General features: G+C 49.7%; 1 protein-coding gene across 1 annotated transcript; it reads left to right on the plus strand.

Annotated features, from left to right (window-relative positions):
- Positions 1–23765: 23765 nt before the first annotated feature.
- Positions 23766–76177, plus strand: csf2rb (colony stimulating factor 2 receptor subunit beta). Its single transcript, XM_078237426.1, has 14 exons — positions 23766–23922; positions 45830–45994; positions 51895–52039; positions 54418–54587; positions 57614–57771; positions 59067–59262; positions 60658–60796; positions 62035–62192; positions 63237–63373; positions 64156–64339; positions 65118–65202; positions 68942–69011; positions 71137–71249; positions 74267–76177. Exons 2-14 carry the CDS (start codon positions 45916–45918, stop codon positions 75498–75500), a joined length of 2868 nt encoding a protein of 955 aa, XP_078093552.1. The 5' UTR covers positions 23766–23922; positions 45830–45915; the 3' UTR covers positions 75501–76177.
- Positions 76178–100964: the final 24787 nt, after the last annotated feature.

Here is a 100964-nt window from a genome sequence, read left to right on the forward strand (position 1 = left end):
ATTTTTGGACTGTGGGAGGAAACCGGAGCACCCGGAGGAAACCCACGCAGACACGAGGAGAATGTGCAAACTCCACACAGACAGTGACCCAAGCCGGGAATCGAACCCAGGTCCCTGGAGCTGTGAAGCAGCAGTGCTAACCACTGTGCTACCGTGCCGCCCCAAATTTAGCATGGACAATCCACCTAACCTGCACATCTTTGGACACTAAGGGGCAATTTAGCATGGCCAATCACCCTAACCTGCACATCTTGAGACCATAAGATATAGGAGCAGAAGTAGGCCACTCGGCCCACCGAGTCTGCTCTGCCATTTTATCATGGCTGATATTTTTCTCATTCCCATTCTCCTGCCTTTTCCCCATAACTCCTGATCCCCTTATTAATCTATCTATCTCTGTCTTAAAGACACTCAATGACCTGGCCTCCACAGACTTCTGCGGCAAAGAGTTCCACAGATTCACCACTCTCTAGCTGAAGAAATTCCTCCTCATCTCTGTTTTAAAGGATCATCCCTTTAGCCTGAGGTTGTGCCCTCTGATTCTAGTTTTTCCTATTAGTGGAAATGTCCTCTCCACGTCCACTCTATCCAGGCCTCGCGGGATCTGTAAGTTTCAATAAGATCCCCCCTCATCCTTCTAAACTCCAACGAGTACAGACCCACAGTCCTCAACCGTTCCTCATATGACAAGCTCTTCATTCCAGGGATCATTTTAGTGAACCTTCTCTGGACCCTTTCCAAGGCCAGCACATCCTTCCTTAGATACGGGGCCCAAAACTGCTCACAATACTCCAAATGGGGTCTGACCAGAGCCTGATACAGCCTCAGAAATACATTCATGCTCTTGTATTCTAGCCCTCTCAACATGAATGCTAACATTGTATTTGCCTTCCTAACTGCTGACTGAACCTGCACGTTAACCTTAAGAGAATCTTGAACAATGACTCCCAAGTCCCTTTGTGCTTCTGATTTCCTAAGCATTTTCCCATTTAGAAAATAGTCTATGCCTCCATCCCTCCTTCCAAAGTGTATAACCTCACACTTTTCCACATTGTATTCCATCTGCCACTTCTTTGCCCACTCTCCTAACCCGCCCAAGTCCTTCTGCAGCCCCCCTGCTTCCTCAATACTACCTGTCCCTCTACATATCTTTGTATCATCTGAAAACTTAGCAACAGTGCCTTCAGTTCCTTCCTCCAAATCATTAATGTATATTGTGAAAAGTTGTGGTTCCAATACTGACCCCTGAGGTACACCACTAGTCACCGGCTGCCATCCTGAAAAAGACCCCTTTATCCCCACTCTCTGCCTTTTGCCAGTCAACCAATCCTCTATCCATGCCAGGATCTTACCCTTAACACCATGGGCTCTTAACTTACTTAACAGTCTCCGATGTGGCACCTTGTCAAAGGCTTTCTGGAAATGTAAATAAATTACGTCCACTGGTTCTCCTTTATCTAACTTCCTTGTTACCTCCTCAAAGAACTCTAACAGATTTATCAGACATGATCTCCCCTTGACAAAGCCGTGCTGGCTCAGTCCTATTTTATCATGCACTTCCAAGTACTCTGTGATCTCATCTTTAATAATGGACTCTAAAATCTTGCCAATGACTGAAGTCAGGCTAACCGGCCTATAATTTCCTGTCTGCTGCCTCCCTCCCTTCTTAAACAGCGGTGTTACATCAGCTACTTTCCAGTCCTCTGGGACCCTCCCTGCCTCCAGTGATTCCTGAAAAATCACCACCAATGCCTCAACAATTTCCTCAGCTATCTCTTTTAGAACCCTGGGGTGTAGTCCATCCGGTCCAGGTGATTTATCCACCTTCAGACCTTTCAGTTTCCCCAGAACCTTCTCCCGAGTGATGGCCACTACACTCACCTGTGCCCCTGACTCTCCTGGAGCTCTGGCATCCCACTGGTGTCTTCCACTGTGAAGACTGAAGCAAAGTAACTATTCAGTTCCTCTGCCATTGCTTTGTTTCCCATTATTCCTTCTCCAGCCTCATTTTCCAGTGGTCCAATGGCTCTCTCTTACCTTTTATATATTGAAAAAACTCTTCCTATCTTCTTTTATATTACTAAATAGCTTACAATCATATTTCATCTTCTCCCCCCTTATTGCTTTTTTAGTTGTCTTCTGCTCGCTTTTAAAGGCTTCCCAATCCTCTGGCTTCCCACTAATCCTCACCACTGTATGCTTTTCCTTTTGCTTTTATGCTGTCCTTGACTTCCCTCATCAGCCACGGATGTCTCATCCTCCCCTCAGCATGTTTCCTCCTCCTTGGGATGAATTTCTGTTGTGCCTCCCGAATAACTCTCAAAAACTCCTGCCATTGCTGTTCCACTGTCTTCCCTGCTCGGCTCCCTTTCCAATCAACTCTGGCCAGCTCCTCCCTCATGCCTTTGTAGTTACCCTTATTTAATTGTAATACCGTTACATCTGACTCCAGCTTCTTCCTCTCAAACTGCAGGGTAAATTCTATCATATTGTGGTCACTGCTCCTTAAGGGTTCCTTCACCTTAAGTTCCCTAATCAATTCTGCCTCATTACACATCACCAAACCCAGAATAGCCTGTTCTCTAGTAGGTTCTGTCACAAGCTGCTCCAAAAAACCATCTCTTAGACATTCCACAAATTCCTTTTCTTGGGATCCACTACCTATCTGATTTTCCCAGTCCACCTGCACGTTGAAGTCCCCCATGATTATTGTAATATTGCCTTTTTTATTTGCCTTTTCTATCTCCTGATTTATTTTCTGTCCCCACATCTTGACCACTGCTCGGGGGCCTGTACATAACTCCCATCGGGGTCTTTTTACCTTTGCGATTCCTCAACTCTACCCACAGAGATTCTGTGCCTTCTGATCCTCTATCACTTCTTGCTATCGATTTAACTTCATTCCTTACGAACAATGCAACCCTGCCCCCTTTGCCCATCTGCCTGTCCTTCCGATAGGACACATATCCTTGGATATTTAGATCCCAGCCCTGATCCCCTTGCAGCCACGTCTCTGTGATGCCCACAACATCGTACCGGCCAATTTCAATGTGCGCAACAAGCTCATTAACCGTGTTCGGTATACTGCGTGCATTTAGCTACAACACCCTCAGTCCTGCATTAACCACCTCCCTTCTCATACTTGTCACCTTTTTTTGCTCTGCCTGAGGTTAGATTCCTGCCACCTTCTGTACTCTCTGTTCTATTACGTGGCCTGGAAACTTTACTAACCTCTCCTGAGCCCCCAGCTCCATTAACCTGCATTTCTACCCTCTCCTTTAACTTTGACTTTCTAATTCCCCATACAACTGAACACTACCCCCGCACTGGCATGGTCCAAGGCCGGAATTGAACCCGGGTCCTTGGCGCTGTGAGGCAGCAGTGCTAACCACTGTGCCAGACCCAAAGCAAAGACAAACTGAGCGTCTTTAGTGTTAACTGCAAAACAAACGGCGTTGGTTAATACGTGAAGACAGAAATGATAGTCGATGTGGAATTGAATATCACTGCTCTCCATCTTTCTTCATTTGCCTGCGTTAGAATGAAAAGCATGTGTCAATAAATCCAGCTCCAAAATTTCTCAAGCATAAACTGTGAGGAGGACCTCACACAGACAAAGACAATGGGTGGGCGGACAGGTGGCAGATGGAGTTCAGTGCAGGGGGAAGTGTGAGCTGAGGTATTTTGTGGGAGGAACATGGAGAGACAAAAAGAAAAGGGGTAAAATTCTTAAGGGGGTGCAGGAGCCAAGGGAGCTGGGAGTGCACCTCGATCACTGAAGGTGGCAGGACAGGTGCAGAGAGCAGTTAATAAAGCATATAGTATCCTGGGATTTATTATCGGAGCACGGGGTACAAGAGCAAGGAGGTTATGCTGAACTTATACAAGAACATAAGAACTAGGAGCAGGAGTAGGCCATCTGGCCCCTCGAGCCTGCTCCGCCATTCAAGAAGATCATGGCTGATCTTTTCGACTCAGCTCCACTTACCCGCCCGCTCACCATAACCCTTAATTCCTTTACTGTTCAAAAATTTATCTATCCTTGCCTTAAAAACATTCAATGAGGTAGCCTCACTGGGCAGGGAATTCCACAGATTCACAACCCTTTGTGTGAAGAAGTTCCTCCTCAACTCAGTCCTAAATCTGCTCCCCCTTATTTTGAGGCCATGCCCCCTAGTTCTAGTTTCCCTCAGTGGAAGCAACTTCCCTGCTTCTATCTTATCTATTCCCTTCATAATCTTATATGTTTCTATAAGATCTCCCCTCACTCTTCTGAATTCCAATGAGTATAGCCCCAGTCTACTCAGTCTCTCCTCATAAGCCAACCCACTCAACTCCGGAATCAACCTAGTGAATCTCCACTGCACCCCCTCCAGTGCCAGTGTATCCTTTCTCAAGTAAGGAGACCAAAACTGTACACAGTACTCCAGGTGTGGCCTCACCAGCACCCTATACATCCGCAACATAACCTCGCTGTTTTTAAACTCCATCCCTGTCGCAATGAAGAACAAAATTCCATTTGCCTTCTTAATTACCTGCTGCATCTGCAAACCAACTCCCTTGAGATTCTTGCACAAGGACACCCAGATCCCTCTGCACAGCAGCATGCTGCAATTTTTTACCATTTAAATAATAGTCCATTTTGCAGTTATCCCTACCAAAATGGATGACTTCACATTTACCAACATTGTACTCCATCTGCCAGACCCTTGCCCACTCACTTAAACTACAAGATACTAGTTAAACCTCAGCTGGAATATTGTGCACAGTTCTGGGCGCCACACTATTTGATTTGATTTGATTTGATTTATTATTCTCACCTGTATTGGGATACAGTGAAAAGTATTGTTTCTTGCGCGCTATACAGACAAAGCATACTGTTCATAGAGAAGGAAAGGAGAGAGTGCAGAATGTAGTGTTACAGTCACAGCTAGGGTGTAGAGAAAGATCAACTTAATGCGAGGTAGGTCCATTCAAAAGCCTGATGGCAGCAGGGAAGAAGCTGTTCTTGAGCTGGTTGGTACGTGACCTCAGACTTTTGTGTCTTTTTCCCGACGGAAGAAGGTGGAAGAGAGAATGTCCCGGGTGAAGGATGTGAACGTATTGGAGAGAGTGAAGAAGAGCTGGACAAGAATGGTTCCAGGGATTAGAAACTTCTGTTACGAGGATAGACTGGAAAGGTTGGGACTGTTCTGCTCGGAGAGAAGAAGATCGGGTCACACGGAATTGGGGATAGGGTGTTAGCGTGGATTGAGGATTGGCTATCCGACAGGAAGCAGAGAGTCGGAATAAATGGGTGCTTTTCTGGTTGGCGGATGGTAACTAGTGGCGTGCCGCAGGGATCGGTGCTGGGGCCTCAACTATTTACCATTTATATAGACGATCTGGAGGAGGGGACTGAGTGTAGGGTAACAAAGTTTGCAGACGACACAAAGATAAGTGGAAAAGTAAATCGTGTGGAGGGCGTAGAAGGTCTGCAGAGAGATTTGGACAGGCTGAGTGAGTGGGCGAGGATCTGGCAGATGGAGTATAACGTTGACAAATGCGAGGTTATTCACTTTGGAGGAAATAATAGCAAATTGGATTATTATCTAAATGGAAAAAAATTACAACATGCTACTGTGCAAAGGGACCTGGGGGTCCTTGTGCATGAGACGCAAAAACCCAGTCTGCAGGTGCAACAGGTGATCAAGAAGGCAAATGGGATGTTGGCCTATATCGCAAGGGGGGTAGAATATGAAAGCAGAGATGTCTTGCTGCATCTGTACAGGGCATTGGTGAGGCTGCAGCTGGAATACTGTGTGCAGTATTGGTCCCCTTATTTGCGGAAGGATATATTGGCCTTGGAGGGAGTGCAGAGAAGGTTCACCAGGTTGATACCAGAGATGAGGGGTGTTGATTATGAGGAGAGACTGAGCAGATTGGATTTGTACTCGTTGGAATTTAGAAGGCTGATCTTATAGAGACCTATAAGATAATGAAGGGGCTGGATAGGGTAGAGGTGGAGAGATTCTTTCCACTTAGAAAGGAAGCTAGAACTAGAGGGCACAGCCTCAAAATAAAGGGGGGTCAGTTTAGGACAGAGTTGAGGAGGAACTTCTTCTCTCAGAGGGTGGTGAATCTCTGGAATTCCACTGAAGTGGTGGAGGCTACCTCGTTGAATATGTTTAAATCACGGATAGATGGATTTCTGATCGGTAAGGGAATTAGGGGATATAGGGATCAGGCGGGTAAGTGGAACTGATCCACGTCAGATCAGCCATGATCTTATTGAATGGCGGGGCAGGCTCGAGGGGCTAGATGGCCTACTCCTGCTCCTGTTTCTTATGTTCTTATGTTCTAAGGCTGAGAGGAGATTTGATCGCAATGCTCAAAATCATGACAGGGACTGGACAGAGTAGAGAGCGAGAAACTGTTCCCCTCGGAAAAGGATCGAGAATGAGAGGGACACAGATTGAAAGCAATTTGCAAAAAATTGCAATGTTATGTGAGGAAAGCGGGCAGAAAACGGGAGATGAGGCCAGGATAAGATAAGTCATGGGGTGGCACAATGGTTGGCAACGCTGCCTCACAGCGCCAGGGACCCAGGTTCACTGCTGCCTCACAGCGCCAGGGACCCAGGTTCACTGCTGCCTCACAGCGCCAGGGACCCAGGTTCACTGCTGCCTCACAGCGCCAGGGACCCAGGTTCAATTCCTGGCTTGGGTCACTGTCTGTGCGGAGTCTGCACATTCTCCACGTGTCTGCGTGGGTTTCCTCCGGGTGCTCCGGTTTCCTCCCACAATCCAAAAGACGTGCTGGTTGGGGTGCATTGACCATGCTAAATTCTCCCTCGGTGTACCCGAACAGGCGCCGGAGTGTGGCGACCAGGGGCATGTTCACAGTAACTTCATTGCAGTGTTAATGTAAGCCTTACTTGTGACACTAATAAATAAAACTTAAACTTAAGGTGTGCCATGACATATAAAACGTTGGGGCCAGTGCCCTAGGACAAGGGGTCACAGTTTCAGGATGTAAGATGGGCCATTTAGGATTGAGATGAGGAGAAACTTTTTCACTCGGAGGGTGGCGAACCTGTGGAATTCCGTACCACAGAAAGCTGTGGAGGCCACGTCACTGAGTATATTTAAGAAGGAAGTAGCTTTCCAGACTCTAAAGGGGTTGAGGGGTTAACGGGAGAGGGTGGGAATATGGTGTTGACAGCCATGATCGGAGCTACACCTGTTCCGAGAGTCACAGAGTCATGGGGCGGGATTTTCCATGTGTGCTTGCCTCAAGACCGGAAAATCCCACCCAATGTCAACGGATTTTTGCATTGTCCTGTCCCGCCTGCTCCGACTCCCGTGGCGGGCAGGATGACAATTCCGCCCACAGAGTCATACAGCACAGAAAGAGGCCCTTCGGCCCATCATTTCTGTGCTGGCCATCAAGGACCTAGCTATTCTAATCCCATCTAATCCGTGGCCTTGTATGCCAGGGCATTCCAAGTGCTCATCTAAATGCTTCTTAGATGTTGTGAGGGTTCCCGCCTCTACCTCCCTTTCGGGCAGTGAGTTGCAGATTCCCACCACCCTCTGGGTGAAAAAGATTTTCCTCAAATCACCTCTAAATCTCCTGCCCTTTAAATTAAATCAATGTGCCCTGGTTATTGACCCCTCTACTATCGACTACCCCTTCCTATCTGCCCTCTCTGTGTCCCTCATTATTTTTTACACCTCAATCAGGTTCCCGCCTCAGCCTTCTCTGCTCTCAGGAGAACAATCGCAGCCTTCCCAACCTCTCTTCATAGCTGAGATACTCCAGGCCAGGCAGCATCCTGGGGAATCTCTGCAGCCTCTCCAGTGCAATCACATCCTTCCTATGGTGTGGAGACCAGGACTGCACACAGTACTCTAGCTGTGGCCTAACCAGTGTTTTATACAGTTCCATCATAACCTCCCTGCTCTTTATTCTATACCTCGGCTAATAAAGGCAAGTAGCCCATATGTCTTCGAAACCACCTTATCTACCTATCCTTCTGCCTTCAGCGGTCTTTGGACATGCATCCCAATATCCCTCTGGTCCTCTGTACTTCCTCACATTCCATTGTGTATTCCTTCGCCTTGCTAGTTGTCCCAAAATGCATTCACCTCACACCTTTCAGGGTTAAATCCCATTTTGCAGAAGGAGGCCATTCAGCCCATCGAGTCTGCACCGACTCTCTGACAGAGCATCTTACCCAGGCCCTTTTCCCAGGCCCTATCCCCCATAACACCACACATTTACCATGGTTAATCCAGCGAACCTACACATCCTTGGAGGAAACCGGAGCACCCGGAGGAAACCCACGCAGACACAGGGAGAATGTGCAAACTCCGCACAGACAGTGACCCGAGGCTGGAATTGAACCCAGGTCTCTGGAGCTGTGAGGCAGCAGTGCTAACCACTGTGCTACCGTGCTGCCCCCATCTGACCAGCTCAACTATATCATCCTGTAATCTAAGGCTTTCCCCCTCGCTATTTACCACAACAATTGTCCTGTCACCTGCGAACTTACCGAGTATACCTTCCCCACAACCACGGCTCGATTATTAATGTACACCAAAAACAGCAAAGGACCCGGCGCTGATCCCTGTGGAACGCCACAGGACACAGGCTTCCAGTCGCAAAAACAACCTTCGACCCTTGACATCTGACTCCTGACACTAACCAGTGATGCCCGTGAATGAATAAAAACAAAACTCGTGTCTGAGCCTCAATGCTCTAAGTTCCCATTTCAGGGCTGGTGTTGCAAAACTGAAGGCTCCAACACCAGTGTCAACAAAACCTCAATGTCAGCAAAATGAAGGAGATTGTCATCGACTTCAGGAAACGTAAAGGGGAACATGCCCCTGAGTGCATCAATGGGGACAAAGCAGAAAAGGTCGAGAGCTTCAAGCTTTTAGGTGTCCAGATCACCAACAGTCCTGGACTCCCCACATTGACACTATAGTTAAGAAAGCCCACCAATGACTCTACTTTCTCAGAAGACGAAGGAAATTTGGCATGTCAGCTACGACTCTCACCAACTTTTACAGATGCAGCACAGAAAGCATTCTTTCTGGTTGTATCACAGCTTGGTATGGCTCCTGCTCTGCCCAAGACCGCAAGGAACTACAAAAGGTCGTGAATGTAGCCCAATCCATCACGCAAACCAGCCTCCCTTCCATTGACTCTGTCTACACTTCCCGCTGCCTCGGCAAAGCAGCCAGCATAATTAAGGACCCCACGCACCCCGGACATTCTCTTTTCCACCTTCTTCCTTCGGGAAAAAGATACAAAAATCTGAGGTCACCTACCAACCGACTCAAGAACAGCTTCTTCCCTGCTGCCGTCAGACTTTTGAATGGACCTACCTCACATTAAGTTGATCTTTCTCTATACCCTAGCTATGACTGTAACACTACATTCTGCACCCTCTCCTTTCCTTCTCTATGAACGGTATGTTTTGTCTGTATAGTGCGCAAGAAACAATACTTTTCACTGTATGTTAATACATGTGACAATAATAAATCAAATCAAAACTGCACTGTCTTTCAGATCATAGAAATCATAGAAATCCTACAGTACAGAAAGAGGCCATTCGGCCCATCAAGTCTGCGGCGACCACAATCCCACCCAGGCCCTACCCCCATATCCCTATATATCTACCCACTAATCCCTCTAACCTACACATCCCAGGACACTAAGGGCAATTTTTAGCATGGCCAATCAACCTAACCCGCACATCTTTGGACTGTGGGAGGAAACCGGAGCACCCGGAGGAAACCCACGCAGACACGAGGAGAATGTGCAAACTCCACACAGACAGTGACCCAAGCCAGGAATCGAACCCAGGTCCCTGGAGCTGTGAAGCAGCAGTGCTAACCACTGTGCTACCGTGCCGCCCTTAATGTGAGATGAGATGTTAATGGGACAACTACCTGAACAGAAAGATCCCATTGCACCATTTTGCAGAGAGCGGGTGGGGAGATCGTCCCAGTGTCATGGCCAATATTCATCCCTCAATCAGCATCTCAAAACATAGCTCTTCTGCCCATTACCAAGTTACTGTTTGTGGGCGATTATAGAATCCCTATAGTGCAGAAGGAGGCCATTCAGTCCATCAAGTCTGTACTGACAACAATCCCACCCATCCCCGTGGTTGCTGTGCGCCGATTGGCTGTCGCTCCTCCTACATGGCAGCCGTGACTTCGGAAAGTACTTTATTACAGTGGTTAGCACTGCCACCTCACAGCGCCAGGGAGCAAATTCCCGGCTTGGGTCACTGTCTGTGCGGAGTTTGCACGTTCTCCCCGTGTCTGCGTGGGTTTCCTCCGGGCGCTCCAGTTTCCTCCCACAGTCTGTAAGACGTGCTGGTTAGGGTGCATTGGCCATGCTAAATTCTCCCTCAGTGTGCCCGAACAGGTGCCGGAGTGTGGCGACTAGGTGATTTCCGCAGTAACTTCATTGCGGTGTTGGAACAACGAAGGTTGAGGGGGCGATCTGATAGAAGTCTACAAGATTATGAGGGGCGTGGACAGAGTGGATAGTCGGAAGCTTTTTTCCAGAGGGCATAGGTTTAAAGTGCGAGGAGCAAGGTTTAAAGATGTACAAGGCACATTTTTTACAGAGGGTGGTGGGTGCCTGGAACTCGCTGCCGGGGGAGGGAGTGGTAGCAGAAATGATAGTGACTTTTAAGGGGCGTCTTGACAAATACATGAATAGGATGGGAATGAAGGGATATGGTCCCCGGAAGGGTAGGGGGTTTTAGTTCAGTCGGGCAGCATGGTTGGTGCAGGCTTGGAGGGCCGAAGGGCCTGTTCCTGTGCTGTAAGACTCTTGGTTCTTTGTTCTTAATGTAAACCTACTTGTGACACTCATAAATGAATAACATAAACTTTAAACTTGAACCTAAATGCTTTTTACATGTTGTGATCATGAGCGTGCAATATAAACATCCTTTTATTGTGACTCTGAAGAGATTATATTCTCCTATCCCCTGACATGAATTAGTGCAGAAGGAGGCCATTCAGCCCATCGAGTCTGCACCGACCACAATCCCACCCAGCCCCTTTCCCCATAACCCCACATATTTACACTGCTAATCCCCCTGACACTAAGAGAGAGTTTATCATGGCCAATCCACCCAACCCACACATCTTTGGACTGTGGGAAGAAACCGGAGCACCCGGAGGAAGCCCACGCAGACACGGGGAGAACGTGCAAACTCCGCACAGACAGTGACCCAAGGCTGGGAATCGAACCCGGGTCCCTGGAGCCGTGAGGCAGCAGTGCTAACCATTGTGCCACCGTGCCGCCCTCGCCAATCAGTCCTACTGCAATAACCTATCAACGGGGACACTGACCGGTGTGTAATTATTCCACGCCTGCAGGTGGGGTCACAACTGCGGGGTCCACTTCACCGACACGTGCAGCATTTGTCCGAGGCAGCTGCCTTTGCCTTCAGGACGGTGTGGGGCACCCCAGAGCCCGGAGCTCGAAAGGTACCAGGAGCCCTGCTGTGGGTTTGAGCCGTTTGAACGGTTGCGCCACTGAGGGGCGCCACAGCGAGTCACCGCGTCCAGCAGTTGCCAGGCAGTGACGAGGTCAGCACGGAACAGGCATTCGGTGCTGGCGCGAACCGCCATTGGCGGAAGGGCTGGCGATTCCGACGATGTGACTGATGGGAAGAATTGGGCATGTGCGGGCGGGCAGGCACGCTGTAGCGTGAGTGCGCCTTGCCCTTCCCAATCATATTGGCTTACCCCAACGGCTGTTGCCTCTCTCCCATCCATCTCCCTCCTTGCCCCACATCTTCACCTGTCACAGTTTACCCTCTGATTTTAGCTTCTCATCCATTTGGCCATTCACACCTTCTATTCTCTCTATGGGCTGCCATTAGCAGCCTTTCCCCTGGTTTCCGTGGCTACGACTCATCTTTCATTCCCTCCCCCTGCAGTATAAATATCTCCCACTTTCTAGGCCTTTTAGCTTTGACAAAGGATGATCTGGACTCGAAACGTCAGCTCTTTCCTCTCTGTAAAGATGCAGCCTGAGATTTTCCAGCATTTTCTCTTTTGGTTTCAGATTCCAGCATCCGCAGTAATTTGCTTTTATCCAAGATCCTTGGGGTCATTCTTTTCCCCCTTCGCCACTGAAATATCTCCTCAGAGGCCGAGGACCCTTCACCAGATTCCCTTTATTTACAAACTTATCTCCACTCCGAAGAGTGCAAAGTCAGAGGGCGGGATTTTCCAGCCATGCTCATCCCAAAACCGTTATTTTAAGCATCTCTATCAAATCCCCTCTTAGCCTTCTTCTTCTTGGCCAAGGTTTTCCTCTACAAGGGCGGCACCTTCCAGCGGGCAGCCTGGAGGTGGCCAAAAGGCCCGCGGAGGGATCCTGTATTGACATCAACCAGGCCCATGAAGTGGGCCTCTTGGAGTATGAGCTCCCGGAAAATGGAGCCCCAGGTCAGCAGACTTTTTGCATGGTCTGCCCTCCCCCATTCCCTGCCCACTACGATTCTCGTGGCGGGCAGGACGGGGAAAATTCCCCCCCAGAATCCGGAGTGCCAGTAGCCTGGCACTCCCATATCTATATACAGGTGAGACTCCCTGACTGGTCAGGCAATGGCGACCCCAATCCGGGAGCTCATACTCCAAGAGGCCCACTTCATGGGCCTGGTTGATGTCAATGCAGGATCCCTCCGCGGGCCTTTTGGCCACCTCCAGGCTGCCCGCTGGAAGGTGCCGCCCTTGTAGAGGAAAACCTTGGCCAAGAAGAAGAAGGCTAAGAGGGGATTTGATAGAGATGTTTAAAATAACGGCGGCCGCTCGCATTAACTAGTTGAAGGACAGGGATAACCGACTGCCGCGAATTCCAACAACTCCGACAGGAAAAGAGAACAATAAAGGCGCGGCACAAATGAAAATGGACAATTATTTTTAGAGGAATCAGCACAGCGATTCAAAGAAAAGGAAACGATAGGCTGGTGTTCTGCGAGGTACTTGTCTGCCTTTCTCAAGGAAAAGGGGAAACGAGAAGCCTCGATACGGCAGTGACAAGTCAGAAAAAAAAGACACTAAAAGAGGAAGTTGAGGTTTCTCAAGTCCGACCCGTTAGACGCGTGTTTGTGTTTTTGTAACTGTTGAAGCAATCAGCTGGAGCTCCACAGGATATAGATGAAGCAATGCACAAAACGACGCAACTGTACAGCATGCTGCACAAGGTGGTAAAGCACCAGAGAAACTAGAAGCAGGAGGAGGCCATTCGGCCCTTCGAGCCTGCTCCACCATTCATTTTGATCATCGAATTCAACATCCTGATTCCCCCCTTCCCTGCCATATCCCTTGGTCCCTTTAGCCCCAAGAGCTATATCTTATTTCTTCTTGAAATCAAAGAACAAAGAACAGTACAGCACAGGAAACAGGCCCTTCGGCCCTCCAAGCCTGTGCCGCTCCTTGGTCCAACTAGACCAATCGTTTGTATCCCTCCATTCCCAGGCTGCTCATGTGACTATCCAGGTAAGTCTTAAACAATGTCAGCGTGTCTGCCTCCACCACCCTACTTGGCAGCGCATTCCAGGCCCCCACCACCCTCTATGTAAAAAACATCCCTCTAATATCTGAGTTATCACACAATGTTTTGGCCTCAACTACATTCTGTGGTAGTGAATTCCACACATTCACCACCCTCTGAGTGAAGAAATTTTCCCTCACCCCAGTTCTAAAAGGTTTGCCCCTTATCCTCAAACTATGACCCCGAGTTTTGGACTCCCCTCGTCATTAGAGTCATAGAGTCATAGAGGTTTACAGCATGCAAACAGGCCCTTCGGCCCAACTTGTCCATGCCGCCCTTTCTTTTTTGAAACCCCTAGGCTAATCCCAATTGCCCGCATTTGGCCCATATCCCTCTATACCCATCGTACCCATGTAACTATCTAAATGCTTTCTAAAAGACAAAATTGTACCCGCCTCTACTACTACCTCTGGCAGCTTGTTCCAGACACTCACCACCCACTGTGTGAAACAATTGCCCCTCTGGACACTTTTGTAACTCTCCCCTCTCACCTTAAACCTATGCCCTCTAGTTTTAGACTCCCCTACCTTTGGGAAAAGATATTGATTATCCAGCTGGTCTGTGCCCCTCATTATTTTATAGACCTCTAAAAGATCACCCCTCAGCCTCCTACGCTCCAGAGAAAAAAGTCCCAGTCTATCCAGCCTCTCCTTATAACTCAATCCATCAAGTCTCGGTAGCATCCTAGTAAATCTTTTCTGCACTCTTTCTAGTTCAATAATATCCTTTCTATAATAGGGTGACCAGAATTGCACACAGTATTCCAAGTGTGGCCTTACCAATGTCTTGTACAACTTCAACAAGACATTCCAACTCCTGTATTCAATGTTCTGACCGATGAAACCAAACATGCCGAATGCCTTCTTCACCATTCTGTCCACCCGTGACTCCACTTTCAAGGAGCTATGAACATGGACCCCTAGATCTCTTTGTTCTGTAACTCTTCCCAACACCCTACCATTAACTGAGTAAGTCCTGCCCTGGTTCAATCTACCAAAATGCATCACCTCACATTTGTCTAAATTAAACTCCATCTGCCATTCGTCAGCCCACTGGCCCAATTGATCAAGATCTCGTTGCAATTGGAGATAACTTTCTTCACTGCCCACTATGCTACCAACCTTAATGTCATCTGCAAACTTACTAACCATGCCTCCTATATTCTCATCCAAATCATTAACATAAATGACAAATAACAGTGCACCCAACACTGATCCCTGAGGCATATCATGCATACCGTTAGTCACAGGCCTCCAGTTTGAAAAACAATTCTCTACAACCACCCTCTGGCTTACCATCTGGTATACCATTGGGAACATTCTTTCTGAATCTACCCTGTCTAACTCCGTTCGAATTTTATAAGTTTCTATGAGATCCCCTCTCACTCTTCTAAACTCCAGTGAACATAATCCGAACCGATTTAGTCTCTCCTCATATGACAGACCTGCCATCCCAGGAATCAACCTGGCAAACCTTCGCTGTACTCCCTCTATAGCAAGGACATCCTTCCTCAAATCCAACAGCTTCTGTGTGCCGAGGAATCATTTTTGAATCTTCTGGTTTGTGTCAACTCATGTTAGAATAAGATAAGGATAAGGCGTCCTCAGGTAAGGACACCAAAATTTCACACAATACTCCTCACCAACGCCTTAAACAATTGCAGCAAAACATTCTTATCCTTATACTCAAAACCTCTTGCTATCATAGAAACCCTACAGTGCAGAAGGAGGCCATTCGGCCCATCGAGTCTGCCCCGACCACAATCCCACCCAGGCCGTACCCCCATATCCCTACATATTTTACCCGCTAATCTACGCATCCTAGGACACTAAGGGGCAATTTTAGCATGGCCAATCAACCTAACCCGCACATCTTTGGACTGTGGGAGGAAACCGGAGCACCCGGAGGAAACCCACGCAGACACGAGGAGAATGTGCAAATTCCACACAGACAGTGACCCAAGCCGGGAATCGAACCCAGGTCCCTGGAGCTGTGAAGCAGCAGTGCTAACCACTGTGCTACCGTGCCGCCCAACTATGGCGGCCAACATACCATTTGCCTTTACTGCCTGCTGTACCTGCGCGCTTACTTTCAGCGACTGATGCACAAGGACTCCAAGATCTTGTTGAGTATCCACCTCTCTCAATTTACACCCATTCAAATAATAATCTGTCTTCCTATTATTGCTACCAAATTGGATAACCTCACATTTATCCACATTAAACTTCATCTGCCATGCAGAAGGCATGCTTGCCTTTATCGGTCGGGGCGTTGAGTACAAGAGTCATGATGTCATGTTGCAGCTTTATCAAGAAATGGCTGAAGACATTGGATTCCAAAAAGGCAATGGACTCTGACATTGCTCTGGCAATAATACTGAAGGCTTGTGCTCCAGAACTTGCCGCGCCCCCAGCCAAGCTCTACCAGTGCAGCTAGGACGCTGGCATCTACCCGGCAATGTGGAAAACTGCTCACGTATGTCCTGTACACAAAGAGCAGGACAAACCCAACCCGGCTAATTACTGCCCAATCAGCTTGCTCTCAATAATGGAAGAGACGGAAAGGGCCATCAAGCAGCACCTGCTTGGCATTAATCTACTCAGAGGCGCCCAGTTTGGGTTTCTCATAGAAGTTTTCATAGATTCCTGACAGTGCAGAAGGAGGCCATTCGGCCCATCATGTCTGCACCGACCACAATCCCACAATCCCTGTAACCCCACATATTTACACTGCTAATCCCCCCTGACACTAGGGTCAATTTAGCATGGCCAATCCACCTAACCCGCACATCTTTGGAGCAACGATGGTTCTAAAGGGTGCCTTGACATCCGCCGCCCAATGACAATCGAAGATTGGCAATAAATACCAACCTCCAACCTTGCCAGCAGCACCCAAATTAGGGTTATATACTCTGGAGTTTAGAAGAGTGAGAGGGGACCTCATAGAAACATAAAAATTCTAACAGGGTTAGAGAGGGTTGAATCAGAAAGAATGTTCCCCATGGTGGGGGAGTCCAGAACTAAAGATCATAGTTTGAGGATAAGGGATAAACCTTTCGTCAACCAGAGAATTATAGAATTGTAGAATCCTACAGTGCAGAAGGAGGCCATTCGGCCCATCGAGTCTGCACCGACCACAATCCCACCCAGGCCCTATCCCCACAACCCCATGCATTTACCCCAGCTAGTCCCCCTGACACTAAGGGACAATTTAGCACGGCCAATGCACCTAACCCGCACATCTTTGGACTGTGGGAGGAAACCGGAGCACCCGGAGGAAACCCACGCAGACACGGGGGAGAACTCCGCACAGACAGTGACCCAAGCCGGGAATCGAACCCAGGTCCCTGACACTGGGAGGCAGCAGTGCTAACCACTGTGCCACCGTGCCACCGTGCCGCCCCTGAAGCCAGCTCACCACCACCTTCTCAAGGGCAATTAGAGACGGGCAACAAATGCTGGCCGATCCAAGAACGGGTGGGGAAAAGACTGAAAGGTGCTATAGAAATGCAGGTTGTTGTTGGTTGTGGGCACAAGCACCCAGAGGGTAAACACCAGCACGGGCTGCTGGGGCTGAAGGGCAGTCTCTGCATTATTGCTTCCCCCGTTTCATTTTCCCATTTTGTGACGGGTCAGTCCTCTCGAGAATGGAGAGACAGATATCGGGAAACCATGACAGGACACAGGAAGGTAGAATCGTTATCAGCAGGATGGACAGCTCGTGGGATTGGAAACCACAAGCTCTGAAATATAACTTCTTAATGGTCAGGATGTCAATCCCGCTCGACAGCTGAGAAGAGGAGACAGGAGAAGGTTTCCGTTTTCTGTCGCCAAGACAAACGGCCCAGAAAGAGAGGAGGAAAATGTCAACATCTCCTGAAAGTTGCAATAAAACATCTTTGGGTGAAAATTCCCGATCCTTTCCTGTTCGCTTTTAGGGAGCTACTGCTGTAAAACATTTGGATTTATAGACATACGTTTTTCTATTTCCTTTCATGGGATTGGGTGTCACCACCCTGGCCAAAATTTATTGACCATCCTTTGAACTAAGTGGCTTGCTCCAGTTCAAAGAGTCAACCACGTTGCTGTGGCTCTGGAGTCACATGTAGGCCAGACCGGGTAAGGATGGCAGATTTCCTTCCCGGAAGAGCAGCACAATGGCACAGTGGGTAGGCACTGCTGCCTCATGGCGCCAGGGACCCGGGTTCAATTCCCAGCTTGGGTCACGGCCTGTGCAGAGTTTGCACGTTCTCCCCGTGTCTGCGTGGGTTTCCTCCCACAGTCTACAGGTTAGGTGGATTGGCCATGCTAAATTACCCCTGAGTGTCCAAAGATGTATAGGTTAGGTGGATTAGCCATGTCAAATTGCCCCGTAGTGTCCAAAGATGTGCAGGTTAGGCGGATTGGCCATGCTAAACTGCCTCTTAGTGTCCAAAGATGTGCAGGTTAGGTGGATTGGCCATGCTAAATTACCCCTGAGTGTCCAAAGATGTATAGGTTAGGTGGATTAGCCATGTCAAATTGCCCCGTAGTGTCCAAAGATGTGCAGGTTAGGCGGATTGGCCATGCTAAACTGCCTCTTAGTGTCCAAAGATGTGCAGGTTAGGTGGATTGGCCATGCTAAACTGCCTCTTAGTGTCCAAAGATGTGTAGGTTAGGTGGGTTGGACATGCTTAATTACCCCTTAGTGCCTAACGATGTGTAGGTTAGGTGGATTAGCCATGCTAAATTGCTCCTTAGTGTCCGAAAATGGGTAGGTTGGGTGGATTGGCTATGCTAAACTGCCCTTTAGTGCCCAAAGATGTGTAGGTTAGGTGGATTGGCCATGCTAAATTGCTCCTTAGTGTCCAAGATGTGTAGGTTAGGTGGATTGGCCATGCTAAATTGCCCCTTAGTGTGTAAAGATGTGTAAATTAGGTGGATTAGTGGGGTAAATACGTGGTGTTACGATGATAGGGCTGGGGTAAGAGAGTCAGTACAGACTCGATGGGCTGAATGGTCTCCTTCTGCAGTGTAGGGATTCTATGATGATTCTACATGGGAATGCCACCATTTGCAATCTGCTCTATTAGTTGCAAACCGTCTTGACTTGGGAACACTTCGCTGTTCCTTAACTGTCGCTGGGTCACAATCCTGAATTCTGCTAGTTGGCAGCACGTTGGAAACATTTGGCCCATTTGGACAATGGCGGTTCCAAAGGGTGCCCCGGTATCCACCGCCCAACAACAATCGAAGATTGGCACTAAATACCAACCGCCAACCTTGCCAGCAGCACCCAAATTAGGATTATATTCATTGGAGTTAGAAGAGTGAGAGGGGACTTCATAGAAACTTATAAAATTCTAACAGGGTTAGAGGGTAGATTCAGAAAAAATGTTCCCCATGGTGGAGGAGTCCAGAACTAGAGGGTCATAGTTTGAGGATAAGATGTAAACCTTTCTTCACCCAGAGAATTATAGAATCCTACAGTGCAGAAGGAGGCCATTCGGCCCATCGAGACTGCACCGACCACAATCCCATCCAGGTCCTATCCCCACAACCCCATGCATTCACCCTAGCTAGTTCCCCCTGACACCAAGGGGAAATTTAGCATGGCCAATCCACCTAACCTGCACATCTTTGGAGTGTGGGAGGAAACCGGAGCACCCGGAGGAAACCCATCTTGACACGGGGAGAACGTGCAGACTCCACACAGAATGGGACCCAAGTCGGGAATCGAACCCGGATCCCTGGTGCTGTGAGGCAGCAGTGCTAACCATTGTGCCACTGTGCCATCCCCAGCGGGTGGTGAATGTGTGGAATTCACTACCACAGAATGTAGCTGAGGCCAAAACGTTGTGTGATTTCAAGAAGAAATTAGATGTAGCTCTTGGGGCTAAAGGGATCAAGGGATATGGGGGGAAGGGGGAGGGGGGGGAATCAGGATATTGAATTTGATGATCAGCCAAGATCAAAATAAATGGCAGAGCAGACTCGAAGGGCCGAATGGCTGCTTCTAGTTTCTATGATTCTATCCCCAGAAACAATTAGGAAAGAAGGGAGGAAAACATTGGAATAAAAGTTGATATCTGTGACCAGGCGAGAAGGGAGTATTGTTCGGAGCCTTTATCCTCCGTTTATCTTTTTATGGCTTTCTCCAACCAGTTTCCCACTCCTCGATGCCTGGGTTGCCAGGAACTTCACAGAGTTGGGAAGGAGAGTTATCACTGATTTGAACTAAATATTTACATTAGTCTAACAAAGGGGAGTGAATTACAGTAAATCATTCATCACTTCCTCACAAAATGGCCTTAACACAGCTTAATATCTCTCTCCACTTTACCTTCCTCTCCACCCTTGACTTGCCCCATTGGGTGGCTAACCATGGGCATTTGCCAGCTGTGCCATAGCATGCCAGGCCAACGGGTCACTCACCTTTAGTCGTGTTGACCCCTGGTGCTTCTTACAAGGAAGAAACGAAAGAATTACGCACTTCATGAGTTCCCTCAGAAATGTCTGAAAGCCACTTCACACACGATGGTTTACTTTGCATGGTGGGGTGCTGCTGTTGGGATCATAGGAACATAGGAATTAGGAGTGAGAGTCGGTAATTCAGCCCTTGGAGCCCGCTCCGCCATTCTATATGATCATGGCTGATCTCCATCTCATCCTTACTCCACTTCCCTGCCTTTTCCCCATCGCCCTTTATCCCGCTTTTGATCAAATATTTATCTATCTCTTTCTTGAATCCATTCATTCTGCATCCTCTGCACTCTGGGGCAGTGAGTTCCATAGATTCACAACCCTCTGTGAGAAGTAGCTTCTCTTTATCTCTGTCTTGAACCTCCCCCCCTCTTACTCTACAACTATGGCCTCTTGACTTGTTCTAGAAGGGGGAACATTTGGTTAACATTTGTATTGAGTATTTTATATACCTCAGTCAAATCCCCCCTCATTCTTCTGTACTCCAGTGAGTACAAGTCCAAGTTACTCAACCGCTCCTCATACGACAGCCCCTTCACACCTGGAATCAATCTCGTGAACTTCTTCGGAACTGCCTCCAGTGCCACTACATGGATGGGAAATATTACTCACAGCAAGATCACACCATGGAATGCAAGTGTTGCATCCTATCTCTGTGACCTCCTCCAGATGCCGTTCCACAGCGTGCCTTCAGTTCCACTCACTCGCACCACCCCAGTTTTCATTGCTCTGCCATCAGTGGTCAGGGTTCCAGTGCCCACTCCCTAAGCACTGGAAGTCTCCCCAAGTTCCTCCCTAAAGGCTCACCCTGTTGATTCCACGGATGGCGTGGTTTTCCTCCGAGGAGAAATTGAAGAGACTGCGCCTCTACAGTTTAGACCAATGAGAGGAGATCGAATTAAAGTCCATGAAATTAGAATCATAGAATCCTACAGTGCAGAAGGAGGCCATTCGGCCCATCAAACCTGCACCGACCACAATCCCAGCCAGGCCCCCCATAACCCCACGTATTTACCCTGCTAATCCCCCTGACACTAAGAATCATCAAATCATAGAATCCTACAGTGCAGAAAGAAGCCATTTGGCCCATGGGGCCAACACTGAACACAATCCTACCCAGGCCCTATCCCCATAATCCCATGTATTTACCCTAGCTAGCCCCCCTGACACTAAGGGGCAAGTTAGCATGGCCAATCCACCTAACATCTTGAGACTGTGGGAGGAAACCGGAGCACCCAGAGGAAACCCACGCAGACACGGGGAGAACGTGCAAACTCTGCACAGACAGTGACCCAAGCCGGGAATCGAACCCGGGACCCTGGCGCTGTGAGTCATCAGTGCTAACTACCGTGCCGCCGTGCTGCCCGAAGGGGCAATTTAGCATGGCCAATCCACCTAACCTGCGCATCTTTGAACGCTGGCTCCCACTGCCCCTCCCCCAGCACTGCCCCGTGCCCACTCTCCCCTCGGTGCCCCTGTTAGCCAGTGCCGATCTCCGCGCACACCCCAAAACCCCCCTCCGAAAGGGAGGCCATCAGGTTCCCATGTTTTTAACAGCTATGGTAAAACCATGCAGTGTGAAGTTACAACGTTTGTGACAGAGGCGGAGGTTGGGGGCAGATTATCGAGCGTGGGGGGGGGGGGTGTACCTGCTGACGACATAATCATGAATTGAAATGAGGTTCCAGACCTTTCTGGGTAGGAACCACATCAGCTCAATGGCGGGTGGGAGTGGGGGAGGGAGGAGCGGGGGACATTGCTGCAGGATACCTTGCCATCCAAATTCCCGTTTGTTGCCCCCCGTGATATCTTGCTTACCCAATGCCTGTCGGAATCAGAGGCGCAAAATATCACAGGGGGCAACAAATGGGATTTGGGTGGCACGGCGGCACAGTGGTTAGCACTGCTGCCACACAGCGCCAGGAACACGGGTTCGATTCCCGGCTTGGGTCACTGTCTGTGTGGAGTCTGCACATTCTCCTCGTGTCTGCGTGGGTTTCCTCCGGGTGCTCCGGTTTCCTCCCACACTCCAAAGGTGTGCAGGTTAGGTGGATTGGCCATGCTAAATTGCCCCTTAGTGTCCAAAGATGTGTAGGTTAGGTGGATTGGCCATGCTAAATTGCCCCTTAGTGTCCAAAGATGTGTAGGTTAGGTGGATTGGCCATGCTAAATTGCCCCTTAGTGTCCAAAGATGTGCAGATTAGGCCTCTTTTAGGGCAAACCAAATAAACCAACTCAAATTAACTCGGGGATAAAGTAATAGGGGCAGCTCCCCAAAAGGAGGGGGAACAGCTCAAACAGAACAGAAGTACAAAGGAAACTTAAAACATCAAATCATAATGTGATTATCAAGGTCTATAATGCACCCCAGCCCCTGCGTGCCCAACGGGCGCGGAAATGTGCAGATTAGGTGGATTGGCCATGCTAAATTGCCCCTTAGTGTCCAAAGATGTGCGGGTTAGGTGGATGGGCCAGGCTAAATTGCCCCTTAGTGTCCAAAGATGTGCAGGTTAGGTGGATTGACCATGCTAAATTGCCCCTTAGTGTCCAAAGATGTGCAGGTTAGGTGGATTGACCATGCTAAATTGCCCCTTAGAGTCCAAAGATGTGCGGGTTAGGTGGATTGGCCATGCTAAATTGCCCCTTAGAGTCCAAAGATGTGCGGGTTAGGTGGATGGGCCAGGCTAAATTGCCCCTTAGTGTCCAAAGATGTGCAGGTTAGGTGGATTGACCATGCTAAATTGCCCCTTAGTGTCCAAAGATGTGCAGGTTAGGTGGATTGGCCAGGCTAAATTGCCCCTTAGTGTCCAAAGATGTGCGGGTTAGGTGGATTGGCCGTGCTAAATTGTCCCTTAGTGTCCAAAGATGTGCAGGTTAGGTGGATTGGCCATGCTAAATTGCCCCTTGTGTCAGGGGGAATTAGCAGGGTAAATACGTGGAGTTATGGGGATAGGGCCTGGGTTTGATTGTTGTTGCTGCAGGCTCGATGGGCGGGTTAGGTTGAATGGCCTCCTTCTGCACCGTAGGGATTCTATGATTCAATGAAATTCCCAGCTGTTATGTTGAGTCTGGGATCCCAAGAGCTTTCGAGAGCCAAACCAGGGGAGGAGTCTCTCTGCATCTACCCTACCAAGCCTCTGAAAGAATTTTGCATGTTCTGACAAAATATATATTTGTGTAAGTATTCCATCTATCTCTTTGTATTTTTCTGCTCTGTTCACAGTTAATCCTGTGCTCTGCCTAGCTTTGTATATCTGTAAGTCTTCTTTCTATGTGTCTCTCTCTATCTCTGTGTCCTGTACCTCTCCCCCTGTATTTCCCCCAACCCCCCCAAGTTTCTGCGACTGTTTTACCCTCCAGCCTCACTTAGTCTTACTCCCTGACTGGTGCTGGGACTTCAGCGTGCCTCTTTGTCTCTCCCTCTCTGCCTGGCACTGCGTCCCAGTTGTTCCTGCTTTCTTTGACTCTCTCCACCCACCCACACACACAGGGAATAATGTTCAGTCATGCGTCACTGAACCACTTGTGTTTCTGCCAAAACCTATCCATGGAATTTCCCGAACTTATTGTGAAAAAGCTGTACCTCAATTCGCTTCCAGTAAGTCAGGCTGGGGCTTTTTTTTTAATGAATTCGTATTGGAACCTGCCTTACAGAGGCCAACCCTTTGGATAAGCTCTCGTGCAAACGTGGAACCAGCATAAACTTCTTACACTTAAGCGATCGTGAAGCTCTTATCTCATGCACCGTGGAGACTTAATGAGGAAAGTTCCCTCCAATCAGCAGCACGCAGTGGTGACAGTAGGGAGGAAACCTTTACAAGCTGATGAACAACAGCCAGAATATTAATCAGAGTGGGAGCCTCGGACAGCGACAGAGGAGGTAAGCACTTAGCCAGTTTGTTTCAGCCTGCAGTGAGGTGCTTTAACACCAGTACGTTGTGGCCACTCATGCCTGTCCTCCTTGGCTCAGTCTCTGCAGAGTGTCACTCACAAATCTCATTTGAGTTGCCTCAGAGCACATATTCTCTGGGTTAAAGAGGTTTCTCCTGAACTCCTTAGGTTTATGGTGAGAGGGGAGAGATACTAAAGGGTCCAGGGGGGCAATTCTTTCACACAGAGGGTGGTGAGAGTCTGGAACGAGCTGCCTGAGGCAGTAGTAGAGACGGGTACAATTTTGTCTTTTAAAAAGTGTTTAGACAGTTACATGGGTAAGATGGGTATAGAGGGATATGGGCCAAACATGGGCAATTTGGACTAGCTTAGTGGTTAAAAATATGGACAAGTTGGACCAAAGAGCCTGTTTCCATGCTGTAAACCTCTATGATTCCTGATTCAAAGACTATTTCCTCGGGTGGATGGAGCTATTACAAGGGGGCATAACTATAGGGTTCGTGGTGGGAGATATAGGAAGGATATCAGAGGTAGGTTCTTTACGCAGAGAGTGGTTGGGGTGTGGAATGGACTGCCTGCAGTGATAGTGGGGTCAGACACTTTAGGAACATTTAAGCGGTTATTGGATAGGCACATGGAGCACACCAGGATGATAGGGAGTGGGATAGCTTGATCTTGGTTTCAGATAAAGCTCGGCACAGCATTGTGGGCCGAAGGGCCTGTTCTGTGCTGTACTGTTCTATGTTCTATGATTCTATGCCTCCTGAATTCCCTATGTGATTTATCGGTGATTTATCTTTTAATTTAATTTATTATTGTCGCATGCGTTAGTATACAGTGAAAATTATTGTTTCTTGTGCGCTATGCAAAGCATGCCATTCATAGAGAAGGAAAGGAGAGGGTGCAGAATGTAGTGTTACAGTCATAGCTAGGGTGTAGAGAGAGATCAACTTAATGCGAGGTAGGTCCATTCAAAAGTCTGATCATATCATAGAATTCCTGCAGTACAGAAGGAGGCCATTCAGCCCATCGAGTCTGCACTGACCACAATCCCACCCAGGCCCTATCCCCATAAGCCAATGCATTTACCCTAGCTAGTCCCCCTGACACTAAGGGGCACCAGGAGCAAGATGAGAAAAGCACAAATCTTCTTTTCTAGTTCATTGCTAATGTCACTGTGTAAAAACTAAAATAAACAGAGCCCGAGTACACTCTCTCCCACCTTGCTTCTGCATTATCTACATTTCTTTCGTTAACGCACTGTTACTGGTACATATGGACCGGGACGAGTTTTATAAACGATGTGGAACTCTTGTTATCTATTCACTCAAGGGATATCACGAGACCCAGCATTTATTACCCATCCCTCATTGCCCTTTGAGAAGGTGGTGGTGAGCTGCCTTCTTGAACCTCTGTGGTGTAGGTACACCCACACTGCTGTTAGGGAGGGAATTCCAGGGTTGTGACCCAGTAACAGTGAAGGAACAGAATATAAGAGTAAGAGTCTTGCTGCAACTGTGCAAGGTACTGGTGAGTCCACATCTGGAGCACTGTGAGCAGTCCTGGTCCTCTTATTTAAGGAACGTTCATAGAATCCTACAGTTCGGAAGGAGGCCATTCGGCCCATCGGGTCTGCACCGACCACAACCCACCCAGGCCCTATCCCCATGCAGTTACCCTAGCTAGTCTCCCTGACACTAAGGGACAATTTAGCACGGCCAATCCACCTAACCCACGCATCTTTGGACTGTGGGAGGAAACCAGAGCACCCGGAGGAAACTCACACGGACACGGGGAGAATGTGAAAACTCCACACAGACAGTGACCCAAGCCGGGAGTCGAATCCAGGTCCCTGGAGCTGTGAGGCAGCAGTGCCAACCACTGTGCCACCGTGCCGCCAAATAGTATACAGTGAAAAGTATTATTTCTTGCGTGCTATACAGACAAAGCATACCGTTCATAGAGAAGGAAAGGAGAGGGTGCAGAATACAGTGTTACATAGTCATAGCTAGGGTGTAGAGAAAGATCAGCTTAATATAAGGTCAATTCAAAGTTCTGACGGCAGCAGTGAAGAAGCTGTTCTTGAGTCGGTTGTTATGTGGCCTCAGACTTGAATCTGTAGGAGGTCTTGTGGCGCAGTGGGTGGGTTCCCTGCCTCTGAATTCCAGTCCCACCCCAGGACTAGATGGTCAAAGGGTAGATGCTAAGAGGATGTTCCCTCTCATGGGAGAGTCTGGGGCCAGAGGGCACAGTCTCAGAATAAAGGGGCGCCAATTTTAGACTGAGATGAGGAGGAATTTCCTGTCTCAGAGGGTTGAGAGTCCTTGCCACAGAGAGCTGTGGGGGCAGAGCCCTCGAGTCTATTAAAGGCTGAGATAGATAGATGGTCAACCAGTAAGCTGATAAACCAGTAGAGTCATCATAGAAATCATAGAAACCCTACAGTACAGAAAGAGGCCATTCGGCCCATCGAGTCTGCACCGACCACAATCCCACCCAGGCCCTACCCCCATATCCCTCCACATTTACCCACTAATCCCTCTAACCTACGCATCTCAGGACATTAAGGGGCAATTTTTAGCACGGCCAATCAACCTAACCCGCACGTCTCTGGACTGTGGGAGGAAACCGGAGCACCCGGAGGAAACCCACGCAGACACGAGGAGAATGTGCAAACTCCACACAGACAGTGACCCGAGCCGGGAATCGAACCCAGGTCCCTGGAGCTGTGAAGCAGCAGTGCTAGCCACTGTGCTACCGTGCCGCCCTAATATCCGCCAATGGCAGGCAGGAAGGGTGGAAGAGCTGACACTTGGGGGCGAATATTCCTGCTCTGCCCGCAACGGGAATCGGAGTGGGCGAGGGGGCGGACCATGGAAAGATCCGTTGACTTCGGGGCGGGGTTTTCCGGTTTCGGGGCCAAGGTGGCTGGAAAATCCAACCCTTGGTGGGGAATGGCACCCCTCAACTGAGCATAGAGAGCAGATCTCTGGGGGTGAGCCGAGTGAGAAAGCTCAGGTGGTTAGGGGCTGTAAAAGACTGGGCCTTGTGATTGGGGACTCCACAATTAAGGGGACAGATAGGAGGGTCGGAACTAAAGGTAGGGACTCAGGGTTGGTGTGTTGCCTACCAGGGGCTGGGGTCCGGGATGTGTCTGACAGGGTATTCAGGACTCTTAGGGGGGAGGGAGATAAACCACAAGTTATTGTACATGTGGGGACACACGACATAGGGAGGATAGGGGAAGGGGATATTAGGCAGGGATTTATGGAGTTGGGGTGGAAACTAAAGGCCAAGACTGACAGAGTGGTTATCTCTGGACTCTTGCCTGTACCACGGGATAGTTTAGAGAGGAATAGGGAGAGGGAAGGTTTGAATTCATGGCTGAGGGGATGGTGCAGGAGGGAGGGGTTCAGGTACTTAAGCAATTGGGGCTCGTACTGGGGAAGGTGTGACCTCTATGAGAAGGATGGTCTACACCTTAATCAGAAGGGGACCAATATCCTGGGGGGTAAATTTGCTAAGGCCATGCAGGGAGGTTTAAACTGATTCGGGGGGGGGGAGGGATCCTGAGTAGTGGGGCTGAAAGTGAGGGATGCATGGATGGGGACTGCAATGCACGGCATTGCAGAGGTGGGGTGGAGCAGGGTTTGAAATGTGTATACTTCAATGCCAGGAGTATTCGCAATAAAGTGGGTGAACTTGCAGCGTGGATCAGTACCTGGGACTTCGATGTTGTGGCTATTTCAGAGACATGGATAGAGCAGGGGCAGGAATGGATGCTGCAGGTCCCGGGGTTCAAATGTTTTAGTCGAAGTAGGGAAGGAGGTAGAAGAGGGGGAGGGGTAGCATTATTGGTCAGAGATTGTATCACAGTGTCAGAGAGGAGGTTTGATGAGGACTTATCTGTTGAGGTAGTATGGGCGGAGATTAGAAATAGGAGAGGAGAGGTCACCCTGTTGGGAGTCTTTTATAGACCTCCTAAAAGTTCTAGAGAGGTTGAGGAAAGGATTGCGGAGTCAATCCTGCTTAGGAGTGAAAGTAATAGGGCAATTGTTATGGGGGATTTTAACTTGACTAATATTGACTGGAATTGTTATAGCTCTAGCTCGTTAGAGGGGTCAGTTTTTGTTCAAAGCGTGCAGGAAGGTTTTTTGACTCAGTATGTAGACAGGCCAACTAGAGGTGAGGCTATATTGGATCTGGTGCTGGGAAATGAGCCAGACCAGGTGCTAGACTTGGAAGTTGGTGTGCATTTTGGTGATAGTGACCACAATTCGGTTACGTTCACCTTAGTGATGGAAAGGGATAGGCATGAACCTCGGGCCAGTGGTTTTAGCTGGGGGAAGGGTAATTATGAGGCTATTAGGAGAGAATTAGGAAACATAGGTTGGACTAGGAGATTACAGGGACTGGGAACGTCCGACATGTGGAGTTTTTTCAAGGAGCAGCTACTGCGAGTCTGTGATAGGTATGTCCCTGTCAGGCAAGGAGGAATTGGTAGGGCTAGGGAACCGTGGTGCACCAAAAAAGTTTCTTTGTTGGTTAAAAAGAAAAAGGAGGCTTATGTTCGGATGAGACGTGAGCACTCGGGTAGTGCACTAGAAAGCTTTAGATTGGCTAAGAGGGAGTTGAAGAGCGAGCTTAGAAGGGCTAAAAGGGGACATGAGAAGACTTTGGCGGATAGGGTTAAAGAGAATCCTAAGGCGTTCTATAGGTATGTCAAGAACAGAAGGTTGGTTAGGGCAAGTTTAGGGCCAGTTATAGATGGCAGAGGGAAGTTATGTGTGGAACCGGAGGAGATTGGTGAAGCATTGAACCAATATTTCTCTTCGGTGTTCACGCAAGGGGACATGAATATAGCTGAGGAGGACACTGGGTTGCAAGGGAGTAGAATAGACAGTATTACAGTTGATAAGGAGGATGTGCAGGATATTCTGGAGGGTCTGAAAATAGATAAATCCCCTGGTCCGGATGGGATTTATCCAAGGATTCTCTGGGAGGCAAGAGAAGTGATTGCAGAGCCTCTGGCTCTGATCTTCAGGTCGTCGTTGGCCTCTGGTATAGTACCAGAAGATTGGAGGTTAGCGAATGTTGTCCCATTGTTTAAGAAGGGGAACAGAGACTTCCCCGGGAATTATAGACCGGTGAGTCTCACTTCTGTTGTCGGCAAGATGTTGGAAAAAATTATAAGGGATAGGATTTATAGTTATTTGGAGAGTAATGAATTGATAGGTGATAGTCAGCATGGTTTTGTGGCAGGTAGGTCGTGCCTTACTAACCTTATTGAGTTTTTTGAGAAAGTGACCAAGGAGGTGGATGGGGGCAAGGCAGTGGACGTGGTATATATGGATTTTAGTAAGGCGTTTGATAAGGTTCACCATGGTAGGCTTCTGCAGAAAATGCAGATGTATGGGATTGGGGGTGATCTAGGAAATTGGATCAGGAATTGGCTAGCGGATAGGAAACAGAGGGTGGTGGTTGATAGTAAATATTCATCATGGAGTGCGGTTACAAGTGGTGTACCTCAGGGATCTGTTTTGGGGCCACTGCTGTTTGTAATATTTATTAATGATCTGGATGAGGGTATAGTTGGGTGGATTAGCAAATTTGCTGATGACACCAAAGTCGGTGGTGTGGTAGACAGTGAGGAAGGGTGTCGTAGTTTGCAGGAAGACTTAGACAGGTTGCAAAGTTGGGCCGAGAGGTGGCGGATGGAGTTTAATGCGGAGAAGTGTGAGGTAATTCACTTTGGTAGGAATAACAGATGTGTTGAGTATAGGGCTAACGGGAGGACTTTGAATAGTGTGGAGGAGCAGAGGGATCTAGGTGTATGTGTGCATAGATCCCTGAAAGTTGGGAATCAAGTAGATAAGGTTGTTAAGAAGGCATATGGTGTCTTGGCGTTTATTGGTAGGGGGATTGAATTTAGGAGTCGTAGCGTTATGTTGCAACTGTACACAACTCTGGTGCGGCCGCACTTGGAGTACTGTGTGCAGTTCTGGTCCCCACATTACAGGAAGGATGTGGAGGCTTTGGAGAGGGTGCAGAGGAGGTTTACCAGGATGTTGCCTGGTATGGAGGGGAGATCCTATGAGGAGAGGCTGAGGGATTTGGGATTGTTTTCGCTGGAAAGGCGGCGGCTAAGAGGGGATCTTATTGAAACATATAAGATGATTAGAGGTTTAGATAGGGTGGATAGTGATAGCCTTTTTCCTCTGATGGAGAAATCCAGCACGAGGGGGCATGGCTTTAAATTGAGGGGGGGTAGTTATAGAACCGATGTCAGGGGTAGGTTCTTTACCCAGAGGGTGGTGAGGGATTGGAATGCCCTGCCAGCATCAGTAGTAAATGCGCCTAGTTTGGGGGCGTTTAAGAGATCCGTAGATAGGTTCATGGACGAAAAGAAATTGGTTTAGGTTGGAGGGTCACAGTTTTTTTTTTTAACTGGTCGGTGCAACATCGTGGGCCGAAGGGCCTGTTCTGCGCTGTAATGTTCTATGTTCTATGTTCTATGTTCAAGCTCTAAGATTCTGGCTGACAGATTAGCAACCTGTTTCCTGTTCCAGAAAAAGCGTGCTATGGCTATGCCATGAGGGTGTCTCTGAAGGCAGACTTTTTTGAATTCATTTATTCATTCATGGGCTAGCCAACATTTATTGCCCATCCCTAGTTGCCCTTGGAGGGCAATTGAGAGTCAACCACATTGCTGTGGCTCTGGAGTCACATGTAGGCCAGACCAGGCAAGGATGGCAGATTTCCCTCCCTGAAGGACATTAGTGATCCAGATGACAATCAACAATGGTTTCATAGTCATCAGTAGATTCTTAATTCCAGATTTTTAAAATTGAATTCAAATTCCACCATCTGCCGTGGTGGGATTTGAACATGAGCTGCGTTTCTGGATTAATAATCTAGTGACAACACCACGAGGCCATTGCCTCCCTCATCTTAAGATCTGTTTTCAATAAAGCCTCTCATAGACCTACCTCGCACTAAGTTGATCTTTCTCTACACCCTAGCTGTGACTGTAACACTACATTCTGCACTCTCTCCTTTCCTTCTCTATGAACGGTATGCTTTGTCTGTATAGCGCGCAAGAAACAATACTTTTCACTGTGTGTTAATACATGTGACAATAATAAATCAAATCAAAGACAAAGCCTCTCACAGAAACATACACTGAAGAAGGCAGCTACCCTGATCGGTGAAAAGATAATGGCCGGACAATCCATGTTGTATGAGGATCAGTATTGGCTAGGACACCGGAGAGAATTCCTTTTGCTATTTTATGGGATTGTTTACGGAGAGGGCACATGCCATTTTGGGATCCCATCTAAAAGCCCTTGATAGTAAAGCACTGGCGGAGTTCTCCATCCCATCCGACAGTGGTTTTCCCATGGCGGAGACAGCTCATCATCGGCTGCCAGTGGAATCTTCCCGTCCCACCAAAGTCAGTGGTGATTTACATTCCTCACCCGTGCCACTGTCGGGGAACCAAGGGCAGGGGTTGTCTTTGGTCGGACTGGAAGATCCCGCCAGCAGGAAGGGCTGGAGAATTCCATGAGGTGTAGGTACATCCGCAGTGCTGTTAGGCAGGGGGCTCCAGGATTTTGACCCAGCGACAGTGAAGGAAAGGCAATATATTTCCAAGTGAGGATGGTGAGTGACTTGGAGGGGAACCTCCAGGTGGTGGTTGTCCCAGGTATCTGCTGCCCTTGTCCTTCTAGATGGCAGCAGTCACGGTTTGGAAGGTGCTGTTGAAGGAGCCTTGGTGAGTTGCTGCAGGGCACCTTGTAGATGGTACACACGGCTGCCACTGGGAGTGAATGTTTGTTGATGGGGTGCCACTCAAGTGGGGCTGCTTTGTCTTTGATTTGATTTATTGTCACATGTATTAACACACAGTGAAAAGTATTGTTTCTTGCGCACTATACAGACAAAGCATACCGTTCATAGAGAAGGAAAGGAGAGAGTGCAGAATGTAGCGTTACAGTCACAGCTAGGGTGTAGAGAAAGATCAACGTAGTGCGAGGTAGGTCCATTCAAAAGTCTGATGGCAGCAGGGAAGAAGCTGTTCTTGAGTCAGTTGGTACGTGACCTCAGACTTTTGTGTCTTTTTCCTAATGGAAGAGAGAATGTCCGGGGTGCGTGGGGTCCTTAATTATGCTGGCTGCTTTGCCGAGGCAGTGGGAAGTGTAGACAGAGTCAATGGATGGGAGGCTGGTTTGCATGATGGACTGGGCTACAGTCACGACCCTTTGTCGTTTCTTGCGGTCTTGGGCAGAGCAGGAGCCATACCAAGCTGTGATACATCTGGAAAGAATGCTTTCGATGATGCATCTGTAAAAGTTGGTGAGTGTCTGATGCGCGTTATCACACACGAGGCTTGAGATGCTCAAGGAAATAAAGGCTTTTATTTGCTATTACAACTAAGCTACCATGTATGGTACACGATCCCAGACTGAGGGGTCCCAGACAGAGCAGTGACCTTTATACCTCTCCCAGGAGGCGGAGCCCGACTGGGATGTACCATAATAACCATAATACAGGGGTAACAGCCCAACCCTAACCCCAACAGCAACAAGTAGAACAACCCATCCCTAACCCCAACAGCAACATATATACAGACTCGTAGTACTGGCCAGACCCTGGCTCAGTGCTACCTAGTGGGAACCAACGATGGTTCACCACAGTGTCATAGCTGACATGCCAAATTTCCTTAGTCTTCTGAGAAAGTAGAGGCGTTGGTGGGCTTTCTTAACTATAATCTTGGCATGAGGGGGACCAGGACAGGTTGTTGGTGATCTGGACACCTAAAAACTATCTTGGATGGTATTAAGCTTCTTGAGTGTTGTTGGAGCTGCATTCATCCAGGCAAGTGGAGAGTATTCCATCACATACTTAACTTGCCTCTTGTAGATGATGGACAGGCTTTGGGGGAGTCAGGCGGTGAGTTACTCGCCACAGACTTCCCAGCCTCTGACCTGCTCTTGTAGCCACAGTTTTTATATGGCTGGGTCCAGTTCAGTTTTTGGTCAGTGATAACCCCTGTTGGCACCAAGAGAAGGGGAAGAATGGAGAGAGATGGGGCATCTGCAGTTTAACATCTCCCCAAATTCCCCGTATGGAAGATAGTCACTCAGCATATCTTGAGCCGCAGTGGGAAGCATTGCTAACTCAGAGTCTGCAGCGCTGGGTTCAAATCCCACTCCATGACTTGGTGAATATTTGGGGTCCATTCATAATGTGATCAAACAGGTTAATAATCAGCCTGTACGTCCTTCCAATGTGTCTGGGGGCCACAACAAGAGCGTTTCCTAGTCAGCGTGGACTGTGTGGTGGTAGCTGTACTGCCACAGTCATGTTAAACAACTCTGCATAATGTACTCTGGGCCAGCACGGTGGCACAGTGGCTAGCACTGCTATATCTCAGCGGTAGGGACCCGGGTTCGATTCCCGGGTTGGGTCACTGTCTGTGCGGAGTCTGCACGTTCTCCCCGTGTCTGCGTGGGTTTCCTCCGGGTGCTCCGGTTTCCTCCCACACTCCAAAAATGTGCAGGTTAGAATGGATTGGCCGTGATAAATTGCCCCTTAGTGCCAGGGGGATTAGTAGGGTAAATGCATGGGGTTATGGGGATAGGGCCTGGGCGGGATTGTGGTCGGTGCTGACTCGATGGGCCAAATGGCCTCCTTCTGCACTGTGCGATTCTATGAAGCGTCCCCCTCACTCTGAGAGAATACTAGAGAGAGACAGGGTGAGTATTGGACCTGGTACTTTAACATGAATTGGCACTTAAACCAGAAGGCTCAAAAATGATTCCTCGGAACACAGAAGCTGTTGGCTTTAAGGAAGCGTGTCCGTGCGATAGAGGGAGTACACGAAGTCTTATACCAGGCTGATTCCTGGGATCGCAGGTCGGTCTTCTGAGGATACACTAAACCGGTTAGGATTATATTCACTGGAGTTTAGAAGAGTGAGAGGGGATCTCATAGAAACTTATAAAATTCTAACAGGATTGCGCAGGGTAGATTCAGTATTGTGTGCAGTTTTGGTGTCCTTATCTGAGGAAGGATGTCCTTGCCACAGAGGGAGTACAGCGAAGGTTTACCAGGCTGATTCCTGGGATGGCGGGTCTGTCATATAAGGAGAGATTAGGTCGGTTAGGATTATATTCACTGGAGTTTAGAAGAGTGAGAAGGGATCTCATAGAAACTTATAAAATTCTAACAGGATTAGAGAGGGTAGATTCAGAAAGAATGTCCCCAATGGTGGGGGGAGTCCAGAACTAGAGGGTGATAGTTTGAGGATAAATTGTAAACCTTTTAGAGGGATATGGTCCCCGGAAGGATAGGGGGTTTTAGTTCAGTCGGGCAGCATGGTCGGTGCAGGCTTGGAGGGCCGAAGGGCCTGTTCCTGTGCTGTAATTTTCTTTGTTCATTTGGAACTGAGGTGAGGAGAAATTTCTTCACCCAGAGGGTGGTGAATGTGTGGAATTCACTCCCACAGAAAGTAGTTGAGGCCAAAACGTTGTGTGATTTCAAGAAGAAATTAGATATAGCTCTTGGGGGTTAAAGGGATCAAGGGATATGGGGGGGGAAAGGGGGGGATCGGGATGTTGAATTTGATGATCAGCCATGATCATAATGAATGGCGGAGCAGGCTCGAAGGGCTGAATGGCCTGCTTCTGGTTGCTATGTTTCTATGATATGGAGTGGGGAGCGTGTTGCACTGGAATAGTCCCAGCGAGTTTTTCTTCTGGATTAGTGCCAGCTTTCAGGCAGGAACGGTGTTGCAATAAGGGAGTTCCCCCCAATGCCTCTCCCCAGGTCCTGAATTGAATGTCTTTCCAAGTCAGAGCGGCGGATGTGTCAGTGAGGTGGGGAAGAATGTTGGACACTCTTCACTTTTAGGAGCTCTTAGCCGAAACTATTATTTTCTCAAGAGAAAGACACGGCTTGCGATAAAGCTTCAGGAAAACCTTCGCAGATGCAGAGTTTGATGCACGCCAAACAGTGTCCCTCTTATCCTGTTCCTGCATTGTACAACGCCAAAGCAGACACAACATCAGAATGGGAAGGGTACCAACAACCTTCTGTTGAGTGTTCAAAGTAGAAATGGATTAGAATCATAGAATCCCTACAGTGCAGAAGGAGGCCATTCAGCCCATCGATTCTGCACCGACCACAATCCCACCCAAGCCCTATCCCCATAATCCCATGCATTTACCCTAGCTAGTCCCCCTGACACTAAGGGGCAATTTAGCATGGCCAATCCACCTAACCTACACATCCTGGGACACTAAGGGGCAATTTAGCATGGCCAATCCACCTAACCTACACATCCTGGGACACTAAGGGGCAATTTAGCATGGCCAATCCACCTAACCCGCATATCTTTGGACTGTGGGAAGAAACTGGAGCACCCGGAGGAAACCCACGCAGACACGGGGGAGAACGTGCAGACTCCACACAGACAGTGACCCAAGGCTGGAATTGAACCCGGGTCCCTGGCGCCATGAGGCAGCAGTGCTAACCATTGTGCCACCGCGCCACCCTATTAGGGTCATCCCACAATCTCTGATGCCCGAAGAGGAGCAGGGAAGGTGGGAATAAACGGTGCTGGAATGCTCAGCGGGTCTGGCAGCGTCTGTGGAGAGAGAAACGAAGTTAACGTTTTGAGTCTGGAACGGGAATTGTGGGATTGGGAACTGTGCAGGTATTGTGGGATTGGGAATAGCACAGGAATTGCGGGTTTGGGAACTGTGCAGAAATTATGGGATTGGGGAATGGTACAGGAATTCTGGGATTGGGGACTGTGCAGGAATTTTGGAATTGGAAACTGCAGGAATTGTGGGATTGGAAATGGTACAGGAATTGTGAGATTGGGAACCAAAATGACCTCCACCAGTCCCATGAGGTTGGCCTCTTGGAGTATGAGCTCCCTGATTGAGATAATGATTGCCTGCCCAATCAGGGAGTCTCAGTTGTGTATATATTGAGGAGTGCCAGGGCTACTGACACTCCGGATTCTGACTTTGTACCTGGAATACTCTTCAGAGTGGGATTGAGTTTGTAACTAAAGGGAATATGGTGAAGGGACGCTGGCCTCTGAGGAGATATTTCAGGAACCGTGCAGGAATTGTGGGATTGGGAACTGTGCAGGAATTGTGGGAGTGGGAACTGTGCAGGAATTGTGGGATTGGGAAATGTGCAGGAATTGTGGGATGGGAAGCTTCGATGATATGTATGATGTCACCCCCACCTGCCACATCCCCATGCTCCCTACCATCCTGACTCGCCGTTGTTGATCCAGGAATCCCGAATGCCTTTTATAAATCTCTTCCTGAAGGAAAACTGGCCACCAGCCTTGGGGAACGCATGTACTCATCTCCAGTAAGTGACTGCCTGCTGATTCATTCGATCCCTCCGTGCAGTTTTAGAGTCAAGCGCTGGAAACCTATTGAGTTTAAATTCCAATCACCATCTACACTGGTCGGATTTGGATTGACGTTTCATTGGCCCAGTACTGTTTTAAAGATTTAAAAGTTTATTTATCAGTCACAAGTAGGCTGACATTAACACCGCAATGAAGTTACTGTGAAAATGCCACACTCCGGCATCTGTTCGGGTACACTGAGGGAGAACTTAGCATGGCCAACGTACCCAACCTGCACGTCTTTCGGACTGTGGTAGGAAACCGGAACACCCGGAGGAAACCTGCGCAGACACCGGGAGAATGTGCAAACTCCACACAGACAGTGACCCAAGCCGGGAATCGAACCCATGTCCTGGTGCTGTGAGGCAGCAGTGCTAACCACTGTGCCACCGTGCCGCTCACCGACACAGCAACATAACCATTATTCTATCAACCATCTTTGTACCATTCTCCCATTGGCCAGCCCTTCATTGCTGCTGAAAGTGTCTGATCTCCAGTAAATGTGGGCTGTTATAAAGTTTCTCGTTTGTGATTCATAGAATCCCGACAGTGCAGAAGGAGGCCACTTGGCCCATCGAGTCTGCACTGACCACAATCCCACCCATTCCTGTAACACCGCATATTCACCCTATTAATCATCCTGACACTAGGGTTAATTTAGCATGGCCAATCAACCTAACCCGCACATCTTTGGACAGCCCCTCCTATTGTCGATACAGAGTTTAAAGCTCCCCGCCCTCCCTTCACCAAGAGCAGGAATTGTCAACTTCTGCAACATTCCTGATCGTCACACGGTGTGGGGGAGGGAGGAATGCACCAGGGGGTTACCTCGGAAACTCCACCGCCCAATGTCACATTGGCAGAACTGCAGCTAAGTCGGAGTTTCCGTCGCCGTTCCCTTGAAGTTAAGCGGAAGGATCTGTGAGGAAGTTCTGTCCCACTGTGGTTGCCCCATCACTGAGCAATCACTTTTCCTGCCAATTCCAGCGTTAACCCATTTGACGCCAGGTTCGCCACACTCTGCCAAACGGCAAAGAGCGCTTTGCCTGCTGCTTGGTAGCAAATTGGCATCTTGCGGCACAGACAGAGACCGTTCGGCCCACGACGCCCGTGCTGGCCCTTCGAAAGTTATGGCAGTGCTCTCCCACCACAGCCCCTGCCTTTCAAAAGCTACCGCAAACTAGTCGCCCAACTCGCAGGTTAACAAACAGGAGGGAGGAATTCCCCGATGATGAGGCAGGCTAATGAACGCAAACAAAATATCACGGATGACCGATCTCGGAAGAAAGATGGGAAATTCCAGAAATACTCAGCAGACCAGGCAGCCTCTGTGTGTGGAGTGGGGGAATTAATTAAGTTTGTTGTTCGCCCTGGGATGTGGGCGCTGCTGACTGGGCCAGCATTTATTGTCCATTCGTAATTGACCTTGAACTGAGTGGCTTGCTTGGCCTATTTCAGGAGATAGTTCAGTCACATGTAGGCCAGACCAGGTAAGGACAGCAGATTTCCCTCTCTAAAGGGACATCTCTACCACAATGGTTTTGGTCATCATTAGACTTTTTAGCTCGGTGATTTCTTCATTGAATTCAGATTTCACCTTCTGCCGTGGTGGGATTCGAACCCAGGTCCCCAGAGCACTGCCCTGCATCTCCTGATTGCTAGTCCAGCGACAATACCACTACCCCAGAACCTCTCGTATGCATGGTCAGGCAAAAAGTACTTGTTATAAGTATTGTGGAGTGACTAAATGATAGCTGAAATAGAAATGATGCTGAGAATTTTAGCTGCATGTCCACCCGCACTATCCTGCAGCCAACAGGATGCCAACAGAGAATGCCGTTCTCCGAGCCTCGCCCGCCCCCGGGCCAGTAAAATTCCACCCGATGAGTTTATTTGGATATAATGGCCAGAATTCTGCCATCCCCCCCCGCCACAGGAATCGGAGCGGATAAACGTGCGGGCAATGGGAAGGTCTGTAGATCTCGGGCGGGAGTCTACCTCGTTCAAGCAAGACCGGAAATTCCCGCCCGAGGTCAACGGACATTTCCGTTGTCCGCCCCTCGCCCGCTCCGATTCCCGTGGCGGGCGAGATGGTAAACTTCCGGCCAATATTTTTACATAACCATATTCTATTGGCCGGAATTCTCCGACCTCGCCCGCAGCTGGGATTCTCCAGTCCCGCTGCAGTGAGTGGATTTTTGGCTGAGAGGCGAATTCTCCGTTCTTGCTGGGGTGCAGAGCGTCTGGGATGTCCCGGCAGGTGTCTACGCTAATTTTGAGGGTAAACCAACGCATCCTCCGGAGGTGAATCCGCCCCTCACGGATGTCCCTGTATGGCTTCTGCGAGATTTCTCTTTGTACATTTTGCCCAGCCCTTGATTTGCATAGTCAGCCAGGCTTGAACACAGAAAGATCAATAAAGCACAGGGAAATGCGCTTTGAACTAATTTGTTTATTGTAGTTATGAATAGCCGAACTTTGTCCCCAACTCCAGTCAACGGCGACGTCAGTTAGCTGGGGGCGTGCCAAGATCCTGTCTTAGTCGGGAGTGGCTGCCATCTTAACATCCCCTTTTCACACTTCCCAGAAGGTTGTATGTGGGACCCAATATCGGGGCAGATGTTAGCTCCATTCTCCCTTATTGGAACAGAGAAAATATGAAGGCAGGGTCATTTTACGATTACGAAATGATGACAGAAGGAGGCCATTCAGCCCATTGAGTACGCACTGATTCTCTGCCAGAGTATCTTACCCAGGCCCGTTCCTCCGCCCTATCTCTGTAACCCCACACATTTACCATGGCCATCCACCGAACCTACACATCATTGGGCATCAAGGAGCAATTTAGCCTGGCCAATCCACCTAACTTGCACTACCTTGGACATGGCCAATCCACCGAGCCCGCACATCTTTGGGCGCTAAGGGACAATTTAGCATGGCCAATCCACCTCACCTGCACATCTTTGGTCGCTAAGGGGCAATTTAGCACGGCCAATCCACTTAACCAGTGCATCTTTCAGAATGTGGGAGGAACCCGGAGCACCCGGAGGAAACCCACGCAGACACGGGGAAAACTTGCAAACTCCACGCAGACAGTGACCCGAGGCCGGAATTGAACCCGGGGCCCTGGTGCTGTAAGGGACAATTTAGCATGGCCAATCCACCTAACCCGCACGTCTTTGAACACCAAGGGGCAATTTAGCATGGCCAATCCACCTAACCCACACATCTTTGGACACTAAGGGGCAATTTAGCATGGCCAATCCACCTAACCCGCACGTCTTTGAACACCAAGGGACAATTTAGCATGGCCAATCCATCGAACCTGCATGTCTTTGAACACCAAGGGGCAATTTAGCATGGCCAATCCACCTAACCCACACATCTTTGGACACTAATGGGCAATTTAGCATGGCCAATCCACCTAACCTGCACGTCTTTGGGCACTAAGGAACAATTTAGCATGGCCAATCCACCTAACCTGCACACCTTTGGACTGCGGGAGGAAACCAGAGAGCACCTGGGGGAAACCCACACAGTCACGGGGAGAACGTGCAAACTCCGCACAGTCACCCAAGGCTGGAATTGAACCTGTGTCGCTGGCGCCCTGAGGCAGCAGTGCTAACCACTGTGCCACCGTGCCACATGTTAAGAATGGGCAAAGCCTAATGAGGTGATGTGATGAGTATCAGCTGATTTTTAAAATATATTCTTTCATGGGACGTGGGTGTCGCTGGCTGGGTCAGCAGTTGTTGCCCATCCCCAGTTACCCTCGGCCCATTTCAGAGGGCAGCTAAGAGTTAAACACATTGCTATGGGCCTGGAGTCACATGTGGGCCAGACCCGGTAAGGACGGCAGATTTCCTTCCCTAAAGGGACACGAGTGAACCAGATGGGTTTTTATGATGGTCGATGTTAATTTCACCATTCCCAGTTTTCATAAATTTAAATTTAAATTCCACGAGCTGCCATGATGGGATTTGAACCTCGATGTTAATCGAGAGCTGAATGTTGGGAAGGACAATGGGGATATTGCACCCCCCGCAACACCCCCACTATTCTTCTTCCAAAATGGCACCCAGAGAACCTTTCCACAACCAATGAATTGCAGTAACAGGAAACTAGACAGTCAGTTTGCACACAACAAGTCCCCAGGCACGCTGCTGGTTGGGTATAGAATCATAGAATCCCTACAGTGCAGAAGGAGGCCATTCAGCCTATCTAGTGTGCACTGACAACAATCCAACCCAGGCCCTATCCCTGTAACCCCGCATAATTCCCCCTGACACAAGGGGAAATCCCACCCAGACCTGTTCCTCGTAACCCCCAAGTATTTACCCCACCAATCCCCCTAACCTACACACCTTGGGACACCCAAGGAGCAATTTGGCATGGCCAACCCACCTGAGCTGCACATCTTTGGACTGTGGGAGGAAACCGGAGCACCTGGAGGAAACCCACGCAGACATGAGGGGAGAATGTGCAAACTCCACTCAGACAGTCACCTGAGGCCGGAATCGAATCCGGGGTCCCTGGCGCTGTGAGGCAGCAGCGCCACCGTGCCGCCCCTGGGTAACCTCGATGTTAATCGAGAGCTGAATGTTGGGAAGGACAATGGGGATATTGCACCCCCCGCAACACCCCCACTGTTCTTCTTCCAAAATGGCACCCAGAGAACCTTTCCACATCCACTGAGATCTAGGCCTTAATTTTAAACGTTATTTAAACATCACCACACTGGAGTCTTTGGTTCTTCTTTGAATCCGATGTGACCCCCTTGACCTTCTGACTCTGGGCCAAGAGCAACACCCAACTGAGCCACAGTGTACATGAGGGACAAGTCAAGCCAACCTCAGCAGAATAGGTTGAGGCAACTCTCCAGGGATAGACTTTAAGATTTAGGGCCTGTCCCCAGATCCATCTGAAATGTTGCCAATGTTAAGTTTGGAAAGAAAATCTCCCCAGGTACCCAAATTGAGCAGCCTTAATTCCAGAGTTATGTCAACCTCACCACTGGCACTGAGAAAGACTGGCCTGACTCATAGCAGGCAGCCATTTTGGGGAACTTGCAACCTTCCCAAGTTCCCCCAGTCACTCGGCCTCGGGTGACTGTCAAGGAGAGGGCAGAATCGTTCACGAATTCAGAACTTCCCATCTCCGGCTAGTCGGAGACCAGACGCATGCCCCATCTCGCCATCCCTGTTCATACAATCATAGGATCCCTACAGTGCAGAAGGAGGCCATTCGGCCCATCAAGGTCTGCATCAACCATACCCCCACCTAGGCCCCGTTTTAAAAAAAAAGTTTATTTATTAATCACAAGAAGGCTTACAGTCACACTGCAGTGAAGTTATTGTGAAAATCCTGTAGCCCCTCATATTTACCCAGCTACTCCCCCCTGACACCAAGGGGCAATTTAACATGGCCAATCCACCTCACCCGCGCATCTTTGGACTGAGGGAGGAAACCGGAGCACCCGGAGGAAACCCACGCAGACATGGGGAGGACATGCAAACTCCACACAGACAGTGACCCGAGGCTGGAATTGAACCCGGGTCCCTGGCACCGTGAGGCAGCAGCGCGAACCATTGTGCCAACGTGCCAGTTCTCCATTCCTCTGCTGTACTGTTCTATGTTCTAATATGACAGCAATAAAGTTTATTTACTTAAGGGGATTTTCACAGTAACGTCATTGCAATGTGAATGTAAGCCTACTTGTGACTAATAGATAAACTTTACTTTATTGGTGTCATAAGTAGGCTTACATTAACACTGCAATGAAGTTACCATGAAAATTCCCTCGTCGCCACACTCCGGCGCCTATTCGGGTACACTGAGGGAGAATTTAGCACGGCCAATGCACCCTAACCAGCACGTCTTTCGGACTGTGGGAGGAAACCGGAGCACCTGGAGGAAACCCACGCAGACACGGGGAGAATGTGCAGATTCTGCACAGACAGTGACCCAAGCCGGGAATCGAACCCGGGTCCCTGGTGCTAACCACTACGCCACCGTGCCACCCTGTATATGGCTATAAATGGCAACAATGAAATTTAGTCATTTTTATAGTGCTAATTTGGAACTAACACTTTAGCATCAAATTCTCCATCGGAAGTGTAAGATCTGCAATATCTTTAACGTTCCATTGGTTGTAAAGTGCATAGGGATGGGTCTGAGGTCATGAAAGGCGCCGTATAAATGCAAGTTCGCCCTGTTGTGAGCGGTTGGGACGGCAGAACAGCTTCGAGGGGCTGAATGGCCTCCTCCAGCTCCTACGTCTGATGCTAACGAGCAGCGGTGCACTCTGCTCTTTTACCCCTGTCGTCACTGTGGTTTCTGTTCCCACAACCAGACACTTCCGCCTGATTGCAAGGCGTTTATCAAACAATACCACAGCAAGTTCCTACTTTGTGTCAGTGCTTTGCTTCTAACCACTTTCAAGGGTCTTGCCCTTGCAACATAAACTTATCTCTCAGCACCAGCCTCTCGATCTGCTGTTACAGTGATAACTGATCGCTGCTGCCCTGAACAATAGCTATTTCGGTCCCTTTCAGTGGGATGGCCTTCTTGTGATGACACGTGGAGAGCCCACCGCTATTGTTTCTTTGGCCCTTTCAAGGATATTTCTTTCATTTACGGTTGTTTTCTCGAACCCCAGTAGTGTCCACATGTCGATAAGGACGTCCCTCCAAGTCCACAGCCAGGGGAACATATATGAAGGGTGCCCACATCTACCCGAACTACAATAAACGCAACTAGACATGACTGAAATGTGCACCACACGCATCTGAGTGTGTACACACTCCCACACACACTGTAACATACACCCAGGAACACATGCAGTCACATGCACAACATGTGTCAGTGCACACATACACACAAGCACAAGGTGGGGGGTGGGGTGGGGTGGGGGGCGCACACGGTGGCACAATGGTTAGCACTGCTGCCTCACAGCGCCAGGGACCCGGGTTCGATTCCCGGCTTGGGTCACTGTCTGTTGCGGAGTCTGCACGTTCTCCCCGTATCCGCGTGGGTTTCCTCCGGGTGCTCCCGGTTTCCTCCCACAGTCCGAAAGATGTGCTGGTTAGGGTGTATTGGCCGTGCTAAATTCTCCCTCAGTGTTACCCGAACAGGCGCCAGAGTGTGGCGACTAGGGGATTTTCACAATAACTTCATTGCAGTGTTAATGTAAGCCTAAATCCAAAGATGTACAGGTTAGGTTGATTGGCCGTGCTAAATTTCTCCTGAGTGTCAGGGGGATTAGCAGGGTAAATGTGTGGGGACAGGGCTTGGGTGGGATTGTTGTTGGTGCAGGTTCAATGAACTGAATGGCCTCCTTCTGCACTGGAGGGATTCTATGATTTTATACTCACTAATGTTCACACACAATCAAACACACACACTCACAAATACACACACACACTCACACATAAATACTCACACACTCTCACACTCTGACCTGCGCATCTTTGGACACTAAGGGGCAACTTAGCATGGCCAATCCACCCAAATACACACAGACAAATACACTTGCTCTCTCACACTCACACACACACCACACACACACACTCACACTCACACTCACACTCACACACACACTCACACACACACTCACACTCACTCACACTCACTCACTCACACTCACTCACACTCACTCACACACACAAACTCTCACACACTCTCACACTCGCACTCTCACACTCGCACCCACACACTCACACCCACACACTCACACCCACACACTCACACCCACACACTCACACACACACAAATACACACACACTCACACCCACACACTCACACCCACACACTCACACCCACACACTCACACCCACACACTCACACACTCACACACTCACACACACACTCACACACACACTCACACACACACAAATACACACACACTCACACACACACAAATACACACACACTCACACCCACACACTCACACCCACACACTCACACCCACACACTCACACCCACACACTCACACCCACACACTCACACCCACACACTCACACCCACACACTCACACCCACACACTCACACCCACACACTCACACCCACACACTCACACCCACACACTCACACACACACTCACACACACACTCACACACACACAAATACACACACACTCACACACACACAAATACCCACACACTCACACCCACACACTCACACCCACACACTCACACCCACACACTCACACCCACACACTCACACACACACACTCACACACACACACTCACACACACACTCACACACACACAAATACACACACACTCACACTCACACACTCTCTCCCAAAAAGACTCTAGACAGGGTATGTTCACCTGTAACCCGGCGAATGTTCAGTAGAAACACCAGTTTATGTGAATCATCGCATATCTCTTGGAGTTTTGTCAAAGGTACATCGAGAGAACCTCGGAGGAAATTCCCTGTAAACCGAAGTGAAGCTCTAACCTTCACACACCAACTCCGCGTGTACACTTCCCTATTGCAAACACAAAAGCACTCTCTCACACACACCCTCCAACCACAAAAATAACCTCATTAACCCCTCCTCAAGGGAAGCTGCAAACACCCCCACACTGAACGCATTGGAAGACTGAGTCAAAACCACTCACCACACCCCCGCCCCCTCCCCCCGCCACCCCCCACCACCCCACCACCCTCCACCCCCCACCAACACCCCCACTCCTCACCACCTCCACCCCCCCACCACCCACCACCTCCACCCCCACCACCAACACCCCCACTCCTCACCACCCACCACCTCCACCCCCCAACAAACCGCCCCCCGCCCCAACCATCCTCCTCCACCCAGCCCCCCAACCACCCATAATGGACCAAAGAGCATTTACACATCTGGGGGCTGGCCCCCATTTTCTATGGATGATGATGGCGGGGAGGGGGGCAGGGGAGAGGCGGAACGGAGGGGGGGGGCGGAACGGAGGGGGGGGGCGGAACGGAGGGGGGGGGCGGAACGGAGGGGGGGGGTGGAACGGAGGGGGGGGGCGGAACGGAGGGGGGGGGCGGAACGGGGGGGCGGAACGGAGGGGGGGGCGGAACGGAGGGGGGGGCGGAACGGAGGGGGGGGCGGAACGGAGGGGGGGTGCGGAACGGGGTGGGGGAGAGCGGCGGTGTCACAAACCTGGGGAAAAAGAGGGAGGGGTTGGGGCAAGGGAAAATCCTTGGCTGAGTTAACAGGACAGGGACAGCAAGAGAGGTAATTGCTAAAGGGGGGGGGGGGCGGGGGTTGGGGGGGCGGGGGTTGGGGGGGGCGGGGTTGGGGGGGCGGGGGGGAAGGCGGCATGAGGTCATTATCAGAGCAGTCCTGGTCTTATTGGGTGGCATGAACAGGCTCGAGGGGCTGAGTGGCCTATTGCATCCTTGTTTGTATGTTCAAATATTCACTGATATCTGGAGTGGTGAACTGATGTATTCTTTTTTTTAGTTATTAGAGAATAATGAGAATCTGAAAGCGGAAGCGGTACCAAAGAGAAGAAGACTTGTGAGAAAGGAGCGACGGGAGGTTTGAACATGGCTGCAAAGGAACGGGTCGGATTTCTGTGCTTGTTTTCCGTTTTGACCCTCTCTGCGGTTCACTGCGCCGCGGAGGGTAAGAAATCCTTCTCTCTCTCAGATATTCCCTTTCGTTCAGTTCCCTGAATGTAAGATTGGGGTTGAATTGCTCGAGAAAGGACACGGCGTGAAATCTGCTTGCCACCGACCGCCTCCCCCCCACCCTCCCCCCTCCCCCCCCTCTCCCCCCCCCCCCCCCCCTCAGTCCCGACCGTCAAAAGTGCCCGTCGTACACGGAGCGCAGAATTCGGCCTACACTCCACGGGGTGGCCTGCCATTGGCCGGCGGTGGGATCTTCTGGTCCCTCCGCTGTCAACGGCGTTCCCTGTGGAATGCATTAAGGGGCACAGCCCCAGAGTAAAGGGGTGACCCTTTTGAACCGAGATGAGGAGGAATTTCTTGATTTGATTTGATTTATTATTGTCACATGTATTAACATACAGTGAAAAGTATTGTTTCTCGAGTGCTATACAAAGCATACCGTTCATAGAGAAAGAAACGAGAGAGTGCAGAATGTAGTGTTACAGTCATAGCTAGGGTGTAGAGAAAGATCAACTTAATGCAAGGTAAGTCCATTCAAAAGTCTGACAGCAGCAGGGAAGAAGCTGTTCTTGAGTTGATTGGTACGTGACCTCAGACTTTTGTATCTTTTTCTCGAAGGAAGAAGGTGGAAGAGAGAATGTCCGGGGTGCGTGGGGTCCTTAATTATGCTGGCTGCTTTGCCGAGGCAGCGGGAAGTGTAGACAGAGTCAATGCATGGGAGGCTGGTTTGCGTTCAGCCAGAGGGATGTGGAACTCTTTGCCGCAGAAGGTTGTGGAGGCCAGGTTGTTGAGTATATTTAAGATAGAGATAGATCGGTTCTTGATTAGTAAAGAGATCAAAGGTCATGGGGAAAAGACAGGAGAATGGAGTTGAGAAACTTATCAGCCATGATCGAATGGTGAAGCAGACTTGATGGGCCAAATGGCCTAATTCTGTTCCTATATCTTATGGTCTTATGAATATAGCTGAGCAATTACAGCCAATATATGTACATCTAATTATAATGCTTGATGCATTTTGGAGGATCAGACTTAGGTGTGAATTGTTCTGTAAATGGCAGAACCATTAAGAACATTACCATACAGAGGGATCTGGGCGTGCAGGTCCACAGTTCCCTAAAAGTGGCAACACAGGTGGCCAAGGTGATTAAGAAGGCATATGGCATGCTTGCCTTCATCAGCCAGGGCATTGAGTACAAGAGTTGGGAAATCATGTTGCAGCTATATAAAACCTTGGTTAGGCGGCATTTGGAGTATTGCGTGCTGTTCTGGTCACCACACTACCAGAAGGATGTGGAAGCTTTGGAGAGAGCGCAAAGAAGGTTCACCAGGATGTTGCCTGGTCTCGAGGGTGTTGGCTATGAGGAGAGGTTGGATAAACTGGGATTGTTTTCACTGGAAAGACAGAGGCTGAGGGGAGACCCGATAGAGGTCTACAAAATGATGAGAGGCAGAGACAGGGTGGATGGTCAGAGGCTTTTTCCCAGAGTGGAAGTGTTAATTACAAGGGGGTGCAGGTTCAAGGTGAGAGGGGGATGGTTTCAGGGAGATGTGCGGGGGACGTTTTTCACGCAGAGAGTGAAGGATGCCTGGAACGCGCTGCCAGAGGAGGTGGTGGAAGCAGGCACATTAGCAACATTTAAGAGGCATCTGGATGGGTCCATGAATAGGAAGGGAATAGAGGGTTACGGAATGAGGAAGGGCAGAAGGTTTTTTTTAGTTTAGTTAGGGCATCATGATCGGCACGGGCTTGGAGCGTCGAAGAGCCTTTTCCTGTGCTGTACTTTTCTTAGTTCTATTAAAACACACTGACATGGCTACGTCATTTGAATATGACGCCCACTGTTGTGGCTCTAACCCTGTAGATACCAGAGTTCCCACCACCCAGATCCTGTGGTCAGCTTGTTTGTGCTGTCCATCTGTGAGTGTGAGAACATTTTGGCAGCAACTTCCCAAGGAACTCTGTGCTGCGCCCAATTCGCAGGGCAGCCCTGCTGCATTTTAACCCGTCCATCCATCCATGCATCAGTTCTCTTCTCTAGCCAGTGAGCTGGTACAGCGTGAAGGCAAAATACCGTGAGCGGATACTGGAATCTGAAACAAAAACAGAAAACGCTGCAAAGACTCGGCAGGTCGGACAGCGTCTGTGGGGGGAGAGACACGGTTGAGAGCCCCTGTTGGGGGGGCTCTCAACCGTGTGGTAAACCTGGGTGGTAAACCACGACCGAGGGAGAAGGAAGACATATCAGAGGCGCCATTTTGGAAAGTGGCATCATCTGAACCAATGCGGCAGAGGCGAAGGGACTGAGAGAATGGCATGGAGGCTTTACAGGACTTTTTCTTCCACTTCTCAAATCTCACTTCACCGCCCAGCCCCACCCCCTCCCCCCATTCTCAGCTTTTATCATCACCAATCACGTTCCCTTTGGGGGGAATTTTCCAGTCCCGCCTGCCACGGGAATCATAGTGGGCAGGGGGAGTGGACCATGCAAAGGTCATTGACCTCGAGCGGGATTTTCCAGTTTTCATAGAATCATAGAATCCCTACAGTGCAGAAGGAGACCTTTCAGCCTATCAAGCCTGTATGGACAACAATCCCACCCAGTCCCTATTCCCATAACCCTACGCATTTACCCCACCAATCCCCCTGACACTAAGGGGCAATTTAGCATGGCCAATCCACTTAACCTGCACATCTTTGGACACTAAGGGGCAATTTAGCATGGCCAATCCACCTAACCTATGCATCTTTGGACACCAAGGGGCAATTTAGCATGGCCAATCCACCTAACCTGCACATCTTTGGACACCAAGGGGCAATGTAGCATGGCCAATCCACCTAACCTGCACATCTTTGGACACTAAGGGGCAATTTAGCATGGCCAATCCACCTAACCTATACATCTTTGGACACTAAGGGGCAATTTAGCATGGATAATTCACCTAATCTGCACATCTTTGGACACTAAGGGGCAATTTAGCATGGCCAATCCACCTAACCTACACATAGAAACCATAGAAACCCTACAATGCAGAAGGAGGCCATTCGGCCCATCGAGTCTGCACCGACCACAATCCCACCCAGGCTCTACCCCCACATATTTTACCCGCTAATCCCTCTAACCTACACATCCCAGGACTCTAAGGGGCAATTTTTAACCTGGCCAATCAACCTAACCCGCACATTTTTGGACTGTGGGAGGAAACCGGAGCACCCGGAGGAAACCCACGCAGACACGAGGAGAATGTGCAAACTCTACACAGACAGTGACCCGAGCCGGGAATCGAACCCGGGACCCTGGAGCTGTGAAGCAGCAGTGCTAACCACTGTGCTACCGTGCCGCCCCATCTTTGGACACTAAGGGGCAATTTAGCATGACAATCTACCTTAACCTGCACATCTTTGGACACTAATGTTAGCATGGATAATTCACCTAATCTGCACATCTTTGGACACTAAGGGGCAATTTCGCATGGCCAATCCACCTAACCTACACACCTTTGGACACTAAGGGGCAATTTCGCATGGCCAATCCACCTAACCTGCACACCTTTGGACACTAAGGGGCAATTTAGCATGGCCAATCCACCTAACCTGCACATCTTTGGAGTGTGGGAGGAAACCGGAGCACCTGGAGGAAACCCACGCAGACACGGGGAGAACGTGCAAACTCCACACAGTCATCCGAGACCAGAATTGAACCTGGGTCCCTGGAGCTGTGAGGCAGCAGTGCTAACCACTGTGCCACTGTGCCTTTTGGGGCGAGTGCGGCTGGAAAATCCCATCCTTTTCTATGTCTGTCCTATCAGTATCAGCCACCCCAACCCCTCTCACCCGCATTACCTGAACCTTGTCCAGTTTTCCTTCTCTTCAGCTCTGATGAAGGGTCATCCAGACTCGAAATGTTGGCTCTATTGTCTCTCCGCAGATGCTGTCAGACCTGCTGAGATTTTCCAGCGTTTTCTGTTTTTGTTTGGAGGCAGAGTGGGGCCAGGGTGATTAACACCACGACTAAATCTCTTCTTATGGAAAGGTGAATATTTCCTCATCGAGTTGTCGGAGCGACCTGAGCTGGCCCCTGCAGTCAGGACTGCACTGATTGGCTGGGCATCGTACCCGAGTTGACATGGGAGCTTCAGAAATGGGATTCGAACCCAAAACATTGACTAAGTTTCTGGATTCATGGTCGAGCGATAATACTGCTCGGCCATGCATCTCACCACGGACATCACTGATAAGCAGATGACCGGAGTCGTTGCCAGGTTGCTGTTTGCGAGATCTTGCTGTGCACAAAATGGCCACTGACATTTCAAAAGTACTTAACCAGTTGTAAAGCATGCTGGGAACATCCGGCAGCCAGGAAAGGCGCAATAGGATTGAAAGTCTCTCTTTTTAAGCTTTTAGTTTGATGTGAGGCAATGGTCTAGTGGTATTAGCACAAGAGTATAAGGTAATGCATTTTGGAAGGTTTAATAAAGATAGGAAATATACAGTAAATCAGAACCCTTAAGAGTATTGATAAGCAAAGGGATCTGGGTGTCCAGGTACACAGGTCACTGAAAGTGGCAACATAGGTGGGGAAGGTAGTCAAGAAGGCATACGGCATGCTTGCCTTCATCAGCCAGGGCATTGAGTTTAAAAATTGGCAAGTCATGTTGCAGCTTTATAGAACCTTAGTTAGGCCGCACTTGGAATATAGTGTTCAATTCTGGTCGCCACACTACCAGAAGGATGTGGAGGCTTTGGAGAGGGTACAGAAAAGATTTACCAGGATGTTGCCTGGCGTGGAGGGCATTAGCTATGAGGAGAGGTTGGAGAAACTCGGTTTGTTCTCACTGGAACGACGGAGGTTGAGGGGCAACCTGATAGAAGTCCACACGATTATGAGGGGCATGGACAGAGTGGATAGTCGGAAGCTTTTTCCCAGAGTGGAAGAGTCAATTACTAGGGGGCATAGGTTTAAGGTGCGAGGGGCAAGGTTTAAAGGAGATGCACGAGGCAAGTTTTTTACACAGAGAGTAATGGGTGCCTGGAACTCGCTGCCGGGGGAGGTAGTGGAAGCGGATACGATAGTGAGTTTTAAGGGGCGTCTGGACAAATACATGAATAGGATGGGAATAGAGGGATACAGTACCCGGAAGGGTAGGGGGTTTTAGTTCAGTCGGCGCAGGCTTGGAAGGCCGAAGGGCCTGTTCCTGTGCTGTAATTTTCTTTGTTCTTTGTATATTTAAGGCTGAGATAGATAGGACAACCAGTAAGCTGATCAACTAGTAGAGTCCTTCCAATACCCGCCAATGGCAGGCGGGAAGGGTGGAAGAGCTCACACTTGGGGGCGAATATTCCTGTTGCACCCGCAACGGGAATCGGAACGGGTGAGGGGCGGACCATGGAAAGGTCCGTTGACATCGGGCGGGATTCTCCAGGTTCAGGAAGAAGGCGGCCAAAGAATCCCACCCTTGGTGAGGGCGAGGTAATGGCCGAGTAGTGTTTTCGCCAGACTATTAATGCAGAAACTCAGCTAATGTTCCGGGGACCCCGGAGTCGAATCCCGCCATGGCAGATGGTGGAATTTGAAGTCAATAAAAAATATCTGGAATTAAGAATCTACTGATGACTGTGAAACCATTGTCGATTGTCGGAAAAACCCATCTGGTTCCTTTAGGGAAGGAAATCTGCCATCCTTACCCGGTCTGGCCTACATGTGACTCCAGAGCCACAGCAATGTGGTTGACTCTCAACTGCCCTCTGAAATGGGCCTGGCAAGCCTCGCAGTTTCAAGGGCAACCAGGGATGGGCAATAAATGCTGGCCAGTGTCCCGTGAACGAATAAAAACAAAAGTTCAGAAGGGGTGACCAACTTGTCGCTGACGTTGGATTTTCTTTTTTGATTTTAGTACACGATGTTGCCAGCAGTTTGCAGTGTTACACAGACTACATCTCGGAGATAGATTGTAAATGGACTGAAAGCCTCGAGGCCAGGAAGTACATTCCGATGGATTTATATTACAGGAAGAAGACAGGATTAACCAACAACTTCCAGTGAGTATTATACCGTTGTGATGACTTCAGCCAGGCTAATGAGGTTGGCTTGCTAGAGTAGGAACTACCTGATGAGTCCTACGACCTCCTCGTGAACCTGCTCCTGGGCCTGGCGAGACGTGCCATCAATAGGTCCAGGCAGCGGGCGATCAACGGGGTCGTCCATCCTGACTGTCTGCCCCTCTACCGCGGCTACATTCGCGGCCAGGTGTCCCTGGAGAGGGAGCATGCGGTGTCCACGGGCACAGTTGACGCCTTCCACGCCCACTGGGCACCGCAGGGGCTGGGGTGTATTATCGACACTGATAGCCACATTATGATTTAATGTTTTAAGTTTCCTTTGTGATTTGATTTTGGTTCGGGCTGTTCCCCCTCCTTTTGGGGAGCTGCCCCTTTTAATTTGTCCCTCAGTTAATTTGAGTTAGTTTATTATGTTGGTACCTTAAAAGAGATACCTGATGAGTCCCTATTGATGGTTAAATCAGGGAGCCTCATGCTCCCTATTTAAAGCAGGTGTGTCAGATTCCCAGCCTGCATTCAGCAGGGAGCAACTGGAGAGCTGGCTGTGTACAGCTGTATGGTGTAAATAAAGTAACTTGGTGACGGGACTTTCACCTCCGTGGAGTTATTACAACCATTCTGTTGCACAAGATGAATCAAGGCTTTTTCTTCCTCTTTCTGTTCTGTCCTGGGGTAACCGAGGTCCAGTGACTCTTAATTTGTTCTGAGGAAGGCTGTTCTTGCTCTCGAGGGAGTGCAGCGAAGGTTAACCAGGCTGATTCCGGGGATGGCGAGACTGGTGTGTGAGGAGAGATTGACTAGGTTAGGATTGTTTTCGCTGGAGTTGGGGAGGGGATCTAATAGATACTTATAAAATTCTAACAGGACGAGGCAGGGTTGATGTAGGGAGGATGTTCCCGATGGTGGGGGAGTCCAGAACCAGGGGTCACAGACTGAGGATTCGGAGTAGACCATTTAGGACGGAGATGAGGAGACATTTCTTCACCCGGTGAGCCTGTGGAATTCATTCCCACAGGAAGTAGTTGATGCCAAAACATTGAATGTATTCAAGAGGCGGCTGGATATAGCACATGGGGCGAATGGGGTCAAAGGTTATGGGGAGAAAGCAGGATTAGGCTATTGAGTTGGATGATCAGCCATGATCGTAATGAACAGTGGAGCAGGCTCGAAGGGCCGAATGGCCTCCTCCTGCTCCTATCTTTTATATTTCTAAGTTTCTATGTTTCTATGTCTCTATCTTCTCCCTAGTTCCAGAATCAGGAACCACGTTCTTGACATCAGTTCCTCTATTCGAAGTAGATTGGTCCCTTGCCCTTAAGGAGAGGCGGTTTTGACTCTCTATCTTATTTGCGTCCACTTCAATCTCTGGAGTTTCATTATGAATGGGGGAGCAGGCTTGAAGGGCCGAATGGCCTCCTCCTGCTCCTTTCCTCTATGTTTCTATGTAATCTCGCCTCCGGATAAGAAGGCTGAGAGTTCAGTCCCCACGGTGAAGATGAATCTCGGCCGGCACTCCCTGGGCAGCACTGAGGAAGTGCTACGCTGTTGGACGTGATGAATTTTCCAGCCCTTTCCCGCTGGCGGGATCTTCCAGTCCCGCCGATGGCAACATCCTGTGAAGGGTGCGAACCACACAGAAATGGCAAGGATGTCAGCAAGACCGTAAAATTTGATTTGATTTATTATTGTATTGGGATACAGTGAAAAGTATTGTTTCCTGCGCACTATACAGACAAAGCATACCGTTCATAGAGAGCATAGTTTAGTTTATTTATTAGTGTCACAAGTAAGCTTACATTAACACTGCAATGAAGTTACTGTGAAAATCCCCCAGTCGCCACACTCTGGCGCCTGTTCGGGTTACACTGAGGGAGAATTTAGCACCTAACCAGCACGTCTTTCGGACTGTGGGAGGAAACCGGAGCACCCGGAGGAAACCCACGCAGACACTGGGAGAATGTGCAAACTCCGCACAAATGACCCAAATGACAGTAACCCATTCGGGAATCGAACCCGGGTCCTTGGCGCTGTGAGGCAGCAGTGCTAACCATTGTACCACCATGCCACCCCAGTCCCACACTTGTGGGACTGAGTAGAAAGAGGGAATGGCTGAGCATGAGACTGGAACTATCCTTTAAATCACCTCACTGGTGCCCCGTGGTGAATGGTGCCATTTCATTCCCGTTTGTTCCGATGGTGTCTGTGGGCTGGCGCGGGAGGGCGAGTCGGATTGGGTAGTTGGCCGGCTGAGGTCTTTTGCTCCCTCTCAGTGCTCCCTGCGTGAAGAGGCTTGTGAAGCCCTGATCTCGTCTAGAGGGGCGGAACACGGAATTGAAATGTGCTTCTTATCCTTCCAGGCTGCAGAGGTGCAACTCGAGAAGATCACCGAAAAATAGTTCCAAATCGGATCTTGACTGGAAGTGCACCATCATGGATAACAACCATGCGATCTCGTATCAATATCATTACATCTTCAAACCAGAAAGGCCTGTGAATCTCAGCAAATCCTTCAGACTTTTGGAAAACAGTAAGTCAGATTTGGAAAATGTTAAAGCTTTAAGCTTCCCGCTCCCAGCTGGAATTCCTTATCATAGAATCATTAAATCATAGAATCCCCACAGTGCAGAAGGAGGCCATTCAGCCCATCGAGCCTGCACCGACCACAATCCCACCCAGGCCCCATTCCCGTAACCCCACATATTTACCCTGCTAATCCCCCTGACACTAAGGGCCTGATTTTACCATTTTCATTCTGAGTGCTGAATCTGGGCGCAATTCAGATCCGACTTGGAAACCTGTTCTCAGGCGCCCCCGTACGCACTCGGCCCGAGAGCGAAAAGCTGGAGCGATGGCCCCCACAGATATCATTCCACCCCCCACAACATAACTGTCCCCCTTATCCACCCACCTCCCCCCCGCCACTACTCAGACTGATCGCGACCCTCTGCCCCCCTTTCTCCCCCACCGATCACCCGCAGAGTGGCAGCAGTCCCCCCTCCCCCCACCACCGATCTGAGTCAGAGAGCCGCCGGAAGCTCTGAACTTACCTCTTCAGAAGCTGGAGCGCCCGAAACAGACCTTTGCCGAGCAGATCTGTTTCGTGCTGAATCTGGACGCGCAAACACGGTGGTAAAGGGGGAAGTGCTGGTAAAGTTGGACGGGCAGTTCATTAATTCAATCTAAATGTATCCAAATGCACTTAAATCGCTGTTGCGCCCATTTTCGGGCCCTGGTAAAGTAGGCATCTGCGCGGGCGCGGGGATCGCGCTAATTGCCTCACGCCCGACTTTACCAAGTTTATGCGGGCGCGACGCAATGGTAAAATCGGGCCCGACGGGACAATTTTTAGCACGGCCAATCCACCTAACCGGCACATCTTCGGACTGTGGGAGGAAACCGGAGCACCCGGAGGAAACCCACGCGGAGACGGGGAGAACGTGCAAACTCCGCACAGACAGTGACCCCAAGCCGGGAATCGAACCCGGGTCCCTGGCGCTGTGAGGCAGCAGTGCTAACCACTGTGCCACCGTGCCACCCATGAGTGTCAACCTGCAAAATCCTTCCAAACACGCCAATGGCTGGAGGTAAGAGCGGGAGCGACTCCTGGTCAGGATGTGCGATGGGCACAGAATTGGAACCTTTATCAACGATAGGCTGCAGCATGCATGGAAGAATGTGTGTTGCTATAGCAATTCAGAGTATAAGGGGGATGAGGGGTGATTAGGGGGCAGTGTAGTGCCCCCTAGTGTAGATCAGATTGGTTTCTGATTTCAAGAGAATTTGTACCATAACTGATGGATTAATCGAATTATTTGATTTGATTTATTATTGTCACATGTATTGGGATACAGTGAAAAGTATTGTTTCTTGCAAGGTATACAAAACATACTTGTCATATAGCACATGGGGAGAAGCAAGGGAGAGAGAGGGTGCAGGATGTAGTGTTGCAGTCATAGCTAGGGTGTAGAGAAAGATCAACTTAATAAAAGGTAGGTCCATTCAAAAATCTGATGGCAGCAGGGAAGAAGCTGTTCTTGAATGGGTTGAGTTTGGGGATAGGGCCTGGTTGCGATTGTTCTGAGTGCAGGCGCAATGGGCCGAGTGGCCTCCTCCAGCACTGTGGGGATTCTATGAAAACCCTGATCATGCAGTTGTCTGTTTCTGGTGCTTCATTGCTGGACGAAGTAGAAATGGTCGAGAGCTTCAAGTTTTTTGGTGTCCAGGTCACTAACAACCTGCCCTGGTCACCTCCCAACGTGACCTCAGACTTTTGTATCATTTTCCCGACGGACGAAAGTGGAAGAGAGAATGTCCGGGGTGCGTGGGGGGTCCTTGATTATGCCGGCTGCTTTGCCAAGGCAGCGGGAAGTGTAGACGGAGCCAACAGGATGGGAGGCTGGTTTGCATGATGGACTGGGCTACATTCATGACCCTTTGTAGTTCCTTGTGGTCTTGGGCAGAGTAGAAGCCACACCAAGCTGTGATACAACCAGAAAGAATGCTTTCTATGGTCCATCTGTAAAAGTTGGTGAGAGTCGTAGCTGACATGCCGAATTTCCTGAGAAAGTAGAGGTGTCACGGGGTTCGATGCCCGTTCTGGTTAGGGGTGGGTTCAGGACATGCCTCCTGACCCCACCGAGCAGTAGTAGAGGTCATAGTAGAGGTGTAGTGGGGCTGAGTGGCCTTCAGGCAGAGTATTCTGAAGTAGAATTGTTATCATCTGAGACTGTGCCAGAACCCATCATAAGCGGCGAACCTCCCTTCAACAACTTCAGAGCAAGATCTCTCCCCTTCACCGTCACCCCACCTCCATTTATTTTATTTTGTTTCTTCCTTTCATCTCATTCATCTATTTACATTCTTATATCGATGTTCCACTTTATTTATTAGTCACAGGTAAGGCTTACATTAACACTGCAGTGAAGTTACTGTGAAATTCCCCTAGTCGCCACAGTCCAGCGCCTGTTTGGGTCATTCCAGACTGTGGGAGGAAACCGGAGCACCCGGAGGAAACCCACGCAGACACGGGGAGAACGTGCAGACTCTGCACAGACAGTGACCCAAGCCGGGAATCAAACCCGAGTCCCTGGCGCTGGGAGGCAGCAGTGCTGACCACTGTGCCACCACCGTGCCGCCCCACATCTGAAATCTCGCTCTCCATCTTGTCTCCAAACCACCGCCCCCCCATCCGCCCTTCAGGGACCACTGCTACTTTCCTCAGGCTGTCCCCGAACAATCTGTACCTCTGTTCTGCCATTCACACATTCCCACCGCTTAATGGACGCTTTTAGCACCATTCTCAGCCTTTATCATCCCAATTTACATTTCCTTTGTCCAGTTACAGCCCCCCCGCCCCCCCCCCCCCCCCCCCCGCTCCCCACGTCTGATTTTTTTTTTTGCTTCCAGCTCTGGCGAAGGCTCATCCTGACTCGAAACGTTGGCTCTATTCTCTCTCTCCCCGACGGACCTGCTGGGATCTTCCAGCATTTTCTGTTTTTGTTTCAGATTCCAGCATCCGCGGTTTTTTGCCTTAACCTTTTTTCTTGTTTGCAGTCAAACCACAACCTCCGTCCAATCTCAACGTTGCTGTCACAGAAGAAGGGGACTACTCACTGTCGTGGCAAACAGTCTACTCCAGAAATTCGTCCAATCCCCTCTTTGGAAAGCTACAGTATGACATTAACTACAAACGAAGCTGGGAACCATGGGAGGTACAGACTGCCTACATTAACCTGTAAAATTTATCAATGAGTAAAAGTGCACAGATCCGGCAATCCGGGAGTATCCGAACCATGGGAATTGGGGAAGACCTCTTTCCTTCGATTTGATTGGATTTATTTTTGTCACATGTATTGGGATGCAGTGAAAAGTATTGTTTCTTGCGCGCTACGCAGACAAAGCATACCGTTCATAGAGTACATAGGGGGGGAAGGAAAGGAGAGGGTGCAGAATATATCTTGCGCGTTATATAGACAAAGCACACCATTCATAGAGTGTGTATGGGAGAAGGAAAGGAGAGGGTGCAGAATGTATTTTGCGCACTATACAGACAAAGCATACCGTTCATAGAGTACATGGGGGGGAAGGAAAGGAGAGGGTGCAGAATGTATTTTGCGCATTATACAGACAAAGCATACCATTCATAGAGTATGTAGGGGAGAAGGAAAGGAGAGGGGGCAGAGTATATCTTGCATGCTACACAGACAAAACATACCATTCATAGAGTACGTAGGAGAGAAGGAAAGGAGAGGGTGCAGAATATATCTTGCGCATTATACAGACAAAGCATACCATTCCTAGAGTATAGGGGAGAAGGAAAGGAGAGGGTGCAGAATGTAATGTTCCAGCTATAGATAGGGTGTAGAGAAAGATCAGCTTAATATCAGATAGGTCCAATCAAAGGTCTGATGGCAGCAGGGAAGAAGCTGTTCTTGATTTGGTCGGTACGTGACCTCAGACTTTTGTATATTTTTCCGACGGAAGAAGGTGGAAGAGAGAATGTCCGGGGTGCGTGGGGTCCTTGCTTATGCTGGCTGCTTTTCCCGAGGCAGCGGGAAGTGTAGATGGAGTCAGTGGACGGGAGGATGTCTGTGTGGAGTTTGCACGCTCTCCCCGTGTCTGCGTGGGTTTCCTCCGGATGCTCCGGTTTCCTCCCACAGTCTGAAAGACGTGCTGGTTAGGTGCTAAATTCTCCCTCAGTGTTACCCGAACAGGCGCCGGAGTGTGGCGACTCGGGGATTTTCACAGTAACTTCATTGCAGTGTTAATGTAAGCTTTACTTGTGACTAATAAATAAACTTTAAACATTAAAAGCCATAGAGAATGACAGAGTGGCAGATTCGCAGACTTCTGCTCCAATGTCTCTGACACGCTTATTCTCTTTTTAATTCATTTTAAAATCAAAGAATATTACTCTTTACAGGGATTTCACGACAGGCGCTATTAAATTCAGGCTGAAAGTTGACCGTGATGTGTGTCTGATCTGAACAACTTTCTCCCCTTGCAGAGTTCAGTTACGGAAAGCATCCAAAATGACAAGCCATCCTTTCTATTCAGCAAGTCCTGTCTGGCAGCCTCAGATACGTACATCGCACGTGTTCGGACAAAGCCACAAAGCCAGGGTGCTTCCAGAGGTCACTGGAGCGATTGGAGCTCGGAGCTCCAATGGAACACCGCTCCAAATGCCTACAAGCCTCCAGCAGGTAAATCCCGTCGGGAATGTTTGACCAGCAGAGATCGGTGCAGCACCAGAGCTTCGGAAGGGAATGCCAGCGAGGTATCCAAGGGAGAACGGGATTGAAGGATGTATTGGTCATGGAATCAGAGAATCCCTATGGTGCAGAAGAAGCCATTCGGCCCATCGAGTCTGCACCGACCACAATCCCACCCAGGCCCTATCCCCGTAACCCCACGTATTTACCCTGCTAATCCCCCTGACACTAAGGGGCAATTTACCATGGCCAATCCACCTGGTTTCTCCCACATCTTTGGACTGTGGGAGAAACCAGACCACCCAAAGGAAAGAACGTGCAGACTCCGCACAGGATATCTGGAACCTCTCCCCCCCCCCCCGCCCTGTCCCTGTAACCCCACACATTTAGCATGGCCAATCCAGCTAACCTGCACATCTTTGGACACTAAGGGACAATTTAGCATGGCCAATCCACCTAATCTGCACATCTTTGGACACGAAGGGACAATTTAGCATGGCCAATCCCCCTAACCTACACATCTTTGGACACTAAGGGACAATTTAGCATGGCCAATCCACCTAACCTACACATCTTTGGACACTAAGGGACAATTTAGCATGGCCAATCCACCTAACCTACACATCTTTGGACACGAAGGGGCAATTTAACATGGCCAATCCACCTAACCTACACATCTTTGGATACTAAGGGGCAATTTAGCATGGCCAATCCACCTAACCTGCACATCTTTGGATACTAAGGGGCAATTTAGCATGGCCAATCCACCTAACCCGCACATCTTTGGATACTAAAGGGCAATTTAGCATGGCCAATCAACCTAACCAGCACATATTTGTACTGTTGGAGGAAACCGGAACACCCGGAGGAAACCCATGCAGACACGGAGAGAATGTACAAACTCCACATAGACGGTCACCCAAGGCTGGAATCGAACCCGGGTCCCTGGAGCTGTGAGGCAGCAGTGCTAACCGCTGTGCTACCTAAACAATGGCGTCCAACACGCCATTGATGGGGTTGGATGAGAAAGGGTATAGAATCCTTACAGTGCAGAAGGAGTCTGCATCAATTCTCCCAAGCCCTGTCCCCACAACCCAATGCTTTTACCCCACCAATCCCCCTAACCTGCACATCTTTGGTAGGTGGGGCATGAAAGCAGGAATGGACCTGATGGGCTGAATGGCCTGTTTCTATGCTGTAAATTATTGCTATCATTCCTTCTGGTCATTTAATTCATTTCCATTCAATTCTCCCCTAAGGTGGTAAGGGTGCCCTCGTGAACCTGTGTTGTAGATGATGGGAACAAGCTCATTAAGCAGCATCTATGGTACCACCAGCTCCTTGCTCTATATTTCAGTGTTAACCACCAACGTTTACTGTCCACAGCTGAAGATGAAGTGATGCCTCGAAATTTGCAGTGTACCTACGATGGCATCCAGGAGATTGAGTGTACCTGGGAAGTAACAAAGGAATCCAGTAAATACTTCAAATTCCACCTCCACTACAGAGAAACCAATCATTCTGAGTAAGTTATCCAACTGAAATATCCCCGAACCCCATCCTGAATTCATCATGCATGCGGGAGACCTGTCAGCCCATCTTGGTTCATTCATCCATTTTGCTCCCATTGCAGCATCCCAATTTTCCTGAACAAACTTTGGGATATATCCGGAACTGCCCAATCCAGGAGCCATCACCTTGCAAGAACCCCCCCCACCCCAAGCCACACGACTGCCTCGCTTGGAGATATCCTTCACTGTTGCTGGGTTAAGGGCACAGTGGGTTAGCACTGCTGCCTCACAGCGCCAGGGACCCAGGTTCGATTCCCAGCTCGGGTCACTGTCTGTGCGGAGTCTGCACATTCTCCCCGTGTCTGCGTGGGCTTCCTCCGGGTGCTCCGGTTTCCTCCCACATTCTGAAAGGCGTGCTGGTTCAGGTGCATTGACCATGCTAAATTCTCCCTCAGTGTCCCCGAACAGGTGCCAGAGTGTGGCGACTGGGGAATTTTCACTGTAACGTCATTGCAGCGTTAATGTAAGCCTACCTGTGACACTGATAAATAAGCTTTAAACTTTAAAATCCTGGAACTCCCTCCCTAACAGCGCTGTGGGTGTACCTACACCTCATGGACTGCAGTGGGTTCAAGAAGGTGGCTCACCACCACCCTCTCGAGGGCAATTAAGCATGGGCAACGAATCATACTCGACTTGCTGCAGTTGGACTTAAACCGGGGCCTCACTGTTGGTGTGAAATTGCATGGGTTCAATCAGCTCTTTCCCTCTTCTGGCTGCCTCACAGCGCCAGGGACCCAGGTTCGGTACCGGCCTCGGGTCACTGTCGATGTGGAGTTTGCACATTCTCCCCTTGTCTGCGTGGGTTTCCTCTGGGTGCTCCGGTTCCCTCCCACAGTCTGAAAGATGTGCAGGTTAGGGTGGATTGGCCATGCTAAATTGCCCCTTAGTATCCAAAGATGTGTAGGTTAGGTGGATTGGCCATGCTAAATTGCCCCTTAGTGTCCAAAGATGTGTAGGTTAGGTGGATTGGCCATGCTAAATTGCCCCTTAGTGTCCAAAGATGTGCAGGTTAGGTGGATTGGCCATGCTAAATTGCCCCTTAGTATCCAAAGATGTGTAGGTTAGGTGGATTGGCCATTTAATTTCCTGAGCTCATGGGAGGTGCCGTGCAAATGTAATGTTTTTGTTTGTTTCCAATGTTCACTAATGATGGCGACCCTTTCATGAACCTTATCTCGTTACTTTGCAGAACCAAAGAATGTGAAAAAGCACAGATACTCCGCAACTACTCACATCTCATCATTCATGTGTGTCACATACGTGTGGACACTGAGAAGGGCCTGAATGACTATCAGATGTTCCTGATACCTGCTGAACCAATGCAGACATTCGAACCGTACAAACACAGTGAGTTCAATCACCAGGGCTGGTTTAACACTGTCCTCACGTACACCATACCAGCCAATCCATCAAGAGAGAAACATAGAAACTTGAAGCAGGAGGAGGCCATTCGGCCCTTCGAGCCTGCTCCGCCACTCATTTTGATCATTGCTGATCATCAAATTCAATATCCTGATCTCCCCTTCCCCCCCATATCCCTTGATCCCTTTAGCCCCAAGAGCTATATCTAATTTCTTCTTGAAATCACATGACTACTTTCTGTGGTAGTGAATTCCACACATTCACCACCCTCTGCATTCTCCTCACTTCAATTCTAAAAGGTTTACCCCTTTTCCTCAAACTGTGACCCCATAGTTCTGGACTCCCCCCACCATTGGGAACATTCTTTCTGAATCTACCCTGTCTAACCCTGTTAGAGTTTTATAAGTTCCTATGAGATCCCCTCTCACTCTTCCAATCTCCAGTGTAAATAATCCTAACCGACTCAGTCTCTCCTCATAGAGGGTGGCACGGTGGCACAGTGGTTAGCACTGCTGCCTCACAGCGCCAGGAACCTGGGTTCAATTCTGGCCTCGGGTCACTGCCTGTGTGGAGTTTGCACGTTCTCCCCGTGTCTGCGTGGGTTTCCTCCGGGTGCTCCGGTTCCCACCCACCGTCCGAAAGACGTGCTGGTTAGGGTGCATTGAGGGGCAATATTTCCACCCCCTGAGATTCTTGATCACGGGAAAGACCCACCCCAGGCCATCTGCGTACCATGAGCCACCATGTTTATTTTCCATACTGGTGGAAGAGATTTAAATTCCAAATTGGCCTAAAATGGAAGGAGAAATGTTACTGAAGACACCTTTCCACAGTGCTTGGGGTATCACGTTAATATTTATCACAACCATGCCATGAAATGGGGAAATGGCACTGAGTAGAGGATCAGCCATGATCTCGTTGAATGACGGAGCAGGCTCGAGGGGCTGAATGGCCTTCTCCTGCTCCTATCTCTTATGTTAATAAGTCAAATCTGAAGTGAAATGCTTTTTTTTTATCTGTTCTTGTCAGTAAAACCAAAGGCCCCTTTCAACTTGACCACAGAACGATTGCCTGATGAGAATTATCAACTGAAATGGGAGATTGTCAAAGCTTTGCACAATTCGGAATATGAAATTCGTTACAAAAAGCTCGAAGATTCTTGGGAGGTCAGTTCTGATCTTACATCCGTGAGAGGGACAGCCTACACTGTGTGAGTGTGTGAGAGTTTGTGTGTGTGTGTGTATGTGTGTGTGTGTATATTAGTATGAATTTGTGTGTGTGTATGTGCGTGTGTGTGTGTGTGTGTGTGTGTGTATATGTGCGTGTGTGTGTGCATGCATGCGTACGTTTGTGTCCCTGTTTATCTGTGTTGTGTGCATATGCGTGTGTGTGTATTTGCGTGCGTGAGTGTGTGTGTGTGTACATTAGTACGTGAGTGTGTGTATGTGTACGCTTGTGTCCTAGTATTTGGTTTATTTATTCGTGTCCAGGATTTTCAAACTTCAAGTTTATTTATTAGTGTCACAAGTAGACTTATATTAACACTGCGATGAAGTTACTGTGAAATTCCCCTAGTCGCCACACTCCGGCGCCTGTTCGGGTACACCGAGGGGGAATTTAGCACGGCCAATGCACCCTAACCAGCACATCTTTCGGACTGTGGGAGGAAACCGGAGCGCCCGGAGGAAACCCACGCAGACACGGGGAGAACGTGCAGACTCCGCACATACAGTGACCCTAGCCGGGAATCGAACCCGGGTCCCTGGCACTGTGAGGCAGCAGTGCTAACCGCTGTGCCACCGTCATTGCTGGTTGTGGATATTAAATTTACGGATTACCTGCCTTCAATCGATTGTTCCTCTGAGGGAAATTGGTGGGAGATTCAAACAGCTATTTGGACCAAGAGAACATCGCAAAGTATTTTAACCCTCGTATTCTCTCACGCCAGAATGCCAAAGAGAAGAAAATTCCTCACGATACCAAATTCTGGCTGATCTCAAAGCACATACTGGACTCTTCCAGTAGATACACCTTTAGAGTCAGGACTAAGGTAAAATTCCAAAATGAACCCTTTTCCTACCGTGGACCTTGGAGTGAGTGGAGTGAGGTGGCCCAGTTGGAAACTAAGCCTGGTGAGTAGTGTGAGGATGGATGTTTCTTTAAATATTTGGCAGGGCGGGGGGTGGTCGGTGGCATGGGATTGGGGCATTTTCTCAAAGGGGGTTAATTCTTCATCATGACACCATTAGGATCTAAGAAATGCCTATTTGAGCTGAAGTCGCCATGGAAATGGGCACCTAAGATTTGATTTGATTTATTATTGTCACATGTATTAGCATAGAGTGAAAAGTATTGTTTCTTGCGCGCCATAGAAACAAAGCATACCGTTCATAGAGAAGGAAAGGAGAGAGTGCAGGATGTTGTGTTACAGTCATAGCTAGGGTGTAGAGAAAGATCAACTGAGTGCCATTCAAAAGTCTAATGGCAGCAGGGAAGAAGCTGTTCTTGAGTCGGTTGTACGTGACCTCAGACTTTTGTATCTTTTTCCCGACGGAAGAAGGTGGAAGAGAGAATGTCCGGGGTGCATGGGGGTCCTTAATTATGCTGGCTGCTTTGCCAAGGCAAATGGGTGGGTTTGCATGACGGGACTGGGCTACGTTCAGGACCCTTTGTAGTTTCTTGCAGTTTTGGGCAGAGCAGGAGCTATACCAAGCTGTGATACATCCAGAAAGGATACATTCTATGGCGCGCCTGTAAAAATTAGTGAGAGTTGTAGCGACTGTAGCAATGCAACCTTGGCATTGACCGGGCCGCAATGGGCGCTATGAAGATCGCATCATAGAAAAGTAATTGAAAAACAATTTAAAGAATGTTTCATTGAATAACTTTCTTTGTTTTTGATTTGTTTAGATAAGAAACCGTTCATTATTGCAAGCGTTGTCATCCTGATGTGTTTAATCGTCGCGGTCCGCCCCTGTTTCTGCCTGATAAGAAGGTAAAGTATTCTTTACATTTTTCGATCTCCCCTCAGTGAAATTTCCAATTGGAACTCACTAACATATCTCTGATATTTAACCCATAAAATAATTCAGCCTGAATTAGTTTGCACAGAGTTCAGCATCATCTAACTCTTTGATTGTTTGTAATTCTCTCTCTGTCTTAAATTATCGGTTCGTAGGTTATCCCTTCATTTGTTATGCAGCCTGTTGGCACTTTACACATACGGATTGGACTTAACTGCTTGCATTTGTCTATTAGCACTCATGCTTACCCGTAAAGACTGGTTATTCAGCCGACCTACACTGTCTGTACTTATCCTTTCTTGATTACCTGTTAGTGTTGGGCTATCATCACTCCGCCTATATATTCTGTGCCTGCGTACCTTGCTGCACTTTACCTGACGAAGGAGCAGCACTCCGAAAGCTTGTGATTTCAATTAAACCTGTTGGACTATAACCTGCTGTCGTGTGACCTCTCATTAAATATTTAAATGCCTTGACTAAGGACAAGGGCAGCAGGAGAATGGGAACTCTGCCACCTCCTAGCCCCGTAACATCCCCACTTTAAAGTTTATTTATTAGTGTCACAAGTCGGCTTACATTAACACCGCAATGAAGTACTGTGAAAATCCCCTAGTCGCCACACTCCGGCTCCTGTTCGGGTACACTGAGGGAGAATTTAGCACGGCCAATGCACCTAATCAGCACATCTTTCGGACTGTGGGAGGAAACCGGAGCACCCGGAGGAAACCCATGCAGACATGGGGAGAACGTGCAGACTCCGCACAGACAGTGATCAAAGCCGGGAATCGAACCCGGGTCCCTGGCACTATGAGGCAGTAGTGCTAACCACTGTGCCACCATGTCACCCCGAACTATACTGGGCTCTAACCTGATGCCATGTGACCCCTCATAAAATATTTAAATGCCTTGATTAAACCATGCCTCGAAGGACAAGGGCAGTAGGGGGACGGAAACACTGCCACCTCCAAGTCCCGTACCTTCCTCACTTTAAAGTCTATTTATTAGTGTCACAAGTAGACTTACATTAACACTGCAGTGAAGTTACTGTGAAAATCCCCCTAGTCGCCACACTCCGGTGCCTGTTCGTGTACACTAAGGGTTAATTTAGCATGGCCAATGCACATCTTTCGGACTGTGGGAGGAAACCGGAGCACCCGGAGGAAACCCACGCAGACACGGGGAGAACGTGCAGACTCCGCACAGACGGTGACCTTAAGCCGGGAATCAAACCCGTGTCCCTGGCGCCGTGAGGCAGCGGTGCTAACCACTGTGCCACCGTGCCGCCTCCCCGGAACTATATCCTGGGCTCAAAATCCTGGAATTCCCTCTCTAACAGCACGGTGGGTGTAACTATACTAGATGGACTGCAGCGGTTCAAGAAGGCAGCTCACCACCACCTTCTCAAGGGGCAATTAGGGATGGGCAATAAATGCTGGCCTGGGCAGCGATGCCCATGTCCCATGAAAGAAGCCACAGAACCTAATTCACTCCAAGGTATCCTTATTCTATAGATAAGTGCTCCTCACTTAGATTCCAGTCAGTATCCTTCCTCCTGGACATTGCCTATTTATGAGCTCTCAGGCATCCGACATCTTACAAGTAAAACGTCCAAAAAATTCTTCATCAAAAGGGAATATCTTGTAAGCATCTTGAGGGCAGGATTTTCCAGCCCCTCCCGCTGGTGGGACGTTCCGTTCCCACCCAGATCAACAGAGACCTGAATGGCTTGCCCCATCCGCCACAGGGGAAAAACCCACCACGGCGGGACTGGAAAACCCCAGCCTGAGTCTCCTCGGTGTACCTTCAGCGAGCAAAGCGGACACATCTCGAGTGGTCCACACTAGGCATCATCGATGTAAGATAGCCGCCAATAGACCAAAGGATGAATCCGGGAGGTGGATTTTCACAGTAACTTCAGCGTTAATGTAAGCCTACTTGTCACGCTAATAAATAAATAAAAACCCATCTTGTTCACTAATGTCCCTTTAAGGAAGGAAATCTGCCGTCCTTACCCGGTTCTGGCCTACATGTGATTCCAGAGCCACAGCAATGTGGTTGACTCTCAACTGCCCTCTGAAATGGCCGAGTGAGACACTCAGTTCACGGGCAATTAGTGATGGGCAACAAATACTGGCGCTGTCAGCGATGCCTGCATCCCATAAAAGAAATTTTAAAAGAATTAAGGTGCCCTTTAACCAGGGGCTGGTGAGGCCGTGGGACTTGCAAACACATGGAACGGTGGAGGTGATTAGCCTGGACCAGTGATGGGCAACCTGGGCTAGTGAGTTGGCCGCATGAGTGGCCCTCCTTCATCTCACTGGGCTACAAGATTGAAATCGGGCTCGTTCACTAACCGTGACCCCATGAATAAGATTAAATGCATTTAATACACGTGGAATATTTCATAACCAATTATAGAAAATGCTTAATCATTTACATATTAATAGAATATATTAGGGGTGGCATAGAACAAAGAACAATACAGCACAGGAACAGGCCCTTCGGCCCTCCAAGCCCGCACCGCTCCCTGGTCCAAACTAGACCATTCTTTTGTATCCCTCCATTCCCACTCCGTTCATGTGGCTATCTAGATAAGTCTTAAACGTTCCCAGAGTGTCCGCCTCCACCACCTTGCCTGGCAGCGCATTCCAGGCCCCCACCACCCTCTGTGAAAAATACGTCCTTCTGATATCCGTGTTAAACCTCCCCCCCTTCACCTTGAACCTTTGACCCCTCGTGAACATCACCACCGACCTGGGAAAAAGCTTCCCACCGTTCACCCTATCTATGCCTTTCATAATTTTATACACCTCTATTAGGTCACCCCTCATCCTCCGTCTTTCCATGTTGGCACAGTGGGTTAGCACTGCTGCCTCACAGTGCCAGGGATCCGGGTTCGATTCCCGGCTTGAGTCACTGTCTGTGCGGAGTCTGCACGTTCTCCTCTACGTGGGTTTCCTCCGGGTGCTCTGGTTTCCTCCCACAGTCCAAAGATGTGCGGGTTAGGGGGATTGGCTGTGCTAAATTGCCTCTTAGTGTCAGGAGGATTAACAGGGAAAATACGTGGGGTTACAGGGATAGGGCCTGGGTGGGATTGTGGTCGGTGCAGACTCGATGGGCCGAATGGCCTCCTTCTGCACTGTGGGGATTCTCTGATTCCAGAACTGTCATCAATTTCAAATGGTAAAAACAAAAGAAATATTGATGCTTTGGACACAGAGGGAGCGCACGGCTCTCACAGTCAATGTTGTGAGCAATCAGCACCCACCTCACTTCACTCACCCTCGCTTTACGAGTGAATCACTTCAGTCACACCGGTAGGAAAAAAACTACACGGACGGGAATCAGCGGAATGTGATAACCCTGCGCATGGGGCAACGGTGAACAAAATGTCTCGTGGGGGCCGCACTCAGAACCCAGATGGGCCACGTGTGACCCCCGCCCCCCCCAACCCCCAGGCCACAGGTTGCCCACCATGGTAAGGCCTAAATGCATTGTAGTGAAACCTAGCTGCTAAAGTGGGGAACGGAAGGATCGGGGTGAGATGGAGCTGGGTGAAGGGAGGCACACGAGGAGCATATCCAATGACGTAGGCCCGTTGGGTCACATGACCTGCACAGTCACTATGATTCGATGTATTGCTGGAACTTTGACCCCGCCAGCCTTCTGTTTCCGATGGTGATGGTTTTGTCGTTATTTTACCTGTTACAGGAAGAAGAGATCCTGGTTGAATAGTATTCCGGATCCGGCAAAGAGCAAGCTTTTCCTCAAACAAAGCCAGGTGACTGCTTCATTTCTCTCGGGCACCCTCTGCAGATTTTATCATGTGACAATCTCAATCATGGGCGCCAGTATGGACTCATAGAAACATAGAAGATAGGAGCGGCAGGAGGCCATTCGGCCCTTCGGGCGTGCTCCGCCATTCATTATGATCATGGCTGATCATCCAATCAACAGCCTCATACTGCTTTTACATCACGTTAGTCAAAGCAACAAAACCCACGTCAAATTTAACCCGGTGATAGTGTTCCATGAATTTAAAATACTTCGAGGTTCTAAGTCATTTATCGGCACGGTGGCACAGTGGTTAGCGATGCTGCCTCACTGCGCCAGGGACCCCGGTTCGATTCCCGGACTGGGGTCACTGTCTGTGTGGAGTCTGTACGTTCTCCCCGTGTCTGCGTGGGTTTCCACCAGGTGATCCAGTTTCCTCCCACTGTCCAAAAGACGTGCTGGTTAGGTGCTAAATTCTCCCTCAGTGTGCTGGAGTGTGGCAACTTGAGGATTTTCACAGTAACTTCATTGAAGTGTTAATGTACGCCTACTTGTGACACTAATAAATAAATAAACAATATGTCCTCTGGTTTTATATAGTCAGCACCCTTGGCGAAAGTGGTGGCGTTGCAGTTTTTTTTTAAGTTTTCAAAAAAATTTTTTATTGATTCGTGTCACAAGTCGGCTTACATTAACACTGCAATGAAGTTACTGTGAAAATCCCCGAGTCGCCACACTCCAGTGCCTGTTCGGGTCAATGCGTCTAACCAGCACGCCTTTCGGACTGTAGGAGGAAAGGGAGCACCCGGAGGAAACCCAAGCAGACACGGGGGGAATGTGCAGTCTCCACACCGACCCAAGCCGGGAATCGAACCCGGGTCCCTGACGCTGTGAGGCAACAGTGCTAACCCACTGTGCCACTGCATTACAACTGGACTAGTGATCCATGAATCCCGGGGTAATGTTCAGGGATCCGGGGTTCAAATCTCACCCACACGGCAAAAGGTGAAGTTTGAATTCAATTTTTAAAAATCTGGAATTAAGAATCTACTGATGGCCATGAAACCATTGTTGATTGTCGGAAAAACCCATCTGGTTCACTCATGTCCTTTCGGGAAGGGAATCTGCTGTCCTTACCCGGTCTGGCCTACATGTGACTCCAGAGCACAGCAATGTGGTTGACTCTTAACTGCCCTCTGAAGTGACCTAGCAAGCCACTCAGTTGTATCCTAAGCTGATCAGGGGAAATTAGTTTTATTAATTATTTATTAGTCATAAGTGCGCTTACATTAACACTGCAATGAAGTTACTGTGAAAATCCCCTAGTCGCCACACTCCGACGCCTGTTTCGGGTACACTGAGGGAGAATTTAGCACCTAACCAGCACGTATTTCAGACTATGGGAGGAAACCGGAGCACCCGGAGGAAACCCACGCAGACACGAGGAGAATGTGCAGACTGCGCACAGACAGTGACCCAAGCTGGGAATTGACCCCGGGTCCCTGGCGCTGTGAGGCAGCAGTGCTAACCACGGTGCCACCGTGCCGCCCCGGGTCCCTGGCGCTGTGAGGCAGCAGTGCTAACCCACTGTGCCACCCCATGCTGGCGTAGCCAGCAATGCCCACATCCCACAAAGTGAATTTGAAAAGATCTATTCAGACGCTGTGGCATAATGATTACACAGCGAATTCTTAGTTAAACGGCAGAGCTCCAGTCCCTCCAGCAGTGCGCACGGTGGCACAGTGGTTGGCACAGTTGCCTTAGTGGTAACTTGTTCAGTCAGCATCGTGGCTTTTGACCACCAAGCCATATATTCTGTATTGCATCATGATATGGAGATGCCGGTGTTGGACTGGGGTGGGCACAGTAAGAAGTTTCACAACACCAGGTTAAAGCCCAACAGGTTTATTTGGTAGCACGGGCTTTCGGAGCGTTGCCTCTTCACCTGATGAAGGAGCAGCGCTCCGAAAGCTCGTGCTACCAAATGAACCTGTTGGACTTTAACCTGGTGTTGCGAGACTACTTGCATCATAATGGCAGACAGAGCACGTACCATAGGGCAACATTGGCACTGCCAGCTTAATTCGGCCTTGGTTCCTCGTTGACATCGATGTATTTCTTTCTCCCTCTAGAAGGGGCAGCTGGGATCCTGGGCGCCGGTGGAAATTGGAACTCTGGAGGAGGGCAGCATCTGCCAGGTTGTGACCAATGAGTGGCTGAATTCATCCCCCCAGCTCATTCCAAAGTAAGTCCTTCTCCTTCCTGCGGGATCCTGCCATCGTTTCTTGCCAATCACCTCACTGAGGAGAAAGATGGAATCATAGAATCCCTACAGTGCAGAAGGAGGCCATTCGGCCCATCGAGTCTGCACCGACCACAATCCCACCCAGGCCCTATTCCCATAACCCCATGCATTTACCCTAGCTAGTCCCCCCTAACACTAAGGGTCAATTTAACATGGCCAATCAACCTAACCCACACATCTTTGAAGTGTGGGAGGAAACCGGAGCACCCGGAGGAAACCCTCGCAGACACGGGGAGAATGTGCAAACTCCACACAGACAGTGACCCAAGCCGGGAATTGAACACAGGTCCCTGGCGCTGTGAGGCAGCAGTGCTAACCACTGTGCCACCATGCCGCCTCAAGTTTGACTTATTGCTCCTCTTAATGTTTCCTCATCTCCTAACCTTCCATTTCCAATGAGCCAGGGAACATTAGCGTTTATAGATTGTTACGCGAGGTCTGAAGATGTCCTGAGAAGGCAAATGGGACACTTGCATTTATTAGCCGAGACATTGAATATCAGTAAAGAAGTCTCACAACACCAGGTTAAGGTCCAACAGGTTTATTTGATATCACGAGCTTTCGGAGCGCCGCTCCTTCATCAGGCGAATGTCCTTCTTGAAGGAGCAGTGCTCCGAAAGCTCATGATACCAAATAAACCTGTTGGACTTTAACCTGGTGTTGTGAGACTTCTTACTGTGCCCACCACAGTCCAATGCCGGCAACTCCACATCCCTTGAATATAGGAGTAGAAAGGTTATGATGGAACTGTATAAGACACTCATTAGGCCACTGCTAGAGTACTGTGTGTTGTTCTGGTCGCCACATTATAGGAAGGATGTGATTGCACTAAAGAGAGTGCGGTGAGTAACTCACCTCCTGACTCCCCAAAGCCTGTCCACCGTCTACAAGGCACAAGTCAGGAATACTCCCCACTTGCCTGGATGGGTGCAACTCCAACAACACTCAAGAAGCCTGACACCATCCAGGACAAAGCAGCTCATGATTGGACCCCCATCCCCCACATTAAGCATAGGAACATAAGAACTAGGAGCAGGAGTGGGCCATTTGGCCCATCGAACCTGGTTGATCTTTTTGTGGACTCAGCTCCACTTACCCACCCGCTCGGCACACCCTTTACTTTTCAAAAATATCTTTGCCTCAAAAACATTCAATGAGGTAGCCTCAACTTCTTCACTGGGCAGGGGATTCCACAGATTCACAACCCTTTGTGTGAAGAAGTTCCTCCTCAACTCAGTCCTAAATCTGCTCCCCCTTATTTTGAGGCCATGCCCCCTAGTTCTAGTTTCACCCACCACTGGAAACAACTTCCCTGCTTCTATCTTATCTGTTCCCTTCATAATCTTATATGTTTCTATAAGATCTCCCCTCATTCTTCTGAATTCCAATGCGTATAGCCCCAGTCTACTCAGTCTCTCATCATAAGCCAACCCTCTCAACTCCGGAATCAGCCGAGTGAATCACCTCTGCACCCCCTCCAGTGCCAGTATGTCCTTTCTCAAGTAAGGAGACCAAAACTGTACACAGTACATTCACTCCCTACATCATCAACGCACAGTAGCAGCAGTGTGTGCCATCTACAAGATGCACTGCACCGAGGCTATATCAACAGCACCTTGCAAACCGATGACCCCTACCATCTAGAAGGACAAAGGGCAGCAGATACCTGGGAACACCACCACCTGCAGGTTCCCCTCCGAGCCACTCACCCAGCCTGACTTGGAAATATATTGGCTGTTCTTTCACTGTCGCGGGATCAAAATCCTGGAACTCCCTCCCTGACAACCCCGTGGGACCACATGGGCTGCAGTGGTTCAAGATGGCGGCTCACCGACCACCTGCTCAAGGGGCAATTAAGGTTGGGCCACAAATGCTGGCCTAACCGGCGACACCCACATCCCATGAACAAGCTTTTAAAAATATATATCCAGTCCTTTTAACATTGCAAAACATCGCAAAGTTCTTTGTAAGGACATCATCACACAAAATATGATACCAAGATGATTTGATTTGATTCATTGTTGTCGCATGTATTGGAATATAGTGAAAAGTATTGTTTGTTGTGCGCTATACAGACAAAGCATACCATTCATAGAGTACATGGGGGAGAAGGAAAGGAGAGGTTGCAGAATGTAGTAAGCATAGAACGAGAGTAAAGGATAGAATTAAGAGGAATCTTGGGCACAACTCACATGAAGTCACCTCACTCTGGCACCATCTTGAATTTTTAGGATGGATAATGCTTTTAAAGTGTATTTATTAATGTCACAAGTAGGCTTACATTAACACTGCAATGAAGTTACTGTGAAAATCCTCCAGTCGCCACACTCCGACGCCTGTTTGGGTACACTGAGGGAGAATTTAGCACGGCCAACGCGCCTAACCAGCACGTCTTTCAGGCTGTGGGAGGAAACCGGAGCACCCGGAGGAAACCCACGCAGACACGGGGGAGAAGGTGCAGACTCCGCACAGACAGTGACCCGAGCTGGGAATCGAACCCGGGTCCCTGGCGCTGTGAGGCATGAGGGGGGGGATCTAATTGAAACGTACAGGATACTGAGAGGCCGAGATAGAGTGGATGTGGAGAGGATGTTTCCACTAGTGGGAGAGACTAGAACTCGAGGGCACAACCTCAGAGTGAAGGGACGACCCTTTAGAACCGAGTTGAGGAGGAATTTCTTTAGCCAGAGGTGGGGGGGGGGGAGTGAATCTGTGGAACGCATTGCCACAGAGGGGGGCAGGTCATTGAGTGTCTTTAAGACAGAGATAGTATGTTCTTGGTCAATAAGGGGATCAGGGGTTATGAGAGCAGGAGAATGGGGATGAGAAAAATACCAGCCATGATTGAATGGCGGAGCAAGCTCGATGGGCCGAGTGGCCTAATTCTGCTCCTATATCTTATGGCGAGTGTGTATTTGTAAAGTTTACTCATTGTCTGTTGCTTGTACCTGCACCAGGGAAGAGGCAAATGTCACCCAGAAGGAGAAAGAACGAGGCATTTTTTCTGCCCTGTCGACCGGCAGTCCAGTTGACCAAGAACAGTTGTATCGTGAGATTGGCACGGCGTTACCAGCTGGGCAAGTACACCCCAACCGTCTAACCATGCTGAGCGAGCCAGCTGACTACGATGGCCCCTACTTGTTCAACTATCAAGATGTGCCGGAGTTCTCTCCGGAGGGAAAGAATGGATTTAACACAAGTGAGAGTTATTTCAAATTCGGCCAAGGGTCGCCGCCCGGGTATGTCAAACTCCCAGAGAGCTCGGAAAGTCCGCAGGCAAACTCGGAACAAGTGCCAGCTTTGCCCGTGTCCATGTATGTTGTGAACCCTCTGCTGCCTGTGTTCGGTTCGCCCAGTGCGGCGGGCTATCACACTGGGAATACCACGGGGACTTGCTTCGGGCCAGAGCAACCAACCGCTCCCACCTCCAGTTACGTGCTGTGCCCCCCGTCAACAAATCCCGCCACGACCCCTCCACCCGGTGCCAACGCCGGCTACGTCCGCGCAAAGGAGACAGATGTCACCGACGGTTTCAGCCAACCGGCTCCGGGCCCGGAAGTGGCGGCAAACCCGGCGGTTCCCCCGCAGTCGCCGGTTTCCAGAGCAGAGACGCTGGCGGAGGGCGAGAGGTACCCGCAAAGCTGCCCCGGTGTCTCGCTGGAGACTCCCACCATCCAACCTTGGCAGCCGGCTGGCAGCGGTAGCTACGTGTTAACTGTGCCCGGAGGGCTGGCGGGCTGCCCTAGCGGCCTCCCCGAGCAGGATGCGTCGGGCAAAGGGGAGGAGGAAAGCCTGTGGGCAGAGCAGCGATGGGACGTAGTCTCCGAGCCATCGATTTGGCCAGGCTCTACTCAGGACCCCAAATCTCCGCACCTGTCAAAGCTCCCAGCGGACCCCCAGATACCGGCAACCAAAGAGGAAGCCCTCGCACTGGCAAACCGACAGAATGTAGGCCCCAACGTCATCCTTTACCAGCAAGGAGCAAAACCATTACTCCTAAAGCAGATTGGAGACTATTGCTTCATCCCTGGACCTTCTCCGATAAACACAAATGCATTTGCCAAGCACCACCCACCATCATCATTGGCAAAGACCGATTCGGCCAATAACCAATCCCTTTGCCAGGGTTTAAAGGTCATGCCGCCATTTCTGTCTCCCGATATTCCAAGTAGCAACGTGAGTCTATCTTAGACCGGACAGACGGGCTGGAAACTATCTTGGGGATGGGGAACTTAAAGCAACAAAAGGCTTCACATTATCTATTAAGCAAGAGGGTGGTAAGTATTTCCTTTCAGCTGTTAGCTAGTAAGCAGCCCCCCCCCGGAGCTGGGGGCTGCAGCTCAGCCAAAGGGCCAGCATAAATGCGATGGGCCAATTAGCCTCCCGCCACCATTTTGTACTTTCCCGCGACTTCCTACCGCCAACCCCATTTGGCACCCAACCGTTCAAAGTCGCTTCATGAGCGGAACCTCCATGCCCCCCTCTCAAGCCCTTTCTTCTGGGTGGCATGGCGGAGATGACCATGCCACTCTCGCCCGGAGGTTGGCGCCCAGACGTGGACAGTTTCGCTGCTGCTGGCTGCTTGGAGGGCGAGAAGGACAATCGTTGCTTCAGAATTCTTTAGTGAACAACAGTGGCCGCCCTGCAACCCCCCCACTGGTGAATCGTGTCTGAAGTTGAGGGGGGGGTAACGTTTGTTGTTACGAGCTTTGCAATTCTTTGAATGTAGTTGGTCCTTGTCGTAAGATGTCAGTTGAAACCGACAATGTGAATTTTATAATCCGTGTACACAAAGGTTTCCATGACAAAATGTAGTTGGATATTTATGTTGAGCGAAAATGTATATTCACTAAAGCTTCTACTTGGGATACGATGCCAACCTTTCTTCCAACAATCCCATGTGTTCCCTTTAACAAAGTAAAGTTTAAATTTTATTTATTAGTGTCACAAGTCAGGCTTACATTAACACTGCAATGAAATTGCTCTGACAATCCCCCAGTCGCCACAATCCTGTTCGGGTACACTGAGGGAGAATTTAGCACGGCCAATGCACCTTAACCAGCACATCATTCGGACTGTGGGAGGAAACCGGAGCACCCGGAAGAAATCCACGCAGACACGGGGAGAATGTGCAAACTCCACACAGACAGTCACCCGAGCCTGGAATCGAACCTGGGACCCTGGCGCTGTGAGGCAGCAGTGCTAACCCACTGGGGCTCATGCCATGCCTACCAGTATCTGATGTGGAGATGCCAGTATCTGAGACAGCTGGGCACCCATTCTGATGCCATTGCTAAATTATTAGTGCCCTGCTACCCAGTAAAATGGGGAAATAAGAATACTGATCCAAGACCATGAGGCCATAAAAAACAGGAGTAGGCCATTTGGCCCCTCAAGCCTGTTCCACCATTCAATAAGATCATGGCTGACCCAACTGACAATCTTCACGTCCACTTTCCTGCCCTTTCCCCCATGACCCTTGATTCCCTGATGGATCAAAGTTCTTATCTATCTCAGCCTTATTTTCCAGCCATGTTCGGCCTAAAACCAGAAAATCCCACTCAAGGTCAGCAGACCTTTGCATGGTCAGTTCTGCCCCCCGCCCACTATGATGGTGGGCGTGACGGGAAAATTCCCCCCCCCCCCCCCAAGGACTCTGCCCCCCACAGCTCTCCATGACAAGGAGTTCCAAAGACTCATAACTCTCTGAGAGAAGAAATTCCTCCTCATCTCAGTCTTAAGTTGGCGCCCCTTTATTCTGAGACGATGCCCTCTAGTCCCAGACTAACCAATGAGGGGAAACATCCTCTCAGCATTTACCCTGTCAAGCCCCTTAAGAATCCCAGATGCTTCAGTGAGATCACCTCTCATTCTTCTAAATCCCAATGGGTAGAGTCCCAACCTCATAGAATCATCGAATCCCTGCCATGCAGAAGAGGCCATTCAGCCCATCGGGTCAGCACCGGCTCTCTGACAAAGCATCTCACCCAGGCCCTCTCCCCACCCCCGCCGTATCCCCGTAACCCCAAATATTCCCATCCACCTAACCTATACATCTTGGGACACCAAGAGGCAATTTAGCCTGGCCAATCCACCTGACATCTTTGGAGTGTGGGAGGAAACCGGAGCACCCGGAGGAAACCCACGCAGACACGGGGAGAACGTGCAGACTCTGCACAGACAGTGACCCAAGGCTGGAATTGAACCCGGGTCCCTGGCAGCAGTGCTGACCACTGTGCCACCGTGCCGCCCCAGTGAACCTGTTTAATCTTTCATAAGTTCATAAGATATAGGAGCAGAATTAGGCCATTCGGCCCATCGAGTGCACTCCACCATTCGACCATGGCTGATATGCTCCTCATCCCCATTTTCCTGCCTTCCCCCCTTAACTCTTCAACCCATTACCAATTAAAAATCTGTCTAACTCCTCCTTAAATTTACTCACTGTCCCAGCATCCACTGCACTTGGGGGGTAACGAATTCCACAGATTCACAACCTTTTGGGAGAAGTAGTTTCTCCTCAACTCTGTTTTAAATTTGCTACGCCTTATCCGAAGACCTCTCATCCCAGAATGCCCCACAAGAGGAAGCATCCACTCCACGTCTACTTTATCCATACCTTTTCTCATCTTGTAGACCTCAATTTGATCTCCCCTCATTCTTCTAAATTCCAGAGAGTCTCAGGGTCACAGTCTGAGGATTCAGGGTAGACCATTTAGGACAGAGATGAGGAGACATTTCTTCACCCAAAGAGTGGTGAGTCTGTGGAATTCATTACCACAGGAAGTAGTTGATGCCAAAACATTGAATGTATTCAAGAGGCGGCTGGATATAGCACTTGGGGGCGAATGGGATCAAAGGTTATGGGGAGAAAGCAGGATTAGGCTATTGAGTTGGACGATCAGCCATGATGGTGATGAATGGTGGAGCAGGCTCGAAGGGCCGAATGGCCTCCTCCTGCTCCTATCTTCTATGTTTCTATGTAAACTGTTCAATCTCTCTTCGTACGACAAACCCCTCATCTCCGGAAACAATCTAGTGAATCTTTCCTCATGAACCAATCCTTTCATACCCTGCCAAGTCCTTTAAGAATCCCAGATGCTTCTGGACTGGTCTTGTAGGCTTTAAGATGGAACACCAGTAAAACGGGGAAGTAAGAATACTAATTCGAATTATTTTCTGTCTGGGTCCTTCTGACCCGTTAGTTCGCCTGCACGGGACACGTGCCCATCAGGAGAGTGTCTCTCATTACGAAGGCCAGCCTTTGTGACCAGTGGCGGGAAGAGGTGCCATCAAAGGAAGAGATGGTTTGCCATCCCCTTCCCACGCAAGTCGAATCAGACATTGCGTGGGGGTGGGGGGGGTGGGGGAGGTGTGGGGGGGTTGTGGGGGGGTTGTGGGGGGGGAGGGATGTGGGGGGGATGTGGGGGGGGGCTGGGGGGGATGTGGGGGGGTTGGGGGGGGGTGGGGGATGTGGGGGGGGGTGGGGGATGTGGGGGGGGGGTGGGGGATGTGGGGGGGTGGGGGATGTGGGGGGGGGATGTGGGGGGGGATGTGGTGGGGGGCGATGGGGGGGCGGTGGGGGGGGTGGTGGGGGGGGTGGCACGGTGGCACAGTGGTTAGCACTGCTGCCTCACAGTGCCAGGGACCCGGGTTCAATTCCCGGCTTGGGTCACTGTCTGTGTGGAGTCTGCACATTCTCCCCGTGTCTGCGTGGGTTTCCTCCGGGTGCTCCGGTTTCCTCCCACAGTCCAAAGATGTGCAGGTCAGGTTGATTGGCCATGCTAAATTGCCCCTTAGTGTCAGGGGGATTAGCAGGGTAAAATATGTGGAGTTACGGGAATGGGGCCTGGGTGGGATTGTGGTCGGTGCAGACTCGATGGGCCGAATGGCCTCCTTCTGCACTGTAGGGAGTCTATGGTTCAGAGACAAAGCGAGAAGGGGCAGCCCCCAAAAAGAAGGGAACCGCCCAAACCAAAAGGCAAAGCGTAAAAGGAAACTTAAAATGTCAGATCAACATGTGATTAAAAAGGTCAACATTACACCCCATCCCCCGCGGTGCCCAACGAGCACGGAAGACCTTGATGGCGCTCACAGACTCCACATGCTCCCTCTCCAGGGACCAACGTACCTGCGGTAGAGGGGCAGACAGTCAGGTCAGACGACCCCCTCGGTCACCCACTGCCTGGACCTGTTGATGGCGCTTTTGGCCAGGCTCAGCCAAGGAGGTCCTCCTCCTTCCCCACCCCCCTCCACACCGGGTGCCCGTAGATCCGAGTTGTGGGGCTGAAGTGCAAACAAGACATCAATAAGAGGTTCATCAAGTACCTGTCGCATCAGACAAGACGGGACAAAGCTATCAGATCAACAGGCGATGGAATGACAAGTCTGAAAGGACGAATGACTCGCATTTAAAGAGCACCGGGCATGATGTGGGGCATCCCAAAGTGTAGTGCAGCCACTGAGGTAATTTTGGAAGTGTTGTTGATGTTTTAAAACAAAGTTTTTTTAAAGTTTATTTTATTAGTGTCACAAGTAGGCTGACATTAACACTGCAATGAAGTCCCCCAGTTGTCCTGTTCGGGTACACTGCGAGAGAATTTAGCACCTAACCAGCACATCTTTCAGACTGCGGGGGGAAACCGGATCACCCGGAGGAAACCCACGCAGACACGGGGAGAATGTGCAAACTCCACACAGACAGTGACCCAAGACTGGGAATCGAACCTGGGTCCCTAGCACTGAGGCAGCAGTGCTAACCATCGTGCCACCGTGCCGCCCCAAGTGGGTAACGTAGGAGACAGGGCTCAGAGCAAACTCCCAAAGAAAAATCCCCCAGGGGAAAATGACCAGGAAATTTGGATCAAGAGATAAAGATCGGCCAGGACACCAGCGAGAACCTCTCCCCCTCTCGGCAAATTATGGCCAAGGGAACTTTTGTGTCTACCTGAGGGGACAAGTGGGGCCTTGGTTTAATGTGTCGTCTGAAAGACGGCACCTGCAACAGTGCAGGATTCCCTCTGCACTGCACTGGAGGGTGGAGATGTATGGGGATGTAAAAAGTAGGCTGCTTTGTCCTGGATAATATCAAGTCTCTAGACTGTTGCTGAAGCCACACTCATCCAGGTGAGTGGGAGCCCCTGTGAGAATGATGAAGAGAGACCACATCGACACTCTTGGTACTGCGACCATCCCAGCTGGTGTTACGACTTGGGAAGTCAAAGTTCAGAGTGGAACGAGGCTTGACAGATGCTAACTTCCATTTTACTTTTGAAATGTGGAGGGTGGCTATGGAATTAAATCACAGAGTTTACTGATAAACTTTTAACAAAAGAATAAAACATTTATTAAGCAACAAAGTTTTGGTGTCCTTATCTGAGGAAGGATGTCCTCGCTATAGAGGGAGTACAGCGAAGGTTTACCAGGCTGATTCCTGGGATGGCAGGTCTGTCATATGAGGAGAGACTAAGTCGGTTAGGATTATATTCACTGGAGTTTGAAAGAGTGAGAGGGGATCTCATAGAAACTTACAAAATTCTAACCAGATTAGACAGGGTAAATTCAGAAAGAATGTTCCCAATGGTGGGGGAGTCCAGAACTAGGGGGTTTGAGGATAAGGGGTAAACCTTTTAGGGTCGTAAAGAGTGCCTTTGGTACATTGGCCTTTATAAATCGGAGTATCGAGTATAAAAGTTGGAGTGTTATGGTAAGGTTATATAAGGCATTGGTGAGGCCAAATCTGGAGTATTGTGTACAGTTTTGGTCACCTAGTTACAGGAAGGATGTAAATAAGGTTGAAAGAGTGCAGAGAAGGTTCACAAGGATGTTGCCGGGACTTGAGAAGCTGAGTTACAGAGAGAGATTGAATAGGTTGGGACTTTATTCCCTGGAGCGTAGAAGATTGAGGGGAGATTTGATAGAGGTGTATAAGATTTTGATGGGTATAGATAGAGTGAATGCAAGCAGGCTTTTTCCGCTGAGGCTAGGGGAGAAAAAAACCAGAGGGCATGGGTTAAGGGTGAAAGGAGAAAAGTTTAAAGGGAATATTAGGGGGGGGCTTCTTCACGCAGAGAGTGGTGGGAGTGTGGAATGAGCTGCCGGATAAAGTGGTAAATGCTTTTAACATTTAAGAAAAACTTGGATGGGTTCATGGATGAGAGGGGTGTGGAGGGATATGGTCCAAGTGCAGGTCAGTGGGACTAGGCAAAAAATGGTTCGGCACAGACAAGAAGGGCCAAAAGGCCTGTTTCTGAGCTGTAATTTTCTATGGACTGAGGTGAGGAGAAATTTCTTCACCCAGAGAGTGGTGAATGTGTGGAATTCACTCCCACAGAAAGTAGTTGAGACCAAAACGTCCGACTTCAAGAAGAAATTAGCTATAGCTCTTGGGGCTAAAGGGATCAAGGGATATGGGGGAAGGGGGGATCAGGATATTGAATTTGATGATCAGCCATGATCATAATGAATGGTGGAGCAGGACTGAAGGGCCGATTGGTCTCTAGTTTCTAAAGAATGAACTGTAAGACGTTACTCCTCCACCCACGACCGTACCTTTGCAGATCTACACAGATTTGTAAGGATAACACAAGTTACAAAATCTACCTTGCACTCTGATGTCCACAGGAGGTTCACAGTCAAGGGCCGGAATTCTCTGGCCGTTCACGCCTCATTGCCGCAGCCAGTGAGAAAATGGCGCTCAGCCAAATCTTCGTTCAGTACGGCGGGACTGGAAAATCCCAACCCCACGGACGGGGTTGGAGAATCCCAGCCAGTGTAAACCACTGGGCGAAATGTGGTCCGACACAGCACACTCTGAGGCCGAGTGGCAGATGCCAACCCACCCCCAAATTCAATTCCACCCCCCGCCCTTCCACCACTGAGACGCTTGTCGCACTGTGAGCCGTCGGGACCTCTTATCTTTCACATGAGGGTTTCCAAGCTCAAACCACTCGCTTCGGAATCTTATCCCAAACAACATTTTCCCCCGGGCGCCTCGTTTGGAACATCTCCGATCCAAAAATGCATTTCGCGCAATCGTTTCTTTTCAAACCAGTCGAGTTCAGGAGAAAAGAGGTTAATGGTCAGTCGGCACGGTGACACAGTGGTTAACGCCGCTGCCTCGCGGTGCCAGGGACCCGGGTTTGAATCCCGGCTCGGGTCACTGTCTGTGTGGAGTTTGCACATTCTTCCCCGTGTCTGCGTGGGTTTCCTCCGGGTGCTCCGGTTTCCTCCCACAGTCCGAAAGATGTGCAGATGAGGTGGATTGGCCATGCTTAAATTGCCCCTTAGTGTCCCAAGATATATAGATTAGGGTGGATTGGCCATGCTAAATTTCCCCTTAGTGTCCCAAGATATATAGATTCGGGTGGATTGGCCATGCTAAATTGCCCCTAGTGTCCCAAGATATATAGATTAGGGTTGATTGGCCATGCTAAATTGCCCCTTAGTGTCCCAAGATATATAGATTAGGGTGGATTGGCCATGCTAAATTGCCCCTTAGTGTCCCAAGATATATAGATTCGGGTGGATTGGCCATGCTAAATTGCCCCTAGTGTCCCAAGATATATAGATTAGGGTTGATTGGCCATGCTAAATTGCCCCTTAGTGTCCCAAGATATATAGATTAGGGTGGATTGGCCATGCTAAATTGCCCTCTTAGGGCCCGATTTTATCATCAAGTTGCGCCCATTTTTGGGCGCGAAAACTTGGTAAAGTCGAGTGTGAGGCGAGTAGCGCGATCTGTGCCCTACTCCCCGCCGGTTCCCCCTTTACCAATGCCCGAAAATGGCCGCGGTCGGGACCGTGCCTGAAATGGGCGCCATGTCCATTCAAATGCATGAATTAATGAGCTGCACGCCCAACTTTACCAGCATTTCCCCCTTTACCACCGCGTTTGCCCGTCCAGGTTCGGCGCTCGGCAAAGGTCCAACTCGGGCGCTCCAGCTTCTGAGGAGGTAAGTTCAGAGCTTCCGGCGGCTCTCTGACTCAGATCGGTGGTGGGAGCGGGAGGTGGCGGTGGGAGGGAGGGGGGGGTGGGGCGATGTGGGAGGTGGGTCAGATGGCTCTCTGGTGGGGGCGGGGGGGGGTGAAAGGGAGGCGGGTGGGAGTTGAAAGCTCCGATCGGAGCTGCAGGGTTTCGGGCGCGTTAAGCCCCATCCACAGGCTTCTGCAGCGCGATTCGGAATCGCTGATATTTTCTCAGGCAGAGTGTGTACGGGGGCGCCGGAGAACGGGACTAAAAGTCAGATCTGAAACACACCCAGTTTCAATCACTTAGAGTCAAAATGGTGAAATAGGGCCCAGAGTGTCATGGGGATTAGCAGGGTAAACGTGTGGGTTTACAGGGATAGGCCCTGGGTGGGATTGTGGGTCGTTGCAGGCTCGATGGGCCGAAGGGCCTCTTGTAGTATTGTATGGATTCTATGTTAAGGCATTCGTGGGACAGAATGCCCGCCCCCTCCCCCCCTCCACAGGCAAATGGCCAGAAGGTCTCAGGTCCCAACAGCGCCACTGGGAGAAGTGGTCAATGCTGGGACTGCAGCAGTCCCCGAGGTGAACATGCCTGAATTGATCCAAGGTTCAAGGTAAGGCCCAGGATCCCACCGGGGCAAGACCTACCTGCCCCAGTGAGGGAAGGGGGTGGGGTCAGGTTGAAGAGAATGGGGGCAACTATTACGGGGCTGTGACAATGTTTTTCTTGTATATTAAACTGTCGTTCCCCTCAAGTAGCCAGACAAAGTCGCAGAGTGGTTTCAAGATGGTTTATTGACAACCGTAGCACTACAGGATTCCGACTAAGCCATTCAGACCAGTCAGAGAGCAGAACTCAGAAATACACAAGCAATTATAGTTTCACATTCGATTACAAATAATTAGCATATACAAATAAGTTTAAACTTTATTTATTAGTGTCACAAGTAGGCTTACATTAACACTGCAATTAAGTTACTGTGAAAATCCCCTAGTCGCCACACTCCGGCGCCTGTTCGGGTACACTGAGGGAGAATTTAACACGGCCAATGCACCTAACCAGCACGTCTTTTGGACTGTGGGAGGAAACCGGAGCTCCCGGAGGAAACCCACACACACACACGGGGAGAATGTGCAAACTCCACACAGACAGTGACTCAAGTCGGGTATCGAACCCAGATCCCTGGCGCTGTGAGGCAGCAGTGCTAACCACTGCGGCACCATGCCACCAGAGAGAAGGGCTCGTCCAGGAGTCGAACCCAGGACCTCTCGCTAATTCACGCAAGGAAACTCCCAAAGCGAGAATCATACCACCAGACCAATGAGCCACGAAGAAAGTGCGGGAGTTATCTCAATTAGTAACTCAGAGTTATTGATTAAGGTTACATTATGCATACATAAGGGTGTAGTCTCCAATTAACCTGTTCACCTGATTTCATCAAGCTATGGCAGCTATATCTCTGATGTGGAGATGCTGGTGTTGGACTGGGGTAAACACAGTAAGAAGTCTAACAACACCAGGTTAAAGTCCAACAGGTCTATTTGGTAGCAAAAGCCACTAGCTTTCGGGAACAGGCCTGTTCTGAAAGTTAATGGCTTTTGCTACCAAATAAACCTGTTGGACTTTAACCTGGTGTTGTTAGACTTCTTACTGAGCTATAGTTCTGACCATTGGTATGTCAACCTTCAATATTTGGAATATTGTGTGCAGTTCTGGTCACCTCACTATAAGAAGGATGTGGAGACACTGGAAAGAGTGCAAAGGAGATTTACCAGGATGCTGCCTGGTTTGGAGGGTAGGTCTTATGAGGAAAGGTTGAGGGAACTTGGGCTTTTCTCTTTGGAGTGGAGAAGGTTGAGAGGAGACTTGATAGAGGTTTATAAGATGATGAGGGGGATAGATAGAGTGAACGTTCAAAGACTATTTCCTCGGGTGAATGGAGTGGTAACTAGGGGGCATAACTATAGGGTTCATGGTGGGAGATATAGGAAGGATGTCCGAGGTAGGTTTTTTACTCAGAGAGTGGTTGGGGTGTGGAATGGACTGCCTGCAGGGATAGTGGAGTCAGAAACTTTAGGAACATTTAAGAAGCTATTGGATAGGCACATGGAGTACTTCGGGATGATAGGGAGGAAATAGCTTGATCTGGCTTTCAGACAAAGCTCGGCACAACAACGTGGGCCGAAGGGCCTGTTCTGTGCTGTACTGTTCTATGTTCTAACCTCCTTTTCCATTATTCCTTGTTCTAATGGGTGAACATTAGCTGCCGCTGTATATCACTCCTGGCTCTTTCTTTGACTCTTAACTGGGTCTGTTTTAATCACTACCAGTGGTCCGCACATAGCTTCCCTGTGTGACGGAGATTTTTAAGCTTGTGCGATTCCGGTGTCCTCATCTGAGGAAGGATGTCCTTGCCATAGAGGGAGCACAGCGAAGGTTTACCAGGCTGATTCCTGGGATGGCAAATCTGTCATATGAGGAGAGACTAAATCGGTTAGGATTATATTCACCGGAGTTTAGAAGAGTGAGAGGGGATCTCATAGAAACTCTAACAGGGTTAGACAGGGTAGATTCAGAAAGAATGTTCCCAATGGTGGGGGAGTCCAGAACTAGGGGGTCATAGTTTGAGGATACCTTTTAGAGCTGAGGTGAGGAGAAATTTCTTCACCCAGAGGGTGGTGAAAGTGTGGAATTCACTTCCACAGAAAGTAGTTGAGGTCAAAACGTTGTGTGATAGGACGGCACGGTGGCACGCTGGTTAGCACTGCTGCCTCACAGTGCCAGGGACCCAGGTTCGATTCCCGACGTGGGTCACTGTCTGTGTGGAGTCTGCACGTTCTCCCTGTGTCTGCATGGGTTTCCTCCAGGTGCTCCAGTTTCTTCCCACAGTCCAAAAAACGTGCTAGTGAGGTGATTGGCCATGCTAAATTGCTCCTTAGTGTCTAGGGGGACTAGCTAGGGTAAATGCATGGGGTTATGGGGATAGAGCTTGGGTGGGATTGTGGTCAGTGCAGACTCGATGGGCCAAATGGCCTTCCTTCTGCACTATATGATTCTATGATAGTTTGGGGATAAGGAGTAAACTTTTTAGAACTGAGGTGAGGAGAAATTTCTTCACCCAGAGGGTGGTGAATGCGTGGAATTCACTCCCACAGAAAGTAGCTGAGGCCAAAATGTTGTGTGATTTCAAGAAGAAATTAGATATCGCTCTTGGGGCTAAATGGATCAAGGGATATGGGGGGAAGGGGAGGATCAGGATATTGAATTTGATGATCAGCCATGATCAAAAAGAATGGCGGAGCAGGCTCGAAGGGCCGAATGGCCTCCGCCTGCTTCTAGTTTCTATGTTTCTATTAACCCACTCAGCAAGGGAAACGGTGTGGAAGGAAATATTGGGTGCATTTCCAGTTCGTACGGGGGCCCACAGTAGAGGCAACCTCCTTACCCAGTTACCAGCCCGACTCATTTCTCTGGTCCAGCTGGACAGTCAGCTCGCAGCCAATGGGGAAAGTCCCAGCAGCAATGGGAGGAGGCTTGACACGGTCATTAATTGGCCACTTCAGGACGTCAATTGTCTCACGGACTGGTGGTCCTCCTCCACCACTGGTAAGATGACACCAGGGGCTAAGTGGGTCAGTGAGTGCCTTGAATCGCACTGATGGTATGGTGGCCAATTTTACAGTTGACTCCCCCCCAACCTCCAGCTACCATCCCAGTCCCTTTGGTAAACCCATAGAATTCAGCCCATTGTTCAAAGTCCTGGGTTACCAATCGAAACCTAGCCCTTTCACTTGTATTCAAGATGGATTATAGTCAAGATTGGATTGATGCTGGATGAGTGCATCCCAATTTAATATGGTGGCACAGTGGTTAGCATTGCTGCCTCACAGCGCCAGGGTCCCAGGTTCGATTCCCGGCTTGGATCATTGTCTGTGCAGAGTCTGCACATTCTCCCCGTGTCTGCGTGTGTTTCTTCCGGGTGCTCTGGTTTCCTCCCACAGTCCGAAAGACGTGTTGCTTAAGTGCATTGGCCAAGCTAAATTGTCCCTCAGTGTACAGGCGACGGAATGTGGCTACAGGAGATTTTCACAGTAACTTCATTGCAGTGTTTTTGTAAGCCTACTTGTGACTGATAAATAAATTTTAGAACTTTGGGTTGGCCATGCTAAATTGGCCCTTAGTGTCCAAAGATGTGTAGGCTAGGGTGGATTGGCCATGCTAAATTTCTCCTTAGCGTCCAAAGATATGCAAGTTAGGTGGATTGGCCATGCTAAATTGCCCTTAGTGTCCAAAGATGTGCAGGTTAGCTGGATTGGCCATGCTAAATTGCCCCTTAGTGTCCAAAGATGTGTAGGTTAGGTGGATTGGCCATGTGATCGGTGCAGGCTTGATGGGCCGAATGGCCTCCTTCTCCACTGTAGGGATTCTATGATTCTATGAAGTACGTTGCCATCACTCAGTCACCGCACTGTGATTGGGAAAACCGCCATGTGACTGAACAGAAGGATGATGGGAGCTTTCCAAAGTCAATTATCAGGAAAAGGGGACAAGCCATTATACAGTTAGATAGGTTCAGAATTGGAGACATTGGCCCGGATCCTCCAATCTCATTCGCCCCGCTATCGCTGCCAGCGAGAATGGAGAATTTGGCACTCGACCCAAACTCCATTCACTGCAGCGGGACTGGAGAATCCCAGCCGCGGGCGAGGTCAGAAAATCCCAGCCGTCATCTGTTTACAATCCAACTAATCGTAGAGACGGAAACTGTGGCCGGGACTCTACTCCGAGCCTGCCACAGGATCGGAGCGGGCAAGGGTCTGATAATGGAAATTTCCGTTGACCTCGGGCAGGAATTTCCAGTCTTGACCCAAGCGAGTCCGTAAAATCCCACCCAATGTGTGGAATTTTATGGCCCTGTCACCGAGGTGGGTGGGACTGGAAAATGCAGTGAGCCATCCAGAAGTTCATTTGCTTCAGCGGGAGTGGAAAATTAAACCCAATATCTCCGGCACCAGGTCACCAACGGACAATGGCAGCCACGTGTACCGTCTGCAAGATGCACTGCAGCAACTCACCAAGGCTCCTCCAACAGCACCTTCCAAACCCACGACCACCACCATCTAGAAGGACAAGGGCAGCAGATACATGGGAACACCACCATCAGCAAGTTCCCCTCCAAGTGATGGCCTAGTGGTATTATTGCTAGACCATTAGTCCAGAAACTCAGCTAATGTTCTGGGACCTGGGTTCGAATCCCGTCACGGCAGATGGTGGAATGTGAATTCAATAAAAAATATCTGGAATTAAGAATCTACTGATGACCATCAAACCATTGTCGATTGTCAGAAAAACCCATCTGGTTCACCAATGTCCTGCAGGGATGGAAATCTGCCATCCTTACCTGGTCTGGCCTACATGTGACTCCAGAGCCACAGCAATGTGGTTGATTCTCAACTGCCCTCCAAGGGCAACGAGAGACAGCAATAAGTGCTGGCCCAGCCAGCGACGCCCATGTCCCATGAATTAATTTTTAAAAGCCACTCACCACACTGACTTGATGTGGAGATGCTGGCGTTGGACTGGGGTGGGCACAGTGAGAAGTCTCACAACACCAGGTTAAAGTCCAATAGGTTTATTTGGAATCACGAGCTTTCGGAGCGCTGCTCCTTCATCAGATGAATAACTCACAGGGGCAGCGCTCCAAAAGTTTGTGCTACTAAATAAACCTGTTGGACTTTAACCTGGTGTTGTGAGACTTCTTACTGCATCCTGACTTGGAAATATTTCACTCGTTCCTTCACAATCGCTGGGTCAAAATCCTCACCATGTCTCTCTTTTAGTCACTTGGTAATACAGCACTTGAGTATTGCTGAAAAAAGAAACATGCTGCAGAAACTTTACATCCTGCACTCATCAGGACAGACACAAGAATACCAAATTTCAAACTGAACTTCAAAGGCAATTTATGCAGCATGAGGCGAGGGGCGGACCATGGAAAGGCCTGTTGGCACGGGCAGTTTCGGGATAAGCGAGGCTGGAAAATCCCGCTCTCCATGACCTTCAGCTGATCTGGAATTCTGACCACTTCGTGCTCCCAGATTCGCTTCACTCCCGTTCATGTAGGAAAGGAGAACAGAGCAAATCTATGATGCAGTGGGAGACCATTCTGCCCATTGTGTCCGTCCTGCCTGTAATAGGGTTATGATGTGGAGATGCCGGCATTGGACTGGGGTAAACACAGTAAGAAGTCTAACAACACCGGTTAAAGGCCTTTAACCTGGTGTTGTTAGACTTCTTACTGTAATAGGGTTATCCAGCCTAATCCCACGCTCCAGCTCTTGGTCCACCTCTCTCTCTGTAGAATATCCAAGTATTTTCAAAATGTGATGAGGGTTTCCGCTGACACGTTAACTGAAGGAAATGGGCCCTTCCTAGCCCCTTTGCATCAGCTGCTTATCATTGTATACCATAAGACCAGAAGACACAGAAGTAGAAGGAGGCCATTTGGCCCATCACAGCGCCAGGGACCCAGGTTCGATTCCGGCCTCGGCTCACTGTCCACGTGGAGTTTGCACATTCTCCTTGTGTTCCGCCATTCAATTAAATCTCCCTCAGCCTCCTCTGTTCTCCCACTTAGCCACTCTTAACTCAGAGCTAGAATTCCCCATTCCTGGCAACATTCTCAACAATCTCCTCCGAACCCCCTCCAGTGTGGTCACGTCCTCCTTCTAATCATGCAATCCCTACAGTGCAGAAGGAGGCCATGCGGCCCATCAAGTCTGCACCAACAATAATCCCACCCAGGCCCTGTCACCATAACCCCACATATTTACTCCACTAATCTCCCTGACACCAAGGGGCAATTTAGCATGGCCAATCCATCAAAGCTGCACGTCTTTCAAATCTATGGGGCAATTTAGCATGGCCAATCCACCTAACCTACACATCTTTGGACACTAAGGGGCAATTTAGCATGGCCAATCCACCTAACCTAAACATCTTTGGACACTAAGGGGCAATTTGGCATGGCCAATCTGCCTAACATGCGCATCTTTGGACACTAAGAGGCAATTTAGCATGGCTAATCCACCTAACATGCGCATCTTTGGACACAAATAGGCAATTTAGCATGGCCAATCCACCTAACCTACACATCGTTCGACACTAAGGGGCAATTTAGCATGGCCAATCCACCTAACCTACACATCTTTGGACACGAAGAAGCAATTTAGCATGGCCAATCCACCTAACCTGCACATCGTTCGACATTAAGGGGCAATTTAGCATGGCCAATTGACGTAACATGCGCATCTTTGGACACGAAGGGGCAATTTACCATGGCCAATCAACCCAACCTGCACATCTTTCGGACTGTGGGAGGAAACCGGAGCTCCCAGAGGGACACAAGGAGAATGTGCAAACTCCACGTGGACAATGAGCCGAGGCCGGAATCGAACCTGGGTCCCTGGCGCTGTGAGGCAGCAGTGCTCAGCACTGTGCCACCAATCCATTAGCTGTACGGATCGAAGCCTCGACTCTAATTCAAACTGAAACTTCTCACCATTGTGCTTAAATACTTACATGGAATCGCCCACTTCCATGTCGATAGCCCCCTACAGCCCCACAATCGAGGCATACACCCCAACTCCATTCTTCCCACGTGTGCCTTTCTCCTCTGTTTTGCCCCACTACTGATGGCCCCTCCATCGCCTTTAAGACCCATCTCATTGAGAGCATTTATGGTCAGCCCTGATAATGTCTCTGAATGGTTTTGCCAATCTTCCAAACAATCTTTCTCTGAGAAAGTTGCCATGGTGACAGAAGGTGTAGTTGTGCAGCAGGTCTACCCAGCTTGCGGAGAGAGGGATTGCGGCAACATGTAATTAGACACCTTTGGGGGGAGGGGTTTGGGTCAAAGGGCCACATAAGCCGAAATGTGAAGCTTCTACTTGCAGCGAAGTCTCTACAACATCAGATGTTCCACTGAAACTCAGCGACTTGGCATTTACAGGAAGCTTTAATTAAACATTTTTTTGCAGGAGAATTATGGAAGAAAATGTTGCCAATGAAGACATCAGGATGGGCAGTCGAAAGCTCCGTCAAAGAGGAAAGTTTTAAAGAGCGTCTTAATGGAGAGGAAAGAGATGTGGGGGCGGGGGTGGGGAGTTTCAGAGCTTAGCAACAAGGGAGCTGAAGGCACAGAGGTCAGAGGTCAAAGTTCAGCAGGGGCAATCTCTAGCCGGGATAGGTTAAATCACGAGCGCTTGTTCTACACCAGGGTCTCCACTGGTCACTCCAGGCTCATGAATGGAGCCAGGCTGGGGTCTCGAGTGACCAGATATATTTGAGCGTGGGCGACATGGTGGCACAGTGGTTAGCACTGCTGCCTCACAGCGCCAGGGACCCAGGTTCGACTCCCGGCCTTGGGTCACCGTTTGTGTGGAGTCTGCACGTTCTCCCCCGTGTCTGCATATGTCAGGAAAATTAACGAAGTGGTGAGTAGCTCGGGGCAGAATCTTGTCTTTCGTCTGCCCTCATTCCGAGGATTGGCCGCAATTTGAACAATCTCTCTCAACTGATTTCCGATCTCCCCCACCCTCTCCGCTCGATCCAGAGAGAGGCCGGTGCACGGGCTGACGTTATCCATCCATCCATGCCATCCTGGCTCTCCTCTGTACACGTTTTGCCTCGCATTCCCTCTTTTTTCCAAGTCGTCCCCTCCTGTTCACATCACGGGGGAAATTTTCTCAACCCGCCTGCCACAGGAATCGTAGCGGGTGAGTGGGGCGGGGGGACGGGGGCGTGGGGGGGGGGGGGGGGGGAGGACCATGCAAAGGTCTGTTGACCTCGGAGGGGTGGATTTTCCGGTTTTGGGATGAGCGCGGCCGGGACCTTCTGGCCCCCTGTCTCCAAACTATGTGTAAGCTTCCTCGATAACACTGCCTCAAACAAGTACCTCCCAACACCAGCTTCCTCCAGCAGCCGCTCATTTGTCCCCTTGTGGAAGACTGGAGGATTTTCTTGCGTGAGTTTTGGATATCTGAATTAATTCAATGAAGCTTGAAATCTCGCTTAGTGCTTTGCGAACATCTCATGGGCAGCACGGCGGCGCAGTGGTTAGCACTGCTGCCTCACTGCGCCAGGGACCCGGGTTCGATTCCCGTCTTGGGCCACCGTCTGTGCGGAGTCTGCACGTTCTCCCCGTGTCTGCGTGGGTTTCCTCCGAGTGCTCCGGTTTCCTCCCACAGTCTGAAAGACGTGCTATGTGAACAATTAGCATTGGCCATGCTAAATTCTCCCTCAGTGTACCCGAACAGGCGCCGGAGTGTGGGAAACAGGGGATTTTCACAGTAACTTCATTGCAGTGTTAATGTACAGTAAGAAGTCTCACAATACCAGGTTAAAGTCCAACAGGTTTATTTGGTAGAACGAGCTTTCGGAGCGCTGCTCCTTCATCAGGTGAGTGCAGGATTTGTTTAACAAACAGAGCATATATAGACGGAAACTCAATTACAGGATAATGTTTGGAAAGCGAGTCTTAACAGGTAATCAAGTCTTTACAGTTACAGACAATGCAAGTGGAGAGAGGGTTAAGAACAGGTTATAGAGATGTGTATTGTCTCAAGCTAGGACAGTTGTTGAGATTTTGCAAGCCCAGGCAAGTCGTGGGGGTTACAGATAGTGTGACATGAACCCAAGGTCACGGTTGAGGTTGTCCTCATGTGTGCAGAACTTGGCTATCAGTCTCTACTGATACTGATACTGAAAGTATTTAATTGATAAGTATTTAATTAGAGTATTGCGTGCTGTTCTGATCACCACACTACCAGAAGGATGTGGATGTTTGGAGAGAGTGCAAAGCAGGTTCACCAGGATGTTGCCTGGTCCCGAGGGTGTTGGCTATGAGGAGAGGTTGAATAAACCAGGATTATTTTAACTGCAAAGACGGAGGCTGAGGGGAAACCTGATAGAGCTCTACAAAATTATCAGAGGCAAAAACAGCGTGGTAAGAAGTCTCACAACACCAGGTTAAATTCCGACAGGTTCATTTGGTAGCATGAGTTTTGGAGCACTGCTCAGATGATTCACCTGATGAAGGAGCAGAGCTCCGAAAGCTTTTGCTACCAAATAAACCTGTTGGACTTTAACCTGGTGTTGCAACGACTTCTTACTGTGCCCACCCCAGTCCAACGCCAGCATCTCCACATCATAGACAGCGGGGATAGTCAGAGACTTTTTCCCAGGGGTTTAAGTGTCAATTAAAAGGGGTCGAAGGTGAGAGGGGGAAGGTTTAAGGGAGATATGGGGGGGAAGTTTTTCACGCAGAGAGTGGTGGGAACGCGTTGCCAGAGGAGGTGATGGAAGCAGGCACATTAGCAACATTTAAGAGGCATCTGGATGGGTCCATGAATAGGGAGGGAATAGAGGGATACGGACCGAGTAAAGGCAGAGGGTTTTTTTTTAGTCTAGTTAGGGCATCATGATCGGCACAGGCTTGGAGGGCCGAAGGGCCTGTTCCTGTGCTGTATCTTTCTTTGTTCTCTTTGTTAAGACTATCTGGCAAATCATGTTGTCAACAAAACACTCTGCAGTGTACATGAGACATTATTCCATTCATGATCACAACACGGGGCGGCACAGTGGTTAGCACTGCTGCCTCACAGAGCCAGGGACCCGGGTTCGATTCCGACCTTGGGTCCCTGTCTGTGCGGAGTCTGCACGTTCTCCCCGTGTCTGTGTGGGTTTCCTCCGGGTGCTCCGGTTTCCTCCCACAGTCCGAAAGATGTGCTGGTTAGGGTGCATTGGCCGTGCTAAATTCTCCCTCAGTGTTACCCGAACAGGCGCCGGAGTGTGGTGACGAGGGGATTTTCACAGTAACTTCAGTGCAGTGTTAATGTAAGCCTACTTGTGACATTAATAAATTTAAAAAACTTTACTTCCACCTTTTGTAGCTCCTCTCATCTCTCACCCCGTCTCAGATCAACTACAGTGAAAACCTTTTTACCTCTCGGCTGTCTTGATTTTAAAATTGATATGTTGTCGCACTGGGAGCGAATGTCAGTCTCTGACCAAAAAGAAATCGAAAGGCTTATAGATAGCAGAGGGACTCACTGAGGACGTGACTAGGTGTGTAGGTTGGGGGGGAGGTGCAGTTGATGTAGTCTACATGGACTTCAGTAAGGCTTTTGACAAAGTCCCGCATGGGAATCAAGCCAAGAAGGCAAGAGCCCCTGGGATCATGGCATCTACAGTGCGGAAAGAGGCCATTTGGCCCATCGAGTCTGCACCCAATCCTACCCAGACCCCCATCCCCATAACTCCATGCATTTATCCTAGCTAGTCCCCCGACACTAAGGGGCAATTTAGCATGGCCAATCCACCTAACCCGCACAACTTTGGAGTATGGGAGGAAACCGGAGCACCCGGAGTGATGCGCGATAAATCACACGGGAGGCAGGATGTACCCGGGAAATAAAGGCTTTTATTGCCAACAATAACGGAGCTACTATATACAATATACAATCCCAGACTAAAGGGTCACCAGGCAGAGCAGTGACCTTTATACCTCTCCCAGGAGGCGGAGCCAACTGGAGTGTACCATAGGACTATATTAACAGGTAGAACAGCCCAACCCTAACCCCAACAGTAACATATCTACAGACTCATAGTGCTGGCCAAACCATGGCTCAGCACTCCTGGTGGTAACCAACAATGGTTCACCACATTCACCCCTCCTTTGAAAACAAAGGCCGGCGGGGTACAAAACACAGAACAATTGTTCATCTGTCTATAAGTTCAAACGGTCTGGGGGACCGCACCGTCACTGTGACCTCCTCAACACCGGCGATGACACCGGTTCAGGCAATGGCGGTGACGTTCTCTCCAAGGCGGTGTCCAGCAACTCCTCCAGTGCCTCACGGGCCGGTAGACCCCGAGGTGGTGACAATCCGCTGGACTCAGGCAAGCTGTACCCGGGAGTAAGAGGGTTAAGTGGTGGTCCCGATACTGCCCGCGCCGTGTCAGGAGGGGAGATAATGGTTGGGGGGTCCCTAACAGTAGGTGTGGGAGCGACAGGGGTTTCCAAGCCCCCTGCTGGCACCAGATCTCGAATCGAGACCGTGTCCTCTCGCCCGTCAGGATATGCCACGTAGGCATACTGAGGGTTGGCGTGGAGGAGATGGACCTGTTCAACCAAAGGGTCGGACTTGCGGGTCCTAACATGCCGCCGCAGGAGGACAGGTCCTGAGTACGTCAACCAAGACGGTAATGAGGTCCCAGAGGAAGATTTCCTAGGGAATGAAAACATTCTCTCATGAGGAGTAGCGTTGGTTGCCGTACACAGGAGTGAGCGTATGGAGTGGAGCGCATCAGGGAGTACCTCTTGCCAACGGGAGACTGGAAGACCTTTAGACCTCAACGCCAGTAAGACAGCCTTCCAGACTGTAGCATTCTCTCGTTCAACCTGTCCGTTACCCCTTGGGTTGTAGCTCATGGTTCTACTAGAGGCAATCCCATATGAGAGCAGGTATTGCCTCAAGTCGTCGCTCATGAACGACGAGCCCCTATCGCTGTGGATATAACAGGGGTAACCGAACAGGGTGAAAAGATCACGTAATGCCTTGATAACCGTGGCAGCGGTCATATCAGAACAGGGAATGACAAAAGGGAATCGTGAGTACTCATCAATCACATTGAGGAAGTACACGTTCCGATCTGTCGAGGGAAGGGGGCCCTTAAAGTCCACACTCAGTCTTTCGAAAGGACGAGTGGCCTTAATGAGGTGTGCCCTGTCAGGTCGGTAGAAGTGCGGTTTGCATTCCGCGCAGCTTCTGGTTATGGACCTGACATCCTCCACCGAGTAGGGTAGATTCCGGGCCTTTATGAAGTGGAAGAGCCGAGTGACCCCCGGATGGCAGAGGTCATTTTGGAGAGCCTGTAATCGATTCTCCTGCACACTAGCGCATGTTCCACGCGACAGGGCGTCCGAGGGCTCGTTGAGCTTCCCTGGACGGTACATGATATCATAATTGTAGGTGGAGAGTTCGATTCTCCACCTCAAAATTTTATCATTCTTGATCTTACCCCGTAACGTGTTGTTGAACATGAACGCCACGGACTGCTGGTCCGTGAGCAGAGTGAACCGTTTTCCCGCCAAGTAATGGCGCCAATGCCGAACGGCCTCCACAATGGCCTGGGCCTCCTTTTCCACCGCCGAATGTCGAATTTCAGGGCCTTGGAGGGTGCGAGAGAAAAAGGCGACGGGCCTGCCCGCCTGGTTAAGTGTGGCGGCCAGGGCGAAATCAGATGCATCACTCTCCACCTGGAAGGGGATGGACTCATCGATAGCGTGCATCGTGGCTTTCGCGATGTCGGCTTTTATTCCTGCAAAGGCTAAGCGAGCCTCTGTTGTTAGGGGAAAGGAGGTCGACTTGATGAGCGGACGGGCTTTGTACGCGTAATTGGGAACCCACTGTGCATAGTATGAGAAGAAGCCTAAACATCTTCTCAGTGCTTTGATGCTAGTGGGCAGGGGGAGTTCGAGGAGGGGACGCATACGGTCTGGATCAGGGCCAAGGACCCCGTTTTCCACCACGTATCCGAGGATAGCTAGGCGGCGCGTGCGAAATACACACTTCTCCCTGTTGTAGGTCAGATTCAGGCGAGATGCAGTGCGTAAGAATCTAAGAAGGTTGGCATCGTGGTCCTGCTGGTCATGGCCGCAGATGGTGACGTTATCCAGGTACGGGAAGGTAGCCCGCAGCCCGTTCTGGTCCACCATTCGGTCCATAGCACGCTGGAAGACCGAGACCCCATTGGTGACACCAAAAGGAACCCTTAAAAAATGGTACAGGCGACCATCCGCCTCAAAGGCCGTGTATTGTCGGTCCTCTGGGCGAATGGGGAGCTGGTGGTAAGCAGATTTTAAGTCGATGGTGGAGAACACCCGGTACTGCGCAATCTGGTTGACCATGTCAGATATGCGCGGGAGGGGTTACGCATCCAGCTGCGTGTATCTATTAATGGTCTGACTATAGTCTATGACCACCCGGGGTTTGTTCCCATTCTTAACCACCACGACTTGCGCTCTCCAGGGACTAGCGCTAGGTTGGATGATCCCTTCCTTGAGGAGCCGCTGAACTTCAGATCGAATGAAGATCCGATCCTCAGCGCTGTAACGCCTGCTCTTTGTTGCGATGGGCTTGCAGCCTGGCACGAGATTCTGGAATAGGGAGGGTGTGGTAATCCTGAGCGTTGAGAGACTACATGTGGAGCGCGTTGGGCAATTTAGAGGCTGCGGATCTCCCACTGAAAGCGGAGGGAGTGGCCCATCGTACTGCAGGGTTACACTCTTCAGTTGGACCATAAAATCTCGTCCTAGGAGTATTGGCGCGCAAAGGTGCGGTAACACAAGGAGCCTGAAGTTCTCGTAAACCGTGCCCTGCACCGTCAGATTGACCACGCAGCTCCCTAGCACGGTGACAGACCGGGACCTTGAAGCCATCGAAATTGTCTGCTTGACAGTCCGAATCTGGAGACCACACCGCTTCACGGTGTCAGGGTGAATGAAGCTCTCCGTGCTCCGGCTGTCAAACAAGCAATAAATCTGGCGTCTGTTTACCTGTATGTCCATCATGGACTTGTCGAGTCTGTGAGGCTTGGCCTGGTCCAGGATGATCGACGCCACCGTTGGTTCATGGGCGCAACTGCAGGCAGCTGAGATGGTTGATGACGGCCCCTGCTGGTCATTCGCGGTCGGTGCCGATCAAAATGGCTGCCCCATAGGTCGCACGTGGACGATGGCGCCAAAACCTGCGGCCCCTGCAGGTCGCACGTGTCTTGCGACTCCGTCGTTCGGAATGGCGACGTCCTGGAATCGCACGTGGTAGAAGACCTTGAAGACGCAGAAGACAAGGAGGCCGGCTCCGGGGAGTCACACGCCGCACTGCTGTTTTTGATGGAGGTTTGGTCCGGCATACTTTGGAATAATGTCCCTTCTTGCCGCAGGCGGAGCACAACACCGCTTTAGCTGGACATCGCTGCCGAGGGTGTTTCACCCCCCCAGAGAAGTAATACCGCGGGCCACCTGGAGCTGCTGCCGTCGTCAGGTCCGAGGCTGGGAACGCAATTGCGCAGTTTTTCGGTCCCGCTGAATAAAGTGGAGTCTGCGGCTGCCCCTGCCACAATGTCCCCACGCGGTCGTCGGGGTACATCTCCAGACTTTTGGAGGCCGTTTCTAGAGCGTCAGCTAACTCTATGGTTTTAGTGAGATCGAGGTTACCTTGCTCCAACAGCCGAAGGCAGATGTACGACGAGCCGATTCCCGCCACGAACGCATCTCGAACTAGGTCGCTCATGTACTGGGCTGCCGACACTGACTTGCAGTTGCAGGCTCTGGCTAGCTGTTGAAGCTCACACGCGTACTGTTCCGTCGTTTCGCCGGGCTGCCGCCGAGTGGCTAGAAGGTGTCGAGCATGGATCTCATTCGGCGGTTTGTTGTATCGCTTTTTGAGAAGCTCGATGGCCCCTTTGTAGTCGGTGGCCTCACGGATCGCTAAGTATACAGCGTCGCTTACCCTCGCGTGGAGGACCCGGAGTCTGTCGGCGTCGTCGGTGACCGCTGTGGAGGCGTCGAGGTAATGTTGGAAACACTTCAACCAGTGGTCGAAAGTGTTCGATGCTCCCGCCGCACGTGGGTCCAACGTAAGCCGTTCGGGTTTAAGCAATTGCTCCATGTTTTCTTTTGGGTTTTTTTCAAAAAAAGAATTTACTCGTTGGCAATAAAATTGATGCGCGATAAATCACACGGGAGGCAGGATGTACCCGGGAAATAAAGGCTTTTATTGCCAACAATAACGGAGCTACTATATACAATATACAATCCCAGACTAAAGGGTCACCAGGCAGAGCAGTGACCTTTATACCTCTCCCAGGAGGCGGAGCCAACTGGGGTGTACCATAGGACTATATTAACAGGTAGAACAGCCCAACCCTAACCCCAACAGTAACATATCTACAGACTCATAGTACTGGCCAGACCATGGCTCAGCACTCCTGGTGGTAACCAACAATGGTTCACCACACGGAGGAAACCCACGCAGGCACGGGGAGAATGCGCAGACTCCACACAGACAGTGACCCAAGCCGGGAATCGAACCCGGGTCCCTGGCGCTGTGTGGCAGCAGTGCTAACCCACTGCGCCACCACCGTGCTCCCCTAAATCCAGGGCAACTTGGCCAATTGGTTCCAAAATAGTCTTAGCAGGAGGGTGATGGTGAACGGTTGTTTTTGTGACTGGAAGCCCATGTCCAGTGGTGTCCCACAGGGATCGGTGCTGGGAGCCTTGCTGTTTGCAGTGTACATTAATGATCTAGGTGTGAATGTGAGGGGTAGAATCAGTAAGTTTGCAGATGATACAGAATTTGGTGGTGTGGTAAATAGCGAGGAGGAAAGCTTTGGATTACAGGGTGATACAGACGGGCTGCTCAGATTGGCAGAACAGCGGCAAATGGCATTTAACCCTGAAAAGGGTGAGGTGATGCATTTTGGGAGGACTGACAAGACAGGGGGGAATCTTATTGAAACTTACAGAATAATAAAGGGGCCTGGATAGAGTGGACGTGGGGAAGATGAATCCATTAGTGGCAGAGACTCGGATCCAAGGGCATAGCCTCAGAGTAAAGGGACAACCCTTTAGAACCGAAATGAGGAGGAATTTCTTCAGCCAGAGGGTGGTGAATCTATGGAATTCATTGCCACAGAAGGCTGTGGAGGCCGGGTCATTGAGTGTATTTAAGACAGAGATAGATAGGTTCTTGATTGGTAAGGGGGTCAAAGGTTACGGGGAAAAAGTGGGAGAATGGGGTTGAGAAATTTATCAGCCATGATTGAATGGCGGAGCAGACTCGATGGGCTGAATGGCCTAATTCTGCTCCTATATCTGATGGTCTTCTGGTCTTACAATGAACAGTAAGGTGATAGGAAGCTCAGAGGACCGGTGGGACCTTGGGGTCCATGTCCATAGAAGGCAGCAGGACAGGTAGATAAGGTGGTTACCAAGGCATACGGGATACTTGCCTTTATTAGCCAAGGCATTGAATATAAGAGCAGGGAGGATGTGATGGAACTGTATAAAACACTGGTTAGGCCACAGCTAGAGTACTGTGTGGAGTCCTGGTCTCCACACCATAGGAAGGATGTGATTGCACTGGAGAGGCTGCAGAGGAGATTCCCCAGGATGCTGCCTGGGCTGGAGCGTCTCAGCTATGAAGAGAGGTTGGGAAGGCTGGGATTGTTCTCCTGAGAGCAGAGAAGGCTGAGGCGGGAACCTGATTGAGGTGTAAAAAATAATGAGGGGCTTAGAGAGGGCAGATAGGAAGGAGCTTTCCCCTTAGTAAAGGGGTCCAAGGTTGAATTTTAAGGTTAGGGGCAGGAGATTCAGAGGGGATTTGAGGAAACTCTCTTTCACCCAGGGAGTGGTGGGAATCTGGAACTCGCTGCCTGAGAGGATGGGAGAGGCAGGAACCCTCACAACATTTAAGAAGCATTTAGATGAGCACTTGGAACGCCCTGGCATACAAGGCCACCGAACACGTGCTGGAAAATGGGATTTGGAATAGATCGTGCTTGATGGCCAGCACAGACACGAAGGGCCGAATGGCCTCTTTTTTGAGCTGTAAAACTCT

This window comes from Mustelus asterias, chromosome 21 (assembly GCF_964213995.1).
Source record: "Mustelus asterias chromosome 21, sMusAst1.hap1.1, whole genome shotgun sequence".
Lineage (NCBI taxonomy): Eukaryota > Metazoa > Chordata > Chondrichthyes > Carcharhiniformes > Triakidae > Mustelus > Mustelus asterias.

What these genes read in the sequence shown, in the direction of transcription:
- csf2rb (XM_078237426.1), top strand. Translation starts at nt 45,916, where the DNA reads ATGGCTGCAAAGGAACGGGTCGGATTTCTGTGCTTGTTTTCCGTTTTG. An exon ending in GGTTCACTGCGCCGCGGAGG is followed by an intron (nt 45,995 to 51,894) that starts GTAAGAAATCCT and finishes TTTTGATTTTAG; the next exon opens with TACACGATGTTGCCAGCAGT. An exon ending in TGTTTCTGCCTGATAAGAAG is followed by an intron (nt 65,203 to 68,941) that starts GTAAAGTATTCT and finishes TACCTGTTACAG; the next exon opens with GAAGAAGAGATCCTGGTTGA.